This window comes from Podarcis bocagei, assembly GCF_964188305.1.
Source record: "Podarcis bocagei genome assembly, chromosome: 12".
Lineage (NCBI taxonomy): Eukaryota > Metazoa > Chordata > Lepidosauria > Squamata > Lacertidae > Podarcis > Podarcis bocagei.
In genome coordinates, this window is record NC_138137.1 from 61244006 (window position 1) to 61382473 (window position 138468).

The 138468-nt window shown below is 47.0% G+C and overlaps 8 protein-coding genes and 2 long non-coding RNA genes across 23 annotated transcripts; 2 read left to right on the plus strand and 8 right to left on the minus strand.

Moving 5' to 3' along the window:
* Window positions 1-1298: 1298 nt before the first annotated feature.
* Window positions 1299-7824, minus strand: LOC308569969 (uncharacterized protein). The gene is made up of 7 exons (XM_081164242.1): window positions 7689-7824; window positions 6204-6448; window positions 5270-5404; window positions 3932-3985; window positions 3591-3821; window positions 2994-3104; window positions 1299-1942 (listed from the first exon to the last, which is right to left on the minus strand). The coding sequence occupies exons 2-7, from the start codon at window positions 6417-6419 to the stop codon at window positions 1856-1858; spliced, it is 834 nt and encodes a 277-aa protein (XP_081020368.1). The 5' UTR covers window positions 6420-6448; window positions 7689-7824; the 3' UTR covers window positions 1299-1855.
* Window positions 7825-10734: 2910 nt separating this feature from the next.
* LOC308569540 (uncharacterized protein) lies at window positions 10735-73668 on the plus strand. Of its 2 annotated transcripts, none has more exons than XM_081163582.1 (6): window positions 10735-11567; window positions 18430-18928; window positions 19062-19143; window positions 19403-19485; window positions 70010-70136; window positions 70859-73668. In XM_081163582.1, exons 2-6 carry the CDS (start codon window positions 18515-18517, stop codon window positions 72097-72099), a joined length of 1947 nt encoding a protein of 648 aa, XP_081019708.1. In that variant the 5' UTR covers window positions 10735-11567; window positions 18430-18514; the 3' UTR covers window positions 72100-73668. The 2 variants fall into 2 exon arrangements, with proteins under 2 accessions (XP_081019708.1, XP_081019707.1); XM_081163581.1 differs by lacking the exons at window positions 70010-70136; window positions 70859-73668 and adding exons at window positions 20167-20293; window positions 21632-25831 and having other exon boundaries at window positions 11399-11567.
* Window positions 14582-15781, minus strand: LOC308569801. Its single transcript, XR_014000867.1, has 2 exons — window positions 15302-15781; window positions 14582-14847 (listed from the first exon to the last, which is right to left on the minus strand). It is a non-coding gene; the product is annotated as an uncharacterized lncRNA (long non-coding RNA).
* Window positions 30462-39306, minus strand: LOC308569554 (uncharacterized protein). The gene is made up of 7 exons (XM_081163618.1): window positions 39291-39306; window positions 37186-37332; window positions 36112-36615; window positions 35836-35917; window positions 35516-35598; window positions 32970-33096; window positions 30462-32522 (listed from the first exon to the last, which is right to left on the minus strand). Exons 3-7 carry the CDS (start codon window positions 36523-36525, stop codon window positions 31054-31056), a joined length of 2175 nt encoding a protein of 724 aa, XP_081019744.1. The 5' UTR covers window positions 36526-36615; window positions 37186-37332; window positions 39291-39306; the 3' UTR covers window positions 30462-31053.
* On the minus strand, window positions 41142-85974 carry LOC308569524 (uncharacterized protein). Of its 13 annotated transcripts, none has more exons than XM_081163534.1 (6): window positions 85865-85974; window positions 83172-83675; window positions 58380-58461; window positions 46944-47026; window positions 45814-45940; window positions 41142-44670 (listed from the first exon to the last, which is right to left on the minus strand). In XM_081163534.1, exons 1-6 carry the CDS (start codon window positions 85931-85933, stop codon window positions 42755-42757), a joined length of 2781 nt encoding a protein of 926 aa, XP_081019660.1. In that variant the 5' UTR covers window positions 85934-85974; the 3' UTR covers window positions 41142-42754. The 13 variants fall into 13 exon arrangements, with proteins under 13 accessions (XP_081019660.1, XP_081019663.1, XP_081019661.1 ...); XM_081163537.1 differs by lacking the exons at window positions 45814-45940; window positions 46944-47026 and adding exons at window positions 56006-56132; window positions 58033-58103; XM_081163535.1 differs by lacking the exons at window positions 46944-47026; window positions 58380-58461 and adding exons at window positions 82557-82639; window positions 82904-82985.
* Window positions 63463-68225, plus strand: LOC308569710 (zinc finger and SCAN domain-containing protein 30-like). The gene is made up of 3 exons (XM_081163963.1): window positions 63463-63835; window positions 67177-67678; window positions 67877-68225. Exons 2-3 carry the CDS (start codon window positions 67262-67264, stop codon window positions 68030-68032), a joined length of 573 nt encoding a protein of 190 aa, XP_081020089.1. The 5' UTR covers window positions 63463-63835; window positions 67177-67261; the 3' UTR covers window positions 68033-68225.
* Window positions 85975-89729: 3755 nt separating the features above from the next.
* LOC308569456 (uncharacterized protein) lies at window positions 89730-112834 on the minus strand. Its single transcript, XM_081163378.1, has 13 exons — window positions 112312-112834; window positions 111690-112194; window positions 111200-111281; window positions 110609-110691; window positions 109030-109156; window positions 107265-108601; window positions 106270-106274; window positions 105800-105902; window positions 95815-96309; window positions 95550-95631; window positions 94254-94336; window positions 93404-93530; window positions 89730-92752 (listed from the first exon to the last, which is right to left on the minus strand). The coding sequence occupies exons 2-13, from the start codon at window positions 112101-112103 to the stop codon at window positions 91263-91265; spliced, it is 4428 nt and encodes a 1475-aa protein (XP_081019504.1). The 5' UTR covers window positions 112104-112194; window positions 112312-112834; the 3' UTR covers window positions 89730-91262.
* Window positions 104441-105008, minus strand: LOC308569797. The gene is made up of 2 exons (XR_014000863.1): window positions 104759-105008; window positions 104441-104629 (listed from the first exon to the last, which is right to left on the minus strand). It is a non-coding gene; the product is annotated as an uncharacterized lncRNA (long non-coding RNA).
* A 5917-nt stretch (window positions 112835-118751) lies between the features above and the next one.
* On the minus strand, window positions 118752-125607 carry LOC308569630 (uncharacterized protein). The gene is made up of 6 exons (XM_081163777.1): window positions 125524-125607; window positions 122810-123295; window positions 122529-122610; window positions 122191-122270; window positions 121393-121519; window positions 118752-120359 (listed from the first exon to the last, which is right to left on the minus strand). Exons 2-6 carry the CDS (start codon window positions 123221-123223, stop codon window positions 119620-119622), a joined length of 1443 nt encoding a protein of 480 aa, XP_081019903.1. The 5' UTR covers window positions 123224-123295; window positions 125524-125607; the 3' UTR covers window positions 118752-119619.
* A 4326-nt stretch (window positions 125608-129933) lies between these two features.
* LOC308569619 (zinc finger protein with KRAB and SCAN domains 3-like) lies at window positions 129934-133021 on the minus strand. The gene is made up of 5 exons (XM_081163758.1): window positions 132484-133021; window positions 132232-132313; window positions 131645-131727; window positions 131390-131516; window positions 129934-130960 (listed from the first exon to the last, which is right to left on the minus strand). The coding sequence occupies exons 1-5, from the start codon at window positions 132898-132900 to the stop codon at window positions 130134-130136; spliced, it is 1536 nt and encodes a 511-aa protein (XP_081019884.1). The 5' UTR covers window positions 132901-133021; the 3' UTR covers window positions 129934-130133.
* Between the last annotated feature and the right edge of the window lie 5447 nt (window positions 133022-138468).

Genomic DNA, 138468 nt, shown 5'->3' on the forward strand with positions numbered 1-138468 from the left:
ACGGACATCCAACAGAAGCTTAAAAAGCTCCAATGAAAGAGGTCCCTTTGAGAATCCGTGTTCGCCACTTTGAGATTCTTGGAGCTTGAAGAGATGCCTTTACGGTAATATTGTTATAGATCCGGTGAGGGTGAATAAATGCTAGGATGTTGATTATGGGGATATGGATAAAACATAACGTGCAGAGCTGTGCCAGACAGGGAATTCCTGGGCTGGCTTACGCAAACCAACCTGGCTGAACTGTGGCTATGGAGAGAAGAATAGCTGGCCATTAACAGTGGTACCTCGGGTTACAGAGGCTTCAGGTTACAGACTCCACTAACCCAGAAATAGTGTTTTAGGTTAAGAACTTTGCTTCAGGATGAGCAGTGGCGTAGTGTGGGGGGTCGGGGGGGCACACCGGGCGCACCGGAAGGAGCAGGTGGTGAGAGAGCTGAGATCCTTCTTGGGCTGAAGGTGTAATTAGGTGAATAAAGCATATTTCTTAAAGCAAGGCAGTCTCCGCCATGTCTTCCATTCTCCAAAGGGACACAGACCCTGCGTGTGTGCCTGGGACCCCTTGGGCTCTTGCCACCACTCAGCAGAGAGAGGGGCAGGCACACTGCTTTTGTAACAACATAATTTAGGAGTCCAGAAAGCCCTGGCAAGGAGGCGGCAGCAGCCAGGGGGTTGTTGGGGGGCTTCATCCCCACTCCAAGTCCTGCCAGGCAGTCCCTGTTGTGGACTGCCCCTGTCTGGGGGGGGGGGCTCCTCAGCCGATCCTCCCCATGCAAGGCCAGAGGCTCCCTCAGTTCTCCACAAAGTGTGTGCCTCTGAGCACACACAGAGAACACCGGCCAGCCAGGAGCCTCCTCTTTCTCCTCCTCCTTCTGGGGAGACCCCGGAACCCCATCCAGGCAGAAAGACACACACCTGCCCCACCCAGGAGGAAGGCCAAAGGATGTGCCCCTTGGCAATGGTGCCACCTTGCATGTAAGAATGGACACAGAGGCGGCACTCCAAGGCATCCAGCCCTAGACTGCCTTCACCTCTGTCAGGAATTTGTCCAATCCTCTTTGAAAGCCATTGCAGTGGCAGCAAGCGCCACAGATGGTGTACTGCTGTTGTGCTCATGTCCTGCTTGCGCCTTTCCCACAATGGGCCCCTGTGTGGCCCCTGCTGGACTAGGTGGGCCCCTTTTGGCCCGATTCAGGAGGCTCTTCTCAGGTTCTTACGGCAGAGCCAGCAACTGCGAAAAGAGCCACCTCTGGCTTTCCTGGAAAAGGGACTGGAAGCAAATGAGCAAAACTCCCAGGAGAAGACATAAAAATCTTTTTATTAGAGAATATATTGGTTACAAATCAAGCAGCAGGCAGAGAGGCAGCATCTGTCACCTCCTGGAAACCAGGGGCTTGTGGAAGAAGTTTGAACAAGTAATATCAAGAAGTGGCAAAGGACCAGGCAGGGAAGCCCTTTCCGAGGAAGATCAGAAGCGGCAGCTCAGAGCCCAACTGCAGCCAGGATGGAGGCAAGGCATGAATGGCTCTGGATTTCTGCTGGAAACAGCAGAAGAGGACTCTGCCTGCCTGCCCCTCCCCTTGACTGGGGGGGGGGCTTCCCCCTGCTTTGTGTTTTTCTAGCAGGTGACTTCTAGCCCCAACTGCGGAAGAGGCTGGAATGAGCAGATATGCAGAGAGAAAGAAAGGGCAGCTGCGAGACAGCCAGAGTTTCAGCAGCTGAGTCCTGGGACCAGGTGGGGGCTCCAGCTGAGAAGAGCACCCCACTCGCTCGCCAGGACAAGGTCCCTCCACCCAGGGAAGCAAGGGGGCAAGAGGAAGGGGCAAGAGGCAGGCATCGGCTCCTTCTGCCCCACGGCTCAGGCGACATTCTCCTCCTTGGCCGGCTCCTCATACGGAGGGGGCACTTCAGGGTCCTCCAGGGGGCTGTAGTTCTCACAGCGACCCTGGAAGGTGGGAGAAAGGGCAGTTTGAGGAAAAGACTGACACTGAGTGTTTTCATCTCTAAACTAACTCAAGTTGCTGTTTCGCTGCTTCCCAGCAGCTCTCCTAAACAAGTTGAAAGCGTTTGCCGAGGTGCCTTCACACAAGTATCTAGGTGCAGAGAAAGTGTGATGAGAGGGGGCCTTTTAAGACCCTGGTCAGCTGTAGGTCAGCCATGGCAGAAGGGCCAGGCCATGCACTGGACACATCCCAGTCGGGCTCCTGCAGTTCCTGATACCCCAAAGCTGCCCAGAAGCTGCAGCTGGTGCCAAGCAGAGCACAGCGGCTGGGAGCTGGGATGGAGGGCAGGGAGTGCCCTCACCTGCCCACAGCCAGGCACAGGTTTTGAGGGCCCTAAACAATTTGGGGGACAGGGCTGAGTTGGAAGGGGCCCTGTGGGCCATCCAGTCGTCGTCCCCCTGCAATGCAGGGATCACAGCTGAAGGATCCCTGGCAGGGGGCCCCCACCCTCTGCTGAAGGAGCGTCTCCACCCCCATCGTTCTGCCCTGACACTGAGGTCCAGCACCGAGGGCCTTCTGGTGGTTCCCTCATTGCGAGAAGCTAAGTTACAGGGAACCAGGCAGACGACCTTCTCAGTGGTGGCGCCCTCCCTGTGGAACACCCTCCCACCAGATGTCAAAGAGAAAAACAACTACCAAACTTTTAGAAGACATCTGAAGGCAGCCCTGTTTAGGAAAACTTTTAATGTCTAACAGACCACTGTATTTTAATACTTTGCTGGACGTCACCCAGGGTGGCTGGGGAGACCCAGCCAGATGGGCGGGGTATAAATAAATTTATTTATTTATTTATTTATTATTATTATTATTATTATTATTATTATTATTATTATTATTATTATTATTAACCTCCCAGGAAGGAGAGTCTACCAATACTTCTACTTTGGACCTCTCCCCACAATCGAGCACCAAGAGCGTCATGGATCAGGACCTGTCTGTTTGGGCCCAGCACTCCTCTCTCCCACCCACTGCCCCCCCCCCAGGTACCAGTACCAGGAAGGAGCAACAGAGCCGGCGGAGGCCGTTGCCCAGGCAGAAGACGGCGATCACCAGAGCCCCGATGCAAAGGACTAACAGCAGGATCCTGAGTCCAGCAGCAATTTTCTGGATGGGTGTGGGGAAGCAGAGAGACGACTGAGGATGAAGCATGGCAACATTCCCCCCTCCCCACAACAGCAACTGCTCCCTTGGGGTCTAGAGGGGTGACACCACCCCCACCCTCAAGGAGCAGCTCAAGACATACAGGAAGCCCCCACCCATTGCAACCAAGGTCTGGAAACAGAAGATCCATCATGCCAGGAATCCAGTAGATTCTCCCCTCCTCACTTCCGTGTCCATGCTCCTCACGGCTACTTGGATGCACAGACTCACTGCCTTTTTATCCAAACCTCCTCTTCTTCTCCCCCTCCCCATTCAGTCCCCACAACAGCCCTGCGAGGAAGGGAGGAGAGGCAGAGGGAAGGCAGCGACTGGCCCCAGGTCACGGCAGCGAGAGGGAAGACTTGAACCCTGCTCTCTCGCAGGTCCCAGTGTGGCACTCTGACCACCAAGCCACACTGTCTACCCCTCACCATGAGCCAGACAACTCACCCAGAGATTCTGGATCATCTCCTCACACCGCTGGACCCTGCCATTGTCCGCAGGGATGGGGGCAGCTGTCTCCCATGGCTGGTCATAGGGGTCCCTGTACTGGGTGTTCCTGCACAATTCCTCAGAGTAGTAGGAATCGTACTTGAGGGGGGGCAAGTCTGCCTCACCGACTGCCAGGGCCACGGAGCAGGCGACAACGCTGGCCAGGTGGGAAAAGGTGGCCAGGTGGACCTGGGAAGGGAGAGTGAGGCCCAGCCGTGAGGAAGGGGGCAGCAGCCCTGGGCCCAGCAGCCCCCTCCCCTGCCTGCGATGGAAGAGCAGCCCCCACCCCGCTCACTTACCCAGCGGCCACCACGTCTGTCGCCCACAACGGAGAGGACACCGGCCACGAAGAGCTGGGGAGAAACACAAAGGTCAAGGGTCCACAAAGATGACCCCCGGGGTCCTTATTGCCTTAAATAGATTTCATATGTGTATACAGTTTTATTCTATCAACGTTTGATTGTTTTCTAGTCATTGCTTTTTCTCTGTTTTTAGCCATTCTCATTTTTAGCTGTGAGCCGCCTTGAGTCCCGCCAGGTGGGGATATAAATCAATATATAATAATAAATAATAATAATGATGATGATGATGATGATGATGATGATATCTCTAGGATTCTGCGATATCTCCACTGGCCCGAACCATCTGCTTCCTGCCCTTTCTTGCCAATGAGGAACTGGGAAGAATCAGGCATCCCCTCCTCTCCTGCCCACCTTCCCCAGCGACCGCCATTCTGAGGCCTTGGGGTTGCTCTCTGTCCAACGCCAGGTGTGCTCCTTCACCTGCAATGGCTCCACAGCCCAGAATGACACCCCCCCCATGGCCACAAACACAACACCTGGCCTCTCACCTGAGCCCGGGGGAAGTGGGCTGGACCTGCTGCCTGGGCTGCTCAGGTAAAGGCAGCCCAAACTTCCAGGCAGGTGGAGTGACTCCCCAATGAGGAAAGGCGGCAGCATTGGGGGCTTTTAAGTTTAGAGAAAAGGCGAGTTTGAAGTGACTTGGTAGACATTTATGAACATTTATGATGGCATGGAGGAAGAGGACAGAGAAAAGGACTCGTCCCCTCTCTTGTGGCACCAGAACTCCTGGCCCTCCAAGGAAGCTTGGAAGAGTCAGGACAGATCAAAGAAAATCCTTCAGGCAGAGTTCAACGATGGAACTCCCTGCCACTGGAGGCAGCGACGGCCGCCAACTGGGATGGCCACAAAAGAGGACTGGTCTTCAGAACGGTGGAGGCAGAGCAGAGCCATCTCAGCTCGTCGTCATCCATAGTCCTCCCCTCCTCAATGGATGTGTCCATCTCCACTGAAAGCCGTCCAAGATGGGGCCCATCGCTGCCTACTGAGGAAGTGAGTTCCATAGTTTAACTTCACTTGCTGTGTGGAGAAGGACTTTCTTCGATCTGTCCTGAATCTTCCGACATTCAGCCTCCGTGGGTGCCCACTTCTCGCATTAGGAGGGAGAAAAGCTTCCTCTGTTCCCTTTCTCCAGGCTGTGCATCATTTGACGAAGTCCCGTCTCTCCCTCGCCTTCTCTCCAGGCAGGCTCTTTTAGGGCCAACAGATGCCTCCAAGGGGACCTCCGCCCCACCCTTCCAGAGGAGCAGGGCCTCCTCTCAGCCCCACAGGACTCACCACGCCCCCCGACCAGAAAGGAGCTCCATTCCAGAGTGGTCGGAATATCCAATAGCCATAATCATCAGCCCCTTGTCCAAGGCTCAGGACACACCCAACGGCGATGGTGAGCAGTCCAAGCAGGATCTGTGTCCCCTGCAAAGCAAGAGAGACGAGGCTGGCTGACAAATGAGGGACAGGATCCAGCACATGCTCCGCCCCACAAGTCAACCCCCACAGAGCAACTCAAGTCCCTCTCAGAGCTGCCAGGCCAGGAGGGGCTGTCTCTGGGCATGCACAGAGTTCCATGCCGCCAGCACTCAGGCACTCAAGGGACCAGGGCCCTGCGGGACTTGACATCTTTCCGCAGGGCCTGCAAGACAGAGCTGTTCCACCTGGCCTTTCGTTTGGACTCAGTCTGACCCTTTTGTTTCCCTCCCCTTATGGTCTTGATTTATCAGCTATTTTAAAATGAGGCTGCATTTTAAATTGCATTTTAACCTGTATTTTAAATTGGTTAGGTTTTTTTTCTCCCTCTCTTTTCCCCCTATTATGTTTTACTGTGATTTTATTTTATTGGCGTTAGCCACCCTGAGCCCGGCTCTGGCCAGGGAGGGCGAGGTATAAATAAAATTTATTTTATTATTATTATTTCCAGCAGTGTGCATGTGTCCCACTCCCTCCAGCTCTGAAAATGCTCCCCAAGCCCCAGAGCTGCCTCCCTTCTGGCCTCAGGGCACCAACTTCCTGCAAGAGAAGGATTTTGCTGATCTCTACCTGCAGACTTCCCACCTTCACTGCAGGCTCAGCTGCCCCCTTCCTGCATCACGGGGTGTGTGGGTGTGGGTGGGTGGGCTAGATGGCCCTTGAGAGACTCTTCTCTCTTTCCTGCTCATCCTCATAGCCTGGGGCCCCTCCCCTCCTTCCCCCCACCCACCCCACAGCTGGCCCTTACCCCCAGCACTTTCTGCTCCGCATTGCACCCAGCCTTTTTCGGAGGGGCGGAGGGGCCCTGGGGGTCCTTGGGGCGAGGCTTGGGGGTCTTCCTCCAGGCTGCCAGGGCCTTGAGGAGGGACCCCAGGGAGGACTCCTGGGTGATGTTGACGTGGATCACCGTCTTCTCTGCGCCCTCTGCCCCAGACACATTCACGATGCTGCTGCTGCTGGCCATGACGCCTCCTTGGGAACCACAAGATGCACCTGGGGGGGGGGGGGAGAAGAGAGACAATTGTGGGGGGGGGGCTCAGGGAGGAGAAGAGGGCAGGGTATGCCTGGAGGGAGCCTGAAAGAGGAGAGAGGGGGGGTCTCCCTCCCTCTCTCCTAACACTGTGAGGACATCCCAGGAAGCCAAATATGGGAAGATTCAGGGCAAATCAAATAGAGTCCTCCTGTGCAATGAAACTGCGGAACTCCCTGCCACAGGAGGCAGAGATGGCCACCAACCTGGATGGCTTGAAAGAGGACTGGGCAAATTCATGGAGGAGAAGGGGGGAATAAGTAGTTGGGGTGCGGGCGATAAGCAAGGAGAATTTTGCAGCACAAAGGTGATGGCGGGAAGGGGGCGCCTTGAACCAGAGAGAAAGGTGGAGACAAATCAGCTCCTGTAGGTTCGGCGATTTCTGCACTGCAAGGGGCTGGACTAGATGTCCCTTGGGGATCCCTTCCAGCTCCAGGCTTCTCTGCTCCGTGGAGGGGGGAGATTCGTGGAGCCAGGCCAGGGGGGGTCCCCCTTCCGGCCACCTGAGGGAGGGGAGCGTCTTTAGGTGCTGGGTGGCCCCAGTCTGGAGGCGCGAAGGAAGCGGCGCTCAGCTTAAAATGTTGGGGGGCAGACCCATGAACGCAGCCACGATTGATGCTGGAGGGCAGGCTTTATGGTAGGGGTGCAGAACCTCAGTTAGCCAAGTACAGTACAGTATTTTTATGGATTTACTTGATGGGGGGCAGCTGCCCCCCCCCGCTACACCCATGGGCAGACCCCCCCTCCCGCAGACTGCTCCCTTGGGGCTTAAATGGGGGCCGGGTGCGAGAGCTCTTCGGCTCCCCGGCTTCGATTCCTCTTGGCTCCCCGGGCGGAGACCTGGCCCCTGTCCAGAGAGCCCTAGCGGAGGAAGGGCAGAGTCCAGATTCTGGAAAACCCCTTTGACTCAAGGAAGTTTTTTACTTCCTGCAGCGAGGTGGCTTCGAAGCCGTTTGCAGCAGCCCCGGAACCCCCCCCCCCAACCCCCAACCCCCTTGGTCAGGCACAGAGCTAGGGAGATGGAGGGGAGCCGCCCGGCGCCTTGAAGAGAGATTACAGGCGTTCCACATCTGGGGGGGGGGGAATAAATAAGCCGCGCTCCCCAAATAACGGGAGTGAGGCCCCTACGCAACTTAAAAAAATTAAAAAAATGCCCCCCATATCAAACAAAGGGGCCAACTTCCAGCAAAGCCCTGTCCGCACCTCTTTGTCCGACGGTCTTTCCAGCTGGATGCGCGCAGTCGGGGCTGGTGCTGCTTTCGGGATGGCAGCCGTTGCGCACTGAGCGCAGCAAGGGAAGCGCAGCAGCGGGAGGAGGAAACGGACTTTGTCGCCTCCCCGGAAGCGCGCAAGGTTGCGCAACGGAGGAATTTCTGGGGCGAAGCTCGGACTTGCTCCGGGAAAGCAGCTATGAAAACTAGGGGAGAGACCTGGAGGCAGAAGGGGCCCCACCTGATGCCTCTTATGCGAAAACCCGGAGCAGGATCCGTGCTCTTCACCTGCGCTTCCCAGCACATGGGATCCAGAAGCATTGCTGCCGCCGTGAATTGCAAGAACATAAGAACCACCTGCGGGATCCGGCGCAGAAGAGCCCTTGGCTCATGTTCTGTTCTGAATGGCTCCTCCAGCTCGGCATCGTGGCCAGTCACAGTGGCCAGGCAGACGCCTATATGGGAAAACAGGATCCGAGCAACCAAACAACTCCCTCTTCTGCTTTCCAGCAGTTGCTATTCAGAAATGTTATAAAAACATGAGGGGGCAGGCGCATAAGAACAGGGGCCTCATTTCCAAAAACCCTGCAAAACACAAAGGTGCTAAAGCCCGCTCGCCCGCCCATCCCCGCTTCTCCCTGTCTTTAAATATAAGGTTCATTATTGTTTCACAAGATGTGTACAGTATTTCTTTAAAGGCCAGAGCAAATAACACGACCTAGTTTTACAGCTGCGAAGCAGAACAGCAGGTGTTGTTAAGTTGTGTTAATTAAGTTGTTGGGTATAGTATATAAAGAGCAGCATGTGGCTCTCTCCGTACCCTGGTGGATGGGTCACACTTATTGGTATAATGTGATTTAGTGTAAAAGGAGTTTTTGTTATTTGTTATTAAACCAAGTAAAAGTTACTTTTGCGTTTCTTGAATGTGTGGTCTCCCCAGCACACCTTCTGCAGCCCAACTAATCGGCAAAATAACCAGCACTCCCCCCCCCCATATTTTATTTATTTGCATTTCAAAACTGTAACTTCTATTACTTTCAAAGATACAAACATTATTGGACTTCCCTTCCTCTCCTTCAATGGCTCATTTTATAATCCATTCCGTCCCACATCTTAGTTTTCCAATCCTTTCTCTATTTTACTCTTTATCTCCTGTTCTTACTTACACTGCTGAAGTTACTAGCAACCTGCTAAGTTAATTGTTATAATTAATTGTATATTATAGTTTTTCATGTTATATATATATATATATATATATATATATATATATATATATATATATTCCTGTCCTCCTTAAACCTTTATTTCATCTTGATTTCTTATTCTACTGGTCATTCCTGCAAATTCCACATATTCCAACATCTCAAGGTGCCACTCCTCCAAGAGATCGGAAGGAACTTGGTCTTCTGCCAAGTTTTGTCTGTCCTTATTCAAGTTGCTGGCAAATCCTACAAAAGGAAATACCATATTTTTCCGTGTATAAGATTAGTTTTTTCCCTAAAAAAATAATGTCAAAAATTAGTGAGGCATCTGATGAAGACCTGCATTTTTAAAATGAGCTTAAAAAATATATTTGTAAATGTTTTGTATCTCTCATGCCAGGCAGAAACCAGCTGGGTGCTTTGGCAGATGTTTATCTTCCTAAACAGGGCCCCACTGATCTATAAGCAGGAGACGAGTGCCTCAGGGTTGTAAAAGGAAATTACAGGCTAGGAGCAAAAGGTCACACTGACCATACAAATTACAGAATACAATCAAGCTGCAAAGACACAATTAAGAGTTGGTAACTAGTGAAATTTATTGTTTAACAGATAATATACCATGTGCCTCCCATCAGAGAGCCACATCTTCATAAGATTAAAGAGCTAATGGGAACAGCAGCTGGCTTGAAAGAGGCTGCTCTCTGAAGCTGCTTTGAAGCTTCAGAGAACTTAGTAAAAGCTAAGTTCTCTAAGCACCTTTTCTTCTAAAAATCTATATACGTTATGTATGAAATATATTGGCTTAAATGTATATATGCAAAGGATTTAGAAAGTAAGAAATGTTAGATTCTTATGTTAGATTCTTATTTCATAGATGGTGTGTGAGAAGGTGAACCCCAGATCTCTGACCTCTGTTTAAGACAGGATGAGCATCTGTTTTAGCCATCTGTTTTGCAGTGAATAGGGCAAGAGGGCAAAAGGTGAAATGTTAATTAAGGTGCCTGGTCGAGGTAAATGTAAGATATATGGCTACTTGTTTGCCATTTATGGATAGAAGGAAATATAGCTCTTTGTCTCCCATAAAAGGTAATAGGAAATGGGTGTATCTTTTATGATTGGTTCTAGCAAACAGCCAATAGGAATTTCAACCAGGCTGATTGGACAGAGGCAGCCAAAGGAGGAGCAAGGGGGCTGGGCTGAGGCAATATAAGTGCTGGCCATCAGGGCTGGAGTGGGCAGAGCTTTGGTAACCATATAGCACTGTGTCTCTCATTTATTTGTCTGACAAATAAATTATTATTTTAATTTCTCTATTGCTGCGTTGAATATTTCATTCCAGCTAAGCGTTAACCACAAGCAGGGTGCTACATTAGGGGGTGTCTTATACACAGATGCATCTTCCCTCCATTTTCTTAAATCTGAGTCCCGAAAAATAGGGGGCATCTTATACATGGGGCGTCTTATAGACGGAAAAATACGGTACTTTGTTCTAATATTGAGTCTTGCTAGGAACCAGGGCTGGACTGCACCACAGCACTTACCCTGGCTTTAACAACAACAACAAAAGGAATAATGAGAACAGGGGTTACACTAGTTCAACCTTGGCAAACATGTCCAGACAAGTACAATAGAACTTCCTTTGCATGTCTGGACCCCTTGGCAAGTTTGGTGATGGGATTAGGCTTTCCTTGGCCGACAATCAGCTCAGCAATTGCCACCTCTGAGAACTTCCTGGGGAGGAGGTGTGTCTACATGTCCCCAGGCTTGGAGAGGTGGCAGGGAAAAGAGTCATAGTGTTGAAATGGAGGAAGCGGGCAAAGGAGTTGATTTTATATGATTGTTAAAGCTAGGTAACTTCCCTGAGCTGCCAAGTCGAAAGGATACATTTATGCATAATATTTGTAGCGTTTAACAAGTTGTGCCCCACCCCTGTAATTTCCGTAACAGGAGGAACTCAGCATCAGAACAGATGCCCTGCAGAATCAGGCCACACTCTGCTCCTTGCTCATCCCCATGCATGATCTGAACAAGCCTCCCACGCATCCTCTCTGGGACTCCCCTTCTCCCCATTGCACCCCTAAGGGGGAAGAGAGAAGAGACTCCCCGGATCCCAGGAGGCGCCTCCCAGGCAGCGCTCGGCTTGCAGAGAGAGAGAGAGAGACAAAAGCCAAGAAATTTTGCTCTGGAGGACCTGCCTCTCCCCCGCCTTTATTTTCCCCTCCTCTCCTTTCTAGGAATCCAGCGCGGCTCCTTTTAACCCTTGCAAAGCCGAGACACCAAGCTCCCCCCCTTCTGCACTTTCTCTCTTGAAAGCAGGAGCCCCGTGCATTGCGCACACCCGGAGAGCATTCATTTTGGGGGGGCCCTCTTGGCTGGGAGCATTTCCCCCCGCGCTTCTTTTTGCTGGCCAAGGCAGGGAGCAGTTCAGATCCCAGACCAGAGGGCCCCCCCCCCAAATAAAACCTCCATGGCAGAGGGAGGGAGGGATGAGCTCGGCTTTGCAAGGGTTAAAAGGCACTGATCTGCATTCCTAGAGAGGACAGGCAAGACAGGAGGGGCAGGTCCTCCATTGCAACACCCCCTCCCCCCCCCATCGCTTCCTCCAAAGGGAGGCTGGTGGTTTTTGTCTGCGGAGCAAGCGCTGCCTCCGTGGCGCATTCTGGGATCTGGTGAGTCTGGGGGAGAAGGGGCTGGAGGGTAGGTGTGCTGGGGGGGGGGCTGCTCAGCTAATGCATGTGGGGCCCCCCAAGTCTGGGAGCAGAGGGTCCTGCCCTAGCCCTCCATGGAAAGGCAGGGAGGGGACGTGTTTGCAGCAAGCCTGGCGCTCTAGTCTTCCTTAGGATCCCTAGGCTGCTGCTTGCAACTTTGCGCGCGCGGGGGGGGGGGTGTCTCTGCATGCAGAGAAGACTGATCAGGATCCGCCACAGGGACGAGCAGAGGCTGCAGCCGGACGGGGCGTGAAATATACGCAAAAGATCAAAGGAAAACCTGAGCTGTGCAATCCATCAATAAGGCAGGCGGAGAGGTGGAGGGCCGCCTCTGCCCGAGCTATAATTCCCAGATTTCCCTGGAATGAAGCACAAATTCTTAGATCCCTTTTTTTTTTGGAGGGGCGGTTCTTAGCAACCCTCAGCATCCTTAACTGGGAGACCCTCTCCCACAAGCTCCCTCTGCCTGGGCTATATAACAACAACAACAACAACAACAACAACAACAACAACAACAGCAACAGCAACAACAACAACAACAACAACAACAGCAGCAATTTATTATTTATACCCCGCCCATCTGGCTAGGTTTCCCCAGCCACTATGGGCGGCTTCCAACAAAACACTAAAATACAATAACCTATTAAACATTAAAAGCTTCCCTAAAGAGGGCTGCCTTCAGATGTCTTCTAAAAGTTTGGTAGTTATTTTTCTCTTTGACATCTGGTGGGAGGGTGTTAGACAGGGCGGGTGCCACCACCTAGAAGGCCCTCTGCCTGGTTCCCTATAATTCCCAGAGTTTCCTAGCAAAAAGACTGAATTGCTCAGACACTCTTAAGGGGGGCATGTCCTAGGAACTCCCAGCACCTTTTACAAACTACGGTTCCCAGGATTCTTTGGACTCTTTAAAGTGGTCTCATCCTGCTTTGCAGATGGAGTGCAGAGAGGGGCCTGGGAGTGTGTGTTGTGTTTTTGTGTGTTTTTTAAATAACCTTTTATTGGGTTTTATGAACAGGGATCATCAGAGGTATAAAGGATAAGGGAAAACAAAACACTGAATCTTCTCTGCATCACAAAAATAGCATAATAAATGGACAGGAATATCTTCAACGCATGGTTCATTATTATTGGGGTGTCTGAGTTCTCAGTTCATGAATTGGTTTAAGCTAAAGCAGAAAAGGGGGAAACAGGACAGAGAAGAGTTAACAGATAACATTGAGCATCTTATAGCCAAAGGCCTGGCCAGGAGCCCTTGGGGTTGCACTGAGGTCAGGTGTGAAAAATAGTCATTTTTCCTCCAACTGAAATTGAAATAGTTTATTGTCACTTGTACAACTTGTATACAGTGAGATTACACTAGCACCCCCCACTCAGCTCTCTTAGTTTACTGAAAGTCAGTTGCCCTGTTGTTATCTTCATTCAGCAGCCTAACAGCCCACGGATAGAAGCTGTTCTTCACCCTGTTGGCGCGACTAATCATGCTTCTATATCTTCTGCCCGAGGGCAGGAGATCAAGAAAATGCTGGTCAGGGTGTGAATCATCCCTGAGAATTTTCCTCACTCTCCTGAGGCAACCTTCTTCTGCTATTTCATCCAGCGGATTCACGGGACAGCCCATAATATCTTGTGCTGCATCCACCACCCTCTGTAGGCACTTCCTGTCAGTTGATGTCAAACCAGCGTCCCACACCGTGATGCAGTAGGAAAGGACACTTTCTATTGCAGACCGGTAGAAGGAGACCATCAAATGTTGATTGACATCATTCTTCCGCAAGACTCTGAGGAGATGGAGTCTCTGTTGGGCTTTCTTAACCACCTGGGTTGTACTGATTTTCCCAGTAAGGTCTTCACTGAGATAAACTCTGAGGAATTTAAAGGAAGAGACTCTCTCCACACAGCGGGGCTAGTTCTCTTCTCTTCCTCCCAAAGTCCAACACCATCTCCTTTGTCTTGCTGATATTAAGGTGCAAGTTGTTCCCTAGGCACCATGGAGATATTTTTTGGACCTCCCCTCTAGACACTGATTCGTCTCCACCTGTTACTAAACCCATTATAGCGGTGTCATCTGCAAACTTAATAATTGCAGTAGACGGGTCAGATGATACACAATTGTATGTATACAATGAATACAGGTAGGGACTTCGCACACATCCCTATATTACCAATGAAACAGTATCAAGTAATTGGTCTATTGATGAACGTGGGTTCAAAGTGGAGATAGTGGTTTATGTTTAAATTCAAATTTAGATCAACCAGGTGCAGCCCAATCCTGAAGGGGTGGGGATATTCCTGGGGTGGTTCCCCCCCTCCTTTTCATGATGCTGTGTGTGTAGCTTAGTGATGCCAAAACCTGGAAGTGGGGTTATGGCGGTAGAAAAGGAGGCAGTTCTTCAGATTCTTGGGGACCTAAGTGAACCCCTGGTGTGAGCTCCTCAAATTGGGCCCCAAAATGAACGGAACACCAAAAACAGGAATGAGATGTGTTTTCAAGGGTTGTAGAGGAGATTCAGTGAGGAGGGGCAGATCCATGGAGGCCAGCTTGAGTGCTCTGGAGGAAAAAGATGGGGGGGGGAATGTTGTTAATAAAAATAAAAAATTCCTTCCAGTAGCACCTTAAAGACCAACTAAGTTAGTTATTGGTATTTAAGGTCTTTAAGGTGCTACTGGAAGGAATTTTTTATTTTGACTATGGCAGAGCAACACGGCTACCTATCTGTAACTGTCGTTAATAAAGAGAGGGAACCCAGCCGATAATGTGGTTGCTCCATTTTGGACCAGGTTGTGAGTTGTTGTAGCAGAACCCACCGCTAGCCACCGATAACTCAGCAGACACCCCGCTAACTGCTCCCCATTATATATAGCAGACCCATTGCTTGGCAGGCCAATTACAGGAATTTCTGCAATTTCCCACAGGCTCCCTTGTGAGGATCTTATGTGAGGGGAAACTTAGTGATTTAGAGTCTTAGGAAAGAGCCGAACGAACAAGAACAGTTTTATTTACAAAAGAAGAGGTCCATGAAACAAATTTGGGGTCAGGAGGTGCATTCTTCCAAATAAAAGTTGGCTTATTACTTAAACTAAATAGAAAGATGTCACTGTAGTACATGCACAGCTTTTCTTAAACTCCAGTTGCTAAAAGCTCACTTGTTGCACTTCAGTTGGAAGTTCAGGTTTCTACCATAGGAGGTAAAAGAATTAACTCGGTTTCTGTTCATTTACTTAGTTATGACCAGGGTTATAACTAAGTAAATGAACCAAAATGGTCAAAGCCCTGGAAAGGATGCCTTATGAGGAACGGCTAAGGGAGCTGGGCATGTTTAGCCTGGAGAAGAGGAGGTTAAGGGGTGATATGATAGCCATGTTCAAATATATAAAAGGATGTCACACAGAGGAGGGAGAAAGGTTGTTTTCTGCTGCTCCAGAGAAGCGGACACGGAGCAATGGATCCAAACTACAAGAAAGAAGATTCCACCTAAACATTAGGAAGAACTTCCTGACAGTAAGAGCTGTTTGACAGTGGAATTTGCTGCCAAGGAGTGTGGTGGAGTCTCCTACTTTGGAGGTCTTTAAGCAGAGGCTTGACAACCATATGTCAGGAGTGCTCTGATGGTGTAATTCCTGCTTGGCAGGGGGTTGGACTCGATGGCCCTTGTGGTCTCTTCCAACTCCATGATTCTATGATTCTAGGGTTACACTTAAATACTTTTAATACAGCGCAGCTTCCTTCTCAGCCTCATACTTTGGTTCCTGAGTGAGGGGCATTTTTCGTCCGCCCGCCTCTCTCTTAGCCACCCTGAGGGATTTCCCACAGACCCAGGGGATCCTCTCAGGCCTTGTTCTTGGTTTGGGGATCTCCTTTTCCTAGCAGATCTCTCCCCTCCTGACTGGAAGGAGACCCTGCTTTAGTCCGTCTTCCCACAGCTTCTCCCTCTCTTGCCTCAGACTCAGCCCTCCAGATTAAATCCTGCCTCCATATTCTCCCCAGACCCTCCACTGCGTTGCCTTCCTATCTAAGCTGCTGCAAGGCTCCTTCTCCTCTCGGATCAGAGCCAGTTCTCCCTCAGACAGCGATAATAATAATAAATAAATAAATAAATAAATAAATAAATAAAATCCCCACCTCCCCTCTTAGATCAAAGCCAGTTTTCCCTCAGACAGAACCGCTTATAATAATAATAATAATAATAATAATAATAATAATAATAATAATAATAAATTCCCCCTCTCCCCTCTCAGAATAGGCCCTGACAAACTCCCTCCGAAAGGGCTCCTTGGATTTTCCCTCCAAAAGGGCTGTCAGCCAATCAGAGACAGAGAGAGAGGCTCCCGCCCTCTGGCAGCATCTCTGAGGCGCTGCCTCCCCCGAGTGTCCCTCACAGTTGCCTTCAAGGGCGGCTGCTCCCCATGGAGGGTCTTGTGATGCCCCACCTGATCCCGAGGGGGGACCCCATGGCCCCGTCCCCTCAGCCCCCGAGGGATGGTGGCTGGCAAAGGAGCTGGAGCTAGAAATGGGCCCTGCTCCCTCACCGAGGCCACCTGAGCCTCCAGGGGCCACGTGGGATGCAGGAGAACACCCAGGAATATATGGCTGGGGGGCAGAATACGCTATGTAACGTTATTATTGATAATATTGTTAATATTGATTACCTGTGCTTGACCCTAAGTTCCCAGGACAGTATACACAATATTAAGTGCAGTTTAAAACCACTTGCAATCACAGAAAGAAGATTACTCCTAATTAACTTCGTTTTTAAGTGGTGTCCTTTGACCCCACCCACTTGGCCCTCAGGGAAACAACAACTATGATTTTATTCTTTCTACCTGTCCCTTTGGGGGTACCCCACCCCATTACCATGTCTTTAGAGTGTTGCAGATTCCAAGTGCTAGAAATGAGAGAGAAGCAGGAAAGAAGTTGTCCCCAAAGTGGGGGTGGGAGGGAGAGCAACTTTTGAGGATCCCAGGGTTAGGACCCCCACTCTAGTCTTGTTTTCTAACAGCTCTTTTTCAAATTTAGAGGTTTTATTAAGAAAACCTTCTTTTAATCCATCTTAAATATATCATTTAGCTCATGGTATCGTAACCGATCAGTTAATTCTTCTCTTATACTCTCAAACCTCTTAAATCTTAGTTGATGTCCTACTTCCATTAACAGTATCCAAATTACACTCCATAGTTGATTGACTCAAATGTCGATCACCCTTCTGACTTTGCTCTTTGACTGAAAATACAGAAAGGCAGGGACAACCGGGCTGCTTCATCTCACAGAAATCCCTTTAGTTGCCGGCATATTTTGCTTGGTCACTTTCTTTCCAGGAGGGCTGGAGGATTATTTATTTATTCAGTTTTTTTAAAATGACAAACAATTATCAACCAACCAACCAACATAAAAAGAGAATTTCGAAGGATCTCCTGAACTTCGCTCCTCCCCTTGGTGGGTCCTTATATTAATCTTTTCCTCCTGCATCTTGTCTATTAATCCAAATCTTTTAAATCTGTTATACCCAAAATTCAACATTAAACCAGAAGTGTTATTCTAATCCTACTAATAATTTTAGTTGTTTACAATGGTGTTTAAGGTAAATTATATATTTTCCCCATTCCATATAAATTTTTGGTCTTCCTGGTTTCTGATTCTTCCAGTCATTTTTGCCAATTGGGCATAGTCCATCAACTTAATCTTCCATTCTTCTCTGGTATGAAGAAGAAGAAGAAGACTCTGTCTTCTTTCCATCTCTGGGCTAATAACATCCGAGCAGCAGTGGTCACATACATAAATAGTCTTTTCTGATCTGTTGGAATTTCAGCACCTAGAATTCCTAAAAGAAAAGCCTCGAGTTTTCTAGAAAAGGTTATTTTAAACATTTCCCCCCAGTTCATTATATATCATCTCCCAGAATTCTTTTACTACCTTACATGTGCCTTCTTTTTCCTTTCTTTTCCTGCATGTATTTGACCTTATTTTGTACATTTTAGCTAGTTTATTAGGAGTTAAATACCAAAGATATATCACGTTCATAAAATTTTCTTTCAATGTATAACATGCTTCAGAGTCCCTCGCCCAGTGTATCATAACTGATTTAACCTGTTCATCTTTCGTATGCTATTCTAATATTAATATTTTAATATTAATTTATACATTTTTGAAAGCAATTTAGTCTTGTTTTCTAACAGCTCTTTTTCAAGTTTAGAGGTTTTATTAAGAAAACCTTCTTTTAATCCATCTTAAATATATCATTTAGCTCATGGTATTGTAACCGATCAGTTAATTCTTCTCTTATACTCTCAAACCTCTTAAATCTTAGTTGATGTCCTACTTCCATTAACAGTTCTTTGTAAGTTGTCCAGTTATTTCTCATACTGAATTTTTTCAAAGATATCGCTTCCTGTGGGGAAAGCCACCATGGTGTTTTTTGCTCTAACAGATTTTTATATTTTCTCTATACTTCATAAACCGATTTTCTTACTACATGATTTAGGAAAGCTGTATGTACTTTAACATTCTTGTACCACAAAAATGCATGCCAACCTTATCTATTGTCATGAACTTCAAGATCTAAAATGAGTTTTTAAATAATATACATTCCCCTAGCCAGCATAAACAGGATGCTTCATAATATAATCTTAAATCCGGCAGGGACAATCCACCTCTATCTATAGAATCTATCAAAGGAGGGCTTCCTTTGTTAAAGAAAGCTCAGACTCTGGGCTGTGGTGGAATCCAGCCCTGGTTTCTAGTAAGACTCATCCATGCTTGCTCAGGAAAACTTTTTCTTCTCCTGACCGTATATTAGTCTTATAACAAAACAATGTATTTGCTTTGTAGGATTTGCTAGCGCCACTCATTAGGACAAACAGAACTGGGAAGAAGACCAATCTTCCGATCTCTTGGAGGCTTCCTGAGAGCCCAGATGGATGAGCTAGACTCAGCTGGCCCTGAAGTGGGAAGAGGCCACGCCATCGAAACTGAGAGCAGTGGGGGATTATGGGAAATCTCCGTTCAAAAGATCCTGGGTGAGGAGGACACCCTCCACTCAGATGTGCAGAGCCAGCGGTTCAGGCAGTTCTGCTACCAGGAGGCCGAAGGACCCCGAGAGATTTGCAGCCGACTCTACCGCCTTTTCCATCAGTGGCTGAAGCCAGAAAGGCACACAAAAGCTCAGATGCTGGACCTGGTGATCTTGGAGCAGTTCCTGGCTGTCCTTCCACCGGAGATGGAGAGCTGGGTGAGGGAATGTGGAGCAGAGACCAGTTCCCAGGCGGTGGCCCTGGCCGAAGGCTTCCTCCTGAGTCAGGCAGAGGAGAGGAAGCAGGCAGAGCAGCAGGTGAGAGAAACTTTCCTCAGGATACCCTCAAGGGGCTCTGAATGATATCGGAGATCCTTTTTTTTTTGTCTCTACCACTCCTTTTCTAATCTTTCCCCTCAATCTGTGTTTTGAATCCGTGTTGCTATATCAGAGAACGGTGATCTTTGTAGAAATTGACCCTGATTCCTCTGAAGCAGAGAGGACTGCATTGGACACCAGAGAGACACCCCTGGGTAAGATGGAGTTTTTTCTCCGTTTGGTCACATTCTTTGCAATCTGTGGATTCTTTTCATGTTTTTGAGGATACTTGGGGTCAAGAGCCTAAAGGAGGGGATATGTATTTTTGCACAACTAAAATACGAAATGGGTACCAACATCAAAATGCAATCAGCTGGTGGCACTTTTTTGAAGGCCCATCTGTAGTTAGAGATGTGCTGCTTCATCTCTAAGAGCATACACCCGTGGCTTCCTACTTACCTTTATCTCTCTCAGGTGACAGAAGAATGCTGGCAAGATCTGCTTATCCATCTTTTCATGGTGGCAAAGGAGTAGCAGCCGCTGTGGAACCAGATCAGGTAGGAAGAAGGAGCATTGTGGGAAAGAGACTGAGGGGCAGGGCAGCCAGAGTGCCTCTGGGCCAGGATAAACCTCTCTCCACTTGGCTTCTGTCAGAGTTGCCATTAACAAAGGCTGAACATGCCATTCAAGGTGGTTTATGTGCTAAGAATAATGAACAGCTGCCTCACCTTAATTTGCCTTCTGAGTGCTTGTAGAAGCATTTACCACTGGTTGCAATTTTATTTATATATTGATTGTTGAATGTGAAACCTTACAAAACAGTTGCCAGGAGTCACCTAAGCAGCTTCATCAGTTGCACAATGGGGCTTTCACCCCCCTTTCCTCCTGCTCTCCGCGCCCCCATGCGCCCCTTGAAGCTTTAGTGCATCAGGAGGGTCCCCACCACAGAACTGCACATGGGGAGAGAAGAGAGAGAAATGCTTGCAGAGACAAAATGTTTTGTAGAACACAGTGTGACGTTCCATTCATTTAAAAATAGATTAATAGCCATCATTAAAATACAAAGTAATATAATTACATTGAGACATTAAAAGAAGCATCCATAACTAAAACATGCAGCAAAAATAAATAAAAATCCATTAAAACAACACAGCAGTGAACAGGCAGAAAAGAAGAAAGACATTTGTAGTGGATAATTGTTATGCTATCTTAGAAGATAAACTTTCTTTTTCTTTTAGGGCCCAGTGTGCTTTGAAGATGTAGCTGTTCATTTCACAGACGATGAATGGGCCTTGCTGCATCCTGACCAGAGAGCTCTGCATGAGGAAGTCATGGGGGAGAATCGTGAGATCATGGACTCGCTTGGTAAGGCTCCCTGTTGCATCACAATATCTGTTTTGAAAATCAATACATACCTCTATGTGATGAACCTCCTATATTTTGATGGGGCTCAATAGTGCACCAACAGCATCTGGGACAGAGTGGTGCAGAGCTAACAACCTGCTCATAAATACAAGGAAGACTAAGGAGCTTGTGGTGGACTTCAGGAGACAGAAGAGCAATGTCCAGCCACTTTTGATTGATGGGGTCTGTGTGGAGAGGGTAACAACGTTCAGATTTTTGGGCATTGAATTACAAGAGGATCTGTCCTGGAGTGTCAACACAAGGGGGCTTGTGAAGAAGGCGCAGCAGAGACTGTACTTTTTGAGAATTCTAAGGAAAAACCATCTTCCGCAGAAACTGCTCCTTGCCTTCTATCACTGTGCCATTGAGAGTGTGCTCACTTATGGCTTATGTGTGTGGTATGGAAGCTGTACTACCCAGGACAGGTTGGGGTTGTGCAGAGTTGTTAAGGCAGCAGAGAGCATTGTTGGCTGCCCACTGTCCACCTTAGAGCAGATTTATGCCACAAGGTGCCATAGGAAGGCACTGGACATAGTAAAAGATCCATCGCATCCTGGTCACTGTCTCTTCGAGCTCTTGCCGTCGGGACGGAGATACAGGACGATGAAGACAAGAACGAGTCGTCTTAAGAACAGCTTCTTCTCCAGAGCGATCTCGGCCCTGAATGGGAAGTCTGGACTTTGAAAGTCATCTAATCTTCCTTGCTGTATTATACTGTATTGTTTTAATTAGTGTTTTTATAGTTGTTTTGATTTTGTGTGGCGTGCCCTACCTGGGTGGATGGAGCAGCCAAGTAATTTCGTTGTCCCCGAGAGGGGGCAATGACAATAAAGATATTATTATTATTATTATTATTATTATTATTATTATTATTATTATTATTATCTTGAATGCACAGCTATCTACTGTTTAGTCTGCAAATCTTATTCTCCTTATGCCTTTTTAAAAAATAATCAAGTTGGCCTTAAATGCCTGACCCTTTTTATAGGCTTCAGAATTATTAGGGAAGCTCCCTGGCAGGTTTTTTTTGTTTTTGCTTGTGTCGGCTTCTGGTTGATCAAAGATTCCATGATGTAGCCAAACAAAATCCATCCTAGAAAAGAACCAGGGTATTTGAATCTCAGGTTCCCATAAATACCCCTGTTAGTGCCAGTAAACTAAGGCAGTGAACCCTGTAGTAAGACCTCACATATAACTCCCTTCTGTACTTAATCTATCACATGTGTTTATGAGCAATGTTCAATAATTTGGGGCTCCATCTCTTGCCGAGGCTCTAATCCATTTCTCTCTTTGTTACAGGTAATGATGATTTGGAAATTAAGAATGAGGGAGACCACGACATCATCCATACAGTGGAAAAGACATATCGATATTCAGAGTTTGGACAAAGCTACAGTCAGAGTTCCCATTCCACTTCCCATCAAATAAATTCCCATCAAATAAATCCCATTTGGAAGAAACTGTATCAGTGCTTGGAATGTGGAAAGAACTTCACTTGGAAGAAAAGTCTCACGTCTCATCAAAGAATTCATACAGGGGAGAAACTATATTACTGCTTGGAATGTGGAAAGACCTTCAGTGAGAGGGGCAAGCTCACGGCACATCAAAGAATTCATACAACAGAGAAACCATATCAGTGTTTGGAATGTGGAAAAAGCTTTAGTGAGAGGGCCAATCTCATTTCCCATCAAAGAATTCATACAGGGGAGAGACCATATCAGTGTTTGGAATGTGGGAAGAGCTTCAGTCAGAGCACTCATCTCACTTGCCATCAAAGAATCCACACTGGGGAGAAGCCCTATCAGTGCTTGGAATGTGGAAAAAGCTTCACCTGGAAGAAAAGTCTCACTTCCCATCAAAGTATTCATACAGGGGAGAAGCCATATCCGTGCTTGGAATGTGGAAAAAGCTTCAGTGAGATGGGCAAGCTCACGGCCCATCGAAGAATTCACAATGGGGAAAAAGCATATCAGTGCTTGGAATGTGGAAAGAGCTTCAATAAAAGTGCCAATCTCACATCCCATCAAAGAATTCATACAGGGGAGAAACCATACCAGTGCTTGGACTGTGGAAAGCGGTTCAGTCAGAGTGCCAATCTCACAACCCATGAAAGAATTCATACAGGGGAAAAACCCTACAAGTGCTTGGAATGTGGAAAAAACTTCAGAGAGAGGGGCAATCTCACGTCCCATCAAAGAATTCACAGTGGGGAGAAACCATATCAGTGCTTGGAGTGTGGAAAGAGTTTCAGTAAGAGTGCCTATCTCACGTCCCATCAAAGAATTCATACAGGGGAGAAACCCTACCAGTGCCTGGAATGTGGAAAGTGCTTCACCTGGAAAGAAAGTCTCACTTCCCATGAAATGATCCATACAGGGGAGAAACCCTATCAGTGTTTGGAATGTGGAAAGAGCTTCAATAAGAGCACCTATCTCACATCCCACCAAATAATTCATACGGGGGAGAAGCCATATCAGTGTTTGGAATGTGGAAAGACCTTCAGTCGGAGCACCAATCTCACGGCTCATCAAAGAATTCATACAGGGGAGAAACCATATCACTGCATGGAATGTGGAAAGAGCTTTACCTGGAAAGAAAGTCTCATTTCCCATCAAATAATTCATAAAGGCGAGAAACCATTTCAGTGTATGGAATGTGGAAAGAGTTTCAGTGAGAGTGTCCATCTCACCGCCCATCAAATAACTCATACAAGGGAGAAACCCTATCAGTGCATGGAATGTGGAAAGAGCTTCTGTAAGAGGGCCAATCTTACTTCCCATCAGAGAATCCACACTGGGGAGAAACCCTATCAGTGCTTGGAATGTGGAAAGAGGTTTAATACAAGCACAAACTTCCGCCGACATCAAAGTATTCACCGTGGGGAGAAACCATATCAATGCTTGGAATGTGGAAAGAGCTTCAGCCAGAGCACCCATCTCACTTCCCATCATAGAACTCACAGAAGAGAGGAACAATATCATTTCTCGTAATGTTGAAAGAGCTTCAGTCAGAACATCAATCTCATGACCAATAAAATAATTCATACAGGGGAGAAACCATATCAGTGCTTCTAATGTGCTAAGAACTTCAGTCAGAGAATCCATCATACTTCCCATGAAAGATCTTCCAGAGGAGAGAATCATAAAATTGTAGCGATCGATCGACCCTGAGGTTCATTTACCCCAATCCCCTCAAGGCTGGAATCTCAGCTAAAGTATCTCAGACAGATGGCCACGCAATCCTTCTATGGGAATTCCCTTCCATTGTTGAATAGCTATTATGGTATTGTCTAAGTTCTTGTCTGATGTTTAGTTGGAATCTCCTTTATTGTTACTTTAATCCATGTCTTCAGGTCCTGCTCCTGGAGCAAGAGAACACAAGTTTTCTCCATCTTTCATGGGACAGCCCTTTTGATCTTAGAAGATGGCTATCGTATCTCTCTCTGGCTCCATTTGTATGTAAAGTTGTATGCACCTGTATCAAAGTAATTCATAAGTATAGTATAATAGTAGATTTAAGGTACTGTTAGCTAGGGAGGTGGGGCAGAGTAAGTTTGGAATGCTGGGGTGAGAGGTGATTGGCCGAGTTTCAAAGGAGGTTTGAATAAATACAGTATCCAAAAAGTAGTCATAAACAATGAATGAAACATTAAAAATATACAATCAAGCTGAACAATTTCCACAATAATTGCAACAAGATCTTAAATAAGTATACAAGAGGAAAAAATGTAACAGCAACAGCCTCCCCACCCCGAAATCCCTACGCCCCAGAGCCTGTTCAGCAGGCTCAGCCTTTGCAGCTGGAGTCAGTCCATCAGTCTGGGCCCTCCCAGGCCAGGTGAAAAAAGGCCTGTAAGGCTGAGAGCAAGTCTTCTGGAGATGGCCAAGATGGTTTCTGGCCTCATCAGTAGAGACGGTTGGAGGGTGGCGTGGAGGGTGAGTGTGGTTGTTGTTGTGAAGCAGCCTTGGTTAAAGTAGGAATAGAGGAACAGCATTATAATACCTGTTGTTACAGTTGTAATAAAGTGACAAAAATGGAAATGGTGACATTTGAAAGCATTCGTGTATGTACACAAATTTTCATTGAAACCTTTGTTTATTTTTTCAAAAGTCAGTTGCATTCTACCACACACCTCCTCCTTCGCTACATTAGGGCTGAAGTGTTCTGGTAAGAGTGGCAGAGGAGAAAGGGCAGGTCTTTGGTGAAAGACCCAGCTCACAGCTGTGCACCTTTTACCAATATTGATTTCAAGGCTTTATTTTAGCGTTTCTTGTCATGGGCCCAGTCCTGTGGAACATCCTGCCACTAGAGATTCAGTAGGTTCCCGCTGTGCCAACTTTTAACTGCCTGCTATTTTTGCTTCTGTTCCATTAAGAGTACGTACACCCCTCAGGGGTCTATTGATGCTTGTTTTTAAATTTTATTTTTCCTGTTAACTTGTTTTTAATTAACTTGCTTTTAATTTTAATTTTTATGATATTAATTGGTTTTATGTTCTTATATTGCTCTAAACTGCTGTAGTATATTTTGATGATACAGCTGTCTATAAATACTTAAATGAACAATCCTGTAAGGGAGTTTAGGCTGAGAGACAGTGACTGCCTGGCCCTGAGCTTGGTAGCTGAGCAATACTCTCTCTTACCTCCCAGTCCTCTTAATATGACCTGTAATCCCATCATCTTAAAATAAATGAATAAATAGAAATGATGGCTTTTGCTGCAAAGTGGACAGTTAGTTGCAAGGGTAACTTTTTGCATTGTCCACCGTCACATATGAAAACCAGACGAGAATACAGTCTTCCAAACAATGAAATCAAAATAAAGTCTTTCAGAAGTTCGTGAAAAGATGGCGCCTTGCCCCAAAGAGAGTGTCCATGATGTCGGGTTCTGCAGCTTCCAGAGAGGAATCTGGCACAGTCCATGTGCTCCTGGACTAGGGCACCCACCTTCTAACCTGGAATTAAACAACTGGTCACAGAAATCATATCACACCCTTTAACCTGCTTAGCTATTGGCTGTCCTGTTCCTTAGGTCAAGAAATCTGAAGCTGCGGAACCTTGAGACTTTGTAAACACCTTTCATTTAAAGCACATTTCCCCCGGCACACACAACCCACACCTGAATTTATTTTGAATTGTTGGGTGTGTTCTTTTTTTTTTTTTAAAAAAAAAAACCATGTTCCTTTAGTGCATTGTGACTTTTTGGGGTTTCTACATAGATGGATAGACTAGAGATACTTCGGTGTCAAAGCAGAGTATCTTAAGATTTAATGTTACAGTAGAAATGTTTCATTTCATATACGGTAAAGTATCATAAAATTTGTTTGCCTAGTGAATTCATGGGAGGGGGAATCATTTGTACTATTCTATGAATCTGTTTGCATGGGTTTAATGTTGTTTGGAGACAATAACTCTCAGTAATTTCATATTATCTATGTGTTTGTCGTGTGTTCAGCACACGTAATTGCAGATGAGACTAAATAAAATGCTTCCTAGGAAAATCCCTTGGACTGCTGCTGTAGTGTTTCAAATGTGGCTTCACTTACATATATCGTATTTATTGCAGAAAAATTACACCATAGTTGGCTCATTAATCTGAACCCTGATGAACACTGCTGCTTTCTCCCAATTTCTTAGGTAGAAATAACTGATAATGAAAAGGAAGAGGCACACCCTTTCCCCCAAACGTTTAGAATCTAGTGAGCATCATGGAGAATTTCAGCACTTAGTCATGCGCCTGCAAGCTTGGCCGTCTATAAAAAGTGCAAATGTGTAAGTAGATGTTCACATACTGCCATGAATTAAAACTTAATCCTCCTTTTAAATATAAAAGGTATGCATTACAGTGCTAAAGTGGCTCAAGAAAGTAATTGCTGTGGCAGCTGACATCTTAGAGAGCACAATGCCACTACGCTAACTAACCTGGAAAGCTGTTGTTATCATCTCTGTAGGGATAAGCCTGGAGTTGAACATTGTGCATGCCAAGCAGATGCTCTACTGCTGAGCTATGGCGATTCCCCATATTTGGTGCTGCCACCTGATTAAAGAAATCTTGGGCAAGGCATCATTTGTCTCTTCAGTGATGTGTTCTATGTTGCAAACTGCCCTTTGGTCTCTTGATGAATGGCGGTATCTCAAGGGCATAGGCCTGGGCAGTGGGTCTGGAGGTCCTGGGCTGCCCAGATGACAAGACCCCCCCTCCCGGCCTCGCTGGTGTGGTCCAAATCAGAACAATATGTTTGGCACCTGCTTGACTGCTGGAAGGAGACATACAAGACACCGTAGGGACTCCAGATTTGTACAGCGTTTACTCCTTAGCCTTTTCTTCTCCCAAAGGTATCCCACAAGGCTACAGATTGTTCCTCAGGATTCACTCCCCAAGCTTTTCTCACAAATGAGTACAGCTGCAAGGTAGCCGAGGTTTAGGATCAGAGTTTTCCTTCTAGATGGATTACCTTCCCAGGTTGAAAAGCCCCACCTGCTTATTTCCTTGTACCGCATGTGCAGAAACCACCTTCTTGACTGTTGGACCCGCTATTGCTCTTGACTGCTCAATCCGGCCAAGCCTGTCTTCACATGCGGAAGGTAGGTAAGTCCCTAAGTCATCAAGGGTTTCAGACCCATCAGCTACCCTCACCTGGTTTAGCAGACCAAAGCCATTACCCAAGATGTGGCCACATTTGCATACCTACAGCTTCTAGGAGCCACAAAGGGTGCAGGGTGTGGACCAATGGTGGACGAATAATAACAATAAAAGTCAATTCAATTAGCAATTAAGCATTTCTGAAAGGGGAAGTGGCATAGGTGTGCATGTTTCCTTTTAGATAATGCATAAAAACAAAGTATTAGTCATTATCAGAGTATGATTTATTGCTTTTGAAGTGAGATTAGCAGCTACCAAGTGCAGTTATTTCTACAGGGATGTAACACAGTGGCAGGGGTCTGCCTCAGTGGGCAGTTGTGCCACTGCACTGTGCACTCACTGCAGCTTCTGGGACAAGCTCAAGGGCAGCCCCACACACAGCACAAGTCACCAGGCTTTTGAGTTTAGACCACCGAGGGAAACCCCTGTTTAGACCACTGAGGGAAAACTGTATTATCACCAGTTTTAAAAGCCAAGAGTGTGTTTGCATCTTGGAACAAAATTATACTAGAAAAAACAAACTGCCGCATAATATGTTATCGTCATACTGAGCTGCTAAAGATTTTGTGATCCGTTGTGTTCTAGATGCTGCCTTCATGTTCACTGAGCTCAGTGTCAAAACAGTGAGAGTATTCATAATTAACCGCCCCAACTGCAGGTCACAAAGGGACGTGTGTGATGCTTCTTTAAATCCCTAAATCTTCTTGCAGAAGCAAAGACTGCAACAAAAAACCTTGTGCCGACATGACCCTTGACTGTTACAACGTGCCCAGACCAGGCTCTCTGTGGCATTTGAAATACTTAACTCTGAGTTCTGGCAGGCTTGTTACAAAAAGTTGTCTCATGCTGCCTGATCTTCTGATGTTTATGTTATTATTGGTCTCCAAGGCTATCTTGGGAGAAATCCCAAGGCTGGAGAAATAAATCACCACAAATTTGATAACGGAAAGATTAAGAAGGTCCACCTCCTAGGCAACACCCTGGACTCTTGGCCTTGGCTCCAGGTGCCAAGAAAGAGCCAGAAAAAAACATGCTTCAAAGAACTCTCAGGTGTGACTGTCAATTGGGTCCTGTTAGGCCTGAGGAACCATCAACTTCAGCAATGTTCACCAAACAGCAAAGAGGCCCTGGTGGATCAAAGGACAACCCTGTGGGAGACTTTGTGCAAGGTGCCTGGAACTTTTGATGAACCACAGTGACCATCCTAGAGTTGTAGCTCCATCCTAGGACACCTGCTTTGTATACAGAAGGTCCTCCAACCCCCAACATCTCCAGGTAGGGCTGGGAATGTCTCATCTTTGAAACCTTGGAGAATGGCTGCAGTCTGTGGAGGCAAATTGGAGCTAGTTGAAGCAAAGCTCTGACGTGGGATAAAGGAGCCCCCTATGATCCCATGTCCTTGTCATCGTAAAAAACATGGTAGCATCAATACAAGAGGATGCTAAACCCAACAAAGGAGTCCCCAGCAGGCCATAGGACCTTGGTGAGAAATCTCTGAGAGAAGCAGGAGTCCCACTTACACATTCCCCCAGAGAAAGAAGGGGCTTGTCTGGTGTGGGTCGCCATGCATAAGAGAGCCACTGTGGTGTAATGTGTAGAGCAGCCTTTCTCCACTTTAGGTCCCCAGATGTTGGACTACAAGTCCCATCATCCCTAAGGTGGTCAGGGAAGATGGGAGCTGTTGTCCCACATTGAGGAGACCCCAGGTTGAGAAAGGCTGGTGGAGAGTGTTGGATGGATGACTTCTTCTTCTTCGGTGATCACTCGTAGCTGAGTAAGACCTGGGAGACCGAGGTTCGAATCCCCACTCTGTCACTGTCTCTTAGCCTGACCTGCTTCCCTGTGTTGCTGGGAGAAGACCATGTATGGTGCCTTGAGCTCCTTGGAAGAAAGGGGGGATGCCAATATAATTAGCTAATAAATAAAAATAAATAACACGTGTACACCAGAATAACACATAAGAATCTATTCTCCCCATTCCAACCAAAGGTGACAGAATTCATGAGCTGCAATCCAGCAGTTTCATGCTGGGAGAAAAGCTATCGGGAAAGAGTTATGTTCTCTTCCACTTTATACTTTAATAGGCTTTGGCTTGCAGATGCTCAAATGATCAATGAAGGGCACAATTTTTTAAAAAACCTCAGAACTCAATTTCTAGGGGCGATAAAATTTTAGAAACTTAGTTTTCAGCTCTACCCTAGCAGGAATATATTGAGGAGCCCCAGTAAACCAGAATCTTAGATGAGAACCCAATTTTAGAGAGGTGGGTAAAAAAAGAAAGAAATACCCATTGATCTCTGGTTTCATGTGGCACAGACCAAGCTGGCAGGAGAGCCATCTTTGAATCAACAAGGCAGGTGTATCTCACTGCAAGCTTCAGTTTTTGGGTAGGGGAAGTGGCATATAAGCTAAGCTGTAAATTTCGTTCTTCAGTTTAAAACCAGTTGGAACTAGCACTTCAGGTCCCCCAGCTTCAGATTTCTAGAGTGGCATATGGCACCTTGAGTTCCTTGGAAGAAAGATGGGATGTCAATATAATTAGCTAAATAACACATGGGGCATATGAATCTTTTATCCCTATTTCAACCAAAGGTGACAGAACTGAACCGTTTCAGGAACTGCAACACGGGGGTTTCATGCTGAATTCTCGCTTCTTGGAGAACAAAAGGTCCTGGGAGAGACGGTCTTGGGAAAGAGTTATGTTCTCTCCCACTTTATACTTTAATAGGCTTTGGCTTGTAAATCTTCAGATGACCGATGAAGGGCACAATCACCCTTCCTGCAACCACAGCTTTACAAGAATTGCAAACGTTCTCAGGCCACACACCCCGTCTCAATCCCACCGAGAAAGCATCAAGGTAAGGAGTGAGGGAAGTGGTTCTAGTATCCCCATTTGTTTGTTTGCCTGTTTATTGCATCCACAGAAACTGTAATGAGGGCATAGTAAAGGATCTGTGAGCTAGGGACGAAATCTGGTAAATATATATATTAAAACCCTCAGAGCTCAATCTTAGGGGCAACAAGCCTTTAGAACCTTAATTTTTGGCTCTACCCCACCCCAGCGGGATCCCAAATTTAGACAGGTGGGTAAAAGAGAGAGAGAGAGAGAGAGAGAGAGAGAGAGAGAGAGAGAGAGAGAGAGAGAGACCCATTGATCAATGTGGCACAGACCAAGTTAGCAGGAGAGTCATCTTAGAACCAACAAAGTAGGTGTACCTCAATGCAAGCTGCAGTTTTTTGTAGGGGAAGGAGAGTGGCATATAAGCTATGGATTCAGCTGTAAATTTCGTTCCACAGTTTAAAGCCAGTCAGAACTGATTCAGTTTTTCAAAACCAGACTGTAAGTTAATCACCACTTAACCAAGACCCACATTCCTCTCTGCTGTCTACTAGAAAAGTAAGACTTGGAACGTGCTTTCGTCTCCCTGACCAAAATGGCCAGAATGATCCGGCGTTGGAGAATGAAATCAAGGAAGCATCCAAAAGAGTGAGGGCGGAAGGAAATTTAATGAATTTTTTTGACATACAATAAAAGTCAGACTAGTCTACGTGTCAGGCAGCAGAGGAAACAACCCACACGGCAGATTGCCAGGAACAGGGTGGACTAGACAACACACAGAGTCCTCTCAAATACTACAACACTATAATTCAGAGACTATGATTCTGCTCATTGTGAGTTTCTTGATGGAAAGTGAAATTGGAGCTACGGCTGAAGCTCCTTTCACATTACAAGCATTTCTATGGTTTCCAACATATTTTTTGATGGTGAGACTTTGATCCTGGGTGAAGCCCTTTCTGCATTCCATGCACTGATGTGGTTTCTTCCCTGTATGAATTATTTCATGGGAACTGAGACTTTCCTTCCAGGTGAAGCACATTCCACACACTGATACGGTTTTTGCCCACTGTGAGTTCTTTGTTGGGAAGTGAGACTTGCCCTCTGATTGAAGTTCCTTCCACATTCCATGCACCTATATGGTTTCTACTCTTTATGCATTCTTTGATGGGAAGTAAGACTATTCTTCCGACTGAGGCTCTTTCCCCATTCCATGCACTGAGGTAGTTACTTCCCACTGTGAGTTACTCAATGAGAAGTGAGACTTCTTCTTTGAATGCAACACTTTCCACATTCCATGCACTGATATGGTTTCTTCTCATATGAATTCTTCGATGGTACATAAGACCTGCTCTCTGAGTGAAGCTTTTTCCACATTCCAAGCACTGATATGGTTTCTCCCCTGTATGAATTCTTTGATGGGAAGTGAGACTATCCTTCCGATTGAAGCTCTTTCCACATTCCAAGCATGGATAGGGATTCTCCCCTGTGTGAATCATTTGGTGGGAAGTGAGCATTGTCTTCCAGCTGAACTTCTTTCCACACTCCAAACACTCATATGGTTTCTCCCCTGTATGGAATCTTTCATGGGACACGAGTCCAGCTCTGTGAGTGAAGCTCTTTCCGCATTCCATACATTGATACGGTTTCTCCCCTGTATGAATTCTTTTATGGTACATGAGACCTGCTCTCTGAGTGAAGCTCTTTCCACAGTCCAAGCACTGATATGGTTTTTCCCCTGTATGAGTTCTTTGATGGAGGGTGAGACTATCCTTCCGATTGAAACTCTTTCCACATTCCAAGCATGGATACGGATTCTCCCCTGTGTGAATCATTTGGTGGGAAGTGAGCATTGTCTTCCAACTGAACCTCTTTCCACACTCCAAGCACTCATACGGTTTCTCCCCTGTATGGAATCTTTGATGGGATGTGAGACTGGATTTCTGAGTGAAGCTCTTTTCACATTCCATGCACTGATACGGTTTCTCACCTGTATGAATTCTTTGATGGACAGTGAGCTCGCCCTTGTGACGGAAACTCTTTCCACATTCCAAGCACTGATAGGGTTTCTCCCCTGTATGAACTTTTTGATGAGAAGTGAGCATATTCTTCCCGTAGAACCCCTTTCCACATTCCAAGCACCTATATGGTTTCTCCCCTGTATGAATTCTCTGATGGACTGTGAGACTGGCCCTCTGACTGAAGCTCTTTCCACATTCCAAGCAGGTATAGGGTTTCTCCCCTGTATGACTTCTTTGATGGAAAGTCAGACTATGTTTCCGGCTGAAGCTCTTTCCACATTCCATGCACTGATAGGGTTTCTCCCCTGTATGAATTCTTTGATGGAAAGTTAAAGCATCCTTCCGTTTGAAGCTCTTCCCACATTCCAAGCACTGATAGGGTTTCTCTCCTGTATGAATTTTTTGATGGGAAGCGAAACTTCTCTTCCAACTAAAACGCTTTCCACATTGTAAGCACTGATACGGTTTCTCCCCGCTGTGAGTTACTTGATGGTAAGTGAGGCGGGATTTCCGACAGAAGTTCTTTCCACATTCCAAACACTGATAGAGTTTTTTCCCCAGTAGATTTGTTAGATTGGAAGTGGAGTGGGAGCTCTGACTGAATCTCTTTCCAGGCCCCGAATATTTAAGCGGCTTCTCCTGTGTGTGGATTCTGTCAGGGTCTTCCTCATTCATTTGCAATTCTTCAGCACCTGCAACCAAGAGAGAAATTCATTAGAGCTTCAGCAAGAAAAGAAATGCAGCTCTTCTAAGTCAGAAAAACAAGGATAAAAAAACCAGGCTATTTTCTTTGATGGATTATGTTGAGTCCAATATGGAGTCTGCTCCATCTCCAATGTCAAGTCATCTCTTTCGTCAACCAAAAACGAATAACCCAACTGAAATTCCTTCAACTTCGCTTACAACCTTAAGCCTACATTTTAAAAGGCCTTGGCAGTTCAGTCCAGCCTGATCACTGTTTAAAAAGACAGAACTTGAGGAAGAATATTTGCAGGCAAATATTTTAGAGCTGTGGGTGTGTTAGAATCCCAGCTGCTATAGGTTGCCCTGCTGAGCTCCATCAAAATATTGGAGATTTGTCACATAGATATACGTATGGAATTTCAAAACAGATATTGTGATCCAACAGGGAGCCTTACCAAGAGAATCCATGATTCTATGATTCTCCTCCATTAGTTCTTTATGCAGAGCTCTCTGGTCAGGATCCAGCAACGCCCACTCCTCGTCTGTGAAATGAACAGCTACATCTTCAAAGCACACCGGACCCTAAAATGAAAAAGAAAAGTATCTTCCTCTAAGACAGCATAAAGATTATCTACTAGGCTAACTGGCCAGTGACATTGTCATCGACACCAGGGAAGGTCCTAGAACAGATAATCAAACATTTGGTCTGTGAGCACTTAGAAAAGGCAGATTAAAAAAAAGAAAAAGAAACCCATTAATCTAGGGTTTCATGCACCACAGACCATCTATGTTCATCTTCTTGAAATTCTGTCAGGCAACCAGCTACAAATCCCCTCATCTAGCCCAACTAACAGAATGAAATATAATTGCTACTCCCTTGCGAAACTGTAGACTGTCCTTCGTTGGTGGTTGGACTAGATGACCTTTGGGTACTTTCCAACTCTAGGATTCTATTACCCTGTGGGCCATCTAGTCCAACCCCTTGCGATGCAGGAATTTCAGCTAAAGTATCCCTGACAGATGGCCATCCAACCTCTGCTTAAAAACCTCCAGGGAAGGAGAGTCCACACCCTCCGGAGTGAGACTGTTCCACTGCTGAACAGCTGTGTCAGAAGGTTTTACATATTTCTAGTCAGAAGCTCCTTTCCTGCAATTTGAAGCCTTTTATTCGAGTCCTGCCTTTTAGAGCAGGAAAAAAGAAGCTCGCTCCATCCTCCATGTGACAACCCTTCAGATATCTGAAGATGGCTATCATAGCTCCTCTTTTCCAGGCTAAACATACTCTCTCAACCGTTCCTCATAAGGCTTGGCTTCCTGAGCCTTGATCATCCTAGTCACCCTGTACACATTTCAGCTTGTCAACATACTTCTTACATTGTGGCTTCCAAAACTGGACACAGTATTTCAGGTGAGGTGTGACCAAGGCAAATTAGAGCAGAACTATTACTTCCCTTGATCTGGATACTAGACTTCTGTTGATACAGCCTAGAATAGCATTCACTTTTTTTGCTGCTGCATCACATTGTTGACTCATGTTAAGATTGTGGTCCACCAAGACCCCTAGATCCTTTTCACATGTACTGCTAGTAAGCCAGGTGTCCCCCATCCTATATTTGTGCACCTGGTTCTTCCTGCCTAAGTGCAGAACCTGAGCTTTGTCCCGACTGAAATTCACATTGTTAGCTTGCACTCAGTTCTCCAATCTGTTACGGTCATTTTCAATTTTGATTTTGTCTTCTGTGGCATTAGCTACCCCTCCCAGTTTGGTGTCATCTGCAAATTTGATTAATAACTCCTCAGATCCTTCAGCCAAGTCGTTTATAAAGATGTTGAACAACATCAGGCCCAGGACAGATCCCTGCGGCACCCCACTTGTCACTATTTTCCAGTATGACGAGGAACCATGACGAGGAACTCTTTGGGTTCAATCAGTAAACCAGCTACAAATCCACCTAACAGTTACCTCGTTCAACCCACATTTCACCATATTCCTCGTGAGAATATCATGGGGGACTTTGTCAAAAGCCTTACTGAAATCAAGATACACTATGTCCACAGCATTCCCCTGATCCACCAGGTTTGTAATGCCATAAAAAAGAAATTAGAATGGTCTGGCATGACTTACTTTGGAGAAAACCATGCTTACTAATCACAGCATCCTTTTCTAAATGCTCACAGACCAAATGTTGAATTATCTGTTCTGATACCTTCTTTGGTATCAATGTCAAGCTCACCGGTCTGTAGTTAACTGGTTCTTCCTTTTCCCCTCTTTTTAAAGCTGGGGACATTTGCCCTCCTCCAGTTTGTAGGGACCTCATCTGTTCTCCAAGATTTCTCAAATATAATAGACAAAGGCTCTGAAATTAAACCCACAAGCTTCTTTAGTACTATTGGATGCAGCAGATCCGGCCCTGGAGATTTCAGTTCATTCAAAGTAAGTAGGTCCCTACCAATTCTGCAATTCTAGAATTCTATGACATTGCTCTGTTGTTTTCTGCCTGTTAATTGCTATGTTGTTTTAATGGGAATGTTGTGCTGCACATTTTAAGTCTGGGTGCTTCCTTTAATATCTTGATGTATTTTTTTATTGTGTCTTTAAACGATGGGTATTCATCTTTGTATGAACGGGTGGAACTCCACATGGTGGTCTTCAAATCACTATGTCTGCGAAAGCATTCCTGTTGCCAGTGGGAAGGATCCCCCCCTTTACTCTCCCTGTGCGCAGTTCTGGGGTGGAACTCTCTTGATGCGCAAAAGCAAAGTTCAGGGGGCGCATGGGGGCAAAAAGAGTAGGAGGAAAGGGGGGAGAAGCCCATTGTGCAACGGATAAGGCTGATTAGGTGAATCCTGGCAACTTTTTCCTATGGTTTCTTACCAGCTTCCCAACATATACTAGCATTCCACCATCAATATAGCAATAAGACAGAGCAGGAATAGCGAGATTTCCTCGGCCTCAGAGGAACCCTGACTGCTCCTTTCCCCACAATGCTCCTTCCCTTACCTCATCTGGTTCTCCGGCCACTGCTTCGTCTCTGCTACCATGGATAGATGGATGAGGAGGTCTTGCTGGCATCCTTCTGTCACCTGCGAGAAATAAAGGGAGGTGGGAGAGCATGAGTGCATGCTTTCTCTAACCACAGATGGACCAAAAAAATAGTGTCACCTGCTGAGTGCATGTGAGACATTGGTATCCATTTCATATTTTAGTTGTGCAAAAATACACAATTCAGTGTCTTCTCCAAGATGATTAAAAGAACCCGCAGATTAGTTTCCAAATCCACAGAATGTGACCAAACAGAGAAAAAACCCATTCCTCCTTACCCAGTGGCCTCTCTCTGGTGTCCAACGGAGTCCTCTCTGTCTCAAAGGAATCTAAGCCCACTTCTGCAAACAAATCCTTTCCCTGAAGAAGCAACAAAGATTAAAGCAGAGAATATGGATTAGAAAAGAAATGTCTGAGGGGGAAAATTTGGTGGTATCTGATATCATTCTTTGGATGCTTTCCAAAAAAAGGATGGGCCATTAGGAGAGAATTTTGGGATACTTTCCCTCATGTTCAGACCCCCTTGGGAGTATCCAGAGGAAAGTCTCTCTCACCTGCTGCTCTGCCTGCTTCCTCTCCTCTGCCTGACTCAGGAGGAATCCTTCGGCCAGGGCCACCGCCTGGGAACTGGTCTCCGCTCCACATTCCCTCACCCAGATCTCCATCTCCGGTGGAAGGACAGCCAGGAACTGCTCCAAGATCACCAGGTCCAGCATCTGAGCTTTCGTGTGCCTTTCTGGCTTCAGCCACTGATGGCAGAGATGGTGGAGTTGGCTGCAAACCTCTCGAGGTCCTTTGGCCTCCTGGTAGCAGAACTGCCTGAACAGCAAGCTCTGCACATCTGAGTGGAGGGTGTCCTCTTCACCCAGGATCTTCTGCATTGAGCTTTCCCTGAATCCTTCACTGCTCTCGGTTTTGATGGCATGGTCTCTTCCTACTTCAGGGTCAGCTGAGTCTTGCTCATCCATCTGGGTTCTCAGGAAGTCTCCAAGAGATCAGAAGGAACCCTTGGTCTTCTGCCAAGTTCTGTCTGTCCTCATGAGAGGCGCTACCAAATCCTACAAAGCAAAAACATTGTTCTGTTATAAAATGCATACACTGTCAGGAGAAGAAAAAAGAAAGCATGGTTGAGATTTGCTAGGAACAAGGCCTGTACCCCCTCACAGCTCAGATTCTTAGCTTTATTCAAGAAACAAGCAGGCAAGGAGGAGAAGCAAGCCTCTAGCCCACCTAGAAGGAAAGTTACCATGCAAAATGTGCAGGCATCTGAAGGGATTTCTGTGCCAAGAATGAGCCTGGTTGCTCCTGCCTTTCAGTATTTTCAGTCTATGAATCCAGTCAGAACAGTAACTGACAAGTGATTCATTTGTACAGAGTGTAATTTGGACCCTAGGCTAGAAGGGGGGTTCCAACCCTGGGGTCCTCAAGAGCTGCTCTCCCTCCCACCACCCCTTGGAATCTCCAACATTCGCAAGATTTCATTTCCCAGAAGGTGGAAGAAGCAACAAGGGGATCATCTATCTTGGATCTGGTCCTCACCAGCAAGGAAGTACTGGGAAACTTGGGAGGACCTGCCTAGATCAAGGGGAGTAACCGTCTCACTCTATTCTGCCCTGGTCAGACCACACCTGGAATACTGTGTCCAGTTCTGGGCGCCACAATTTAAGAAGGATGTGGGCAAGCTGGAACGTGTGCAGAGGAGGGTGACTGAGAGGATCAAGGGTCTGGAAACCAAGCCTTATGAGGAAGGGTTGAGGGAGCCGAGTATGCTTAGCCTGGGAAAAGAGGAGACTGAGAGAGGAGTATGGTCTAAATTTAAACACAAATCATTATCTTCACTTTGAACGCTCCTCCCATGTTCATGCACAGACCAACACTTTATACTGTTTTATTGTTAACAGAAGGGGGAAATTACTCTTCCTCATTCAACAAGGGGTCCTGACTAGGAATCTGGCCATGTGTTGTGGACTGTTAACTCTGCTGTTTCCCTTTTTTCTGGCTTTGTTTAAACCATTTCACAAACCAGGAACTCATGCCCTGACCACCTATAGTTCAGCATACAGTGGTGCCCCGCAAGACAAATGCCTCGCAAGACGAAAAACCCGCTAGACGAAAGGGTTTTCCGTTTTTCGATGCGCTTCGCAAGACGAATTTCCCTATGGGCTTGCTTCGCAAGACGAAAACGTCTTGCGAGTCCTTTCGCTCCCCCCCCCTTTTCTAAGCTGCTAAGCCGCTAATAGCCTTTTAGCCGCTAAGCCTTTAATAGCCGCTAAACCGCTAATAGCGCTAATCCGCTAATAGGGTTGCTTCGCAAGACGAAAAAACCGCTAGACGAAGAGACTTGCGGAACGAATTATTTTCGTCTTGCGAGGCACCACTGTATGTTGTGGATTTGCCTGCAAATTTATTGTTGTATTTTTGTGATCTAGAGATGACACGAAAAGACTCCATCTATCTATTTGTATCATTTATTACTCCTACGACCCTTGCTTATAAAACCCAATAAAAGGTTATTCCTTAAGGAAAGGGCAAAGACAACAGGCAGAGACTCAGGCCCCGTCCGCACTGTGTTTGCAAAGTAGGATCAGAGCATTTCGAAGAGCCCTGGCTTCCTCCATAGAATCGTGGGAACCATGAATCAGCCTCATTGCTCTTTTAAAACCATCTACATGGTTTTGTATGTTTTGTCATATTATCTGCATTGAGACTTTCCTTTATTCTTATAGATTATGGATTAGTAATTCTTTATTGTACAGTGGTACCTCGGGTTACATACACTTCAGGTTACAGACGTTTCAGGTTACAGACTCCGCTAACCCAGAAATATTACCTCGGGTTAAGAACTTTGCTTCAGAACAGAAATTGTGCAGTGGTAGCGCGGCGGCAGCAGGAGGCCCCATTAGCTAAAGTGGTGCTTCACGTTATGATCAGTTTCAGGTTAAAAACGGACCTCCAGAACAAATTAAGTTCTTAACCAGCGGTACCACTGTAACTGATAAGTGTATATTGTTTAATTGTTATTTGTTGATGTTTAATTTTACTGTTTACTATTAGATTATAATGCATTATTGAATATTGTTTTATTTTATATAAGTTGTTTATTTTAATCTTACTGTGACTTTTTATATTGTTTTGGATTTTTATTATTTATTGTTTTGTTGTGTTTTTATACGTGTTGGAAGCTGACCAGTATGGCTGGGGCAAACTAACCAGATGGGAGGGGTATAAATATAATAATAATAATAATAATAATAATAATAATAATAATAATAATAATAATAGTTAATTGTTGTTATTTAGCTTGGTGGGCATCCCTGCCTCCTGCCGAGGGAGTTCCATAGATTTAACTCTTCGGCGCATGAAGACGCACTTTTTATACCCTCCATCTTCCAACATTCCTTATTTATTTACTGCATAGGTCAAGTTGCGTTAATTGTTTGGGTGGATTTTATGTCGGAATGTTTCCGTCTGGCTGCAACCTCTTCTAACAGATGCGGCTGGTTCCTAGATCTGCAGGGGGGCTGTTTGCAGCCCATTGTTTCCTCGCCAAAGCGGCGAGCATCGCATCCCTACAAAGGGCACCGTTGCAAACCTCCTCCCGAAAATTCGCCCCTTCCCTGGCTTCCCTCCCCATGCATGACAGGCACAGGACCCTCTCGAATACACCCCCCCGGCTGCCCTGGGACCCCCTTCTCCCCCCTGCACCCAAAGGGGGAAGAGAGAGGAGACTCACCTAATCCCCCGAGGGGCCACCAAGGCAGCCCTTGCGCAGGAGACAGACAAAACTTGCAGGAAGTGACGCGGGGGAGGGAGCTTTGCCCGGCAGGATCTGGCCCCACCCCCTCCGCGATCTCCCTCCCCCTCCAGTAATCCGCTCAGCTCCTTTTAACCCTTGCAAATATGAGCGCACCAAGCACACCCCTCTCTGCGCTTCCTCTCTCCGAAGCAGATCTGTGCATTGCGCACAGCCGGAGGAGGGGCTTCATTTGGGGGGGGGGCGTCCTGGCTGGGCTCTGAGCTGCTCCCTCCCTTGGCCAGGAACGGGAGGAGCAGCTGGCAGGGAAAAGGCTCTGCAAGAAGCAGGAGTCGCCTTCCTAGGACAGGAGGAGGAGGAGGGGTCATCCCGGTGGGTCAACCGATAGTGGGGCTTTCATGCACCTTCCTGTATTTCCCCTTGTACTGAGGAACACTCCATGTTGTTAAACAGGGACGACACGTGTGTGTGAGAGAGAGAGGGGGGGGGAGCGCTTTCTACAATCAGGACCAGCAGAACATCGCTGCCTTTCTAGGGGATGCGAAAGGTTGTCTGGGGCTGTTGCTTCTCTGACTGAGTGCTACGCCAGGCTCCAAGGCAGCCGTTGGATGTTAAGCCACGCTTCCTCCGTCGTTTTGTAGCTGACACCCCCAGCACTCTCCCAAAATTCAAAACATATTTTTGCTTTTTTTCATTTATTCCATAAAATCTATTCAAAAGCTTGGTTAATATAAGGTAGGTGTATCTCACTGCAAGCTTCAGTTTTTGGGTAGGGGAAGCGGCATATAAGCTAAGCTGTAAATTTCGTTCTTCAATTTAAAACCAGTTGGAACTAGCACTTCAGGTCCCCCAGCTTCATAAATAAATAAAATAAATAAATATAAATAAATAACAAACACACGTACATCAGAATAACACAGAAGAATCTATTATCCCCATTCCAGCCAAAGGTGACAGAATTCATCAGCTGCAGCCCAGCAGTTTCACGCTGCAATCTCCTTTTGAAATTCTTCTCTTGGAGAACAAAAGGTCCTGGGAGAAAAGGTTTTGGGAAAGAGTTGTATTCTCCCCCACTTTATACTTTAATAAGCTTTGGCTTGCAGATGCTCAAATGATCAATGAAGGGCACAATCTGCCTTCCTGTAACTGCAGGTATGCAGGAAACATGCATAAATGTTCTCAGGGCACAGCTGATCTCAATGCCAGTGACACAGCATCAGAGGAAAAACTGAGTTAAGCAGCACTGTAATTCTAGGGCTAAGTATCCCAATTTGTTTGCTGAATCCGTTGAAATTCTAACAAGGGCATAGTGAAATCACTGTGTGCTAGGAGCTAAATCCAGTTTTTTAAAAAGCCTCAGAACTCCATCCTAGGGGCAATAACGCTTTAGAAACTTAAGTTTTCAGCTCTGCCCCAGCAGGAATATCTTGAGGAGCCAGAAGCTTAGATGAGATCCCAATTTTAGAGAGGCGGGTATAAAAAAAGCGAAACCCATTGGCCTATGGTTTCATGTGGCAGAGACTAAGTTCACATGAGAGCCATCTTAGAATCAACAAGGTAGGCGTCTCTCACTGCAAGCTTCAGTTTTTTGGTAGGGGAAGGAAGAATGGCATATAAGCTATGGATTCAGCTCTAAGTTTCGTTCTTCAGTTAGAACTAGTTCAGCTTTTCAAAACCAGAGTGTAAATTATTCCCCACTTAACCAAGACCCACATTCCTCTCTGCTGTCTACTCGAAAAGTAGGACTTGGAACGTGCTTTCGTCTCCCTGACCAAAATGCCCAGAGTGATCCTGCGTTGGAGAATGAAATCAAGGAAGCATCCAAAAGAGTGAGGGCAGAAGGAAATTTAATGAATTTTTTGACATACAATAAAAGGCAGACTAGTCTACATGTCAGGCAGCAGAGGAAACAGCCCCTACAGCAGGTTGCCAGGAACAGACAATGAAAAGTCCTTACCACCTGCTTTTTATTCAATATTTATAGACAGAGGCTTGGAACGCAGCCTCTGGGACTAATGGTGTTGTCCTGGGTGACTCTCCACTCCCTGGGAGCCAGTGTGGTATAGTGGTTAAGAGCGGTAGTCTCGTAATCTGGTGAACCGGGTTCGCTTCCCCGCTCCTCCAGATGCAGCTGCTGGGTGACCTTGGGCCAGTCACACTTCTCTGAAGTCTCTCAGCCCCACTCACCTCACAGAGTGTTTGTTGTGGAGAAGGAAGGGAAAGGAGAATGTTAGATGCTTTGAGACTCCTTCGGGTAGTGATAAAGCGAGATATCAAATCCAAACTCTTCTTCTTCTTCCCTTTTTCTCCCTCATTTGTCACCTTCTCCCCTACAGGTGGCGCTGAGGGCCCTTTGCTCTACAGTGGTACCTCAGGTTTAGAATTTAATTCGTTCTGGAGGTCTGTTCTTAACCTGAAACTGTTCTTAACCTGAAGCACCACTTTAGCTAATGGGGTCTCCTCCTGCTGCTGCATCGCCAGAGCACGATTTCTGTTCTCATCCTGAAGCAAAGTTCTTAACCCAAAGTAATATTTCTGGGTTAGCAGAGTCTGTAACCTGAAGTGTATGTAACCCGAGGTACCACTGTACTTTCAAGGCTTGCCGGGTTCTGGGAGATGGAGGTCTAGAATGCTTTCCAAAGACACTGTGTCTGTCAGCTATTGCCCTCCTGGTGATTCCTCTTCCTCCATCTCATGTCCCCTTATTTCCCAGCTTTCCCCCTCAACTGCCTCTGAGCTGTGACCTCCCTCAAACCCCTGTTGTAATTCTGAACTGTCTTCTTCTCTGGAAAGGTCAGGCTGGGGAGGTGGTCTCCACCATTCCTCCTCTGCCCAGTCCCTAACACCATGGAACAGGAACAAAAAACAAGCCAACCAGAATGGTTGCAGAGGAGTCTGGAAACCAAGCCTTATGAGGAATGGTCAGCCTAGAAAAGAAGACACTGAGAAGAGCTATAATAGCCATCTTCAAATATCTCAAGGGCTGTCTCATGGGAGAGGGGACAAGATGAAGGAAGGCTGTTTTGCTATGCTCTGGGAGATAGGACATGAAGCAATGGATGCAAGTTGCAAGAAAAGAGAATCAGACTAAACATCAGGAAGAACCTTCCACGGGTAAGAGCTATTCAACGGTGGAACAGGCAGCCTCAGAAGGAGCTGGGTTCTCCTTCCATGGAGGTTTTTAAGCAGAGGTTGCATGCTCATCTGCCATAGTGTAGATTCCTACATTCCAGGTGGGTGAACTAGACAACACAGAGAGTCCTCTCAAATGCTACAACTCCAGAATTCTGAGACTCTATGATTCTCCTCAATGTGAGCTTCTTGATGCAAAGTGAAATTGGAGCTACAGCTGAAGCTCATTTCACATTACAAGCATTTCCATGGTTTCCAACATATGAATTCTTTGACGGTGAGTGGGTAAAGCTCTTTCTACATTCCAAAAATTATATGGTTTCTCCCCACGGTAAGTTAATTGATGAGAAGTGAGACTGGCCCTCTGATTGAAGCTCTTCCACATTCCAAGCACTGATATGGTTTCTTCTCATATGAATTCTTTGATGGTACATAAGACTGGCTCTCTGAGTGAAGCTCTTTCCACATTCCAGGCACTGATACGGTTTCTCCCCTGTATGAATTCTTTGATGGGAAGTCAGACTATCCTTCCGATTGAAGCTCTTCCCACATTCCAAGCATGGATAGGGATTCTCCCCTGTGTGAATCATTTGGTGGGAAGTGAGCATATTCTTCCAGCTGAACCTCTTTCCACACTCCAAGCACTCATATGGTTTCTCTCCTGTATGTATTCTTTCATGGTACATGAGACCAGCTCTGTGAGTGAACCTCTTTCCACACTCCAAGCACTCATATGGTTTCTCTCCTGTATGAATTCTGTGATGGGAAGTGAGCTCGCTCTTCTGACGGAAACTCTTTCCACATTCCAGGCAAAGATAGGGTTTCCCCCCTGTATGAACCTTTTGATGAGAAGTGAGAATATTCTTCCCATAGAACCCCTTCCCACATTCCAAGCACTGATAAGGTTTCTCTCCTGTATGAATTCTTTGATGGGAAGTCAGACTATCCTTCCGATTGAAGCTCTTCCCACATTCCAAGCATGGATAGGGATTCTCCCCTGTGTGAATTATCTTGTGGGAAGTGAGCATATTCTTCCAGCTGAACCTCTTTCCACATTCCAAGCACTCATATGGTTTCTCCCCTGTATGAATTCTTTGATGGGACATGAGACCAGCTTTGTGAGCGAAGTTCTTTCCACATTCCAAGCACTTATACGGTTTCTCCCCTGTATGTATTCTTTTATGGGACATGAGAGCGGCCCTCTGGGTGAAGCTCTTTCCACATTCTAAGCAGTGATATGGTTTATCCCCTGTATGAATCCTTTGATGGAGAGTGAGACTATCCTTGCGACTGAAGCTCTTTCCACATTCCAAGCACTGATAGGGATTCTCCCCTGTGTGAATTATTTGGTGCGAAGTGAGCATATTCTTCCAACTGAACTTTTTTCCACACTCCAAGCACTCATATGGTTTTTCCCCTGTATGGAATCTTTGATGGTACACGAGGCCAGCTCTGTGAGTGAAGCTCTTTCCACATTCCATGCATTCATATGGTTTCTCCCCTGTATGAGTTCTTTGATGGGAAGTGAGCTCACTCTTCTGACGGAAACTCTTTCCACATTCCAAGCACTGATGGGGTTTATCCGCTGTATGAATTTTTTCATGAGAAGTGAGCATATTCTTCCCGTAGAACCCCTTCCCACATTTTAAGCACTGATATGGTTTCTCCCCTGTATGAATTCTTTGATGGGAAGTGAGACTATCCTTCTGACGGAAGCTCTTTCCACATTCTAAGCACGTATAGGGTTTCTCCCCGGTATGAATTCTTTGATGGAAAGTTAGACTTTGCTTCCGACTGAAGCTCTTTCCACATACCATGCACTGATACGGTTTCTCCCCTGTATGAATTCTTTGATGGAAAGTGAAAGCATCCTTTCGACTGAAGTTCTTTCCACATTCCAAACACTGATAGGGTTTTTCCCCTGTATGAATTTTTTGGTGGGAGGTGAAACTTCTCTTCCAACTGAAACTCTTTCCACATTCTTGGCACTGATATGGTTTCTCTGTGCTGTGAGTTATTTGATGAGAAGTGAGGTTGGATTTCCGACAGAAGTTCTTTCCACATTCCAAACACTGATATTGTTTCTTCCCCAAGAGATTTGTTAGATTGGAAGTTGAGTGGGAGCTCTGACTGAATCTCTTTCCAGACCCTGAATATTTAAGCGGCTTCTCCTGTGTGTGGATTCTCTCGGGGTCTCCCTCATTCTTCATTTGCAATTCTTCAGCACCTGCAACCAAGAGAGAAATTCATTAGAGCTTCAGGAAGAAATGCAGCTCTTAAATATCAGAACAACAAAGATAAAAAAGCCAGGATCTTTTCTTTTACTTCTTTTGTTGAGCCGAAACGTCTCCAATCTCATCTCATTTGTCAAACAAAAATGGACACAACAAAAACAAAACACCTGACTGAAGTTTCTTCAACTTCCCAAACAACTTCCCAAACATCTTTAAAACCTACATTTTAAAAGGCTTGGGCAATTCAATTCAGTCCAGCCAGATCATGGTTTAAAAAGGCATTACTGAAGGAAGAATATTTGCAGACCAAACAGCAGATAGCCCCACATCCAGTGAGCTGCAAGAGTATTAGAATCCCAGATGCAAGAAGCAGCGTTGTTGAAATACATCAAGATATATGGTACTTTCTTTCAGCTTTGGTGGACGTGCCCAAAGATTAAGGCTTTCTGGGAAATGATATATAATGAAATGAAAAAGGTACTTAAATGTACTTTCCTTAAGAAACCAGAAGCCTTTCTCCTGGGCATTGTCGGCCAATTGGTGCCAAAGAAAGATAGAACCTTTTTTATGTATGCTACAACAGCAGCAAGAATACTCATCACAAAGTATTGGAAGACACAAGATCTACCCACTCTGGAAGAATGGCAGATGAAGGCGATAGACTACATGGGACTGGCTGAAATGACTGGCAGAATCCGAGACCAGGGAAAAGAGACGGCGGAAGAAGATTGGAAGAAATTTAAGATCTATCTTAAGAGACATTGTAAGATTAATGAGTGTTAAAATGTTGCGGCTATAGAAGTAAGCGAACTACAGCTGTAAAGATTAGGTTAAAGGAAAAGAAAGGATTACAATTAGATTAAATTAAGGGTGAGGATTTGCTGAACGAAATATTTGAAATTGGAATGCAGAAAGGGGAGGTATGAGGAGGTCGGTGAAGTAAGGTTTAAGAGAATAAGGAGTTGAAATTATATTTGTTTGTTTTTGTGTGTGTTTGTTTGTATTGTGTTTGATTTTATAATTTGTGAAAATTGAATAAATATCTTTTAAAAAAGAAAAGAAAAGAAATACATCAAGATATAGGTTTGTCACATAGAATTTCAAAACAGATATCACAATCCAACAGGGAGCCTTACTGAGAGAGTTCATGATCCCACCATTCTCCTCCATGACTTCCTTATGCAGAGCTCTCTGGTCAGGATCCAGCAACGCCCACTCCTCGTCTGTGAAATGAACAGCTATATCTTCAAAGCACACTGGACCCTAAAAGGAAATGAAAAGTATCTTCCTCTTAGCATAAAGATCACCTACTACACAGGTAATGACTGACCAGTGAGAGTGTTATCAATACCAAGAAAGGTCCTAGAACAGAGAATGAAACAGTCTGTGAGCTCTTAGAAAAGGCAGATTAAAATAAATAAAAAGAAACCCATTAAAAAGAAGAGTCTTTTTAAATATCTTCTAAAAGAATTGTTTTAATTTATTTCGACTACGGCAGACCAACATGGCTACCTACTTGAACCACTGATCTAGGGCAGTGATGGCAAACCTTTTAGAGACCGAGTGCCCAAACTGCAACCCAAAACCCACTTACTTATCACAAAGTGGCACCATGGCAATTAACCTGTATATCTCATTTTTTCTGTGTGTTTCACGTTTCTTCTTTATGACTGCTGTTGCAATAAATAATCCTTCATAAAAGTTATTGCATTACATGATTCATTAAATTATATTTTCTTTGATATATAGTTTTATGGTATAACTCAGTGCTTTTTTTCTTAATGATTCCATGACATTGCTCTGTTGCTTTCTACATGTTAACTGCGTTGTTGTTTTAATGGCATTTTTTATCGTGTCTTTAAATGATGGGTATTCATCTTTGTATAAATGGGTGGAACTCCACATAGTGGATTTCAAATCACAAATATGTCTGCGAAAGCATTCCTGTTGCCAGAGGGAAGGATCCCCTCTTTACTCTCCCTGTGTACTGTTGTGGGCTGGAACTCTCCTGATGCGCAAAAGCAAAGTTCAGGGGGCGCATGGGGGCAAGAAGAGTAGGAGGAAAGTGGGAAGAAGCCCACTGTGCAACGGATAAGGCTGATTAGGTGAATCCTGGCAACTTTTTCCTATGGTTTCTTACCAGCTTCCCAACATATACTAGCATTCCACCATCAATATAGCAATAAGACAGAGCAGGAATAGCGAGATTTCCTCGGCCTCAGAGGAACCCTGACTGCTCCTTTCCCCACAATGCTCCTTCCCTTACCTCATCTGGTTCTCCGGCCACTGCTTCGTCTCTGCTACCATGGAAAGATGGATGAGGAGGTCTTGCTGGCATCCTTCTGTCACCTGCGAGAAATAAAGGGAGGTGGGAGACCATGAGTGCATGCTTTCCTCAGAGGCGAATTAGTGCATCTCTAACCACAGACGGACCAAATAAATAACAATAATAATAATTTTCATTTATACACCGCCCTCCCCAGCCAAGACCGGGCTCAGGGCGGCTAACAAGCAATAATAAAAACAAGTTGAATGGTTACAACTTAAAAACAAATTTAAATACAACATTAAAATATTGAAACATTAAAATATTAAAATGTAGCCTCATCGCAGGAGGAGAAAAGGGGAAAGGAAAAAGAAAGAGAGGGAGGGAGGGAGGGAATCAAACTGGCTCCAAGCCAAAGGCCAGGCGGAACAACTCTGTCTTACAGGCCCTGCGGAAAGAAATCAGATCCTGCAGGGCCCTGGTCTCATGAGACAGAGCGTTCCACCAAGTCGGGGCCAGAGTTGAAAAGGCCCTGACTCTGGTTGAAGCCAGTCTAACTTCCTTAGGGCCCAGGACCACTAGGTTAGATTAGAGCCTCGGGAAGAAATGGAGTCCCAAATAATTGAACTACTACTAGGCTGTTGCTATTTACGGACCTTGAGGCTCTCCGTGGGACATACCGGGAGAGGCGGTCCCGTAGATACGAGTGTCCTAGGCCGTGAAGGGCTTTAAAGGTCAAAAGCAGGACCTTAAATCCGACCCTGTACTTCACCAGGAGCCAGTGCAGCTGGAAAAGCACTGGGTGCTTTTAGTAGTAAAAGGTAAAGGCAGAGGACCCCTGGAGGGTTAAGTCCAGTCCAAGGGGACTATGGGATGAAGCGCTCATCTCACTGCAGGCTGAGGGAGCCGGCGTTTGTCCTCAGGCAGCTTTCTGGGTCATGTGGCCAGCAGGACTAAACTGCTTCTGGCGCAATGGGACACCGTGGCAGAAGCCAGAGCGCACGGAAACACCATTTGCCTTCCTGCTGCAGCGGCACCTATTTACAGTGGTACCTCGGGTTAAGAACTTAGTTCTTTCTGGAGGTCATGTGAGAGAGACACACGAGTGCAGAAGCAGCCAAGCAAGCTGGGAAGAGCTGGGACTGCACAATCATTTGGGCCTAAGAAAGTTATTCAGGCCTAACTGCTCTGAGATGGGACTCATTCTCCTTATAAGTAGCAGCCATTTTCTCTCTGTGTTCTCAGTAAGATTGCAGTCAGAGTCAGTTGTGAGCAGAGTCAGTATGTAAGCTCAGTCAAACTGTTTTGAACCATGTTGTTGATGAAGAAGTTTATTTTAACTCAGTAAAGCTCTTATTCTTTCACTTTAAAACTCTGCATTATTAATTTACTCTGTGCGTCATTCTTAACCTGAAACAGTTCTTAACCTGAAGCACCACTTTAACTAATGGGGCCTCCCGCTGCCGCTGCGCCGCTGGAGCACGATTTCTGTTCTCGTCCTGAAGCAAAGTTCTTAACCCGAGGTACTATTTCTGGGTTAGCAGAGTCTGTAACCTGAAGCATCTGTAACCCGAGGTACCACTGTATCTACTTCCACTGGTGTGCTTTTGAACTTCTAGGTTGGCAGAAGTTGGGACAGAGCAATGGGAGCTCACTCTGTCACGGGGATTTGAACTGCTGACCTTGCTGTCGGCAAGTCCAAGAGGCTCAGTGGTTTAGACCACAGCGCCACCTGCTGAGTACATGCACGATGTTTGTACCCATTTTATATATTTATATTTTATATAAATATTTTATATTTTAATCTAAGAAGATTAAAAGAACCCGCAGATTAGTTTCAAAATCCACAGTATGTGACCAAATGGAGAAAAAGCTCCTTCCTCCTTACCCGTTGGCCTCTCTTTGGTGTCAAATGGAATCCTCTCTGTCTCAAAGGAATCCAGGTCCATTTCTGCAAACAGATCCTTTTCCTGAAAGAGCAACAAGGATTCAAAACAGAATGGGGAGAAGGATTCAGAAAGGATTGACAGCGGCAAATACTTTATGGTATAAGAGATCATTCCTAGGCTGTTCCCCCCCCCCAAAAAAATATGGACCATTAGGAGAGAATTTGGGGATACTCTCCCTCCTGTTTGGAGCCCCTTGGGAGTATCCAGAGGAAAGTCTCTCTCACCTGCTGCTCTGCCTGCTTCCTCTCCTCTGCCTGACTCAGGAGGAAGCCTTCGGCCAGGGCCACTGCCTGGGAACTGGTCTCCGCTCCACATTCCCTCACCCAGCTCTCCATCTCCAGTGGAAGCACAGCCAGGAACTGCTCCAAGATCACCAGGTCCAGCATCTCAGCTTTTGTGCGCTTTTCTGGCTTCAACCACCGACAGTCAAGGTGGTAGAGTCGGCTGCAAACCTCTCGAGGTCCTTCAGCCTCCTGGTAGAACTGCTTGAACTGCTTGCTCTTCATATCTGAGCAAACGGTGTCCTCCTCCCCCAGGATCTTCTGTACAGAGTTTTCCAAAAATGCCCCACTGCTCTCGGTTTTGATGGCATGGTCTCTTCCTGCTTCACTGCCAGCTGAGTCTTGCTCATCCATCTGGGCTCTCAGGAAGTCTCAAAGAGATCGGAAGGAATCCTTGGTCTTCTGCCAAGTTCTGTCTGTCCTTATGAGAGCTGCTAGCAAATCCTACAAAGCAAATATATTGTTCTGTTATAAAATTCATACACTGTCAGGAGAAGATAAGATCTTCCTTGAGCAAGCATGGTTGAGTCTTCCTAAGAACCAGGCCTCTACTCCACACAGCCCAGACTCCGAGCTTTTTGTAACAAGCAAACAAACATAAGGAAGAAGTAGGAGAAGCAAGCCTCTAGCCCTCCTAGAAGGAAAGTTACCATGCAAAATGTGCAGGCATCTGAAGGGATTTCTGTGATACGAGTAAGCCTGGTTGCTCCTGCCTTTCAGTATTTTCAGTCTATGAATCCAGTCAGAACAGTAACTGACAAGTGAGTCATTTGTACAGTGTGTAATTTGGACCCTAGGCTAGAAGGGGGGTTCCAACCCTGGGGTCCTCAAGAGCTGCTCTCCCTCCCACCACCCCTTGGAATCTCCAACATTCGCAAGATTTCATTTCCCAGAAGGTGGAAGAAGCAACAAGGGGATCATCTATCTTGGATCTGGTCCTCACCAGCAAGGAAGTACTGGGAAACCTGGGAGGACCTGGCCAGAACAAGGGGAGTAACCGTCTCACTCTCTTCTGCAATGGTCAGACCACACCTGGAATACTGTGTCCAGTTCTGGGCGCCACAATTTAAGAAGGATGTGGGCAAGCTGGAACGTGTGCAGAGGAGGGTGACCAATGTGATCAAGGGTCTGGAAACCAAGCCTTATGAGGAAGGGTTGAGGGAGCCGAGTATGCTTAGCCTGGGAAAAGAGGAGACTGAGAGAGGAGTATGGTCTAAATTTAAACACAAATCATTATCTTCACTTTGAACGCTCCTCCCATGTTCATGCACAGACCAACACTTTATACTGTTTTATTGTTAACAGAAGGGGGAAATTACTCTTCCTCATTCAACAAGGGGTCCTGACTAGGAATTTGGCCATGTGTTGTGGACTGTTAACTCTGCTCTCTCTTGTTTGCCTTTTTTCTGGCTTTGTTTAAACCCATTCATGACCCAGGAACTCATGCACCGACCACCTATAATGCACCAGATGTTGTGGATTGGCCTGCAAATTTATTATTCTATTTTTGTGATCTACAAATGAAGCCAAAAGACTCCGTCTATTTGTATCATTTATTACTCCTCTGATCCTTGTTATAAAAGCCAATAAAAAGGTTATTCCATAAGGGAAGGGAAAATGCAACAGAGAGACCTACACTCCATCTGCACTGCAGGATCAGACCCCTTTAAAGAGCCCTGGCTTCCTCCAAAGAATCCTGCGAACTGTAGTTTGTTAAGGATGCTGAGAGTTCCTAGGAGATACCCCATTAAGAGTTTTTTAAGACTTCATTCATTTTGCCTGGGGACTCTGGGAATTAGAGACCAGGCAGAAGAAGCTGGTGGGAGAGGGTCTCCCAGTAACTCTTAGGGGGGCTGCCTCTTTCACCCCCAACCCCACCCCACTTTGCTTCCTTCCCCACAGGGCCTCTTCTGCTACCTTGGAATCATTGAGTGGTGAGACCTCCAGGGCTTCTCAGCAGGGCTTCCTGTTCCATCTCAGAAGATCCTCTGGGCGCCTGAGAGGCTGCATGTCTGAACAGGGACACATGTATCATCCAAGAGTCTGGATCACACCCCTTCTGGTGAATTTTGCGGGGGGCCTATACTTCTAACTGAAGGAAAACAGAGGATTTGCTTGCATCTGAAGGAACTCAGCATCAGAACTGAAGACAAGACCTGCAGGATCAGGCCAAAGGGGCCCCTACTGAGTTCCCCCTCCTGTTCTTACAGGGGCCGAGGAGTCTTCTTCTAGGAAGCCCACCAGCAGGATCCGAGTCCAAGAGCATCTGCCTGTGGTTTCCCGGCAACTGGGATTCAGAAGCATCCCTGCCCCCGACTGAGGAGGGGGCTAGGAGCCCCCCATCGCCCTCTCCTCCTCCATCCCCTTTTTAAAGCCATCTAGGCTCCTGCAGGAGGGAGTTCCACAGGTTAAACTCTGCGCCGCATGAAAAAGCACTTTCTTTTCTCTGCCCTCCCACCTGACCGCCTAGCTCAGATTTTCGCCTTTATTTCTTGCTTATATTTCATGTCTGGCTGCCTCCGTCTGGCTGCATCAGCCTCTGTTAAGCAACGTGACTGATCCATAAATATTTGCACGCTTTTTCTCCTGATCCAAAGATGCAAAGTGGCCAGCAGCGCAGCGATACAAAGGAAGGACAGAGCCGCAGACTCCTCCCAGCCTGGATCTGCAGAGAGGAAAGGGGGGGGGGCAGGACCACCTGCTCTTGGACTTGGATGCCCCCCATGCATGACCTGAACAGCCGCCCCCCCATGCATCCCTCGGACCCCCTTTCTCCCCAATGCACCCAAAGGGGGAAGAGAGAAGGGACTCACCGGAGGCGCTTGCACAGGAGGAAAGCCCAAGACCCAGCCGGCTCCCCTTTCAGGGAGGACTTGGGGGGGAGGGACTGATGCGCTGGAGGACTTGGCCCCCCCTCCACCCGGAACCGAATTTCCTCTCCTCTCTAGGAAGCCAGCTCTGCTCCTTTTAACCCTTGCAAATCCGAGGTCACCAAGCTCACCCTTCTCTGCGCCTCCTCTCTCCAAAGCAGATCTGTGCATTGCGCACACTCGGAGGAGGGGCTTCATTTTTTGGGGGACGACCCTCCTGGCTGGGCTCTGAGCTGCCCCCTCCCTTGGCCAGAAACAGGAGGAGCAGCAGCTGGAAGGGGAAAGGGCTCTGCAAGAAGCAGGGAACCCCTTGCTAGAATCTGCAGCTGGCATTTCTCCTTTCACATCCCAAATAATCAAAACCAGACCAACTATTAATTCCCAGGGCTTAGGGGTGTTTCTGGTCTCACAGTTGAGATTCAGTGTTGAGACCGTGTTCATGGAAGACAATCTTACTCTGCTAGGAGTGATCGCCAAAGGAGAAGACACTCCCCCCCCCCCAAAAAAACACCCAACAGTATAAATCTAAGTACAGTAACAGGTTCATGGACAGATGGGTATTTTTTGGAACAATCCGTTTAATGATCATGTTCATCCTTAGGCTGCTTTCAACCTGTTGAAATCCTATGAGTATTTGTTGATCAATTTCTTTATTTACTTTACTGAATCTGAAATAACAGTAGAAGAGGATGGGGGTGGGATGGAGAATGCTCAGAGCTCACAGGCTCACCCAGGAAATTCTCTGTGGGTGCCAGGATATCTCCGACCCACCAGTCGATTTAATCCAGCCTGTGGCAATATATGTCCCGGGGGGTAAAATCCTAAAAAGCTCAACAACTTTGGTTGGCCCTCATTTGAAAAAAGTTTGGGCCCCCCTGATCTAAAGTGTTTGCTCCTGCTAAGGCTTTTTTTCACATCATATGTAGGTTTTCTGCTCCACAACAGAGCTATAAGCCCACTTTCCTTTTCAAAAAAAAAATATTTTTTATTCGATTTTGCATTTTAAACATTAAAATTTCATATCAAATATATATAAAAAATACAATTCCCAAATCCCCCCTTATTTCCCTCAACTTTCTCTTCTGGGTTTTTTTACATCTTAACTTTTCCTGCCTGCTCTAATATATTTTAATATCAAAATCTTTAACTTAGTTAAAATTGTACTCTTCCCATTTTCACATCCTCATTATATAGTCCCATTATTTATTTTGTTGCTATAAGCCTCTTTCCTGTCAACCCCCAGCACTCTCTCAAAATTCAAAATATATATATTTTTTACTTTTATTTATTTCATGAAATATACCCTGCCTGCTTGTAAAAAAACACAACAATCTCAAGATAAACAAAAAGATAAAACAAGAAAATAAAAAAAAATCTACAACCATGCTTTAGAACATACAAAAAGCTAAAATACTGGAAAAAAATAAAATTCACACCCACTATCTAAGCATCTGGAAATGTGCTCACTGGTCCACAAGGTCGGCAGCCCCTGCCTAATCACAGGGACTTCTCCCTTGTGCCACAGAATATTCTCTCCCTCTCCTCTCCATGCAATAACCTGCCTGAAGCTTGCCTGTGATATTTGGCTGAATCTTTTTCAGAAACTCCTCAGGTAAATACAAAAACTAGATACACAATAGAACAAACCACCCAGAATCCCAACTAGACTCAAAGATTCTCAAAACTGCCTCTTGGTAGAGGCTTGGTGAGAATCTCAGCTGACGCGTCTTTGGTTTTATAGTAATTGAACTGCTCTATTCTGCCTTCACAGGACACCTAGAGTCCTGTATCCAGTTTGGGGCACCCACGATTTGAGAAGATATGGACAATCTGGAACATGCGCAGAGGAGAGGAACCAAGGCGATCAAGAGTCTGGAAACCAAGCCTTGTAAGGCACAGTTGAGGGATCGGGATATGCTTGGCCTACAAAAGGAGACTGAGAAGAGATATATGATGTCCATCTTCAAATATCTAATAGGCTGTCACATGGAACATGGAAAAAGCCTGTTTTCTCCTGCTCTGAATGGTAGGACCCAAACCAATGGATTCAAGTTACAAGAAAATAGAATACTAAATATCAGAAAGGCCTTTCTGCAGGTAAGATGTATTCAGCTATGTAATGGACTCCATCAGAAGGTGGTGGGTTCTCCTTCCTTTGAGTTTTTGAAGCAGAGGTTGAATAACTATCTGTCATAGTGGAGATTCCAGCATTCAAGGGGGAGGGACTAGATGATCCGCAGAGTCCCTTCAACTCTACACTCCTTTGATTCTCTCCGCTGTGAGTTCTCTGATGGAACATTAGATTGGCATGACGGCTGAAGCCCTTTCCACATTCCAGGCACGGATATGGTTTCTCCCCCATATGGATTCTTTGATGGGAAGCAAGACGTCTCTTGGAATTGAAGCTTTTCCCACATTCTGAGCATTTAAATGGTTTCTCGCCACTGTGAGTCATTTGATGGGAAGTGAGATTGGAACTCTGAATGAAGCTCTTTCCACATTCCAAGCACTGATACGGTTTCTCCCCTGTATGAATCCTTTGATGTGAAGTGAGACTATCCTTCCGGCCGAAGCTTTTTCCACATTCTAAGCACGGATATGGATTTTCTCCTGTATGAATTCTTTGGTGGGAAGTTAACATTTTCTTCCAATTGAACCTCTTTCCACACTCCCAGCAATGATATGGTTTCTCTCCTGTATGAATTCTTTGATGGGAAATGAGACCATCCTTCCGACTGAAGCTTTTTCCACATTCCGTGCACTGATAAGGTTTCTCCCCACTGTGAGTTATTTGATGGGAAGTGAGAGCAGACCTTTGACTGAAAGTCTTTCCACATTCCAAGCACTGATATGGTTTCTCTCCTGTATGAATTCTTTGATGGGACCTGAGACCATCCTTCCGACTGAAGCTTTTTCCACATTCCAAGCACTGAGATGGTTTCTCCCTGGTATGAATTATTTGATGGGAAGTGAGACTATCTTTTCGACTGAAGCTCTTTCCACATTCCAAACACTGGAATGGTTTCTCCCCTGTATGAATTCTTTGATGGACTGTGAAATGGGCCCTGTTTCTGAAGCTCTTTCCACAAGCCAGGCACTGATATGGTTTCTCCCCAGTATGGATTCTTTGATGGGAAGTGAGTCTTTTCTTCCAAATGAAACTCTTTCCACATTCTAAGCAGTGATATGGTTTCTCTCCTGTATGAATTCTTTGATGGGAAGTGAGACTTTTCGTCTGACTGAAGCTCTTTCCACATTCTTGGCACTGAAATGGTTTCTCCCTTTTGTGAGTTATTTGATGAGAAGTGAGGTTGGATTTCTGACAGAAGTTCTTTCCACATTCCGAATACTGATAGAGTTTCTTCCCCAAGAGATTTCTTAGATTGGAAGTGGAGTGTGAGCTCTGGCTGAAATTCCCATGTCCCGGATATTTAAATGACTTCTCCTCTATGTGGATTTTGTCGTGCTCTCCCTTATTCTTATTTTCCAATTCATCACCACCTGCAACAAAGAGAGAAACTGATTCTAGTTTCAAGAAGAAATGCAAATTCAAAATATGGGAACCTGAGATTTGAAAAGCCAGACTCTTTTCTCCAATGGATTTTGTTTAGCACAATCATGGAATCTGCACCACCTCCAATGTCATTCATCTCTTTGGTCAAACAAAAATGGAAACAAGCAAAATCAAATAACCTGACAGAGGCTACTCAAACTCAAAACCAAGATTTTAAAAAGCCTTGCCAGTTCACACCAGCCTGATCATGGTTTAAAAAGGCATCAATGGAAGAAGAATATTCAAAGTAGGAAAGAGTAGATAGCACTCCATTCAAGCTGAGCTGTAGCGGGGGAGGGTGTTAGAATCCCAGACGCTGTAGGAAGTACATCAAAATATTGGAGGTTCATCATGTACAGATATGTAAAGAATTTCAAAACAGATATTGTGGTCCAACAGGAGGCCTTACCAAGAGAGTCCATGATCCCATGATTCTCCTCCATGACTTCCTTATGCAAAGCTCTCTGGTCAGGATCCAGCAACACCCACTCCTCTTCTGTGAAACGAACAGCTACATCTTCAAAGCAAACTGAACCCTACAAGAAAAAGAAAAGCATATTCCTTTTAGACACAATAAAGATTATCTTCCACACAGGGAAAAGTCCTAGAGCAGATGATTAAACAGTCTGGGAGCACTTAGAAAAGGATGCTGTGATTACTAAGATATAGCATGGGTTTCTCAAAAACAAGACTTGCCAGACAAATCTCATTTCTTTTTTTGACATAATTACAATCTTGGTGGATCAGGGGGATGCTGTGGATGTGGTATATCTTGATTTTAATAAGACTTTTGACAGTGTCCTCCATGGTACTTTTGTGGTGAAGCTGATAACATACGGGCTGGATAAGGTAACTTGTGGATTAGTAGCTCTACAATTCTATGATTCTGTGAAATATAAGATGGGGGAAATCTGGCTTACCAGTAGTACCTATGAAAAGGATCTAGGGGGTATTAGTCAGTCCTTTCTTTCTTTAAAAATGTTTAAGGGTACTCTCATTTTCCTACTCATGTTGAAATACTGCCCCTCAATGAGGCCAAACTTAGATCCACAAAGTGTTTAGGGGTATGCGCCCCCCTGCGTCCCCCCAGAAGAAAAGCACTGGTCTTAGTAGACCACGAGCTTAACATGAGATGACTGTGTGATGCAGGAGGGAAAAAAGCTAATAGCATTCTAGGCTGCATCCAACGGAAATCTAGTGTCCAGATCAAGGAAAGTAACAGTCCTGCTCCGTTCTGCCCTGGTCAGACCACACCTGGAATCCTTTGTGCAGTTATGAGCACCATAATTTAAGAACGAGATTGACAAGCTGGAATTGGAATGTGTGCAGGGGGGTGGTGGTGTCTGAAAACCAAGGCTTATGAGGAACGCTTGAAGGAGCTTTATTTGTTTAGCCAGGAAAAAAGGAGACTGAGAGGAGATATGATAACCATCTGCAAATATGTAAATGTCTGTCACGTGGAAGGTGGATCAAGGAACAAGAGGGAAGAGGGAACAAGATGGAGGAAGCCTCTTTTCTGCTGTTCTGCACAATAGGACCAAACCAATGGATCCAAGTTACAAGAAAAAAGCTACATGTTCAGGGAAGTTTTTAATGTGTGACATTTTAATGAATTTTTAATCTTTGTTGGAAGCCGCCTAGAGTGGCTGGAGAAACCCAGCCAGATGGGCAGGGTACAAATAATAAATTATTATTATTATTATTATGCTAAACATGAGGAAGAACTTCCTGCAGGTAAGAACTATTCAGTAGAGGAACCGACTCCCTCAGAAGGTGATGGGTTGTCCTTCCTTGGAGGTTGTTAAGCAGAGCTTGGATGGGCATCTGTCATGTTATTTCATTTTGTTGAAATGATTGCATTGCAGAAGGTTGGACTAGATGACCCTTGGGATCCCTTCCAACTCTCCAAGTCTACATTCCTATTGCTCTCTTGTTTCCTGCCTATCAATTATTGTGTTGTTTTAATCTAGGTGTGAACAGGTGGAACTCCACATGGTGGTCTTCAAACCATTCCATCTGCACAAGGATTCCTCTCTGCCTCTACTCTCCCGTGCGCTGTTCTGGGCGGAGAAGAGACTTTCCTGATGCCCTAAAGCCAACTTCAAGGGGACCCTGGGAGGAAAGCAGGGAAGCCATTGTGCAACTGATGGAGCCGCTTAGCTGAATCCTGACAACGGTTTTGTATGGTTTCTTGACGGCTTCAAAGCCCATATCAGCATTCAACAATTAGAATAAAATATAGTGATTGATAAATAATGCTAGCGCTATTCAGAAGGCGAGGTGAGGTGAGGCTGCTGTGCATTATTCTCAGAATGGCAGTTTCAGCCCTTCTTGACAGCAGCTTTGGCAAAAGCCCAAGGGAGGAGGAGAGAGATTTCTTCAGGCCGAAAGGCAGCCTGGCTTCCCCTCTTTGCCCACAAGGCTCCTTCTTCCTACCTGGTCTGGTTCCACAGCCCCTGCTTCTCCTTCACCACCATGAGGAGATCTTGCCAGTGTCAATGTGTCACCTGTGAGAGACAAAGGGAAGTGGGAAGTCATGAGTTGATGCTTCTCTGAGAGGAGAAACGGTGCCTCTCTCACTGAAGATGGGCTTCAGAAAAGGTCTCCCCTGCGGAATGCATTTCAGTGTTTGTACCCATAATTTAGTTCTGCAAAAATACATCTCTCCTTTTCTGGGCTCTTGGCCCCAAATGTCTTCCCCCCCAAAGAGCAAAGGAACCCACCGATTAGTTTCCAAATCCACAGAATGTGACCAAACAGAGAAAAAGCTCCTTCCTCCTTACCCAGTGGCCTCTCTCTGGTGACCAACAGAGTCTTCTCTGTCTCAGGGGAGTCCAGGCCCATTTCTGCAAACAGATCCTTTCCCTGATAGAGGAAGATTCAAAACAGAGAATGGGGAGCAGGATTACAAAAGGAATAACAGAGGGAAATTTTAGGGGTATCTGATATCATTCCTAGGCTGCTCCCCCTCCAAAAAAGATGGACCATTAAGAGAGCATTTTGGAGATACTCTCTCTCCTGTTTGGAGCCCCTTGGGAGTATTCAGAGGAAAGTCTCTCTCACCTGCTGCTCTGCCTGCTTCCTCTCCTCTGCCTGACTCAGGAGGAAACCTTCGGCCAGGGCCACCGCCTGGGAACTGGTCTCTGCTCCACATTCCCTCACCCAGCTCTCCATCTCCAGCGGAAGGACAGTCAGGAACTGCTCCAAGATCACCAGGTCCAGCATCTCAGCTTTCGTGTGCCTTTCTGGCTTCAGCCACTGATGGTCAAAGTGGTAGAATCGACCACAAACCTCTCGGGGTCCATCAGTCTCCTGGTGGCACAACTGCCTGAACTGCTGGCTCTTCATATCAGAGTGGAGGGTGTCCTCCTCACCCAGGATCTTCTGCATGGAGCTTTCCCAGAATCCCTCACTGCTCCCAGTTTTGATGGCATGGCCTCTTCCTGCTTCAGGACCAGCTGATTCTTGCTCATCCATCTGGGCTCTCAGGAAGCCTCCAAGATATTAGAAGGAAGCCCTTGTTTGTCTGTCCTAAGCAGAGGCGTCTGCAAATCCTACAAAGATACATGGCCACAGGAAGAACAAAGTTCTCTGAGCAAGCGTGGATGAGTCTTGCTAAGAATTCATCACAGCCCAGCCTCTCAGCCTTCTTCAAGATAGGAGCAAAGAAAAGGAAGGAGAAGTAAGCCTCCAGTCCTCATAGAAGGAAAGTTGCCCTGCAAAATGTCCAGGCAGGATGATGAATCTGCCTGGCTGCTCCTTTCTTTCAGTATTTTCAGCCAAGGAATGAATCAGAACTGTTATTGTCAAGCGAATCATTCTTACTGGGTTTAATTTGAACACTAGGCCGGATTGCGGGTCCCAACCCTGGAGGCCTAAGAGTTGCTCTCCCTCTCCCTATATCTCTTGATATACATTAAAGATTTCTTGGTTTACAAAGGTGTGTGCAATGTCTCATTGACTTGGGGGTCCCCCCATGCATGATCTGAACAGCCCCCCAATGCACCCTCCCCTGCAGTCCTGGGCCCCCTTCTCCCCATTGAACCCAAAGCGGGAAGAGAGAGGAGACTCACCAAGGCAGCACTTGCAGAGAGAGACGAAAGCCGGGCTCCCTTGGCAGGATGGGGCTTTTGCTCTGCCCTCCTCCCGCCCTTCTTCGGGGTCTCTCCGGGAATCCAGCTCAGCCGAGCGCACCGAGCTCCCGCCTCGCTCCTTTCTCCGAAGCAGGAGTCCAGGCGGAGGGAGCCCCGCGCATTGCGCGCACCCGGAGGAGAGGCTTTGTTTTGGGGGGACCCTCCTGGCCGGGGTGGGTCCTGAGCTGCTTCCTCCCTTGGCCAGGAACAGGGGAAAGGCTTTGCAAGAAGCAGCAAGCCCCTTGCTAGAACCAGGGAATGGGAGAGGGGAAGAGGAGGAGGAGGGGATCGTCCTCTCTGCTATTTAAATAACAATGAAACAAAAGCTCTGCTGTAGAGCATCGATCTATTCCTATGCATGTCCTTGCGAGGATGGACAACGCCTTCCTTTGGTGTGGAGGAGCCTTTGACTTCTGGCTGCAAAAGCTCATCAGTCTCCTCAGGAAGGGACCCCAAGGGTCATCCAGTCCAACCCCTGCAATGCAGGAATCTCAGCTGAGAAAAAAGCACACCAAGAACTCAGGCCGATGTAAATTTCAATAGTGGGAGTGGCCCCTACTCACAAGTCAATAGTCAGTTGTAACAAAAACTAATCCATTCAAAAGTATGTATTCTGACAAGGATTACAAACTCAAGTAGAGAGTACAGATTCTAACAGAGATTACAAACGCAAACCAATAAAGATATGTATAACAATAATTCGTTACAAAGATTTTCTCTTTCTCACTCGACAATAATGTTGATCCTTATAATTTATCAGCCTGCAGATGGAGACTCAGTTTCAATCATAGAGCAGAAGTCAATTATGGATCAGAAACCAGGACAGGGCCCTGTTTCAATGTATTCACCTTCATCAGCTAATTTTTAAAGGGTCGTGTAAGTTTGAAGACTTTCAGATAAATATATCCTGTTATTTTCTATGTTTCTCAGGGATAACAACTACGTGTGGGCAGATCAACATGTATCTTGAGCTTTTCTGTGCGTTTTCCAACCTCTGCTTAAAAACCTCCAGGGAAGTAGAGTCCACCCCCCGCGCAGGAAGTGGGCTCCAATGTTCTTACGCTTTGTTAAAAACAAAGTAATATTCCCGTGCTGCTGGCCCTGAGCAAAGGGTTGGTTCAAGTAAAAACATGCCTTCGACCAAGTTGGGCCCCTGGTCCCTTGCGCTGCATAGGAACTGGCCGTGTCTCCACCATTCCAGGCAGGGGGTGTTCCCAGCCCTTATGTTCTTCAAGACTCACTTCTGGGTTTGATCCTGGAAGTCAAGGCGTGTGGAACCAGAAAGGTGCAGGAGAACCAAGATCACAAGCAAAGCGGATTTGAGATGTGTATTGAAATCACAGCATAAAAATGGCGACCGTTTATAAACTCAGAAAGAAAACGTGTGAGAATGAGAATGGGGAAAGCAGAGCATTAAAAGGAATGTTTGTGTGATAGGAGAGAATCAAAGCGAAGAGGAACACGTATAAAGCGATTAGCGTGTGAAATAGCTAAAGAGGAAGGCTATAGGCAGAAAAAACAATGAACTCCATGGGAAAAGCTTACTATTCTTAATATTCCCTACCCACTCTCTCGTACCACGTCCACCACATAAACGTTATACAATAACAAAACCAAAGAAGGCAAAATAAATGTGCAAACTGCCACCCTGGTGGCGGAGATGGCTGAAGGTAGGAGTGAAGGCTCTTCCTGCAGTCCTCATGGGGAAACTGGGGGGAGTTTAGAAATAGTCGTCTGCTGGAAAGGGAGAGGGGAAGCCCCTTCCACCACAGCCAAGTCCCTCTCAGACCGAGAGCAGATCAAACTTCAGGGGCACTTCAGGCCAGAAGAGCCCAGCCATGAAGCCCAGAGGCCCTTGGATGGAGGTCAGTGAGGGCAGGACAAGGGAAGTGTTTCCAGCTCTTCTTTGATGGGAAATGTTGGCCTCGTCTTGCTGTCCCAGTGGCTCAACCCTCACTGGGATTGCGCTGATAGTGGTGCTTTCATGCTTTTCCTACTTTTCAGAGGCCCTTGGCTGTTGTCTTTATTGCTGCGTATTAAAACCAATAAGTTATCTGCAGAAAGGGTGATGTGACGTCTCAAATAAAGCTAGTGGGTGGTAATTTGACTAAATGAGTGTGCCAGCAAAAAGATTTGCACTAGTGCAAGGAGGTGTCCCCGCCTCACTCTCCTTCCTCCCAGTGCGCCTTGTGTATCCCCCACATCTGCTCTCAAAGGTTGGGGGACGCCCAGAGCAGATTTGGGGGGAGGGAGAGGAGAGGGGGAGAGCGTTCCGTTGCACAATGAGAAATCCTTACACGGGCGCGGCCGACCTTTGGGGCCAGTGAAAACAAAAATATGCACTTCTTCCCTTATGGGGTATACAAGAGCCAATATAGAGTCCTTTTTAAGTTCTGTATCGGTAGGAGAAAATAACAGAGGCCAACCAGAGAATATTGAGAAGCAAAGCAGCTAGTAAGCTTGATCTTTCATAGAATCATAGAATCATAGAATCATAGAGTTGGAAGAGACCACAAGGGCCATCGAGTCCAACCCCCTGCCAAGCAGGAAACACCATCAGAGCACTCCTGACATATGGTTGTCAAGCCTCTGCTTAAAGACCTCCAAAGTAGGAGACGCCACCACACTCCTTGGCAGCAAATTCCACTGTCGAACAGCTCTTACTGTCAGGAAGTTCTTCCTCATGTTTAGGTGGAATCTTCTTTCTTGTAGTTTGGATCCATTGCTCCGTGTCCGCTTCTCTGGAGCAGCAGAAAACAACCTTTCTCCCTCCTCTATGTGACATCCTTTTATATATTTGAACATGGCAGTGGCGTAGCGTGGGGGGTGCCAGGGGTGCCGGCCGCACCGGGCGCAACATTTGGGGGGGCGCGTTTGGCCGGCCCTCCTCGAGGAAGCAGGAACCCCACTGACCTTCTCCCCGCGCCAGCCTTCGGATGGCTGTCCTGAAGACTTGTGGTGGGAGCAGTGGCATAGCGTGGGGGTGCAGGGGGGCCTGCTGCAGCTGGCGCAACATCTGGGGGGGCGCGGAAGAGACTCGAGTGCTAAAATCCACGGGTTAGGGGGCGCAAATTACTTGCCTTGCCCCGGGTTAGGGGGCGCAAATTACTTGCCTTGCCCCGGGTGCTGAGAACCCACACTACGCCACTGGAACATGGCTATCATATCGCCCCTTAACCTCCTCTTCTCCAGGCTAAACATGCCCAGCTCCCTTAGCCGTTCCTCATCTTTATTGAAGCTGTTGCAACAGGGTGCTCCCCTCACACGGAGGACCCAGAACAAAGGTGTGACTGCCCTTAAATACACATTTTAAATTCCCTGCCCTACCCTGCGGTTTAAATATATAACCCACATGTCTGAAGCAGCACAGGAAGACAGTCCTGAAACCATTTTAACTCCCAAGCTGACCAAATGTTTTCTCTGCAAGGAGGGAGGAAGTGAAAAAAAAAGGAATGTTGTTAGTAATCACAATTTCAAAGGAATGGGCAGACAACCAGGAAAGGCAATCAGATAAGGCATTATCAGATAACCTGAAAGGCAGGAAAAACAACAACATTCAAATTTCTGTTGTAGACCGCCTTTTCTGTGATGTAGGTATGATGTTTGTGGGAGGTGGTCTTGGGCTCCAGGGCAGTATAAGGGGAAATACAGGAAGGTGCATGAAAGCCCCACTATCGGTTGACCCACCGGGATGACCCCTCCTCCTCCTCCTCTCCTAGGAAGGCGACTCCTGCTTCTTGCAGAGCCTTTTCCCTGCCAGCTGCTCCTCCCGTTCCTGGCCAAGGGAGGGGGCAGCTCAGAGCCCAGCCAGGACGCCCCCCCCCCAAATGAAGCCTCTCCTCCGGCTGTGCGCGATGCCCGGGGCTCCTCCGGAACTCCTGCTTTCCAGAGGGACGGGGCGAGGGGTGAGCTTGCTCCGCTCGGCTTTGCAAGGGTTAAAAGGAGCTGAGCCGGATTACTAAAGGGGGAAGGAAGAAAGGAGGCAGGTTTTCCAGAGTCCAGAGCAAAGCACCTCCTTCCGAAGCCCCTTGCTGCCAGGGGAGGAATGCGCATATTTTGTCTTCCTCCGGTGCAAGCGCTGCCTCTGCGGCGTCTCCTGGGATCTGGTGAGTCTCCTCTCTCTTTCCCCTTCGGGTACATTGGGGAGAAGGGGGGTCCCAGGGCTACAGGGGGAGGGTGCCTGTTCAGATGCGTGGAGCCCCCCCAAATAAAATCGGGGAGCAGAGGTTTCTCCCCCTTCCTGAAAAACGAAAGCCGGGGGGGGGGCGAGTTTGCAAGAAGTCTGCAACTCTGTCCTTACTTTGGATCCCTACTCTGTTTGCCACGGAGTGGGTGGGTGTGTAGTTCTTTGGATCAGGATAGAGGCGTGCAAATTAATCTCACATTTATGCCTGAATGTATCCTTTCGACTTGACAGGTCAGGGAAGATACCTAGCTTTATAAATTCGTAGGAAAATCCATACTTTAATCGACTCTCCTCGTTCCAATGCCATTTTAACCCTTAAAGAAAGGTGAATTTGCGCTCCCCCTCCCTCCATGGACCGAGAAGCGGGAAGTCACGTAGGCAGCAGGAACAGGGCATCCCACCATAATTCCCCGAGCGTGAGAGCGCATTCATGGCCCCCCACCCAGGGAGTGACCAGGGGGGCAACACGAGACATCCAGAGGCAGGTTAGCAAGTTGGGTGTTCTGTAAGCCCATCTCCAAACAAGCTCTGAGGGCAAGGAGATGGAAAGAGTTTTATTGTTCTTTCGGTGGTGGGGACTGTTGTAAACAAAATTTGCACTTCTTCCCTTATGGGGTCTCCAAGAGCCCGTATGGAGTCCTTAAGTGGGTTCTCTGTTGGTAGGAGAAAATAACAGCGGCCAACCAGAGAATATTGAGAAGCAAAGCAGCTCGTAAGCCTGATCCTTATTGAAGGTGTTGCAACAGGGGGCTCCTCTCACACGCAGGACCCAGAACCAAGGTGTGCCAGCCCTTATATAGACATTTTAAATTCCCTGCCCTGGAGCTCAAGACCACCCCTCCATACATCATACATACATCACAGAAGGGGCGTAACCCAAGACCACCCCCCACAAACATCATACCTACATCACAGAAAAGGCGGTCTACAACAGAAATTTGAATGTTGTTGTTTTTCCTGTCTGTCAGGTTATCTGATAATGCCTTAGTCTGGCCATTTCTTTGAAATGATTTCCCAATTCCTGAGACAATGGGAAGGTTCCCTCACCCTCTCCCTCTTTGCAGAGAAAACATTTGTTAAGTTTGGGCATCAAAATGGTTTCAGGGCGGTCTTTCTGTGCTGCTCCAGACATGTGGTCCACATATCTATGTATGCGCTTGGTTGGTATATTTATGAACATTTATTATATATATAAGACCTTAAAATTTTTTATTACAGTACTTAAGAGGTGTTGGGAAAGATGTCTGATAAAGTGAGCTAATGTTGAACTTGTGTAACCCTTGTTATAAAGGTAAAGGTACCCCTGACTGTTAGGTCCAGTCGTGGACGACTCTGGGGTTGCACGCTCATCTCGCTCTATAGGCCGAGGGAGCCGGTGTTTGTCTGCAGACAGCTTCCAGGTCATGTGGCCAGCGTGACTGAGCTGCATCTGGCGAACCAGAGCAGCACACGGAAACATCCTTTACCTTCCCGCCAGAGCGGTACCTACTTATCTATTTGCACTTTGACATGCTTTTGAACTGCTAGGTTGGCAGGGGCAGGGACTGAGCAACGGGAGCTCACCCCATCGCAGGGATTCGAACCACCAACCTTCTGATCAGGAAGCCCTAGGCTCAGTGGTTTAGACCACAGCGCCACCCGTGTCCTTGTGTACCCCTCCCCATTTGTGACATGCTAGTGATGTAGTGATGATGTATCAATAATGCCGCTCAAAGTGTACTCTGGGGGAAAGGTTTAGAAGTCAATGTCACCCCATGCTCGGGGTTCTTACTCCTGTGGGGACCTGTTGCGCAACAATAAAGATCATGGTCTACTGACAGCTGTTTTGCTCCAAATTACTTGCCTGGAACTTCCTTCCTCTACTGACTGCATGAATCTGTGGGGGACTTGCACCCCGATAAGCAGGGCTGTTGAGTAGTCCCTCACCCCAGAATATTTTCCCCTTAACAGCAGCAAATATATAAGGACTGTTGGAAGATGGAGGTGTTAACAGAGAAATCCGAGGGCTCCCTTGGACAAAAAACGAAGGACACCAGCCAGGAATGCCAGAGCAAAACCGCAGCCAGTAGGCTTGGTCTTGATTGAAGACTGTCATGACAAGACTCCCATCTACCACAAGGTGGAACAAGATGGAAGCCCCGAACAAAAGAGCCCCCAAACTTTTATTAGCTGCTAATCCCCATGTTACATCCCCCCCAAACTACATCACTCATACATCACGGTTACATCATGAAAGGGGAGGTCTGGTGGCAGGAATCTGAGCATCATGGACCCTGCCCCATGGTTCCCCTTGCCCTCCACCAAACGCCCATCAAGTGGAACAAAAGAGATCTTTACATTTCCCTGTTTCCCAGCCAAGTTCATCACACCCTTTTGTCTTCATCTGGGTTTATTTCTGGAAGGGCTACCTGTCTGGCCCTCAGGTATCAGGAGGCCAGGGATTATCACTCAGGCAGAGGGGCTGCTGAGTAGCTGAGCTCACATGTCTATATGCATTTCTGAAGTTTTCCCAGTGAGCCAGTACATAGATGCATTTATCAGTGAATTTGGTATCGTGCAGCAAAGGCCCTTTGAATAGATAGGAAGAAACTGTAATGAAGTGTTTTGTGGGGACAAGTCACAAAAGTCACAAAAGTGCTGGTGCTGGTGCTGGTTTTGGTAGTGGGCTGCATGTGTACGATATCTGCTGGAGGGGCAACCCCCCCAACCTATTCATAAATTCCTGCAACAGAGGGCAGAAAAAAGAAAGCGTTTCTTCATGCGGTGCAGAGTTAAACCTACAGAACTCCCTCCCACAAGAGGCAGGATGGCCACCAAGCTAGAGGGCTTTAAAAGCAGGAGGAGCTCTTTAAAGCTTTCTAGGACCGCTTAGCCAGGATGGCTCTGCTCTGTCCTCCTCAGTTGGAGATAGGGATGCTTCTGAATTGCAATTGCTGGAATTACACTTGGTACAACCTCACTTGTCATTCACAGTTCTGACTTCGTTCATTGACTGAAAACGCTGAAAGTCAGGAGCAACTAGGCTGATCCATCTGTCAGAAATTCCATTTCTGTTTCCTGCACATTTTGCGTAGTAACTTTCAGGAGGACAAGATGCTGGCTGCTTTTCCATCTTCTCTGTCTTCTTTCTGTAAAGAAAGGTCAGAGTTTGGGCTGCAGTGTAGTTTATCCCTAGTTCCCAGCAAAACTCACCCATGCTTGGTCAGGGACCCTCTTTTTTCTCCTGACCGTGTATCAATTTCATATGTATTTGCTTTGCAGGATTTACCTCTACTTAGGACAGATGGAACTGGGCAGAAGACCAAGGGCTTCCTTCTGATCTCTTGGAGGCTTCCTGAGAGCCCAAATGGATGAGCAAGACTCAGCTGGCCCTGAAGCAGGAAGAGGCCATGACATCCCAACTGGGAGCAGTGGTGGAATCTGGGAGAACTCTGCGCAGAAGATAGTGAATGAGGAGGAAACTCTCCGCTCAGATGTGCAGAGCCAGCGGTTCAGGCAGTTCTGCTACCAGGAGGCCGAAGGACCCCGAGAGGTTTGTGGTCGATTCTACCACCTTGACCATCAGTGGCTGAAGCCAGAAAGGCACACAAAAGCTGAGATGCTGGACCTAGTGATCTTGGAGCAGTTTCTAGCTGTCCTTCCGCCAGAGATGGAGAGCTGGGTGAGGGAATGTGGAGCGGAGACCAGTTCCCAGGCGGTGGCCCTGGCCGAAGGATTCCTCCTGAGTCAGGCAGAGGAGAGGAAGCAGGCAGAGAGAAAGCAGGTGAGAGAGACTTTCCTCTGGATATTCCCAAGGGGCTCTGAACAGGAGGGAGAGTTCCCCCAAACTCTCTGCTAATGGCCCGTCCATTTTTGGAAACATTAAGTGGATCATATTAGATATCCCTAAAGTTTTTCCCTCAGCCATTCCTTTCCAATCCTTCTTCCCGTTCTCTGTTTTGAATCCCTGTTTCTCTTTCAGGGAAAGGATCTGTTTGCAGAAAGGAGCCAAGATTCCTCTGAGGCAGAGAAGACTCTGTTGGACACCAGAGAGAGGCCGTTGGGTAAGGAGGAAGGAGTTTTTTCTCTGTTTGGTCACATTCTGTTCATTTTGGAACTATTCTGTAGGTTCTTTTAATCATTTGGGGCCAAGACCCCAAAGGAGGGGAGATGTATGTTTGCACAACTAACATATGAAATGGGTACAAACATCAACATTCGCTCAGCAGGTGAGGCTTTTAGAAAGGCTCTTCTGTGTTTGGTGCTGCGCTGCTTATACCTCTGAGAAGCAGGCACTAAGACTTCCCACTTACCTTTTTGTCCTGCAGCTGACAGAAGGACAATGGCAAGACCTTCTCTCTCTTTTTTAAATGATATTTATTAAGTTTTCGAAGGAAAAAATTACATAAATAAAAAGATTAGAAGAAAAGACAAAAATATAAAAAAAGAAAAATACAAAATACAGAAAAAAGATAAAAAACATTTAAAAAGAAAACACATCAATCTTTCCATGTCATATATTCATATCCTTGCTTCCCTGACCTCCTCACACCTCCCTTTTTTGTATTCCAATTCAGTTAGTTAATTCAGCAATTTCTTTCCCTCTTTGTTTTTATCTTAATCCTTTAACTTAATATAATATAACTTTGAGTTCTCACCTGTTAATAATCCATTTTTCATACACCTTTAAAACATTGCTGCTTAAACTACTTAACTTCATTCTGACATCATTCTAACATTCGTTAATTTTGCAATATTTCTGTAAATAGTCTTTAAATTTCTTCCAATATTCTTCCACCGACTCTTCTCCCTGGTCTCGGATTCTGCCAGTCATTTCCGCCAGTTCCATGTAGTCTATCACCTTCATCTGCCATTCTTCCAGGGTGGGTAGATCTTGCGTCTTCCAATACTTTGCAATAAGTATTCTTGCTGCTGTTGTGGCATACATAAAGAAAGTTCTGTCCTTCTTTAGCACCATTTGGCCGACCATGCCCAGGAGAAAGGCCTCTGGTTTCTTCCAAGAAGGTATATTTAAATACCCTTTTCATTTCATTATAAATCATCTCCCAGAAAGCCTTAATCCTTGGGCACGTCCACCAAAGGTGAAAGAATGTACCTTCAGTTTCCTTACATTTCCAACATTTGTTATCGGGCAAATGGTAGATTTTTGCAAGCTTGACTGGGGTCATGTACCACCTGTATATCATTTCCATAATATTCTCTCTTAAGGCATTACATGCCGTAAACTTCATACCTGTGGTCCATAACTGTTCCCAGTCAGCCATCATTATGTTGTGTCCGACATCTTGTGCCCATTTAATCATAGCAGATTTCACCGTTTCATCCTGTGTATTCCATTTCAACAGCAAGTTATACATCTTTGACAATGGCAAGACCTTCTCATCCATCTTTTCCTGGTGGAGGAGAAGCAGCGGCTGTGGAAAGAATTCAGGTAGGAGGAAGGAGCATTGTGGGGAAGGAGGCTGAGGGACGGGGCAGCCAGGTGCCTCTGGGCCAGGATGAATCCCTCTCCTCATCTTGGTTTCTGTCATGCCTGTCCTTAACAAAGGCTTAAAATGCAATCCCAGAAGGTTAATAAACAGCCATCTCACCTTAACTGGCCTTATGAATATTGCTGGTATTATTTATCTGTAGTTGTAGTTTTATTTATTGATTTCCCATTTAATATTAAAATAGGCTTCTAACCATAAAAATAATAGTGTCCAGGATTCACCAAATGAGCCCCATCAGTTGCACTTTCTCCCTCCTTCCCCTCCTGTGACCCCCTGCACCCCCTTGAAGTTGGTCTTAGGGCATTGGGGAGGTTTCCCCCTCCAGAACAGCAGACGGGGGGAGGAAAGGGGATCCTTCCATCTGGGAAACAGGGACGCTTCAGCAGACTGATTTGAAGAACGCCATGTGGAGCTCCACCTATGTACACATAACCCATTAATAAAAGACACAATGAAAGACATGTAAAAGAAGCATCCATGATTAAAATGTACAACAAAACAATTCCATTAAAGGAACACAGCAATTAACAGGCAGAAAACTACAAAGCAATGTGTGGTAGATAATGTTTTCTAAAAAGAAGACTTTCCCTTTTTTATATTAGGGTCCGGTGTACTTTGAAGATGTAGCTGTTCATTTCACAGATGAGGAATGGGAGTTGCTGGATCCTGACCAGAGAGCTCTGCATAAGGAAGTCATGGGGGAGAATCATGGGATCATGGACTCTCTCGGTAAGGCTCCCTGTTGGATCATATTATCTGCTAAGAAATATATTTTGATGGGGTTTGACAGTGCTGCATACAGCATCTGATATTTTAGCACCCCACAGCTCACCTTGATTGGAGGGCTAGCTACTGTTTTGTCAGTGAATATTCTTTCTCCAATTTTGCCTTTCTAAACTACGATCAGGCTGCACTGAACTGCTCAGGACTTTTGTAATCATGAAGTAGCAAATATAACGTAAACAAAAGAACGGCAGCCGTTCACCTCATTAATCCAAATGCCAAAAGAAGAGTCTCTTTGAAGTCCAAAGCTTGGTGTCCAGCAATTGTATAATTTGGCAGATTGTTTTTTTTAATCTCCTTCCATCCAGAACACGCCTGTTTTTAGTCTGCATCTTATTAATTTTTAGAAAACAGGTATCTCCTGCTCGTGGGAGTGGTTCTGGAGAGTGCCCAGTTTCATGCCAGGATCGGCACCCAGTGTCCCAGCCCCCACATCTTGGTGCAGGTGGCTGATAATGGAAATCTGTGGGTGAGATAGCCCCCCCTACCCTGGAGGGGTCGGCAGGACTAATTACCCTCCTCTTATCCCTGATTTTCTGGCACGACCGGTGGCCCAATCTCATGAGAGGCAGCCATTTTCCTCGGCAAGAAACACGAAGCTGGTTGTTCCAGTATTTAAGACCTGCATTTCTTCTTGAAGCTCTAATCAGTTTCTCTCTTTGTTGCAGGTGGCGATGAATTGGAAAATAAGAATAAGGGAGAGCATGACAAAATGCACATGGAGGAGAAGCCATTTAAATATCCGGGACATGGGAATTTCAGTCAGAGCTCCCACTCCACTCCCCATCTAATAAATCTCTTGGGGAAGAAACTCTATCAGTATTCAGAATGTGAAAAGAACCTCTGTCAAAAATCCAACCTCTCTTCCAATGAAATAAATCACAGCGGGGAGAAACCATATTCCTGCTTGGAATGCGGAAAGAGCTTCAGTCAGAGGGCCAATCTCACTTCCCATCAAAGAATTCATACAGGGGAGAAACCATATCTGTGCACGGAATGTGGAAAGAGCTTCGCCTGGAAGAAAAGTCTCACTTCCCATGAAATAATACATACGGGGAAGAAACTATATCCATGCTTTGAATGTGGAAAGAGCTTCAGTCATAGCATCACCCTCACAGTCCACCAAAGAATCCATACTGGTGAGAAACCATATGAGTGCTTGGAGTGTGGAAAGAGCTTCCGTCAAAGGGCTGCTCTGGCTTCCCATCAAATAACTCACAGCGGGGAGAAACCCTATCAGTGCATGGAATGTGGAAAGAGTTTCGGTCGGAAGGATAGTCTCACTTCCCATCAAATAATTCACACCGGGAAGAAGCCATTTCAGTGCTTCGAGTGTGGAAAGAGCTTCAGTCGAAAGAATGTTCTCAGTTGTCATGAAAGAATTCACACAGGGGAGAAACCATATCAGTGCTTGGAATGTGGAAAAAGCTTCCCTCAGAGCGCCAGTCTCATGTACCATCAGAGAATCCATACAGGGCAGAAACAATATCAGTGCACAAAATGTGAGAAGAACTTCATTAATATGGCCTCTCTCACTTCCCATCAGATAACTCACAGCGGGGAAAAATTATATCTGTGCACAGAATGTGGAAAGAGCTTTCGTTGGAAGAAAAGTCTCATGTCCCATCAAAGAATCCATAAAGGGGAGAAACCATATCTGTGTGTTGAATGTGGAAAGAGCTTCAGTCAGAGGACCAGTCTCATAATCCATCAAAGAATTCATACAGGGGAGAAACCATACCAGTGCTTGGAATGTGGGAAGAGCTTTAGTCGGAAGGATAGCCTTACTTCCCATCAAAGAATTCACACTGGGGATAAACCATTTATATGCTTGGAATGTGGAAACAGCTTCAATTCCAAGAGGAGTCTCACTTCCCATCAAAGAATCCATATGGTGGAGAAACCGTAGCAGTGCTTGGAATGTGAAAAGAGCTTCAGACATAGCTCCAATCTCACTCTCTATGAAATAACTCATGGCAGGGGGAATCATAGAGACATATAATTGTATCAGAGCAGGGACTCTGCAGGTCATCTAGTCCATCTCTCCACAATGCAGCAATCTTCACCCTCTGCTTAAAACCCACCAAGAGAGAGAAACCACCACCTTCTGAGGCAGCCGGTTCCACTTTGAAAGAGCTTTTACCTGCAGAAGATTCTTCCTGATGTTTAGTCTGCATCTCTTTTCTTCTTATTTTTATTACTAGTTTAATTTATATACCGCCCTATACCCTGGGGTCTCAGAGCAGTTCTCAGAGTAAAATCAAGATATAAAACCACAAAATACATGATAAGAATAAAAACAACCACCCAATAGCCCCCCTCAATATGCAAATATACTTAAATCTGGGGTGCAATTCCGCTGGAGCACAATAATATAAATTGAAAATAAAATGCTTACAACTTGCGACTTAAATTCTTGCAACTTGCATCCATTGGTGCAGGTCCTCTACTCCAGAGTAGGAGAAAACAGGTTTGCTTCATGTGCTATGGGATGAAACCTGCCAGAATGGATGGCAGTGTTGAATATAATTTGTCTCAGGATGTGTGCCAAATCAGGAGATTGCTGATGATTGATGAAAGCCCTCACCAGGGATTCATTAAAGGGGAATTGTTGTGGAATAGCAAAGATATTGGGTCCAGAAGACTAATTTGACACCGGAAATAAAAAAAAGCTGAAGCAATAAAATTCATGTTTCTTTATTAATAGTCCTTCCTACTGTGTATAAAACCTAGACTATCATGTTTAAAGCAAGGGATACTACTTCCCCAAGGTTCCTGAAAGGTTGATCTCCTCAGATTAGTGAGATAAAGGAAGCCTTGAAAGGAGAGTTATTAGTTTTCCTCTCAGTCATTCTGTGTTTTATATTGCTATGTTGTGGTATTCAATGCTTGTAAAAGTGTGTTGTTTTGTACCTAAGGCCAATAGGTCGATTGATAACTTTGATAAAGTGTGGTCATAATCCTTGAAAAGGTTATGATCACAGCGGGGGAATGATATAAGAATTAGTGACCCCAGGTGTATATTTTTATTGTTTTAATAATATTTCAGTGTTTCACTTGAATTGCATTTAACCTTTTAGAATGTATTAAGCTTGTTTTTGTGTGTGTTGTGCATTTGTGAATCTCCCCCCTTTTACGCTACATTCCATCTCTCCTTATCTGACCCAGAAAGTGGCACAAATGACAGGATGTTTTCTTATGTCAGTCATGAGTTAGCACCAGGGAAGAAATCCTTGGAAGCTTCCTGATAGATGGAGAAATGTCAAGAAAGACTGACATAGGCTTCGTTGCCAGGGCAGCGAGGGACATCCAGTACCAGAAATGGTCAAATGGCCTGGGCACATCGGGGCCACTCCAAGGTGACTGCAGGGGTGAAGATACCAGGATGGAGCCATGCGTGTTTTCTGTCCAATGACCTGTGACCTTTCTTGACACATGTAAAGGAGATGTTTTATGTTTAAGATTGCCTTATTTTTATTTTTTTTATTAAAGATCTTATTGATTTACAAAAGTGTTTGCAATCTCTCTCTCGTATTCCCCCCCCCCCGTGTAACACTTTTACAAATCAGTTTCATTTGTTGAGACATTCGGAAGAATAGGGGGAAAGAGGTGGAGGGGGGAAAGGTGAGTGGGGGTGGGGTCGGGTGGCGATGTTTCTATTTTACTTAATATATGTGGGGTTTGGTGTCAGCGTTGCTTGTGCAGGTTCTCTGCTGTTAACTTATGTTCCTGAGAGAGGTTGGCGTTGGCCTAGGGTGTGGTTATTCATTTGTGGTTTGGTGTGACTGGGGTGGGTGTTTTGGATCAGGTTAGCCATATTGATTTGTATGCTGTTGGTGGATTCTTGTTGTTTTGTTGGGCTGTGTATGTGATAAAGGGGAGCCATACCGGGGTGAAGGCGTCTTCTATTTGTCCCCGTGTCAGTTTCAGTTTATTGGTTAATTTTTCTAGTAAGGCTGTTTCCCATACTATTTGGTACCTTGGTCCATGCTTACTCCTGACAGGTCTCTCCAGTGTCTAGCTATTATGCTTCTGGCTGCTGAAAGTAGGTGGGTTATGAGTTCTTTCTGGTGTAAATGGGCATTATTGTCTTGGAAGATGTTTAGTAGGGCCAATTCTGGGGTGATTTCTAATACTTGCTTGGTTATTTTACTTATTTCTTGTATGGCTGTTGTCCAGAATAGTTGGATTTGGGGGCACTCCAACCACATGTGGAGGTATGTGCCTGTGGAGGTGCACCCTCTCCTTTCATTCTGAATTTCCTTGGGGCAGACCTTCTCAACTGGCACGTTGAGTTGAGTGAGCTCTGTCCTAATGCAATAGCTATAATAAAGGCTGGGTCCCTAAATCCAGATGGTGGACGTGAAAAATAGTTTCCCTGGTTCTGTGGTTTATTCAAGAGCTGGTTGCTCTTCACTTGGGTAGCAAACAAGATGGTGTAGAAGTGAATTCTCACCACACAGTGGTAAGCCATTTTTAGATAGCTATTCTATCTCCTCTCACTCTCCTCCTTTCCAGGCTAGAGATATCCAGTTCCCTCAACCATTCGTCATAAGACTTGGTTTCCATACGCTTGCCGCCCTCTGTACATGTTCCTGTTTGTTTTTTATTCTTCTTCTGTAGACTAGTCTGATTTTTATTTTGTGTAAAAAATAATTCAATAACAATACCTTTAAAAACAACAACACATATGTAGCCAGTATATGTGCTGGTAATCAGAAGTCGCTGATTCTGATATTATGCTGGTCTACGACTGTAATAAAGTGTTGCTGTTGATTCTGGCATCCCTTCCTCTTTTGGCTGTTTCCTTGATTTCATTCTCCAACTCAGTATCACTCTGGGCATTTTGGTCAGGGGAATGATAGCTTGCTCCAAGTCCTACATTTTGAGCAGAGAGCAGAGAGGAATGTGGGTCTTGGTTAAGTGGTGATTAATTTACATTTTGGTTTTGAAAAACTGAACTAGTTCTAACTGGTTTTAAACTGAAGAATGAAACTTACAGCTGAATCCATAGTTTATACGCCATTCTTCCTTCCCCTACCAAAAAACTGACGCTTGCCTTGAGATACACCTACGTTGTTGATTCTAAGATGGCTCTCCTGCGAACTTAAGTCTCTGCCACATGAAACCATAAATCAATGGGTTTCACTTTTTTGATACCCGACTCTCTAAAATGGGGATCTCATCTAAGCTTCTGGCTCCTCAAGATATTCCTGCTGGGGCAGAGCTGAAAACTTAAGTTTCTAAAGCGTTACTGCCCCTAGGATTGAGTTCTGAGGCTACACACACACACACACACACACACACACACACAGAGGATTTAGCTCCTAACACTGCTTTCACCATGCCCTAGTTAGAATTTCAGTGGATTCAGCAAACAAATGGGGATACTTAGCACTACAATCACAGAGCTGCTCAACTCAGTTTTTCCTCTGATGCTGTGTCACTGGCATTGAGATCAGCTGTGCCCTGAGAACATTTATGAATGTTTGCTTTGTACCTGCAGCTACAGGAAGGCAGATTGTGCCCTTCACTGATCATTTGAGCATCTGAAAGTATAAAGTGGGGGAGAACATAACTCTCCCCAAACCTTTTGTTCTCCAAGAGAATAATTTCAAAAGGAGATTGCAGCATGAAACTGCTGGATTGCAGCTCATGAATTCTGTCACCTTTGGTTGGAATGGGGATAATAGATTCTTATGTGTTATTCTGATGTACGTGTGTTATTTATTTATTTTTATTTATTAGCTATTTATATTGACATCCCACCTTCCATGGAGCTCAAGGCGCCATACATGGTCTTCTCCCAGCAACACAGGGAAGCAGGTCAAGCTAAGAGACAGTGACGGAGTGGGGATTCGAAACTTAGTCTTCGAGGTCCTAGTCCGGGGGTCAGCAACCTGCGGCTCCAGAGCCGCATGCGGCTCTTTAAAGCCTTTGCTGCGGCTCCAGGGCGGTGGCGAGGGGAGGAGGCGAGGAGCGGAGGTGAGGGGCGGAGGCGAGGGGCAGAGGTGAGCAGCCTGCCGCCCGGCAGGCGGGGCGCCCTAAAGCAGAGCGCCCCCCTCGCCAGGCAGACATCCGCAGCGTGGGGAGCCTTGCCGGACTTCCCGGCAAGGCTCCCCACGCTGCGGATAGCAGCCTGCCGCCCCGCAGGCATCGGCCAGCCCCACAAGCTCGGGGGACAGCAGGGAGGCGCAGCGCCGCCATCCCGCTGTTCCTTGACCTGGTTCGGTTTCCCCGACCTGCTTTTGGGGAGAAAATAAAGGGAATTTCCCCCCCTTTATTTCCCCCCCCAAAAACTAGGTGCGTCCTATGGGACGGAGCGTCCTATGGGGCGAAAAATACGGTATTTTTATAATGATGAATGCCTCATTATTAATTATTATTTACATCAGGCACTGATTATGATTTATGGTTCACTGGGGCCCTGGTTAATTTTCTTTGGCATTTTGTGGCATTGATTATGCAGTCGCGGTCGCGTGGAATTCCACGTGGAGTTAGTTGCCTGAAGCCCCTTTTTAGTTGCTTGAAGCCCCTTTTTAAACTTAAGCAGGTGAAAGTTTGGTGAATTGCTGCCAAGGAGTGTGGTGGAGTCTCCTTCTTGGAGGTCTTTAAGCAGAGGCTTGACAACCATATGTCAGGAGTGCTTTGATGGTGTTTCCTGCTTGGCAGGGGGTTGGACTCGATGGCCCTTGTGGTCTCTTCCACATATGTATGTGAGCAGGTCTTCTCCAACATGAACTATATTAAAAACAAACACCGATCACGCCTCACAGATGACAGCTTGCAAGCCTGTGTGAAAATGAAGGTGACGTCTTACAGCCCTGATGTGCAGACACTGAGCACTGAGGTTCAGGAGCAAAAGTCCCATTAACCTGGTTACCTGGTTGTAAATTAAATATTTTAATTAGCTATTAATTTGTCCTTTTTTCTTGAGATTGACAGCTGACTGCACGATCCTGTATATATAGCATTAAGGCCAGAAACAATATATGCAGTGTTATATTTGTTTTAAATGTTGCAATGTTTTTGCGGCTCCCAGTTGTTGTTGTTTTTTCGGAAACGGGTCCAAGTGGCTCTTTTTGTCTTAAAGGTTGCAGACCCCTGGCCTAGTCCATCCAACATTCTCCACTCCCTGACCACCTTAGGGATGATGGGACTTGTAGTCCAACATCTGGGGACCCAAGGTGGAGAAAGGCTGCTCTACACATTACACCACAGTGGCTCTCTTATGCATGGCGACCCACACCAGACTAGCCCCTTCTCTCTCTGGGGGAATGTGTCATTGGGATTCCTGCTTCTCTCTGAGATTTCTCACCAAGGTCATATGGCCTGCTGGGGACTCCTTTGTTGGGTTTAGCATCCTCTTGCACTGAGGCTACCATGTTTTTTACGATGACAAAGACATGGGATCATAGGGGGCTCCTTTATCCCACGTCAGACCTTTGCTTCAGCTAACTCTGATTTGTCTCCACAGACTGCAGATGTTCTCCAAGGTCTCAAAGGACATTCCCAGCCCCATCTGAAGATGTTGGGGGTTGAATCCATAGCTCTATATCTCACTCTTCACAAACCCAGGGTTTATGTTTCCTAGAATGAGGGACGACTGTGGTGTCTTTAGGATATATGGTTTATTTACACATATCTACAACCTGACCCTGCGATGGAGGAGATCACACCATCAATACCCCAAGAAGTTCTTTTTGCCCCATAGTCTTGTATTCAAGCAAATCAAACATTTCTCTGTCCAGCCCAATGCCTTGCTACCAGCTTCCCCTACCCCTAACCCCACCCACCCTAACAACCCAACTCAAACCTAACCCTAAATCCCTAACCATAAGCCGAAACCTGAACATTAATCCCTAACCGTAACCCAACCCTCAAGCTCTAATCCTAAACTTGACGCCGAATCCTGTACAATTATCCCAACCCTAAAGCTAATAACCCTCTAACCCCACACCCTACCCTGAACCTTAATCCCTAACCCCTGAACTCAACCCCTCTAACCGAAACCCCAACACAAACCCCTAACCCTAACTCTAATGGTGACTTTAATCCAGGGGTAGTCAACCTTTTTATACCTACTGCCCATAAATGCATCTTTCTTGATGGTAAAATTTCCTTACCGCCCCCCAGTGCTCGATGGAAGGAGGATTCAGCTTGTGCCGTAGAACCCCCTACTGCCCACCTAGGATCCTGAAACGCCCACTGGTGGGCGGTAGGGACCAGGTTGACAACCCCTGCTTTAACCCCTTACCCTAATGTAACACTAACTGCAACCCCTACCCCTCAACCCTATTCCAACCCTAACCCTCTAATCCTACACCCCTAACCCTAATCCCTGACTCCTTGTAAAAATCTATCAAAGTTCTTCTCGTCAGTCTTCCTGTGTTCATCAAAATCGGGTTAGCAACCTTTTTCAGCAGGGGGCCGGTCTACTGTCCCTCAGACCTTGTGGGGGCCGGACTATATTTTGAAGAAAGAAATAATAATGAATTCCTGTGCCCCACAAATAACCCAGAGATGCATTTTAAATAAAAGGACACATTCTACTCATGTAAAAACACGCTGATTCCCAAACAGAGGGGTGGATTTAAAAGGCGATTGAGCCAGATCTGGCCCCCAGGCCTTAGTATGCCTACCCATGAGCAAAATGAACCTCATGCCTTGTGCTGCCTTTCCCTATATTTTTTGCTCCCCGAAGCACAGCCAATCGCCATAGTCTCTTCTGCCCTGGAATCTAACTGGTGCCTGCTTTCCTTGGGTAAACAGACATAGGTAATACCGCCAAATACATGAATGGGTGACATGTGGCTAACACTCCTCAAGTGTGTTATCCCTTCCTCATTCAAGAGGGTTTTCATGTGGTGCGAGAGAAACCATTTGGATCCCTTTCCAATTGGGCTTCAGGCCCCATCATGGGACTGAAACAGCCTTGGTCGTGAAGGTCGATGATTTCCGGCGGACTATGGACAGATGTGAAAGCTGTTTCCTGGTTCTGCTGGATCTCTCAGCAACCGTCTAGGAGGGACGGGAGCTGGAGGAACTGTTATGCAATGGTTCTGCTTCTTCCTCCTGGACTGCGTCCTTATTTTCTGTGTGTGCTCAGCAGATACCAGGAAGAGTTTCATGATGACACCATCCTGGACATGCAAAGGACGACAGTTGCAGTCAGCAGCAGCACAAATTTGCAACATTGGAGATCAATGTCATCAGAGAAGAGATCAGCATTGATGGCTACCTCGTCAGTGTTGCCAAATTGCTCCAAACTGTCTCCCCATATGTGACGTGGAAAAGGTATTCAACACCTCGTACAGCGACTTGCACCATGAAGAAATATTGGGCACTGGGGGTCTACTCCATTGCAATCCTCATCCACATACTGAAGTCTCCTGATAGATGGTTTCTCTGCACTATGAGTTCTTTGATGGTCAGTGAGATTGGGGCTTACTGAAGCTCTTGCCATATTCCAAGCACTACTATGGTTTCCCCCTTGTATGAATTCTTTGATGAGCTGTGAGATTGCCCCTCTTATTGAAACTTTTTCCACATTCCAAGCACTGATACGGTCTCTCCCCTGTATGAATTAGATGGTGGGAAATGAGACTTAACTTCTGGGTGAAGGTGTTCCCACATTCCAAGCACTGATATGGTTTCTCTCCTGTATGAATTGTTTGATGGAAAGTGAGATTTCTCTTACAACTGAAGCTGTTTCCACATTCCAAGCATTTAAATGGTTCCTCCCCACTATGAAGTCTTTGGTGGGAATTGAGACTTTCCTTCCAGGTGAAGCTTTTTCCACATTCCATGCACTGATATGGCTCCTCCCCACTATGAATTCTTCTGTGGGAATTGAGACTATCTTTCCGACTGAAGCTCTTTCCACATTCCAAGCACTGATAGGGTTTTTCTCCAGTATGAATTCTTTGATGGGGTGTGAGATGGCAGCTCTTACGGAATCTCTTTCCACATTCCAAACACTGATATGGTTTCTCCCTTGTATGAATTATTTGATGGGAAATGAGATTTTTCTTCTGGTTGAAGCTCTTCCCACATTCCAAGCACTGATATGGTTTATCTCCTGTATGATTTCTTTGATGGGATGTCAGACTTTCTCTCCGAATGAAGCTCTTCCCACATTCCAAGCACTGGTATGGATTCTCCCCGGTATGAATTCTTTGATGGCAAGTGAGATTTTTCTTATGGGTGAATCTCTTTCCACATTCCAAGCACTGATATGCTTTCTCCCCCGTATGAATTATTTGATGGGAGGTGAGATTGGAGTTCCGGCTGAAGCTCCTTCCACATTCCAAGCACTGATAGGGTTTCTGTCCATTGGGATTTCTCTGATGGGAAGAGGAATGGGAGCTCTGCCTGAAACTCTCTCCACACTCCAAATATTGATATGGTTTTTTCACTGTGTGGATTTTATCGTGTTCTCTCTTGTTCCTAATTTCCAATTCATCACCACCTGCAATGAAGAGAGAAACAAATTAGGAAGAAATGCAGCCCTAAATTACTGAACGATGCTAATGAATGCTTGTGATAGAGGAAGAACTGAACGGAATTAGTTGTGAGGTCTTCCTACTGGGTTTGCTAACCTTTGTTAACTGGCATTAACAGACATATGTTTGGTAACCTGAGTTTGTAAAAGCATGGCTCTTTCTTGTTTGGCCCTATCATGGAAGCCTGCCTTTTTTGGTAATAAAAAACCTGACAGAAGCAATAAAATAAATAAACATCCTGGCAGAAGCTACTTCAGGTTCCCTTAGCACTCCAAAGTCTACATTTTAACAGTGACTGGACTGTTTCACAGCAGCCTGGTCATTGCTTAAAAAGGCGTAACTGGAGGAAGAACACTCACAGACAAAACATTAGATAGCTCTCCATTCACAGTGTGCTTTTTGGGGGGGGTGTTAGAATCCCAAATGTTGTATGTGGTCCTGCTGAGCCCCATCAAAATAGTGGAGGTTCGTTACATAGAGATACTGTATGTACTGAATTCCAAAACTGATATTATGATTCCAAAACTGATATTATGATCTGACAGGGAGCCTTACCAAGCGAGTCCATGACCCCACGATTCTCCTCCATGACTTCCTTATGCAGAGCTCTCTGGTCAGGATCCAGCAATGCCCATTCCTCGTCTGTGAAATGGAGAGCTACATCTTCAAAGCACACTGGACCCTAAAATGAAAAAGTACGTTCCTCTTAGACAGCATAAAGATTATCTATTACACGCTGCTCTGTTGTTTTCTGCCTGTCAGTGGCCGTGTTGTTTTAATGGGATTGTTTTCCTGCATATTTTAATTACACGTGAGATTCTTTTAATGTATTTAATTGTGCCTTTTAATGACGGGTATTAAGTCTTTTGGAAAAGAGTGGAACTCCACAAGGTAGTCTTCCAATCATTTTATCTGCGCAAGCCTTCCCGTTTGTCTCATGGAAGGACCCCCTGTTTGCTGTTCTGGGGCAGAACCTTCCTAGTACCTTAAAGCCAACTTCAAGGGGCACGTGGGGGCACAGGGAAGGGGTGAGAGGGAAAATAGCCTCGTTGTGCAGCTGGTGGGGCAGTTAGGTGAATCCTCACCACTCTGTTGTATGGTTTTCCGACAGCTGATAAGCCGATTTTAGCATTAAGAGATAAAGATGTAAATACCTAGACAGCATCTTAAAAAGCAGAGACATCACCTTGCCAACAAAGGTCCGTGTAGTTAAAGCCATGGTTTTCCCAGTAGTGATGTATGGAAGTGAGAGCTGGACCATCAAGAAGGCTGACTGCCGAAGAATTGATGCTTTTGAATTATGGTGCTGGAGGAGACTCTTGAGAGTCCCATGGACTGCAAGAAGATCAGACCTCTCCATTCTTAAGGAAATCAGCCCTGAGTGCTCACTGGAAGGACAGATTGTGAAGTTGAGGCTCCAATACTTTGGCCACCTCATGAGAAGAGAAGACTCCCTGGAAAAGACCCTGATGTTGGGAAAGATGGAGGGCACAAGGAGAAGGGGACGACGGAGGACGAGATGGTGGGACAGTGTTCTCGAAGCTATGAACATGAGTTTGACCAAACTGCAGGAAGCAGTAGAAGACAGGAGTATGCCTGGCGTGCTCTGGTCCAGGGGGTCACAAAGAGTCGGACACAACTAAACAACTAAACAACAACAACAAAAACTGATACATAATGCTAGCAACCTTCTGAAGGCCAGTCTAGGTGAAGATCCTTATTCTCAACACATAAACCTTGATTGACATGCTCAGACTTTGTTCAGGGCAGTCAAGAGGAGGAGGGGAGATTCCTTTGGGCCAAAAAGCAATCTGGCTGCCCCACCCCTCTGCCTCTTCCCCACAAGGCTCCTTCCCGCTACCTGATCTGGTTCCACAGCCACTGCTTCAGCTCCACCTCCATGGAAAGGCAGATGAGGAGGTCTTGTCAGCATCCTTCTGTCACCTGCCAAAGTTAAATGGGAAGCCATGAGGGCATGCTTCTCTCAGAGGTGAAGCTGTGCATCTCTAGCTACAGGTGGGCCTTAGACAAAGCCTCACTTGCTGCTGTCATTTGGACCCATTTTGTTGTTTAGCTGTGTAAAAAAAATCTCCCCTCAGGATTCTAGGTCACAAATGTTTTCTCCAAAAAGATGTGAAGACATCTCAGATTAGTTTCAAAATCCACAGAACGTGACCAAAGAAAGAGAAAAACCTCATTGCTTCCTACCTGGGGGCCTCTCTCTGGTGTCCAACAGAGTCCTCTTTGCCTCAGAGGAATCCAGGCCCCTCTCTGCAAATGGATTCTTTCCCTGAAAGAGCAAGAAGGATTTGAGAGGAATTAGAAAAAGAATGGCAGATGTAAACACTCCAATGGCATCAGACATCATTCCTTGGAAGCTTTCCAAAAAAGGATGGGCAAACTATTACAGTGTTGGGGGATACTCTCCCTCCTGTTTGGAGCCCCTTGGGAGTATCCAGAGGAAAGTCTCTCTCACCTGCTTCTCCACCTGCTTCCTCTCCTCTGCCTGACTCAGGAGGAAACCTTCGGCCAGGGCCACCGCCTGGGAACTGGTCTCTGCTCCACATTCCCTCACCCAGCTCTCCATCTCTGGCGGAAGGACAGCCAGGAACTGTTCCAAGATCACCAGGTCCAGCATCTCAGCTTTCGTGTGCCTTTCTGGCTTCAACCACTGATGGCAAAGGTGGTGGAGTCGGCTGCAAACCTCTCGGGGTCCATTGGCCTCCTGGTAGCAGAACTGCCTAAACTGCTGGTTCTGCACATCTGTGCAGAGGGTATCCTTCTCACTCACGATCTTCTGCACAGAGTTTTCCCAGAATCCTCCACTGTTCTCAATGTTGATGGCATGGTCTCTTCCTGCTTCTGGGCCAGCTGAGTCTTGCTCATCCATCTGGGTTCTCAGGAAGTCTCCAAGAGATCGGAAGGAACCCTTGGTCTTCTGCCACGTTCTGTCTGTCCTTGTGAGAGCTGCTAGCAAATCCTACAAAGCAAATATATTGTTCTGTTATAAAATTCATACACTGTCAGGAGAAGATAAGATGTTCTTTGAGCAAGCATGGTTGAGTCTTCCTAAGAACCAGGCCTCTACTCCACACAGCCCCGACTCTGAGCTTTCTTTAGCAAGCAAACAAACATAAGGAAGAAGTAGGAAAAGCAAGCCTCTAGCCCTCCTAGAAGGAAAGTTACCATGCAAAATGTGCAGGCAACTGAAGGGATTTCTGTGATACGAGTAAGCCTGGTTGCTCCTGCCTTTCAATAGTTTCAGTCAAAGTCAGAACTGTGATTGACAAATGAGTAATGTGTATGGGCTGTATGAGGCTCGCATCAAGGTGCTCACGTGAGGGATTCACTTAGGCCCCCAAATATCTGACTAACTGTCTCCTTCTCTACAGACCATCTTGGATGTTCAGGTTGGCAGAGGGGGTCCTCCTGGGAGTTTCATCACCACCCTCAGAGTTTTCGGTGGGGGTGACCCAAGAGTGGGCATCTTGGTGGCAGTGAGGGAATTCCCTCCCGACAGAAGCCCGCCAGGCACCTTCCCCCTTTACCATGATATCCGACTGCTGAGAAGTGTGTTTTTAATACTGAATATGGTCGCAACCAGCCCTGGGTTATAAATGTAGTTTTAGTAATAAGAGTAACAAAAACAACAACCAGAACAATAAAAAAAGTGTGGGGGAGGAAAATAAAAGTGCAAGAAAACAACCACTCACCCCATCAGCAATTGGCTCAGTGAGGTTGATCTAAATTGAAATTATCTTCACTTTGAACGCCACTCCCACATTCAACCAAAGACCAACATTTTTTTAAATTTCATTGGTAATGGACTGCAAGAAGATCAAACCTCTCCATTCTGAAGGAAATCAGCCCTGAGTGCTCACTGGAAGGACAGATCCTGAAGCTGAGGCTCCAAGACTTTGGCCACCTCAGGAGAAGAGAAGCCTCCCTGGAAAAGACCCTGATGTTGGGAAAGATGGAGGGCACAAGGAGAAGGGGACGACGGAGGACGAGATGGTGGGACAGTGTTCTCGAAGCTACCAGCATGAGTTGGACCAGACTGCGGGAGGCAGTGGAAGACAGGAGGGCCTGGCGTGCTCTGGTCCAGGGGGTCACGAAGAGGCGGACACGACTAAACAACAACCTCATTTTAAAGCCATCCAGGTTGGTGACTTTACCTGCCTCCTGCGGGAGGGAGTTCCAAAGGTTTAATTCTGCAACGCAGGAATAAGCACTTTATTTCTCTGCTCTCCACCTTCCAACAATCCTTATTTATTTACTGCACAGTTCAGGTTTTCATTTTCACTGTGTATTTAATGTCCGAATGTTTCCGTCTGGCTACCACCTCTAGTAATAAATGTGACCTGTGCATCAATGTGAATTGGGTTTATTTGCTCGACTTTTCCCCTGACCCAAAGACCAGCCCCCACCCCCGCCCCCCTCCAAAGTGGCCAGCAGCCCCCGGAGGAGCAGAGATGCAGACGAGGAGCTCTCCTTGGCTTTGCAGAGAGGAAGGCGTGGAGGGGGACCCTCTGCTCCCTGATCTGGTGGGTCCTCCATGCATGAGCCGAACAGCCCCCCCATGCCCCCTCCCCCTGCAGCCCCGGGACCCCCCTTCTCCCCAATGCACCACAGGGTGAAGAGAGGGGAGACTCACCAGATCCCAGGAGGGGCCCCCAGGCGGCATTTGCAGAGAGAGATCTCCCTATGCAAGCGGGGGGGGGGGGCTGCAGGGAGAGGGTTTAGCTCTTGGGGGGGAACATGCCCCCTCCTTTATTTCCTCTCCTCTCTAGGAATCCAGCTCCTCTCCTTTTAACCCTTGCAAAGCCGAGCGGAGCAAGCTCACCCCTCGCCCCGTCCCTCTGGAAAGCAGGAATCCGGGAGGAGCCCCGGGCACCGCGCGCAGCCGGAGGAGGGGCTTCATTTTTGGGGGGGCCCTCTTGGCTGGGCTCTGAGCTGCCCCCTCCCTTGGCCAGGAACGGGAGGAGCAGCTGGCAGGGAAAAGGCTCTGCAAGAAGCAGGAGTCGCCTTCCTAGAATCCAAAATGCCAGAGACACCTGGCTGCGAAACCTCTTCTCGGGAAGGGACCCCCAGGGGTCATCTAGTCCAACCCCTTCGTGCAAGGAGCATCCCCTGCAGACGCGTCCCCCCCCCGCGCCTCTGCTTACTAACCTCCAGGGGAGGAGAGCCCACCACCGCCAGACTCAGAGAAATAGGAGAGCCGGGACCCCGCAAGGCCATCTAGTCCAGCCCCCGGCCAGGCCAGGCCCTCGCTCGCTCCCCCGCCCCTCTCTGGTTCTCAAGCGCCGGAGGCGGAACCTTCGCGCGCGGGCCCTGCCGCCCAGGGGGACGCCTTTCCTATGGGACGCGGAGCGCCTTCCGCCTCCGCCTCGCTCTGCCTCTCGTGTCATGGCGGCGGCCCTTCAGTGTAAAACACCGGGGGTGGGGGGAGAATAGAGCAGCTTCAAGCAGGTGCTCTATAGCAGAAGCGGTTTGTTAAGCCTCCTAAGTTAAAAGCATAGGGCCCCACTCTCTTGGGGGCCCCCAAAAAAATGTTAAGGAAAAAATAACCTGGATGTACACTTCCAAAATATAAGATAAAAAACAAATAAAATAAAAGCTCCATACAGCAACCGTGTTTTGTGTTGTGTAGGCTCCTATTTGTTCCGTGCAAATGGCTTCAGATACCTCCTCCTCCTCCTCCTCCTTCTTCAGTGATCCCTCGTAGCCAACTAAGATTGTCCTCCATAAACAGGGTTTTAACAATGAGTCCATAAGTGACTGTGGAGACCATATAGCAGATCAACACAAAAAACAGCAACAATTTGTTGTTGGCAAAAGGACAGCTGGATAGAAAGTACCTTCAGTAGCTTAAAGACAAAGGGACCCCTGACCATTAGGTCCAGTCGCGAACGACTCTGGGGTTGCGGTGCTCATCTCGCTTTATTGGCCGAGGGAGCCAGCATACAGCTTCTGGGTCATGTGGTCAGCAGGACTAAGCCAGAGCAGCGCACAGAAACGCTGTGTACCTTCCCGCCGGAGCGGTACCTAGTTATCTACTTGCACTTTGACGTGCTTTCAAACTGCTAGGTTGGCAGGAGCAGGGACCGAGCAACGGGAGCTCACCCTGTCATGGGGATTCGAACCACCAACCTTCTGATCGGCAAGTCCTAGGTTCATTGGTTTAACCCACAGCGCCACCCGCGTCCCTTCAGTTTAACCCACAGCGCCACCTGCATCCCTTCAGTAGCTTAGGGCCTCATCAAACCTCAATCCAGCCCTCCTCTTAACACTAGTTGTACAATTCCTGTCTCCCTGGAAGTAAGCCCCACTAAGGGCAACAGGTCTTAAGTGTTGATGGGATTGCAAGCTAAAGCACCTTGCAGAACAGCAGTGGGCTTTTAAAGAGTGGAAAGCCCTCCTCCTTTGGGGCAAGAGATTCTTCATCCTTGAAGAAGACAGGACAAAGGTGTTCACACAATATGCAAAAGTCGTACCTTGCCATGATGATGATAGGCATCTTGATCAATGGCTGAGTTTACATCACAGTCCTAAGCATTTCTGCCCAGAAGCAAATTCCTCTGAGCAATGGGACCAAGTGTAGAATAACAGTTTTGGATTACAGCCTTAAACTGCTCTAAATATACCTGGATGGGGTCTGAGCCAACCATGCCAAAATAGAGGCCTGTCTTGGATGAGATCTGTCTCTGTTATTGGAGCAGGCAGGTTTGCCCCTTTTTATCACAGAGATCTCCAATTGTGGGGCAGAGTTGGGTCCCCTGTTTGCACTCCCTCTGTGCACTCTCAAAGTCTGTTTTGCAGTTCATGGAGGCTGTTTCTATGGATGCAGTACTAATAGCTGCTTCCGTCCCAATGAAAGGGGCATTATCCACATATCAAGCCCTGGAGCAGGGTTTCCCAGCTGTTTTTGTACTACAATTCCCATCAGCCACTGGGGATGATGGGAGTTGTAGTCCAAAACCAGCTGGAGACCCAAGTTTGAGAAACGCTGCACTACAGCAAAGGGTCAATACAAACACAGTAGAATATACAACTGAAAGGTTACGTTTATTTTACTACTGATACTGTATTTGAGTTACTAATGAGTTCTTGTTTTATTTTGGCTTGTGTCATGAACCATTAGATCTCCTTTTTACAGCAGCATCACTGGACAGCTGTTAACATGGACGAATGGCAAAGTGCAGTCCTAATTGGTCCAGTCCACAAAAGCCTCACCTACCACGATCCTCATCACCACGGCTCCAGTTTTGCTTCACTGTTAAGTGATGTATTTTAGTGTCAATATTTGCACATTCTTTTTCTTCCAGTAGTCAAAGACCAATGTCTGTTGCAACAAAGCCTCCTTCGAATGTGTATATGTACCTGAGCTTCACAGCCTAACCTACCTCACAGGGTTAGTGTCAGATTAAATGAGGAGGGGGCAAGCCATGTAGCCCCACCTCGAGCTCCTTGGAGAAAAAAGTGGTACATAAATGCAATAAACGAATTTCAATAGGGACAAATGTCAGATTCTGCACTTAGGCAGGAAGAACCAGCTGCACCAATATAAGACAGGGGGAACCTGCCTTGGCAACAGCACATGTGAAAAGGATCCAGGGGTCTTGGGAGACCACAAGCTGAACATGAGTCCACAATGTGATTTCTTGGATACTTGAAGCCCCTTAAGAGTAACGTATCTTCATACTTCAAAATTGTTTCAGCCCATTTATTTTTGTTGAATATTCATTAATTCGTATCCAGTTCCATATCTTCCAAACCCATTCCTGTAGGCCAAGATGTATCATACTAACTTAGAAATACCATTCCTTCGATTTTCGCTTCTTCCATTCCACTTGGTGTGTCCAAAACAGTAATCCATGGGGTTTGTTCCATGAATTGGTGTTTCTCCCTGTTCAGATTTGCTCCGGCACTGCCCCCCACGCCTGCGCCCCCTTCCCACTTGAGCCAAGGTGCACAGCTTTGACCTGAGTCTTTACTGGGGTTTTCACCAAACACCCCCTTTATCCTGTCTGTCATCACAGAGAACTCGTATCTGAACACTTCACCCCTAACATAGCAAAGGAGGTGGTGTGCAGTGGAATGCAACTCATAGATAGATAGATGATAGATAGAAAGATAGATAGATAGATAGATAGATAGATAGATAGATAGATAGATAGATAGATAACAAGGGTTCCCAGGTAACTTTGTGTACATAAATGCATCCTTTCAAATGTTCCTGGTTTTTTATTTTTTTAATAGTTTATTTATTTATTTTATTATATTTGTACACTGCCCTTCCCCCGCAGATCTCAGGGCAATACACAACATAAATACACAATATAAAAACACCAAGTGCATGATGATAAAAACAAGAACAGGAAACAAATCACGAAGACCCCACCTCTTCCCCCAACTGTAACAAGGGGTAAAGGTAAAGGGACCCCTGACAGTCACAGACAATTCTGAGGTTGCGGCGCTCATCTCGCTCTATAGGCCGAGGGAGCCGGCGTTAGTCCGCAGACAGCTTCCGGGTCATGTGGCCAGCATGACTAAGCCACTTCTGGCGAACAAGAGCAGCGCACGGAAACGCCGTTTATCTTCCCGCCAGAGTGGGACCTATTTATCTACTTGCACTTTGATGTGCTTTTGAATTGCTAGGTTGGCAGGAGCAGGGACCAAGCAATGGGAGCTCACCCCGTCGCGGGGATTCGAACCGCCGACCTTCTGATCGGCAAGTCCTAGGCTCTGTGGTTTAGACCACAGCGCCACCCGCATCCCTAACAAGGGGTATTATAAGGCTGTTCCTTTACTGCTAGTCTACCCAATGCAACACTGCTTCAAAACAACCACTACTTTCACTCTTCACCTGTCTCTACTGAAGCGACTATAGACCATCTCAGGAGAGCTGCTCCCTGCCTTGCAGGCCTTTTCCCACCTGGCCTGGGAGGACTGATGGACTGACTCCAGCTGCAATGGCTGAGCCTGTTGAACAGTCTCTGGGGCTTTTTGGGTGAGGGGTTGTCGCTGTCAAGTTTTTTGTATCTTTATTATCTTTATTATTTTACTATTTATTGAATTTATATACCGCCCTATACCCAGAGGTCTCTGGGCGGTTCACATAAAAAGATCACAGTATATAAAATAAAAATAAACGCAATAATCTAATAATACTCCCCCCAAAAAGAGCTACATTTTAAAAGGGTATTGGATGTTAACCAAAGGCCTTGGTTAAAAAGGACCACTTTTGCCTGGCACCTAAAGGTGTATAATTCCCTGAGGAGAGCATTCCACAGACGGGGAGCCACTGCAGAGAAGGCCCCATTCTTGTGTCGCCACCCTCCAGACCTCTCAAGGAGGAGGCACACGCAGGAGGGACTCAGAAGATGATCTCAGGGTCTGGGTGGGTTCATATGGAAAAAGTCAGTCCTTGAGGTATTGCGGTCCTGAGCCATTTACGGCTTTATAGCTCAAAACTAACACTTTGAATTGGGCCCGGAAACTAATCGATAGCCAGTGCAGTCGGACCAGGATCGGTGTAAGATGCTCAGACCGTCTTGCTCTGGTGAGCAACCTGGCCGCTGAATTCTGCACCAGCTGAAGTTTCCGAACCGAATCTTTATCTTAGATCTTGTTGTGATTTATGTGAAAACTGCTCAGTTTGTTGCTTTCAAACTCGGAGCCAATAATCTCCCACTTTAGCATTCCTAACCCCCCCTCCACTCCCTAGCTAAAATTTCCTTAAAACCACCATTCTACTTACTTACCACTATTACATTAATTACTTTGAGACAGGTGTATACAACTTTAAATACAAAACACCAGAACACTGCACACAAAGATTAAGGAGATGCACAAGCATGCACGTTTTCCAAGAGTGTTACTAGAGAGCAAGTGATTAGGTATAGTGATAAGGGTTTCAGGAACCCTGGGAGACTTGGGTTCAAATCCCAATTTGGCCATGAAGCTGAATAAATGGATTTCAGATAGGACAAATGTCAGGTTCTGCGGTTAGGCAAGAAGAACCAGTTGCACAAATATAAGGTGGGGTATCCTGGCTTGCCACAAGCTGAACATGAGACAACAAAGTGATGCAGCAGCAAATTCACTTAATGCTATTCCAGGCTGCATCAACAGAAGTCCAGTGTCCTGATCAAGGGAAGTAACAGGACCATTCTATTCTGCCTTCCTCAGACCACACCTGGAATCCACTGTTCAGTTCTGGGCACCACAATTTAAGAAGGATATTGACAAGTTGGAATGTGTTCTGAGGAGAGTGACCAAGATCATCAAGGTTCTGGAAACCAAGCCTGATGAGGAACAGTAACGGTATTTGGGTATGTACTGAAAAAGAGAAGAGATGATAGGCATCCTCAAATATCTAAAAAGCTATCACATAGAAGATAGAGCAAACTTGTTTTCTCCTGCTATGGAGGGTAGGACATGAACCAATGGATTCAGGTTACAAGAAAGCAAATTCCAACTAAAAAGGAGGGAAAACGTTCTGACGGTAAGAGGTGAATTGGACCAGATAGCACTGGGTCCCTTCCAACTCTACAATTCTTTGATTCTACCCGATGTGAGTTCTTTGATGGGAAATGAGATGGGTTCTCTGACTGAACCTCTTTCCGCATTTCAAGCACTGATAGGGTTTCTCCCCTGTATGAGTTCTTTCATGGGAAGTGAGATGGGCACTCTGACTGAATCTTTTCCCACATTTCAAGCACTGATAGGGTTTCTCCCCTGTGTGAATTCTTTGATGGGAAGTGAGACTTTCTTTCCGACCGAAGCCCTTTCCACATTCCAAACACTGAAACGGTTTTACCTCACTGTGAATATATTTATGTCGGCGGAAGTTTGTGATTGTATTAAAGCTCTTTCCACATTCCAGACACTGATATGGTACCTCCCCTGTATGAATAATTTGATGGGAAATGAGGCTTAGTTTTTGGGTGAAGCTCTTTCCACATTCCAAGCACTGATAGGGTTTCTCCCTGCTGTGAATTATTTGAGGTGAAGAGAGACTTTCCTTCTGATCGAACATCTCTGAACTCTCCAAATACTGATATGGTTTCTCCACTGTGTGGATTTGGTTGTGGTCTACATTAAGATTAGAACCCGCAATGAAGCTCTTTCCATATTCCAAGCACTGAAATGGTTTCTCCCCAATATGAAATATTTTGTGGGAAGAGAGTTTGGCACTATGACTGAAGCTCTTCCCACAATCCAAGCACTGATACAGTTTCTTCCCTGTATGAATTCTTTGATGGCCCTTGAGATGGGAACTCTGACTGAAACTTTTCCCACATTCTGAGCAGAGATACGGTTTCTCCCCTGTATGAATTCTTTCATGGGATGTGAGATGGGCTCTCTTACTGAAGCTCTTTCCACATTCTGAGCAGAGATAAGGTTTCTCCCCAGTATGAATACTTTGATGGACCGTGAGACCAGGCCTGTGACTGAAGCACTTTCCACATTCCAAGCACTGATATGGTTTCTCCCCTGTATGAATTCTTTGATGGACCGTGAGGCTGGAACTCGCATTGAAGCTCTTTCCACATTCCAAGCACTCATAGGGTTTCTCTCCTGTATGGATTCTTTGATGGGAAATGAGATTGGCTGTCCGACTGAACTTCTTTCCACATTCTATGCACTGAAAGGGTTTCTCCCCGGTATGAAATCTTTGGTGGGAAGTTAGATTGGCACTCTGACTGAACCTTTTCCCACATTGCAAGCACTGATACGGTTTCTCTCCTGTATGAAATCGTTGGTGGGAAGTGAGATGGGTGCTCCGACTGAAACGCTTTCCGCATTCCAAGCACTGATATGGTTTCTCCCCAGTATGAATAATCTGGTGGCCCTTGAGGTGGGCACGCTGCCCAAAACTTTTTCCACATTCCAAGCACTGATATGGCTTATTCCCAATGGGAATGTTTTGAAGGGAAGTGGAATGGGAGCTCTGAAAGAGGCTCTCCCAGCAATCTGAATATATATATGGATTTTCCACTATTTGGATTTCGTCATGCTCTTCCTCGTTCTTAATTAGCAATTCATCACCACCTGCAACAAAGGGAGAAATTTACATATCCTCAGGAAAAAATGCAGTCCAAACTATTGAACAATGCTCATGAAGGCTTGTGATAGAGGAAAAACTGAAGGTCTTACCCCAGGGTTCACTGCTGTTGACTGGCAATACATATTTATTGATTTTGCTTGGCCCAGTCATATAATGTGTGCCATTTCAAATGTCAGTAATCTCGTTGGTCAACCAAAAATGTGGGAAGCATAAACCAAAATAAAAAATGTGACAGAATCTACTTCAAGTTCCCTAACAACTCTGAAGCCTACATTTAAAAGGGCAGGGCAGTTAGGCCAGGCTATGCATTGTTTAAGAAGACAGATAATTCAAGGGTAGCTGTGGGGGTGTCAGAATCACATAAAGATATATACAGTGGACGCTTGGGTTGCGAGCATGATCCATGCGGGATGCACGTTTGCAACCCGCAGCGTTTGCAACCCGCGTCTGCGCACGTGTGGGTTGAGATTCAGCGCTTCTGCGCATCTGCCGAAACCAGGAAGTAACCCGTTCTGGTACTTCCACGTTTTGGCGGTCCGTAACCCAAAAAAAAACGCAACCTGAAGCAGCTGTAACCCGAGGTATGACTGTATCGCATTTCAAAACAGATATTATGATCAAATGGGCAGTCTTACTGAGAGAGTCCATGATCCCACGATTCTCCTCCATGACTTCCTTATGCAGAGCTCTCTGGTCAGGATCCAGCAACGCCCACTCCTCGTCCGTGAAATGGACAGCTACATCCTCAAAGCACACCAGACCCTAAAAGAAGAAGAAAAATGTCTTCCTGTCAGACAGCATAAAGATTATCTTCCACATGTCCTTCTGCTGTTTTCTGCCTGTTAACTGCTATGTAGTTTTAATGGGATTGTTTTGCTGTACATTTTAATTATGGATGCTTATTTTAACGTCTCAATGGAATTTTCTTATTGCATGTTTTAATGATGGATTTAACTTGGGGTAAATGGGTAGAACGCCATGTAGTGTTCCTCAAAGCATTCTGTCTGTGCAAGTTTGCCAAACGGAGGGGTCTCCTCTTTGCTCTCCCTGTGCCCTTTTCTGGGCGGGGGAGAATCTTCCCGATGCCCTAATGCCAACTTCAAAGGGCACATGTGGGCACAGGGGAAAGTGAGGGGGGCGGGGGCGGAGAAGCTCCATTGTGTAACCAATGGGGCTGCTTAGGTGAATCCTGGCCACTGTTTCGCATGGTTTGTCAACTGCTTAGAAGCTTTTTTTAGCATTAAATGATATAAATAAAACTGAAGCTACTGATGAATAGTACTAGCAACATTCAGAAGGCTAGTGAACGTGAGGTGGTTGTTCATCATTCTCAGCACATAAACCTTCTGGAATGGCACTTTAAGCCTTTGTTAAGGGCAGTTTTGACAGAAGTCAAGAGATGAGCGAAAGAGATTCGTTGAGGCCCAGAGAACCCTGGCTGCCCCCTCTCTCGGCCTCTTGCCCCCAAGCAATCCTTCTCCCTACCTGGTCTGGTTCCAGAGCCTCTGCTTCCCCTCCACCAGCATAAGAAGATGGATGAGGAAGTCTTGCCAGCATCCTTGTGTCACCTGACGGAGGTAAGTAGGAAGCCATGAGTGAAGCAGGGCATCTCTAACTACAGCTTGGCCATAGAAAAAGCCTCACCTGCTGCATGCATGGGGCTGTTTGTAGCCATTTCGTATTTAAGCTGTGTAAAAATACATAATAATAATAACAATAATAACAATATTAGTAGTATAATTTATACCCTGCCCATCTGGCTGGGTTTCCCCAGCCACTCTGGGTTGCTTACAGTATATTTAAGAGTTTGGATTTGATATCCCGCCTTTCACTCCCCTTCAGGAGTCTCAAAGCGGCTAACAATCTCCTTTCCCTTCCTCCCCCACAACAAACACTCTGTGAGGTGAGTGGGGCTGAGAGACTTCAAAGAAGTGTGACTGGCCCAAAGTCACCCAGCAGCTGCATGTGGAGGAGCGGAGACGCGAACCTGGCTACCCAGATTACGAGACTACCGCTCTTAACCAATAAAGCATCAAACATTAAAAACTTCCCGATACAAGGCTGCCTTCAGATGTCTTCTAAAAGCTGTATAGTTCGTTATCTCCTTGACATCTAAACGGAGGGTGTTCCACAGGGAGGGTGCCACTACTGAGAAGGCCCTCACTGGTTCCCTGTTGCTTCACTTCTTGCAGGGAGGGAACCGCCAGAAGATCCTCGGAGGAGGACCTCAGTGTCCAAGCTAAGTGATGGGGGTGGAGAGGCCGTTTAGGGCTTTAAAGGTCAGCACCAACACTTTGAATTGTGCTCGGAAACATACTGGGAGCCAATGCAGGTCTCTCAGGACCGGTGTTATGTGGTCTTGGCAGTTACTCCCAATCACCAGTCTAGCTGCCACATTCTGGATTAATTGTACTTTCCATGTCACCTTCAAAGGTAGCCCCAAGTAGAGTGCATTGCAGTAGTCCAAGCGGGAGATAACCAGAGCATGCACCACTCTGGTGAGACAGTCCACGGGCAGATAGGGTCTCAGCTGCCGTACCAGATGGAGCTGGTAAATAGCTGCCCTGGACACAGAATTGACCTGCGCCTCCTTGGACAGCTGTGAGTCCAAAATGACTACCAGGCTGCGCACCTGGTCCTTCAGAGGCAGTGTTACCCCATTCAGGACCACACCTGCCCACCCCGTCCCCCCAAAACAGTACTTCTATCTTGTCAGGATCCAACCTTAATCCGTTAGCCACCATCCATCCTCCAACTGCCTCCAGACATACTCCTCCTTACCCAGAGGCCTCTCTTTGATGTCCAACGGAGTCCTCTCTACCTCAGAAGAATCTAAGGCCATTTCTGCAAACGGACCCTTTCCCTGAAAGAGCAAGGTTTAAAAACAGAGAATGGGGAGAATTAGAAAAAAGGCAGATGTAAACCCTAACCCTAAACTTCCTTGAATGCTTTCCAAGAAAAGGATAAGCCATTATTAGAAAATTAGGGGGTACTCTCCCTCCTGTTCAGAGCCCCTTGGGAGTATCCAGAGGAAAGTCTCTCTCACCTGCTGCTCTGCCTGCTTCCTCTCCTCTGCCTGACTCAGGAGGAATCCTTCGGCCAGGGCCACCGCCTGGGAACTGGTCTCTGCTCCACAGTCCCTCACCCAGCTCTCCATCTCTGGTGGAAGGACAGCCAGGAACTGCTCCAAGATCACCAGGTCCAGCATCTCAGCTTTCGTGTGCCTTTCTGGCTTCAGCCACTGATGGTCAAAGTGGGAGAATCGACCACAAACCTCTCGGGGTCCTTCAGTCTCTTGGTGGCACAACTGCCTGAACTGCTGGCTCTGCACATCTGAATGGAGAGTGTCCTCCTCATCCAGGATCTTCTGCATAGAGCTTTCCCAGCATCCCCCACTGCTCCCAGTTTGGACGATATGGCCTCTTCCTGCTTCAGGGCCAGCTGAGTCTTGCTCATCCATCTGGGCTGTCAGGAATCCCCCAAGAGATTGGAAGGAATCCTTTGGTCTTCTGACAAGTTCTGTCTGTCCTAAGTAGAGCTGCTAGCAAATTCTACAAAAGGAAATACATTGTACCATAATAAAATTCATACACACGGTCTGGAGAATAAATAGGTTCCCTGAAGAAGAATGGAGGAGTCTTGCTAGGAAACAGGCTGGACTCCACATCCCAGACTCTGAGCTTTCTCCTACAAAAGAAAAGGGGAGATGTAATTTTCTAGCCCTTGGAAGGAAAGTTACTATGCAAAATGTGCAGGTAACAGAAGGGATTTCTGTTAAATGAATCATCCTACTTGTGCCTTCCTTTCAGTGTTATCAGTGAATGAATGGCGTCAAACTGAGATTGGCAGGCGACCCTCTTGGTCGTTTCAACACCCTGAGAGTTTGGAGTGTGGTGTGGCCCAAGACAGAGCATCCTGGGGGCGGTTCCCAGGTTGGGAAATTCCCTCCCCAGAGGCCTGTCTGGCTCCTTCCCCCCTTCACCAAGGCCTCTGACACCTGAGACAATCCAGACCCATCCTATTCCTATGGCTGTCATTTGTTTTAACTCTTTTTAATATGGAATTTTACCACTGATGTAACTTGTCCTGGGTAATAAATGGAGCAGAGGAACAGGCAAACCTCCCAGGGACACAGAACCAGGAACATGTTCAGTGTCAAGAACCAGGAAGCAGAATAAAAATGTCATGGGAAGAGGGGCAGACTAAAGGGGGGGGCTGCTTGTAATAATAATAATAACAAATAGCTTTACAACAATAACGTAAAGCCTCAAGTGGGGGGGGGGACCTCAAGATACACATAGAATCTCAAGAAAGTGGGAGAGCCTGTGGGAATTGGCAATGTCCTCCCTCTGAAATTTTGGCAGAACGAAGTGCACAAACATTACAGCATCATGAGAGAGAGAGAGAGAGAAATTATATGTTTATTGTTTTTCTATTTTACACTTAGAATATTCATTTGAACAACCTTAAAATATCAGTGACTTCCCTTCTTCTCCTTCCATGGTTCAATTTGCAAAACATAAATCCCCACATATCTTATATAAAATAAACCATTCAGTATTTCATTATTACATCCCTCAGAACTTATTTACACTGTTGAATTTATCTTAATGCTGCCAGCATTTTCAAGTTTACACAATTTTCCCCCATATATTCCAGTCTTCTCTAAATGTATACAGTATTCTTCTTGTTCTCTTATTCTATAAGTCTGCAAGCTGGGCATATTCCGTCAACTTGAGTTGCCATTCCTCTTTGGTTGGGACGTCACTAGTTTTCCATTTTGGGGCTAACAAAACACGGGTGGCAATAGTAGCATACCTCAATAACCTTTTTTGACACCTGGGAATTTCCATCTCAATTATCCCCAATGAAAAGGGCTCTAAAAGTACTTTTCCAAAACAAACAAACAAACATTTTTTCAATTCACTATAAATTATTTCCCAATATGCTTTTACAAGACAACCACATATGATGGAACGTACCCTCAGCCTCATTATATCTCCATCACTTAGCTGATTCAGTCTTGTACATCTTAGCAAGTCTACGCAAAGTTAGATACCATCTGTGAATCATTTTCAGGTAGTTCTCTTTCAAGGAATAACATGCTGTGGACTTCAAATCGCTCTTCCATAGTTTCCCCCAGAGATTCAAATCTATATTATGTCCTATATCTATTGCCCAGGGTGTCATGGAAGCTTTAACAAGCTGATCTTTTGTTTCCCAATCTAATAACAGATTGTACATTTTAGATAAGAGTTTTTCTTCGTTTTGTAAAAGTTCTTTTTCAAAGTGTGATGCCTGCGGACTGAAGACTCGGCGGGTGCCTTAAGCGCCCCCCCTGATCCACGAAGAGCCTTTTTAAAGGCTGCGGAGAGGATACGGGGGTGGCGTGGCACTGAGAGTCGATCGCTACCTCGGTGGAGCGAAGCCGCGAGCCATGACCAGAGAGCGCTGACTTCCTTCCTTGAAAATTTGGACTGAAAGAATCACCCGTGAGTAAGACGGATTGGGACTTTAAAAAAAAATTTTACCCTGAATTGGAGACGACCGGGGGGTGTGCTAAAAGGAAGTCCGCACCCCCCCCCTTGCAGACGATCTAAGCAACGACATAAGAGCTAAGCTGGAGAGCCTACCCTCGGTGGGGTGAGTTAAAAAGGACACTAACTTTCAAGATTTGGCTAAAGGAAATTTTAGGCTGGAGAGTGGAGTTTTGGAAACCTTCTTTTTGTTTTAAAAAACCCCCCCTCCCGGGCTCGGGAAAGTCCTGCCTTTGTGCCTGTGTAAGAGCTGCGGAGTTTGACAGCTGTCAAAGCTGTCAAACGGGCGGTTTAAAGTGGAAAAATCGCTATCTAAGATCCCTCTGGACTAAGACGAGTTATAATTGAGCCAAAATTGTTGGAAACAAAGTAATAATAATTTGTTAAAGGACTGTTGGAGAAAAGACTAATAAGTAACCAGATTCCCCCTAGGGGGAATTCTGTGAAACTACAATGGATACAATGGCTGTGGAAGGAAAGTTACTAGTGGAAATCGAAAGGATGTTTCAATTGGTGGGAACCTTACAAGAGCAGAGTTTGGCCATGAATAAACAACTTGTGACTATGACCTTGGGAACAGGCAACTCTGCTCTCTGTATTGAGGACCTGAATGAGAAAGAATCCACAGCTGAATGGGAAACAATGTCTACAGAGGTGGAAGAGACTAAACAACAAGAAAAAGAAGAAGTAATCTTGGGAAGTAACAACCAAAAGCTGACATCTGTGGAACACAAGCAAGGAGACGCTGGGGACTTATCTACTACAAGTCTGCGAAAGACACAGAAGAAGAAGGAGGAGGTCCCGGGACAATATGGAATACAGGAACGTAAAATAAAGAAATATGACTGGGGCCTCCGTTTGGACTCTGATTTTGAAGATACAGGCTTTGTGGAAATTTTTCAGCAGTCACTTTCAAATCTCCTTGTGGGAAGAGAATACACTTTGATGGTGAAAGAACTTTTTCCAGACTCGACGACTGACATAAAGGACTACCAACAAGACAGGCGGAGAGGGACTGAAATAGACTTGAAAGCCTCGGACGTGAGGAACCCAGGCTGAGAATCTCGAATTTGGATTTCTATTGGGAAGGGACAAAAACCGGGGATGGGAGGGAGGGAAGAGGAGATTCTTAAAAACTCTTAAGACTTTTAGGTTTGGTTAATATGACTCTTAATTAAGACAAAATGAAAATCGATGGAAGAGAACTTAAGTCCAACTTAGGAAAATCAATTTTTATTATAAAAGAGGTAATAAGATGAATAAGATGGTTAAGAGGAGAAACACCAACTTGCTGATATAATCTTGGGAATTGGGATGCACGAGGGGGGGTGGGGGGAAGTCAGGAAACAAGGTTATGAAATGGGGATTTGCTGATTTTATACATGTTTTTGTTTTGTGTCTTTTCTTTGTGTGTGTTTTGTTTTTATAAAAGCAGAAAACCAAATAAAAAATTTTATAAAAACAAAAAAACAAAAAACATTTTTTCCTGTCTGTTCTAAACATTTCATGTAACTGATGATATTGTAGCCAATCTGTCACATGGCTCCCTACACTTTCCATTTATTTCAGTTTAGGTTCCCCCTCTGTAAAGTGTAGCAGTTCCCTGTAAGTTGCCCGTTGTCTGTCCATATTAACTCTCTTAATTGTAACAGCCCCAATAGGAGAGAGCCATAAAGATGTTTTCCTTTCCAGCAGATTTTTATATTTCTCCCTAACTCTATACCGATTCTTCCTAAGGATATAGTTAATAAAACTTTTATAAATTTTCACCTTCCCATACCAAAGACCAGCCGAATTTTAAGTCATGACCTTCTAAATCCAGGATGTCTGCCTCCCCCCATATATTCCAGTCTTCTCTAAATGTATACAGTATTCTTCTTGTTCTCTTATTCTATAAGTCTGCAAGCTGGGCATATTCCGAATTTTAAGTCATGACCTTCTAAATCCAGGATGTCTGCCTCCAGAAACACCATTTGGCTCAGTGCGGTTGCTCTGCACCTTACACTGTTTTATTGGTAACATAAAATAAAAAAACGACTCTGCCTCACACTTGACCTAAGCACAGCTAACTCCAAGGGCTCCTGACTAGGCAATGTGGACTCTTACCTGTTGACTCTGCTCTCTCCCGTTTCCCCCTTTTCTGGTTTTAATTAAACCAATTCATGAACCAAGAACTCGTACACTAATCATGATCCAGGTGTTGTAGACATTCCCATGAACTTATTGTGTGGTTTTTGTGATGCACAGATGACAAGAGAACACTCGGTCTATTTCTCTGTATCCTTTATTCCTCCTGTGAGCCTTGTTTATAAAACCCAATAAACCAGAATTCCAAAAAGGAAGGGAAAAGACAACACAGACTCCCAGGCCCCCATATGCGCGGCATCTGCAAAGCAGGATTATCCCACTTTAGAGAGCACTGGCTTCCTCCTACCTAAGAATCCTGGGATCTGTACTTTCTTAAGGATGCTGAGAGCTGCTAGGAGCCACTCCCCAAGTCCGCTTTAACAATCTGTCCTGTGTGCCAGGGAATTCAGGGAACTATAGCTGATGGGGAGAGGGTCTCTCAGTAGCTACAGCAATGGGGGGAGGCTGCCTCTTTCACCCCCATCTCCTCTCCTGCCTTGGATTCCTTGGATGGGGAGACCTCCAGGGCTTCTCAGCGGGGCTTTCTGTTCAGCCTCCAAAGATCCTGGGGACAACTGAAAGGCTGCATGTGTCAAAGTCTGGAGAAGACCCCTGTGGGATGAAAGCTTTCCTTCTAACTGAAGGACAACAGAGGGTTGGCTTGCATCTGGAGGAACTCAGCATCAGAGAGTCCTGCGGGATGAGGCCAATGGGACTTCCTATTGAGTCCCCCCTCCTGTTCTTACAGGGGCCTCTTCCAGGAAGCCCCCCAGCAAGATCCGAGTGCAAGAGCAACTTTCTCCGCGCCTGTGGTTTTCCAGCAACTGGAGTTCAGAAGCATCTGAACTGAGGTCCAGCTCCAAGGGCCTTCTGGTGGTTCCCTCCCTGCGAGAAGCGAAGTTACAGGGAACCAGGCAGAGGGCCTTCTCGGTAGTGGCGCCTGCCCTATGGAACGCCCTCCCACCAGATGTCAAAGAGAACAACAACTACCAGACTTTTAGAAGACATCTGAAGGCAGCCCTGTTTAGGGAAGCTTTTAATGTTTGATGTATTACAGTATTTTAATATCTCCTCCTCCATCACTTTGGTAGCAGCAACTAGCAGCAGATGCAGAGAATCTCCATCCTGGCGAAGATGCTTCAAAGCTCACTCTGGGACGCACAGAACTGCCACCCACATCCCTCTCCCCCTCCTCCCTGCACCCCTCTCCTCCTTTTTGGAAAGCCATCTGGATTGGTGCCCATCCCATCCTCCTGTGGGAGGGAGTTCCCTCGGTTTAACTCTTTGCCCCATGACGCAGCTCTTTCTTTTGTCTGCCCTCGACTTTCCAACATCGGATGTCAAACGCCAGGCTTTCATTGTTGTTGTTCTGCGTATCTTTTATGCCCGACTGTTTCCGTCTGGCTACAACCCCCGCTGACAAGTGTGACTGATTCACAAATCTGAAACGGGCTTACAGTATCTGCATTCCATTATGTTCTCCCCAAAATGGCAGCGTCTTGCCACCGTGGAAGAACAGAGTTGCAGAGCTCCTGCACACTCGCCCCCTCCCTATCTTTGCAGGGAGGACCCTCTGCTTCCTGACTTGGGGGGCCCCCCATTGCCTCAGCTGAACAGCCCCCCCCCATGCCTCGTTCCCCTGCAGCCCTGGGACCCCCCCCGCCCCCGCTTCTCCCCCAGACTCACCAGATCCCGGAATGCGCCACGGAGGCAGCGCTTGCGCCGCAGACAAAAAGCACCAGCCCCCCTTTGCAGGGACGGGCTTTGCAAGGAGGTGCTTTTGCTCCGAAGGACCTGCCCCCCCCCCCCGCCGCCTTTATTTCCTCTCCTCTCTAGTAATCCAGCTCGGCTCCTTTTAACCCTTGGCAAGCCGAGGGCACCAAGCTCACCCCTCTTCTTCCTCTCTCCGAAGCAGATCTGTGCATTGCGCACACCCGGAGGAGAGGCTTTATTTGGGGGGGGGGACCCTCCTGGCTGGGCTCTGAGCTGCCCCCTCCCTTGGCCAGAAACAGGAGGAGCAGCTGGCAGTGGGGGAAATCTGTGCAAGGAGCAGGGAACCCCTTGCTAGAATCCTAGAATAAGAGAGGTGGAGGGCAAGGAGCAAGGAAACCCTCTCTGCAATTTGGAACACCAGTTTGCAAACTGTCACCATCGACCTGCTGAGCTTCGGCAAGGAGGGCACCTTCAGCATCATCACCATCCTCATTTTTAATTTGTATACTGTCTTTCTATCTTACAGTATTCAAGGTGGTTTACAAGCTGAAGAAACAAAAAATGTACATCTTATAACAATCTAATGCACTGCAAAAACCTGACAATAAAACAAAACTGTAAAATAAGCAACCAACATCAAAAAAGTAACATTCAATGATCATTAGAATAGTATAAAATAATAATATCAACATATAAAAGTTAAAGAGCAGAGACATCACCTTGCTGACAAAGGTCTGTATAGTTAAAGCTATGGTTTTTCCCAGTAGTGATGGAAGTGAGAGCTGGACCATCAAGAAGGCTGATCACCGAAGAATTGATGCTTTTGCATTCTGGTGCTGGAGGAGACTCTGGAGAGTCCCATGGACTGCAAGAAGATCAAACCTCTCCATTCTGAAGGAAATCAGCCCTGAGTGCTCACTGGAAGGACAGATCCTGAAGCTGAGGCTCCAGTACTTTGGCTACTTCATGAGCAGAGAAGACTCCCTGGAAAAGACCCTGATGCTGGGAAAGATGGAGGGCACAAGGAGAAGGGGACGACGGAGGACAAGATGGTTGGACAGTGTTCTCGAAGCTACCAGCATGAGTTTGACCAAACTGAGGGAGGCAGTGGAAGACAGGAGTGCCTGGCGTGCTCTGGTCCAGGGGGTCACGAAGAGTCGGACACGACTAAACGACAACAATAAAAGTTAAACAGAAATCCACTCAACAGTTACACTAATTTCTAAACTATAATCAATAAGACAATGGCAAGCCACAGTACATAAAATAATACAATACAAATTGAGAAGCAGAAACTAGAGGGTGGAGCAAGGCAGGTGGAAGGAGGCCTTACCTGACAAAGTCTCTCCCCTCACCTCTGAGACCCTGCTGGTGTCTCCTTGGAGCGACCTCCTCTCCAGGTGCCCATTGGACTCATGCGGATCCCAGACCATGCTGGCCCACAACTGGACAGATGTGGAAGGAGGTGTGCATGCCACTTCTCAGCCCAAGTCCTCAGCACAGTTTATGGCAGGGGTTTCCAAACTCCCCCCACCACAAGCCACGTGAAAATTTATGGCCACTTAATGTTTTCATTCAGTTTATTGTAGCTTTTGTGGCAGAATCCCAGAATTGTAGAGTGGGAAGGGGCTCTGAAGATTTAGTCCAGCCCCTTGCAATGCAGGAATATGCAGCTGTCCCAGAACCCATGACCTCAGTGTTATCAGCCCCAGGCCCTAGAGGCTAGAGACTGCATGATATTTAATTGTATTTTTTAATTGCTCCTTTTATATCTTACACATTGTAGTTTTTCATATTCCACAAAATTCAAAGTACAATGCAATATAATATGCTGGATAAGAGAAGGAACTAAAATACAACTAAAAATCAATATGAATATTTACTGGGGTAGATGTAGCATCCCCCATCTTCAGTGACAAAAAAGCAGGAACTATTTGTCTTCTTACTCCTCACTGAGATCTGGCAGAATGAAATATGTGAACGCCACCTCCCAATATCTCAAGGGCTGTCTCATGGAAGATGGAGCAAGCTTGTTTTCTGCTGCTCCGGAGGGCAGGACCCGAACCCATGGCCTCAAGTTACAAGAAAGGAGATTGTGACTAAATATCAGGAAGAAGTTAGAGGTAGGTAGCCATGTTGGTTTGCCCTAGTCAAAACAAAATAAAAAAATTCCTTGCAGTAGCACCTTAGAAAGCAACTAAGTTTGTTATTGGTATGAGCTTTCGTGTGCATGCACTTCCTCAGATACACACGAAAGCTCATACCAATAACAAACGTAGATGGTCTCTAAGGTGCTACTGCAAGGAATTTTTTTATCAGGAAGAACTTTCTGGTGGTAAGATGGTGGTGGATTTTGCTTCCTTGGAGGTTCCCCTGGGGAGACGGGTGAGGTTTCATAGCCAGATACCAGATGCTCAACAAAGGTTTTCTAGCTCCACAATAGTCCTACCCCACAAGGTTGGCACAACCCCTAGAACCTTCTGTCTGGGAAGAGATGGAAGAAATTAATGCTCTGCACCAGAGCTTTTGTTCTATGGCTATTCATAATGCCAAAGAGGATTCCCCGCCCCCACTCCTCTTCCAACCCTCTCCCTCTAGGATGGGGTTGCCTACTTCTTGCAGAGCCTTTTCCCCGACCAGCTCCTCCTCCTGTTCCTGGCCAAGGGAGGGAGCAGCTCAGAGGCCAGCCAGGAGGGTCCCTCAAAATAAAGCATCTCTGGCTGTGCGCAATGCTCTGGGCTCCTCTGGAACTCCTGCTTTCCAGAGGAAGAGATGGGTGGCCTAGGTCGCAGTCTTCTTCTTCTTCTTCTTCTTCTTCTTCTTCTTCTTCTTCTTCTTCTTCTTCTTCTTCTTCTGCATTGGGGAGAAGGGGGAGTCCCAGGGCACTAGGGGTGTGTGCATGCAGGGCCTGTTCACACACCCTCCAAGTGCCCCTATCTTCCAGGGCTGTCCCTGATTTAGAGAAGCTGTCCTGGTTTCTGATTCTATCCCGGAATGCCCCATTTTCCGTTAAAGGTAAAGGGACCCCTGACCATTAGGTCCAGTCACGGCTGACTCTGGGGTTGCGGCGCTCATCTCGCTTTATTGGCAGAGGGAGCCAGCGTACAGCTTCCGGGTCACGTGGCCAGCAGGACTAAGCCACCTCTGGTGAACCAGAGCAGTACGGAAACGCCGTTTACCTTCCCGCCAGAGTGGTACCTATTTATCTACTTGCACTTTGACGTGCTTTAGAACTGCTAGGCTGGCAGGAGCCATTTTCCTTAGGACGTCCCTATTTTCATTGGAGATGTGTTGGAGGGAGATGGAGCTATCCAACCCCCAAGCCGTCTGAAGGCAATCCTGCATAGAGAAGCTTTTTTGTTTAACGTTTTATGATGTTTTCATATATGTTGGAAGCTGCCTAGAGTGGCTAGGGCACAGGATCCCTATTTGAATCAGTGAGATGTTGGAGGGGATGTGTTTTGCCCATGCATGGGGGGACCCTGAAGTCAGGGAGCAGAGGGTCTTGCCTCCTTCCTCTCTGCAAAGCCAGGAAAGGTTCAAGGTAGGTTTCCTTTCATCCACTTTGGGGAGGGGACCTCTGGGTCAGGACAGCAGTGTAGCCTGACTTATTGGCGCCCACTCCGACAGAGCCAAGTGGGGCAGCCTGCCCACCGGCACAGCCATCGCCCCACAAGTGAGCCCTGAAAGAACGCGCTCCATTGGCCCCATGCCCTCAAGGCCTCGTTCCTCCTCCCTGGGGGTCCCTGAGGACTGGCTGAATAGACAGACATAAAAATACACAAACAGTGAAAACGGAAACCTGACTCACGCAAAAAATAAATAAGGAAGATGGAGGACCGAGAAAAGAAAAGGCTTCTTCTGCAGTGCAGAGTTAGACCTGGTTAGGGCGAGGAAACAAGCTGGGAGATGGCTGAAGTGGAGGAAAATTATGGTCGAACGAAACCAAGACTGGTGAGGGTTCATCATGGAGCCTTCCTGGTGGCCAAGAGGGAAGCAAGGAAGCAGACTTTGCTGTCTCAATAATGCTCCACTTTAACTGCCATTAACCTTTTAGAATGCATTAGGCACGGTTTGCATTTGTGAATCTCCCCCCTCTTACGCTACATTGCATCTCTCCTTACCTGGCCTGAAAGTGGAACAAATGGCAGGATGTTTTAGCAGCGGAGTGTAAATCAGCTCTCCGGGAAGCTATCTGAGACCCAGGAAGAGGATTTGGGGATGCTCTTCCTCACTGAAGGCGAGGTTGCCAGGGCAATGCTGGACACCTGAGACCTGAAATGGTCTAATGGCCTGGGCACATGGGGCCACTCCAAGGTGATGGGGGCTCTTTCCTGGGGAAGGAGGGAGAGCAGCTCTTGAGGACCCCAGGATTAGAAACACACACCCCCCCCAGCCTGGTGTGAAAATTGTACTCAGTCAACCACAGTTCTAAATTCCTTCCTTGACCAAAAGCACCAAAAGGCAGGAGCAAACAGGCAGATTCATCTCACAGAAATCCCTTCGGTTGCCATCACATTTGGCGGGGTTACTTCCCTTCTAGGAGGGCTAGACACGGCCCGGAATCAACCCCCCACTGCTCCCAGTTTGGATGGCATGGCCTCTTCCTGCTTCTGGGCCAGCGGAGTCTGGGTCATCCCCCTGGGCTCTCAGGAAGCCTCCAAGAGATCAGAAGGAAGGAATCCCTTTTGTCTTCTGCCCAGTTCTGGCTGTCCTGAGTAGAGGGACCTCTACTTATTACAGTGTTTACCACCTATTTTGACGGGCATTAATGATCCTGGCCCAACTGAACTGGCTGCCAATTAGCTTCCACACCCAATTCAAAGTGCTAATTTTGACCTATAATGCCATTACCATTATTTTTATTATTTTTAACGATTCATGAAACCACAGTTAAACTAACAAACATTAAAGACTTCCTTATCTTAAAGTCAGATAGTCATTTATTTTCTTAACATCTAACAAGAGGGAAGTTCCACAAGGCGGGTGACACTATCAAAAAGCCTTGTTCCATGTAACCTCACTTCCCACAATCAGGGAACTGGCAGAAGGCCTTCAGAAGTCGAACTCAGGGTCCGCGTTGAACATATTAATCAAAGTCTCTGAAAAGTATTCATATACAGCCATTGTCTGGTTTCTCCCCACTGTGCCATCGTTGATGGCCTATGAGACAGGTCTTCTGACCGAAGCTCTGTCCACATTCCAAGCATTGATATGGTTTCTCTCCTGTATGAATTCTTTCATGGACTGTGAGATTGAACTTCCGATTGAAGCTCTTCCCACATTCCAAGCACTGATACGGTTTCTCTCCTGTATGAATTCTTTGATGGGAAGTGAGAACCTTTTTCCGACTGAAACTCTTCCCACATTCCATACACTGATATGGCTTCTCCCCTGTATGGATTCTTTCATGGACTGTGAGATGGAATTTCCGACTGAAACTCTTCCCACATTCCAAACACTGATATGGTTTCTCCCCTGTATGAATTCTTTGATGGGCTTTGAAACTTTTTTTCTGGGTAAAGCTCTTCCCACATTCCAAACACTGATATGGTTTCTCCCCTGTATGAATTCTTTGATGGGAAGTGAGACTCTCTTTCTGACTGAAACTCTTCCCACATTCCAAGCACTGATATGGTTTCTCCCCTGTATGAATTCTTTGATGGGAAGTGAGACCACCTTTCCAATTGAACCTCTTTCCACATTCCATGCACTGATATGGCTTCTCCCCTGTATGGATTCTTTGATGTGTCGTGAGATGGGAACTTTTATGAAACCTCTTCCCACATTCCAAACACTGATATGGCTTCTCCCCTGTATGAATCAATTGATGGTCTATTAAACTTTTCTTCCAGGCGAAGCTCTGTCCACATTCCTTGCAGTTATATGGTTTCTCCCCTGTATGAATTCTTTCATGGGAAGTGAGACTATCTTTCCAACTGAAACTATTCCCACATTCCAAACACTGATATGGTTTCTCCCCTGTATGAATTCTTTGATGAGCTTTGAAACTTTTTTTCTGGGTAAAGCTCTTCCCACATTCCAAGCACTGATATGGTTTCTCCCCTGTATGAATTCTTTGATGGGAAGTGAGACTTTTCTTCCAGGTGAAACTCTTTTCACATTCCATGCACTGATATGGTTTCTTCCCTGTATGAATTATTTGATGGGAAGTGAGACTTTCCTTCCAGGTGAAACTCTTTCCACATTCCAAGCACTGATATGGTTTCTCCCCTGTATGAATTCTTTGATGGGAAGTGAGACTCTCTTTCCAACTGAAGCTCTTCGCACATTCCAGGCATTGATAGGATTTCTTCCCCAATGGATTTCTTCGGAGAGAAGTGGAATGGGAGCTTTGACTGAAGTTCTCTCTACACTCAGAATATTTACATTGCTTCTCCATGGTGTAGACATGGTCATGGTCTCCCTGGTTCTTAATCTCTGATTCATCAGCATCTGCAACAAAGAAAGAAACGGATCACAGCCTCAGGGAGAAACGCAGCGCTCAGTTATTGATCTTTGCTAATTAATGCTTGGGACACGGGAAGAACTGAACTGAATTAAAAGGAAGGCCTTACAACAGGCTTCACTGCTTTTGTTGACAGGCATCAATGAACATATGTATGGGAACCTGAGTGTCAGGAGTGGGGCAGCAAGAAATCACACCGAGTAAGTGAAGTTAACTCTTTATGAGAAGCAACAGGCTGCTCAGAAGTGTCAGGCCTAGTGAGCACAGCAATACTTCTCTCTGGGTCTGGCCCCTATGAGTCAGTTGTGGGGACTGAAGGCCCTGCCTTCCCACAACTGACTAAGTCTCCTCCTCTCCCAGATTCTTCCCAAGGGATCTTAAATTCCGAAAGAGATGATCCAAGAGGGAGCCTTACTGAGAGAGTTCATGATCCCACCATTCTCCTCCATGACTTCTTTATGCAGAGCTCTCTGGTCAGGATCCAGCAACGCCCACTCCTCGTCTGCGAAACGAACAGCTATATCTTCAAAGCATACTAGGCCCTAAAAGAAGAGGAGAAAAGTCTTGCTCTCAGACAGCAGAAAGATCATCTTCTACACATTGTGCTGCTGTTTTGTGTCTGTTTGTTGCCATATGGTTTTAATGGGATTGTATGGCTGTACATTTTAATTATGGACGTACGTTTTAACATCTTAATGGAATTGTTTTATTGTGTATTTTATTGATGGGTATTCATCTTTGTGTAAATGGATGGAACTCCACCTGGTATTCTTCAGATCCTTCTCTCTGCTGAACATTCCCCCCTTTCCTATCCCCGTCTACTGTTCTGGAGGGGGAAACCTTCGCCATGCCCTACAGCCAACTTCAGGGTTGCAGGGGGTCACAGGGAGGGGAAGGAGGGGGAAAGCCGTATAGTGCAACTGATGGGACTTGTTAGGTGAATTCTGGCCCCTCTTTTTTATGATTTGTCAGCTGTGGAGAAGCCTATCTTAGGATTAAATGTTAAATTGGTAAATAAAACTGAAGCTACTGATAGATAATACTAGCATCATTCAGAAGGCTAGTGAACGTGAGGTGGTTGTTAATCATTCTCTGCACATAAACCTTCTGGAGTGGCCTTTACTGCCTTTGTTAAGGAGAATTTTGACAGAAGTCTGTGGGAATGTTCAGGGATGCAGGAAAGGATATATTGTCTGATTATATCCTTATCTAACTTGTTTTAACATTCCCCTTATTTAACATTCCCACCTGGCTTGAGAGCAGTACATGTGAAAAGGATCTAGGAGTCTTGGTTGACCACAAACTTGACATGAGCCAACAGTGTGACGCGGCAGCTAAAAAAGCCAATGCAATTCTGGGCTGCATCAATAGGAGTATAGCATCTAGATCAAGGGAAGTAATAGTGCCACTGTATTCTTCTCTGGTCAGACCTCACCTGGAGTACTGTGTCCAGTTCTGGGCACCACAGTTCAAGAAGGACACTGACAAACTGGAACGTGTCCAGAGGAGGGCAACCAAAATGGTCAAAGGCCTGGAAACGATGCCTTATGAGGAACGGCTAAGGGAGCTGGGCATGTTTAGCCTGGAGAAGAGGAGTTTAAGGGGTGATATGATAGCCATGTTCAAATATAGAAAAGGATGTCACCTAGAGGAGGGAGAAAGGTTGTTTTCTGCTGCTCCAGAGAAGCGGACACGGAGCAATGGATCCAAACTACAAGAAAGAAGATTCCACCTAAACATTAGGAAGAACTTCCTGACCGTAAGAGCTGTTCGACAGTGGAATTTGCTGCCAAGGAGTGTGGTGGAATCTCCTTCTTTGCAGGTCTTTAAGCAGAGGCTTGACAACCATATGTCAGGAGTGTTTCCTGCTTGGCAGGGGGTTGGACTCGATGGCCCAACTCTATGATTCTATGATTCTATGACTGCTCTTGGGTTTCATATCCTACAAAGTCAAGAGCAGGAGCCTCTTTTCCCACAATGTTTCTTCTCCCTACCTGATCTGGTTCCAGAGCTGATGTTTCTCCTCTGCCTCCACGCAAAGATGGATTAAGAGGTCTTCGCAGCATCATTCTGTCACCTGTGAGAGGCAAAGGGAGGTGGCAGGCCATTAGCACATGCTTTTCTTAGAGGTGAAGCACTGCACCTCTAACTACAGATGGGGCGCTCTATGCGTGGGTACCTTTGAAGGGGACTCAGAAACTAATCCAGAATGAGGCTACCAGACTGGTGACTGGGAGCAGCTGCTGGGACCATATAACACTGGTCCTCAAAGACCTACACTGGCTCCTAGCATGTTTCCAAGCACAATTCAACATGTTGGTATTGACCTTTGAATCCCTAAACAGCCTCGGCCCAGTAGACCTGAAGGAGCGTCTCCACACCAATCGTTCAGCCCGGACACTGAGGTCCAGCTCCAAGGGCCTTCTGGCAGTTCCCTCACTGCGAGGAGTAAAGCTACAGAGAACCAGGCAGAGGGACTTCTCTTGGCCCCAAGTGTCTTCCCCCGAAAGATGAAAAGAACCCACAGATTAGTTCCTAAATCCATAAAATGCAACCAAAGGGAGAAAAAGCTCCTTCCTCCTTACCCAGCGGCCTCTCTCTCCTGACCAACGGAGTCTTCTCTGCCTCAGAGGAATCCAGGCCCATTTCTGCAAAGATAATCTTTCCCTGAAAGAGCAACAAGGATTCAGAACAGAGGATGGAGAGAAATATTAGAAGAGGAATGGCAAAGGGAAAACCATTTGGGGATGCTTTCCAAAAGCTTAGTAGAGGATTTCAGGATACTCTCCATTCTGTTCAGAGCCCCTTGGGAATATCCAGAGGAAAGTGTGGTGTAGCGGTTAAGAGCGGTAGACTCGTAATCTGGGGAACCGGGTTCGCGTCTCCGCTCCTCCACATGCAGCTGCTGGGTGACCTTGGGCCAGTCACACTTCTTTGAAGTCTCTCAGCCCCACTCACCTCACAGAGTGTTTGTTGTGGGGGAGGAAGGGAAAGGAGAATGTTAGCCGCTTTGAGACTCCCTAGGGTAGTGATAAAGCGGGATATCAAATCCAAACTCTTCTTCTTCTCTCTCACCTGCTGCTCTGCCTGCTTCCTCTCCTCTGCCTGACTCAGGAGGAATCCTTCGGCCAGGGCCACCGCCTGGGAACTGGTCTCCGCTCCACATTCCCTCACCCAGCTCTCCATCTGTGGTGGAAGGACAGCCAGGAACTGCTCCAAGATCACCAGGTCCAGCATCTGAGCTTTCGTGTGCCTTTCTGGCTTCAGCCACTGATGGCAAAGATGGTGGAGTTGGCTGCAAACTTCTCGGGGTCCTTTGGCCTCCTGGTAGCAGAACTGCCTGAACTGCTGGCTCTGCAAATCTGAGCAGAGAGTGTCCTCCTCACCCAGGATCTTCTTCACGGAGCTTTCCCATAATCCCTCACTGCTCCCAGTGTTGATGGCATGGCCCCTTCCTGCTTCAGGGCCGGCTGAGTCTTGCTCATCCATCTGTGTTCTCAGGAAGCCTCCAAGAAATCGGAAGGAACCCCTTGGCCTTCTGCTAAGTTCTGTCTGTCCTTATTAAAGCGGTTAGTAAATCCTACAAAGGAATAAGTCTTTCTTGTATAAAATTGATATTATTATCATACTTATTTTATTAAAATCCTATAATTCAAGGTGTTTTTTTTAAAAAAATATTGACAGCATCATCAAGTACCTTTTCTAATGAGTCTGGCATCTTTTTTAGGGCCGGACGATGCCTGGTTTTCAACATCGTAATACAGTATATCACCAGCTAAGCATCCCAATACGGTGGTACCTCGGGTTAAGTACTTAATTCGTTCCGGACCTCCTGAAACTGTTCGTAACCTGAAGCACCACTTTAGCCAGTGGGGCCTCCTGCTGCTGCCGCGCTGCCGGAGCACGATTTCTGTTCTCATCCTGAAGCAAAGTTCTTAACCCGAGGTACTATTTCTGGGTTAGCGGAGTCTGTAACCTGAAGCGTCTGTAACCCGGGGTTCCACTGTATTCCGGTTTTAAAACAGCTGCAATGGTTGTCCATTCTATTGAAGGGGCTCCCCTGAGGGTTCACTTAGACCCCCCCCCAAATCTGAAGACCCGCCTCCTTCCCTTCAGACCCTCTGGGGTGGGGAGGCTGGCAGAGGGGGGCAGGGCGGCCCCAGAAAGGGCATCCTGGTGGGTGTTCCTGGGCTGGGGCATACCCTCCCCACCGAGGCCCCCCTGCACCCGCCCCTCTTTCCCAAGGCCCCAGAGACAGGTGTTTCCAGGACCCCGAGGTCTGGGAAGGGGAGCTGCTCAGATGTTTCCCCCTGGCTGCCATCTCTGCCCCTCTTTCCCTCACCTGAAAGGGGCTTCTTGGCCTGCCTGCATCCCAGCATCCCCAGGGAGACCAGCTCGCCCCCTCCCGGGCTCCTCTCCCTGACCCCCCCCCTCCATGCATCCCCCCCCCCCCGCTGCAGCCCTGGGACCCCTTTCTCCCAAGGGGGGGGGGAGAGGAGGCTCACCGCATCCCGGGAGGCGCCACCTGGACGGGGCGGGAGGCAGGAAATGACGGGAGGGAGGGGCGGGGCCTTTGCTGGGGGGGGGGAGGGCCTGGTCCCACCCCCTCCTTCCTTCCTCTACTCTCTAGGAATCCAGCTCAGTTCCCTGCAACCCTTGCAAAGCGGAAAGGAAGGATCCGGGAGGAGCCCCGCCCTTGGCCCCGCCCAGAGAGGGTTCTTTTGCGGGAGGGGGGCAGAGGGGGGCAGAGGACAGAAGGGCTTCCTCCGGTCTTATGGAGGCTTCCAAGGGAAAACACCTGCAGTTCAGGTATGAAGATCCTGCAGCTCCGGCAGTTCTGCTACCTGGAGGCCAAAGGACCCTGAGAAGCTTGCAACCGGCTCCTCCAGTCTTGATAGGAACCAAGCCTGGACTCCACCACACTCCAGATTCTGAGCTTTCTTTTGTAGCAGGAAACCCCCCCCCCCAATCATTCTGTTTGTACAAACATCACACACACACACTCACACATTACATACGCCACATTTCTGTTATAAATTCATAGAAAAATCAACCATACATCGGATTTGCACTGTTCCATTTTTATTTTACTCCACATGACAAAGACTATCAAAGGGGGGTGGTGATTCTGGTCCGGCCATAATCCCTTCAACATACCAGCACATCCACAGGAGCCCTGCCCAGTTGCTATGTCACCCCTGACAATCCCAGACAGAAGACAATCAAAAAAGACAAAGAACTTGCATATGGGAATGGATTCAGCACAGACTGAAACAAAGGACAATAATCAGATTTTCCCTCTGGGGGCAGGAAACTGCAAACTCCTCTTTGTCACCTGGAAAGTACTCATGGGGAGGGGGAAAGGAGGAACCAGCCAGGTGACTGGACACTCAGGTTACCACCACAACTCCTCCCTCAACCCCTCCTTTCTGTAATGTATGCATGATGTCAACCCCTTCTGTAATGTATGCATGATGTCAACCCCTCCTTTCTGTAATGTATGCATGATGTTTCTGGGGGTGGGCTTGACCTGGAGGAGGGGAATTTCAAAAGTTTTTATAAGGTCTTGCAGCCCATTGTTCTGGGTCTTTCCTCTCTCTTGCAAGGGAAGGGAATACCCTGTTGCAACAGTTCAATAAAGGCCAAGCCTACAGGCTGCTGTTTTGCTCCAAGTTATCCTGGTTGGTGTCTTTGCTTTTTGTCCAAGGGAGCCCTCAGATTTTTCCAGTAACACTTTAAGCACAGAAGGAATATTGTATAGGTTGGGGGGGCTGTTGCCCCTCCAGCAGATATCATGCACATGCAGCCCACTACCAAAATCAGCACAATCACTACTGTGACTTTTGTGATTTCTCCCCACAAAACACTTCATCACAGTTTCTTCCTGTCTATTCAAAGGGCCTTTGCTGCACAATACCAAATGTAACAATTCACTGATAAATGTCTCTCTGTACTGGCTCACTGGGAAAACCTCAGAAATTCATATAGACATGTGAGCTCAGCTCCTCATCAGCCCCTCTGCCTGAGTGATAATTCCTGGCATCCTGATACCTGAGTGCCAGACAGGTAGCCATTCCAAAAATAACAAAGCCAGATGAAGACAAAAGGGTGGGATGAACTTGGCTGGGAAACAGGGAAATGTAAAGATCTCTTTTCTTACACTTGATGGGTGTTTGGTGGAGGGCAGGGGGAACCATGGGGCAGGGTCCAGGATGCTCAGATTCCTGCCACCAGACCTCCCCTTTCATGATGTATGAGTGATGTAGTCTTAGGGGTGTAGCATGGGGGATTAGCATCTAATAAATGTTTGGGTTCTCTTTTGTTCGGGGCTTCCATCTTGTTCCACCTGGTGGCAGGTGGGAGTCCTGTCGCAACTGTCTTCAATAAAGACCAAGCCTCCTGGCTGCTGTTTTGCTCTGGTATTCCTGGCTGGGGTCCTTGTTTTTTGTCCAAGTGAGCCCCCAGATTTCTCCGTTAACAGGAAGAAGCTGAAGTAAACCTCTAGCCCTCCTAGAGGGACAGTGACCACTCAAAATATGCAGGCAACTGAAGGGGTTAATGGGGGCACCCACAGGAAGGTGATGGCTAGCTGGCAAAGGACCCTGTGTGAGAGGCAAGGGAGGGAGGGAAGCTTTTGGGGTTACCCAGGATTTTTTTTTGGGGGGGGAAGAACCTCCTTAGCTATGTACTTTTGATTTTTTTTTAAATTGGGGGTGGGCAGCTGTCCCTCCTTGCTGCCCCTTGGCTATGCCCATGGGCTGGGAGAAGAAAGGGCAGCTCCCAGGTGAGAGCTGGGAGGGCCTACCTGCTTCTCTGAGAGACAAGGATAAAGAACTGCCTTTGAGAGCCCTCTGAACTTTCCCCCATGGAGCCCCCGCTCCTGTTCTCACAAGGGCCAACTAGGGGCCTCCTCTGGGAAGCCCCCCCCCCCCCAGCAGGACTGGCGCGCAAGGGCAACACTTTCCACCTGTGGTGCCCGGCATCTGGGATTTGGAAGCACTGCAGAGCACAGCCCAAAGGGCAAGGAGCTGCCCACAGTTCCACGCATTGGTCACGTGCTTTTTTAAAAGCCATCTAGCTTGATGGGCATCTATGAAGAAGCACTTTCTTCTCTCTGCCCTCCATCTTCCAACAGTCCTTATTTATTTACTGCACAGGTCAGGTTTTTGTCTTTGTATTTTGTGCATATTCTATGTCCAAATGTTTCTGTCTGCCCACAACTCCTGTTAATAAAAGGAGCCTCTGCACAGCTAGTCGGCAGCTTGCTTGAAGCATGCTTGTCAGCTTGCTTCTGCACAGCTCACCTCCATCCGACCTCCCGTCCTGTTATTCCTACACAAATGTTTCCGTCTGCCCACAACTCCTGTTAGTAAAAGGAGCCTCTGCACAGCTCACCTGCGTCCAACCTCCCGTCGTCCTCTGTTATTCCTACACAAATGTTTCCATCTGCCCACAACTTCTGTTAATAAATGTGACGTATTCATCAATCTGAATGGGGTTTATTTGCATGAAATCTTTCCTGATCCGAAGACCCACACCCACACCGCAGAAGTGGCAAGCAGTGTATGGATCTAAAGGAAGACTACAGTGTTACCTCGGGTTAAATACGCTTCAGGTTACATATGCTTCAGGTTACAGACTCCGCTAACCCAGAAGCAGTGCTTCAGGTTAAGAACTTTGCTTCAGGATGAGAACAGAAATCGTGCTCCGGCGGTGCAGCAGCAGCAGGAGGCCCCACTAGCTAAAGTGGTGCTTCAGGTTAAGAACAGTTTCAGGTTAAGTACGGACCTCCGGAACGAATTAAGTACCACTGTAGTTGCAAACTCATGGCCACCCTGGCTTTTCAGAGAAGGGGGCAGAACCCTCTTCTCCCAGACTTGGGGGTCTTCTCCATGCATTAGCACTCCTCCCCCTGCAGCCCTGGCCCCCCTCTCCTCCCTTCTCCCCACTGCACCCTAAGGCAGAAAGGAGACTCGCCAGGTTCCAGGAGGCTCCACAGAGGCAGCCTTGGCAGAGCAGAGATGCAACAGCCACCTGCCTCCCCTTGCAGAAAGGGGCTTTTGGTCTGGAGGACCCTTCCCCCGCTTTTATTTCCTGCCCTGCTAGGAATCCAGCTCAGTTCCTTTGAAGCCTTGCAAAGCTGAACGCAGGCGGCTCTCCCCTCTCTCCCTCTGTGGTTTCTCTCTTGAAAGCAGGAGTCAACAACAAGCCCCACACATTGCACTGCCTTCGCTCCTAGGTGCTCTGGCACTGCCCACCCACCCCTGTGCCCCCTCCCCATTTTATTCCAGATGCACAGCTATGAGCTGGGTCTTGACTGGGTCTTTCATCAGACCACCGCTTTATTCCCGCTGCCACCTTGGGGAGAGAGGACCTTCACCCCTAACCTACCAAAGGAGGAGATGTGTGGTGGAATGCAACTGATTTATTAAAACAAACACACAGGGGTTTCAAATAATGTTGGGTACATAAGCTTATGATTTCAAATGTTCCTGCTCCTCTTTTTGTCACCTGATTACAATGGGTGTTACAATGCTGTTTCTCCACTACTAGTCTAGCAACCCTGCTTGACAACAACCACTGTCTCCACTGAGGAGGTTGCTGGAGAAGCCAGGGAGAGACCTGCTCCTTGCCTTGCAGACCTTTTCCACCTGGGTTGGGAAAGTGGGGTCTGGACTGCTTGCCGTTGCTCCCAAGCACCTCTGAAGCACAGCAAACAGAAAATTCTTTCTTCATCCTGAATACAATCCTTTCCTCCTTGCATCTGCTCAGAATGTACTTGGAATAATCGAAGGAGGACAGCAGGAAGGGAAACCACCGGTGCAACAGGTATCCGTAAACATCTGCACACAGTATCAACAGACAGTGAAAGTGAGGCTTGAGGCATGGATACGAAGCACTATGTTTATTTATTTACAGGGCAAAGGAAAACATGGCTCCTCTTACTTTCTTCATCATCAAGAGAAGGGAAAAGCAAAAGCAACATCACGGAAACAGCGTATCTGAACTTCCGTTCCCATGACATCCAACACTGTGGAATGTAAACAGACGCGTGACAGCAACAATCACGCATCTGCAACACGAGGAATGAAATTCGCACTGGTCTCACTGCTATGGCAACATATAGCAAATGGAAGAAAGGAGAAATCACAAAGGAGGAGTATACACGAGTAGCCAACAGTTGCAGGGAGGTCTAGGCAGGCCAAAGCTCTGAATGAGCTCAGGCTTGGAAGAGAGATTGAAAATAATTTTAGTTTTATTCAGCCATGTTCAAAGCAAGAGGAAGAACAAGCAAGTGGTAGGTCCTCTGCGTGGAAAGGACAGAGAAACGCTGTTGGGTGACTGAAAGAAGACGGAACCACTCAGCACCTACTTTGCGTCCGTCTTCCCCCAAAAGAAAGCACTGCCCTGCCTGATGATAACAGAATCCATGATGCAAGGAGACAGCTGCAGCCCAAGATAGGAAAAGAGGTAGTAAGGGAACACCTAGCTACTATAAATTAATTCAGATCTCCAGAGCCTGATGAGCTGCACCCAAGGGTATTAAAGGAGCTTGCAGATGTAAACTCAGAGCCTCTTTTTATAATCTTTGAGAATTCTTGGAAAACAGGCGAGATCCCTGCAGCCTGGAAGCATGCAGGGTCCCCACCTTCAAAGGGGGGGGGGAGACCCAGGTGACTACTGACCGGTGAGCTTGACATCAATACCAGGAAAAGTCCTAGAACATATAATTCAGATGTCAGTCTGAGAGCACTTAGATTACTAAAACCCAGCATGGGTTTCTCAGAAATAAGTAATGCCAAACCAATATAATTTCTTTTTTTGATGGAGTAACAAGTTGGTCAATCAGGGGAATGCTGTGGACATAGTGTACCTTGATTTCAGTAAGGCTTTTGACTATGTCCTCCATGATATTCTCACGAGAAAGCTGGTAAAATGTGGGCTGAACGAGGTAACTGTTAGGTGGATTTGTAGCTGGTTGACTGACTGAACCCAAAGAGGACTCATTAATGGTTCCTCATCATCCTGGAAAATAGTGACAAGTGGAAATGTAGCCTTATGAGGCTTTGCCCTCGGGTGGGAAAAATATTGCGCCTGGGAAAGGGAAGTGGGAGTCAACAGACACTCAAGGAATAGTTTCGGAGAAAAGGCTTTTATTTCTACCATCCATGAACTGGTAGAAGGAGCAAGTGTGATAAGTCACAAAAAGCATGCACGAGTTCACAATCATGTGCACAATCATATATACCCCTTTCCAGTTCCCTCCTCCTTTCTCCTCCCTCAGGAGTCATGCCCCATGTTGAGGTTCCTGAGCATGTACAGAAAGCTGTCTTGGGACTATTGTGGACTCTTGGCACCCTTCCCAGGAAAGGGGGGAATGAGAGTAATTCAGCATGTCCAAAGATGTTGCAACTAGAATGAAATATGATTCTGTTTCTCAGGCCTGCTATGAACAGAGCCTATTCATTAGCCTTTAAAAGTAACGTTTTGCCTATGCACAGCATCTTGTGAGAATAAGCAGAGACAAGCAGAGAAAAGCTGTTTTGGATTTTTAGAAGACAAAAGGAGTTTTGGACAGTTTTGAGGCCTGGGGTGATTATTGAAGCCTGGGGTGATTTCAGAGAGGATTTGGGTATCCTGTCCCTTCAGGATGCCACACGGATCTGTTCTGGGCCCGTTGTTGTTCAACATATTTATAAACAACTTAGATGAAAGAACTGAGTGGTGCTCATCAAATTTGCAGATGGCACCAAATTGGGAGGGGTAGCTAATGCCACAGAAGACAGAATTGGAGAACTGGGCACAAACTAACAAAATGAATTTCAATAGGGACGAATGTCAGGTTCCGCACTTTGGCATAAATATACGATGGGAGGAGACACCCGGCTTCCCAATAGTACATGTGAAAAGGATCTAGGGGTCTTAGTGGACTGCAAGCTTTACATGTGTGAACAGAGTGATGCAGCAGCAGCAAAAAAGAGAGCTAATGCTATTCTAGGCTGCATCAACAAAAGAACAGTGTCCCGATCCTGTGAGACTTTTGATGGGAAGTGAGATTGCAGCTCTGGTAAAAGCTCTTTCCACATTCCATGCACTGATATGGCTTCTCCCCTGTATGAATCCTTTGATGAGCCGTGAGACTTCCCTTTTGACTGAAGCACTTTCCACACTCTTGGCACTGAAATGGTTTCTCCCCACGATGACTACTTTGATGCCGACGGAAGCTTACACTTGTATTAAAGCTCTTTCCACATTCCGTGCAGTGATAGGGTTTCTCCCCTGTATGAATTCTTTGATGGGAAGTGAGATTGGTGCTCCGACTGAAGCTCTTTCCACATTCCAAACACTGATAGGGTTTCTCCTCTGTATGAATTCTTTGATGGGAAGTGAGACTTTCCTTCCAGGTGAAGCTTGTTCCACATTCCAAGCACTGATATGGTTTCTCCAATGTATGAATTCTTTGATGGGAGGTGAGACTTTCCTTCTGCCTGAAGCTCTTTCCACACTCTTGGCACTGAAATGGTTTCTCCCCAGTGTGGATTCTTTGATGGCAAGTGAGACTCCACTTGGAATTGAAGCTCTTTCCACATTCCAAGCACTGATTTGGTTTCTTCCCGCTCTTAATTCTTTGACTGAAGCTCTCTCCACGCTCCAAATATTTATATGGCTTCTCCACTGTGTGGATTTTGTCATGGTCTCCCTTGTTAATTTCCAATTCATCACCAATTTCCAATTCATTACCAGCTGTATCAAAAAGAGAAAGACATTAGAGCACCAGGAAGAGATAGAGCTCCAAGTTATTATTATTTTTATTATTAATTTATTACCCTTTGTCAGTTATAAAAGCATAGTAAATAGGCTGCCTAATAATAAAATTGTCATCATAATAACATTCCTCTCCTCCACACTTTTATAGGCCATAGATCAGGGGTCTGCAACCTTTAAGACAAAAAGAGCCACTTGGACCGATGAAAAAAAAAACTGGGAGCCGCAAAACCATTGCGACATTTAAAACAGTGGGGAGTGTCGGGGCACACAATGCTCCTCCTCCCCTCGCTAGTATCTGCCCCGGAGCCACGGCAAAGGTGTAAAAGAGCCACATGCGGCTCCAGAGCCGCGGGTTGCTGACCCCTGCCACAGATTAATAAACAATGGTAACTTACTAAAAGTCTTACTACAGGGTTCATTGACTTTTCTGACAAGCATTAACAGACATACTTATGTGAACCCGAGATTCAAAAATCCTGGCTCTTTTCTTTGATGGATTTTGTTTGATCTAATAATGGAATCCAATCCATCTCCCATGTCAGAAGTCTCTTTGGTCTACCAAGAACAGACAGATAGAAGGAAAGACATGAAAATATAACAGAACCTAACCACTCCAAAGCCTACATTTAAAAAGGCTAGGGCAGTTCAGACCAGCCAGATCATGATTTAAAAAGGCAAAATTGGAGGAAGAATATTCACAGATAAAACAGCAGATAACTCTCCATTCACGGTTCACTGTGGGGCTGTCAAAATCCCAGATGTTGTGGGTCAGGCTTCCCCAACCTCAGCCCTCCAGATGTTTTGAGACTACAATTCCCAGCATGCCTTGCCACTGGTCCTGCTAGCTAGGGATCATGGGAGTTGTAGGCCAAAAACATCTGGAGGGCCGAGGCTGAAGACGCCTGCTGTGGATGTTGTTGCTTAGCTCCATCAAAATACTTGAGGTACATCTCATAGAGATCCGTACAGAATTTCAAAAAAGACATCATGATCCAACAAGGAGCCTTACCAAGAGAGTCCGTGATCCCACGATTCTCCCCCATGACTTCCTTATGCAGAGCTCTCTGGTCAGGATCCAGCAACGCCCACTCCTCGTCTGTGAAATGAACAGCTACATCTTCAAAGCACACCGGACCCTAATATAAAAAAGGGAAAGTCGTCTTCTTAGAAAACATTATCTACCACACATTGCTTTGTAGTTTTCTGCCTGTTAATTGCTGTGTTCCTTTAATGGAATTGTTTTGTTGTACATTTTAATCACGGATGCTTCTTTTACATGTCTTTCATTGTGTCTTTTAATAAGGGGTATTAATCTATGTGTACATGGGTGGAGCTCCACATGGCATTCTTCAAATCAGTCTGCGCAAGCGTCCCTGTTTCCCAGATGGAAGGATCCCCTTTCCTCCCCCCGTCTGCTGTTCTGGAGGGGGAAACCTCCCCAATGCCCTAAGACCAACTTCAAGGGGGTGCAGGGGGTCACAGGAGGGGAAGGAGGGAGAAAGCGCAACAGATGGGTCTCATTTGGTGAATCCTGGCCACTATTATTTTTATGGTTAGAAGCCTATTTTAATATTAAATGGGAAATCAATAAATAAAACTACAATTACGGATAAATAATACCAGCAATATTCATAAGGCCAGTTAAGGTGAGATGGCTGTTTATTAACCTTCTCGAATTGCATTTTAAGCCTTTGTTAAGGACAGGCATGACAGAAACCAAGATGAGGAGAGGGATTCATCCTGGCCCAGAGGCCCCCTGGCTGCCCCGTCCCTCAGCCTCCTTCCCCACAATGCTCCTTCCTCCTACCTGAATTCCTTCCATAGCCGCTGCTTCCCCTCCACCAGGAAAAGATGGATGAGAAGGTCTTGCCATTGTCCTTCTGTCAGCTGCAGGACAAAAAGGTAAGTGGGAAGTCTTAGTCTTCTCAGAGTTTAAGCAGCGCAGCACTAAACACAGAAGAGCCTTTCTAAAAGCCTCACCTGCTGAGTGAATGTTGATGTTTGTACCCATTTCATATGTTAGTTGTGCAAACATACATCTCCCCTCCTTTGGGGTCTTGGCCCCAAATGATTAAAAGAACCTACAGAATAGTTCCAAAATGAACAGAATGTGACCAAACAGAGAAAAAACTCCTTCCTCCTTACCCAGCAGCCTCTCTCTGGTGTCCAACAGAGTCTTCTCTGCCTCAGAGGAATCTTGGCTCCTTTCTGCAAACAGATCCGTTCCCTGAAAGAGAAACAGGGATTCAAAACAGAGAACGGGAAGAAGGATTGGAAAAGGAATGGCTGAGGGGAAAACTTTAGGGATATCTAATATGATCCACTTAATGTTTCCAAAAATGGACGGGCCATTAGAAGAGAGTTTGGGGGAACTCTCCCTCTTGTTCAGACCCCCTTGGGAGTATCCAGGGGGAAGTCTCTCTCACCTGCTGCTCTGCCTGCTTCCTCTCCTCTGCCTGACTCAGGAGGAATCCTTCGGCCAGGGCCACCGCCTGGGAACTGGTCTCCGCTCCACATTCCCTCACCCACCTCTCCATCTCTGGTGGAAGGACAGTCAGGAACTGCTCCAAGATCACCAGGTCCAGCATCTGAGCTTTCGTGTGCCTTTCTGGCTTCAACCACTGACGGTAGAGGTGGTGGAGTCGGCTGCAAACCTCTCGGGGTCCTTTGGCCTCCTGGTAGCAGAACTGCCTGAACTGCTGGCTCTGCAAATCTGAGCAGAGAGTGTCCTCCTCACCCAGGATCTTCTTCACAGAGTTTTCCCAGAATCCCCCACTGCTCCCAGTTTGGATAGCATAACCTCTTTCCGCTTCAGGGCCAGCTGTGTCTCGCTCATCCATCTGGGCTCTCAGGAAGCTTCCAAGAGATCGGAACGAATCCCTTGCTCTTCTCCCAACAGGGGCTAGCAACTTCTAGAAAGCAAATAGATTGTTCCATTATAAAATTGGTATACGTTCAGGAGAATAAAAATGTTCCCTGAATTAAGCATGGCTGAGTCTTGCTATGAACCAGGACTGGACTGCACCACAGCACAGACTCTGGACTTTCTTTAATGAAGAAAGGAAGAAGGAGAAGCAAGTCTGTAGACCAGGCACCCCGAAACTCGGCCCTCCAGATGTTTTGGGACTACAACTCCCATCATTCCTAGCTAAAAGGACCAGTCGTCAGGGATGATGGGAATTGTAATCCCAAAACATCTGGAGGGCCGAGTTTGGAGATGCCTGCTCTAGCCCTGCCAGGAGAAATGTGATCATGCAAGATGTGTAGCAGTTGAAGGGATTTCTGTGAGATGAAAGGCCTGGTTTCTTCCGCCTTTCAGTGTTTTCAGTGAACGTAGGAAGTTAGAACTGCGATTGAAGAGTCATTTGTACCGAGTGTAATTTGGACACTGGGCTAGACTTGGGGTGCTAACCCTGGGGTCCATAAGAGTTGCTCTCCCTCCCACTCCCACTCCCACTCCAGTGCACATTTCTTTTCTGCTTTGGTCACTTTTTCTAGCACTTGAAATCTGCAACGTTCTCAAGGCATACTACTTTGGTGGGGTTCTTTTGTCTTTCTTCTGAGGCCCAGATACACGTGTTCAAAACTGGGCCTAAACCCCAGTTGAAACAGATCTAGGAAATCAATTTCCTCCAGGAACACCTGGATCTGGTCTGTTATGAACCTCTCCAGAACCCTGCCCAATAAGGGTAGGCTGGCAACTGGCCTGCAGTTACTTAGATTTTCCAAAGGCAGGGAGGGTTTCTTGAGGTGTGGTTGGTTCTGCCCCCGCCTCCTCCAAGCAGGAAGGGAGCACCCACTCCTGCAGGGAGGCACTGACCCCTCCCTGGCCCAGCCAGCCCCTCCTCCCTGCTATTTATTTTCATCCAAGAGCGACAAAGGTCCAGACTGCAAGTGGTTGCACTGACTGATCTGAGCACTTAGTCCACATCCGCGAGCCTCAGTAACTGAAACTCATCCAACACAACAGGACTAGTAAGGGCTCTGGACACCCCATGAGATTCATCTGCTATTACAGCAAACTTAAGGTCTGGGTGGATTCAAGTGATTTTATCCTCAAAAGGATTTGCAAAAAAGTCCAGTGAGCTGCTGCCGACTGTAAAGGATTCCACACTACCTGGAACAGCTCTGCTGGGTGGCAAAATGAGGGTGCCACCCTCATTGCTTCTGTGCTGCCTTCCCTGCCACTAGGTAGAGTCCATGATGAGCCCTCACCCGTGTCCGGTTGCATTCAACCAGGTATTGCCTCCACTCCCATATGAGCCATCTCCCAGCTTCTTTCCTTGCCCCAAGCACTGGAGTGTGCCAGGTTTAACTCTGCACTGCATAAAGAAGCACTTTCTTTTCTTTGCCCTCCGTCTTCCAATGTTCCACATTATTATTATTGTTATTATTCATTTCACTTCTATAACGCTTTATATTTTTAAGAAAAATCTCAAAGCCGTTTACAGCATATTAATAAAACAATCCAGAATCAAACATTTCTGAAGAAAGTCAGATATGAAGCATACAGTCAAAGCAACATAATTAACAGGGAGCTAAAATATTATCTTAAAAGATTTCAAAAGAAAACATTACAAAGGAGAAGGTCAACTACAGTAAACATATGTAACACAAAGTTAACAAAAAAAATCTTAAACATTTCAAAACATTGCTAAGTGAAGTCAGATATAAAATACATATAAATTATTTGCATCACCCAATCACTCTATAATTCCACCGTAATCAGTTTTTCTGACATATTTGCAAATACACTTATAACTGGGTGTTAAAGGTGGATTTGTATTGCAAGAAGTTCATTCATTCATTCATTGCATAGGTCAGTTTTGGTAGGTTTTTTTGTTTTTGTCGTATGTGTTGTCTGAATGTTCAAGTCGGCTACGACCTCTCTTAATAAATGCGACTTTTTCATCAGTCTTAATGGGGTTTATTTGCATGCTCTTTTCCTGACCCAAAGACCCTTCCCCCAAGTGGCAGGCAGCGTACTGAGCCAGAGAGAGAGGAGAGTTGCAGCGGACCCACAGCAGAACTCTCTATCTGGCTTTGCAGAGAGGAATGGGGCAGACGCCTCGCCTCCCCTGCAGCCCTGGGACCCCCTTCTCCCCAGTGCACCCTAAGGGGGGGGAGAGAGGAGACTCACCAGGTCCCAGGAGGCGCCCCCGACACAGCGCTTGCGCAGGAAAAAGACCACCTCTCCACACCCCGCCCCTTGCAGGAAGAGAGGGGTTCTCCCCCCCCCCCCCGCCTTCATTTCCTCTCCTCTCTAGGAAGCCAGCTCGGTTCCTTTTAACCCTTGCAAAGCCGAGGGCGACAAAGCCACTCCTCTCCACCTCTCTGCGTACTGTGTATTCTCTCTGGAAAGGGACCCGAGGGTCCTCTAGTCCAACCCCCTGCAAGGCAGGAATTCCGCTCGCAGCCGTTCCTGGGTCAGCTCGAAGCGCCAACTTTCTGCTTAATTGCCAGACACACAGATTCATGGGGTTTTGCTGGGGGGTAGGGGGGGGGACGGGGCCCTCCTGGCTGGGTTCTGAGCTGCTTCCTCCCTTGTCCAGAAACAGGAGGAGGTGGAAAGGGACCTGCAAAGCAGGAAAGCCCTTAGAGAATCATAGAATCACATAGAGTGTGGGAATGTTGTGAGTCGAGGGAAGAGGAGGCGGCCTCCGCAAGATGGGCAGATTCCCTCACCCAGCTCTCCATCTCTGGCGGAAGGACAGCCAGGAATTGCTCCAAGATCACAAGATCCAGCATCTGAGCTTTCGTGTGCCTTTCTGGCTTCAGCCACTGATAGCAAAGATGGTGGAGTTGGCTGCAAACTTCTCGGGGTCCTTTGGCCTCCTGGTAGCAGAACTGCCTGAACTTCTGGCTCTTCATATCAGAGTGGAGGGTGTCCTCCTCACCCAGGATCTTCTTCACGGAGCTTTCCCAGAATCCCTCACTGCTCCCAGTGTTGATGGCATGGCCCCTTCCTGCTTCTGGGCCGGCTGAGTCTTGCTCATCCATCTGTGTTCTCAGGAAGTCTCCAAGAAATCGGAAGGAACCCCTTGGCCTTCTTCTAAGTTCTGTCTGTCCTTATAAAAGCGGTTGGTAAATCCTACAAAGGAATATGTCTTTCTGTTATATAATTGATATTATTATCATTCTTATTTTATTAAAATCCTATAATTCAAAGGTTCAAGGTGTTTTTTAAAAATAATATTGACGGCCTCATCAAGTACCTTTTCTAATGAGTCTGGCATCTTTTTTAGGGCCGGACGATGCCTGGTTTTCAACATCGTAATACAGTATATCAGCAGCTAAGCATCCCAATACGGTGGTACCTCGGGTTAAGTACTTAATTCGTTCCAGACCTCCTGAAACTGTTCTTAACCTGAAGCACCACTTTAGCTAATGGGGCCTCCTGCTGCTGCCGCGCTGCCGGAGCACGATTTCTGTTCTCATCCTGAAGCAAAGTTCTTAACCCGAGGTACTATTTCTGGGTTAGCGGAGTCTGTAACCTGAAGCGTATGTAACCCGGGGTTCCACTGTATTCCGGTTTTAAAAGAGCTGCATTGGTTGTCCATTCTATTGAAGGGGCTCCCCTGAGGGTTCACTTAGACCCCCCACAAATCTGAAGAAGCGCCTCCTTCCCTTCAGACCCTCTGGGGTGGGGAGGCTGGCAGAGGGGGGCAGGGCGGCCCCAGAAAGGGCATCCTGGTGGGCGTTCCTGGCTGGGGCATACCCTCCCCACCGAGGCCCCCCTGCACCCGCCCCTCTTTCCCAAGGCCTCTGACCCCAGAGACAGGTGTTTCCAGGACCCCAACTCCTCCTGGGGCATTCTGGGAGTCTGGGAAGGGGAGCTGCTCAGAAGGTTTCCCCCTGGCTGCCATCTCTGCCCATCTTTCCCTCACCTGAAAGGGGCTTCTTGGCCTGCCTGCATCCCAGCATCCCAAAGGAGACCACCGGGGCCAGCTGGCCCCCTCCCGGGCTGTGCAGAGGAAGGAGGGGGGCAGGACCCTCCTCTCCCCGACCCCCCCCTCCATGCACCCCCCCCGCTTCAGCCCTGGGACCCCTTTCTCCCAAGGGGGGGGGAGAGAGAGGAGGCTCACCGCATCCCGGGAGGCGCCCCTTGCACGGGGCGGGAGGCAGGAAATGACGGGAGGGAGGGGGAGGGGCCTTTGCCGGGGGGGGGGAGGGCCTGGTCCCACCCCCTCCTTCCTTCCTCTACTCTCTAGGAATCCAGCTCAGTTCCCTGCAACCCTTGCAAAGCGGAAAGGAAGGATCCGGGAGGAGCCCAGAGAGGGTTCTTTTGCGGGAGGGGGGCAGAGGGTGGCAGAGGACAGAAGGGCTCCCTTGCCATCCCTTGGAGGCTTCCTGAGAGCCGGACTCAGCTGGCCCTGGAGGGGAAGGGGTCCTGCCTTCAACAGGGGGAGCAGGGGGCGATTTGGGGGGAAACCCCTTCCTGACTCGGCGCTCGGCCAGGCAATGTGGACTCTGACCTGTTGACTCTGCTCTCTCCTGTTTCCCCCTTTTCTGGTTTTGATTAAACCAATTCATGAACCCAGAACTCGTACACTGATAATGATCCAGGTGTTGTAGACATTCCCATGAACTTATTGTGTGGTTTTTGTGATGCACAGATGACGAGAACTCTCGGTCTATTTATTTGTATCCTTTATTCCTCCTATGAGCCTTGTTTATAAAACCCAATAAGCCAGAATTCCAAAAAGGAAGGAAAAAGACAACACACACTCCCAGGTCCCCTTATGCGCGGCATCTGCAAAGCAGGATTATCCCACTTTAGAGAGCATTGGCTTCCTCCTACCTAAGAATCCTGGGATCTGTAGTTTCTTAAGGATGCTGAGAGCTGCTAGGAGACACCCTCCAAGCGCGCTTTAATAATCTGTCCTTTTTGCCAGGGACCTCAGGGAATTACAGCTGGTGGGAAGAGGGTCCCCAATAACTCTCAGCACTGGGGGGGGGCTGCCTCTTTCACCCCCATCCCTCCCAAGGTTCCCTCCCTTCCCAGCAGGGCTTGGATTCCTTGGGTGGGGATACTTCCAAGAGTTATCAGCAAGGCTTCCTGGTCAGTCTCAGAAGATCATTTGGACACCTGAGAGGCTGCATGTCTGAATGGGTGTACATGTGTCAACGTCTGGCGAAAACCGTGTCGGATGAAGGAGTGGTGGATGGTGAGGAAAACTCTCCTTCTAACTGAAGAACATTGGAGCGTTGGAACTCAGCATCACAACAGAAGACGATGGCTGTAGCTTGAATTATTGGCGGCCACCCTGACAGAGCCAAGTGGGGCAGCCATCGCCCCACAAGTGAGCCCCGACAGAACGAGCTCCATTGGCCCCATGCCCTCAAGGCCTCGTTCCTCCTCCCTGGGGGTGCCCTGAGGACTGGCTGCATGTAGACAGACATAAAAATACACAAAGAGTGAAAACGGAAACCTGACTCACGCAATAAATAAATAAGGAAGATGGAGGACCGAGAAAAGAAAAGGCTTCTTCTGCAGCGCAGAGTTAGACCTGGTTAGGGCAAGGAAACAAGCTGGGAGATGGCTGGAGGGGAGGAAAATTATGGTCGAATGCAAGCAAGACTGGTGAGGGTCCATCATGGAGCCTTCCTGGTGGCCAAGAGGGAAGCAAGGAAGCAGACTTTGCTGTCTCAATAATGCTCCACTTTAAGCGTCATTAACCTTTTAAAATGTATTAGGCACGGTTTGCATTTGTGAATCTCCCCCCTCTTACGCTACATTGCATCTCTCCTTACCTGACCCTGAAAGTGGAACAAATGGCAGGATGTTTTAGCAGCAGAGTGTAAATCAGCTCTCCGGGAAGCTATCTGAGACCCAGGAAGAGGATTTGGGGGTGCTCTTCCTCACTGAAGGCGAGGTTGCCAGGGCAATGCTGGACACCCGAGACCTGAAATGGTCTAATGGCCTGGGCACATGGGGCCACTCCAAGGTGATGGGGGCTATTTCCTGGGGTAGGAGGGAGAGCAGCTCTTAAGGACCCCAGGATTAGAAACACACACCCCCTCAGCCTGGTGTGAAAATTGTACTCAGTCAACCACAGTTCTAAATTCCTTCCTTGACCAAAAGCACCAAAAGGCAGGAGCAAACAGGCAGATTCATCTCACAGAAGTCCCTTCGGTTGCCATCACATTTGGCGGGGTCACTTCCCTTCTAGGAGGGCTAGACACGGCCCGGAATCAACCCCCCACTGCTCCCAGTTTGGATGGCATGGCCTCTTCCTGCTTCTGGGCCAGGTGAGTCTGGCTCATCCCCCTGGGCTCTCAGGAAGCCTCCAAGAGATCGGAAGGAAGGAATCCCTTTTGTCTTCTGCCCAGTTCTGGCTGTCCTGAGTAGAGGGACCTCTACTTATTACAGTGTTTACGACATATTTTGACGGGCATTAATGATCCTGGCCCAACTGAACTGGTTGCCAATTAGCTTCCACACACAATTCAGAGTGCCAGTTTTGAACTATAATGCCATTACCATTATTGTTATTATTTTTAACGATTCATGAAACCACAGTTAAACTAACAAACATTAAAAACTTCCTTATCTAAAAGTCAGATAGTTATTTATTTTCTTAACATCTAACAAGAGGGAGTTCCACAAGGCGGGTGACACTATCAAAAAGGCCCCCTGCCTTGTTCCATGCAACCTCACTTCCCACAATCAGGGAACTGACAGAAGGCCTTCAGAAGTGGAACTCAGGATCCAGGTGGAACATATTAATCAAAGTCTCTGAAAATTATTCATATACAGCCATTGTCTGGTTTCTCCCCACTGTGACATCTTTGATGGCCTATGAGACTGGTCTTCTGACCGAAGCTCTGTCCACATTCCAAGCACTGATACGGTTTCTCTCCTGTATGAATTCTTTGATGGGAAGTGAGACCTTCCTTCCAGGTGAAACTCTGTCCACATTCCAAGCACTGATACGGTTTCTCCCCTGTATGAATTCTTTCATGGACTATGAGATTGAACTTCCGACTGAAGCTCTTTCCACATTTCAAGCACTGATACGGTTTCTCTCCTGTATGAATTCTTTGATGGGAAGTGAGACTTTCCTTCCGGTTGAAGCTCTTTCCACATTCCAAGCACTGATACGGTTTCTCCCCTGTATGAATCCTTTGATGGGAAGTGAGACCTTCCCTCCAGGTGAAACTCTGTCCACATTCCAAGCACTGATATGGTTTCTCTCCTGTATGAATTCTTTGATGGGAAGTGAGACTTTCCTTCCGGTTGAAGCTCTTTCCACATTTCAAGCACTGATACGGTTTCTCTCCTGTATGAATCCTTTGATGGGAAGTGAGACCTTCCTTCCAGGTGAAACTCTGTCCACATTCCAAGCATTGATAGGGTTTCTCTCCTGTATGAATTCTTTCATGGACTGTGAGATTGAACTTCCGACTGAAGCTCTTTTCACATTCCAAGCACTGATAGGATTTCTTCTCCAATGGATTTCTTCGGAGGGAGCTTTGACTGAAGTTCTCTCTACACTCAGAATATTTACATGGCTTCTCCATGGTGTAGACATTGTCATGGTCTCCCTGGTTCTTAATCTCTGATTCATCAGCATCTGCAACAAAGAAAGAAACGGATCACAGCCTCAGGGAGAAACGCAGCCCTCGGGTATTGAACTTTGCTAATTAATGCTTGGGACACGGGAAGAACTGAACTGAATTAAAAGTAAGGCCTTACAGCAGGCTTCACAGCTTTTGTTGACAGCCATTAATGAACATATGTATGGGAAACTGAGTGTCAGGAGTGGGGCAGCAATAAATCACACAAAGTGAAGTTAACTCCTTATGAGAAGCAACAGGCTGCTCAGAAGTGTCAGGCCTAGTGAGCACAGCAATACTTCCCTCTGGGTCTGGCCCCTACGAGCCAGTTGTGGGGACTGAAGGCCCTGCCTTCCCACAACTGACTAATTCTCCTCCTCTCCCAGATTCTTCCCAAGGGATCTTAAATTCCAAAACAGACATCATGATCCAACAGGGAGCCTTACTGAGAGAGTTCATGATCCCACAATTCTCCTCCATGACTTCCTTATGCAGAGCTCTCTGGTCAGGATCCAGCAACGACCATTCTTCATCTGTGAAATGAACAGCTACATCTTCAAAGCACAGCAGACCCTAAAATAAAAAGAGAAAGGTCCCCTTCTTAGACAATATACAGATTATCTACTACACATTGCTCTGTCGTTTTCTGCTTAGCTGCCCCATCTCATAGCCTCTTTGCCCACAATGCTCCTTCTCCCTACCTGATCTGGTTCCAGAGCTGATGTTTCTCCTCTGCCTCCATGCAAAGATGGAAGAAGAGGTCTTGGCAGCATCATTCTGTCACCTGTGAGAGACAAAGGGAAGTGGCCATTAGCACATGCTTTTCTTCGAGGTGAAGCAGTGCACCTCTAACTACAGATAGGGCGCTCTATGCGTGGGTACCTCTGAAGGGGACTCAGAAAATAATCCAGAAGGAGGCTACCAGACTGGTGACTGGGAGCAGCTGCTGGGACCATATAACACTGGTCCTGAAAGACCTACACTGGCTCCTAGCATGTTTCCAAGCACAATTCAACATGTTGGTATTGACCTTTGAATCCCTAAACAGCCTCGGCCCAGTAGACCTTAAGGAGCGTCTCCACACCAATCGTTCAGCCCGGACACTGAGGTCCAGCTCCAAAGGCCTTCTGACAGTTCCCTCACTGCGAGGAGTAAAGCCACAGAGAACCAGGCAGAGGGACTTCTCTTGGCCCCAAGTGTCTTCCCCCAAAAGATGAAAAGATCCCACAGATTAGTTCCTAAATCCATAAAATGCAACCAAAGGGAGAAAAAGCTCCTTCCTCCTTACCCTGTGGCCTCTCTCTCCTGACCAACGGAGTCTTCTCTGCCTCAGAGGAATCCAGGCCCATTTCTGCAAAGATAATCTTTCCCTGAAAGAGCAACAAGGATTCAGAACAGAGGATGGAGAGAAATATTAGAAAAGGAATGGCAAAGGGAAAACCATTTGGGGATGCTTTCCAAAAGCTTAGTAGAGGATTTCAGGATACTCTCCATTCTGTTCAGAGCCCCTTGGGAATATCCAGAGGACAGTCTCTCTCACCTGCTTTCTCTCTGCCTGCTTCCTCTCCTCTGCCTGACTCAGGAGGAATCCTTCGGCCAGGGCCACCGCCTGGGAACTGGTCTCCGCTCCACATTCCCTCACCCAGCTCTCCATCTCTGGCGGAAGGACAGCCAGGAACTGCTCCAAGATCACCAGGTCCAGCATCTCAGCTTTCGTGTGCCTTTCTGGCTTCAGCCACTGATGGCAAAGGTGGTGGAGTTGGCTGCAAACTTCTCGGGGTCCTTTGGCCTCCTGGTAGCAGAACTGCCTGAACTGCTGGCTCTTCATATCAGAGTGGAGAGTGTCCTCCTCGCCCAGGATCTTCTTCACGGAGCTTTCCCAGAATCCCTCACTGCTCCCAGTGTTGATGGCATGACCCCTTCCTGCTTCTGGGCCGGCTGAGTCTTGGTCATCCATCTGTGTTCTCAAGAAGCCTCCAAGATATCGGAAGGAACCCCTTGGCCTTCTTCTAAGTTCTGTCTGTCGTTATTAAAGCGGTTAGTAAATGCTACAAAGGAATATGTCTTTCTGTTATATAATTGATATTATTATCATTCTTATTTTATTAAAATCCTATAATTCAAAGTTCAAGGTGTTTTTTTAAAAAATAATGTTGACGGCATCATCAAGTACCTTTTCTAATGAGTCTGGCATCTTTTTTAGGGCCGGACGATGCCTGGTTTTCAACATCGTAATACAGTATATCAGCAGCTAAGCATCCCAATATGGTGGTACCTCGGGTTAAGTACTTAATTCGTTCCGGACCTCCTGAAACTGTTCTTAACCTGAAGCACCACTTTAGCTAATGGGGCCTCCTGCTGCTGCCTCGCTGCCGGAGCACGATTTCTGTTCTCATCCTGAAGCAAAGTTCTTAACCCGAGGTACTCTTTCTGGGTTAGCGGAGTCTGTAACCTGAAGCGTATGTAACCCGGGGTTCCACTGTATTCCGGTTTTAAAACAGCTGCAATGGTTGTCCATTCTATTGAAGGGGCTCCCCTGAGGGTTCACTCAGACCCCCCACAAATCTGAAGACCCGCCTCCTTCCCTTCAGACCCTCTGGGGTGGGGAGGCTGGCAGAGGGGAGCAGGGCAGCCCCAGAAAGGGCATCCTGGTGGGCGTTCCTGGGCTGGGGCATACCCTCCCCACCCAGGCCCCCCTTCACCCGCCCCTCTTTCCCAAGGCCTCTGACCCCAGAGACAGGTGTTTCCAGGACCCCGAGGTCTGGGAAGGGGAGCTGCTCAGATGTTTCCCCCTGGCTGCCATCTCTGCCCCTCTTTCCCTCACCTGAAAGGGGCTTCTTGGCCTGCCTGCATCCCAGCATCCCCAGGGAGACCAGCTCGCCCCCTCCCGGGCTCCTCTCCCCGACCCCCCCCCCTCCATGCACCCCCCCCGCTTCAGCCCTGGGACCCCTTTCTCCCAAGGGGGGGGGAGAGGAGGCTCACCGCATCCCAGGAGGCGCCACCTGGACGGGGCGGGAGGCAGGAAACGACGGGAGGGAGGGGGAGGGGCCTTGCTGGGGGGGAGGGCCTGGTCCCACCCCCTCCTTCCTTCCTCTACTCTCTAGGAATCCGGCTCAGTTCCCTGCAACCCTTGCAAAGCGGAGCGCCCCGAGCTCAGCCCCCCCCCATCTAGAAATGATGAATGGGGAGGAGCCCCGCCCTTGGCCCCCGCCCAGAGAGGGTTCTTTTGCGGGGGGGGGGGCAGAAGCTGGCAGAGGACAGAAGGGCTTCCTCCGGTCTTAGGGAGGCTTCCAAGGGAAAACACCTGCAGTTCAGGTATGAAGATCCTGCAGCTCCGGCAGTTCTGCTACCTGGAGGCCAAAGGACCCTGAGAAGCTTGCAACGGCTCCTCCAGTCTTGCTAGGAACCAAGCCTGGACTCCACCACAGTCCAGATTCTGAGCTTGCTTTAAGTACAGAAGGAATATTGCAGAAGGAATATTGTATAGGTTGGGGGGGGGCTGTTGCCCCTCCAGCAGATACCATGCACATGCAGCCCACTACCAAAATCAGCACCATCACTTTTGTGACTTTTGTGATTTCTCCCCACAAAACATTTCATCACAGTTTCTTCCTATCTATTCAAAGGGCCTCTGCTGCACGATACCAAATGTAAGAATTCACTGATCAATGTATCTATGTACTGGCTCACAGGGAAAACCTCAGAAATTCATATAGACAGGTGAGCTCAGCTCCTCAGCAGCCCCTCTGCCTGAGTGATAATCCCTGGCATCCTGATACCTGAGTGTCAGACAGGTAGCCATTCCAGAAAGAACAAACCCAGATGAAGACAAAAGGGTGGGATGAACTGGGCTGGGAAACAGGGAAATGTAAAGATCTCTTTTGTTACACTTGATGGGTGTTTGTTGGAGGGCAAGGGGAACCATGGGGCAGGGTCCAGGATGCTCAGATTCCTGCCACCAGACCTCCCCTTTCATGATGTATGAGTGATGTAGTCTTAGGGGTGTAGCATGGGGGATTAGCATCTAATAAAATTTTGGGTCCTCTTTTGTTTGGGGCTTCCATCTTATTCCACGTTGTGGCAGGTGGGATTCAATAAATACCAAGCCTACTGGCTGCTGTTTTGCTCTGGTATTCCTGGCTGGTGTCCTTGTTTTTTGTCCAAGCGAGCCCTCAGATTTCTCCGTTAACAGGAAGAAGCTGAAGTAAACCCCTAGCCCTCCTAGAGGGACAGTGACCACTCAAAATATGCAGGCAACTGAAGGGTTTAATGGGGGCACCCACAGGAAGATGATGGCCGGCTGGCAAAGGACCCTGTGTGAGAGGCAAGGGAGGGAGGGAGGGAAGCTTTTGGGGTTAGCCAGGATTTTTTTTGGGGGGGGGAAGAACCTCCTTAGCTATGTACTTTTGATTTTTTTTAAAATTGGGGGTGGGCAGCTGTCCCTCCTTGCTGCCCCTTGGCTGTGTCCATGGGCTGGGAGAAGAAAGGGCAGCTCCCAGGTGAGAGCTGGGAGGGCCTACCTGCTTCTCTGAGAGACAAGGATAAAGATCTGCCTTTGAGAGCCCTCTGAACTTTCCCCCATGGAGCCCCCGCTCCTGTTCTCACAAGGGCCAACTAGGGGCCTCCTCTGGGAAGCCCCCCCCCCAGCAGGACTGGAGTGCAAGGGCAACACTTTCCACCTGTGGTGCCCGGCATCTGGGATTTGGAAGCACTGCAGAGCACAGCCCAAAGGGCAAAGAGCCGCCCACAGTTCCACGCATTGGTCACGTGCTTTTTTAAAAGCCATCTAGCTTGGTGGGCATCTATGAAGAAGCACTTTCTTCTCTCTGCCCTCCATCTTCCAACAGTCCTTATTTACTTACTGCACAGGTCAGGTTTTTGTCTTTGTATTTTGTGCATATTCTATGTCCAAATGTTTCTGTCTGCCCACAACTCCTGTTAATAAAAGGAGCCTCTGCACAGCTAGTCGGCAGCTTGCTTGGAGCATGCTTGGCAGCTTGCTTCTGCACAGCTCACCTCCATCCGACCTCCCGTCCTGTTATTCCTACACAAATGTTTCCGTCTGCCCACAACTCCTGTTAATAAAAGGAGCCTCTGCACAGCTCACCTGCATCCAACCTCCCGTCGTCCTCTGTTATTCCTACACAAATGTTTCCATCTGCCCACAACTTCTGTTAATAAATGTGACGTATTCATCAATCTGAATGGGGTTTATTTGCATGAAATCTTTCCTGATCCGAAGACCCACACCCACACCGCAGAAGTGGCAAGCAGTGTATGGATCTAAAGAAGAAGAGGAAGAAGAGTTTGGATTTGATATCCCGCCTTTCACTCCCTTTAAGGAGTCTCAAAGCGGCTAACAATCTCCTTTCCCTTCCTCCCCCACAACAAACACGCTGTGAGGTGAGTGGGGCTGAGAGACTTCAGAGAAGTGTGACTGGCCCAAGGTCACCCAGCAGCTGCATGCGGAGGAGCGGAGACGCGAACCCGGTTACCCAGATTACGTGACTACCGCTCTTAACCACTACACCACACTGGCTAAAGGAAGACTACAGTGGTACCTCGGGTTAAATACACTTCAGGTTACATATGCTTCAGGTTACAGATTCCGCTAACCCAGAAGTAGTGCTTCAGGTTAAGAACTTTGCTTCAGGATGAGAACAGAAACTGTGCCCCGGCGGTGCAGCAGCAGCAGGAGGCCCCATTAGCTAAAGCGGTGCTTCAGGTTAAGAACAGTTTCAGGTTAAGTACGGACCTCCGGAACGAATTAAGTACCACTGTAGTTGCAAACTCATGGCCACCCTGGCTTTTCAGAGAAGGGGGCAGAACCCTCTTCTCCCAGACTTGGGGGTCTTCTCCATGCATTAGCACTCCTCCCCCTGCAGCCCTGGCCCCCCTCTCCTCCCTTCTCCCCACTGCACCCTAAGGCAGAAAGGAGACTCGCCAGGTTCCAGGAGGCTCCACAGAGGCAGCCTTGGCAGAGCAGAGATGCAACAGCCACCTGCCTCCCCTTGCAGAAAGGGGCTTTTGGTCTGGAGGACCCTTCCCCCGCTTTTATTTCCTGCCCTGCTAGGAATCCAGCTCAGTTCCTTTGAAGCCTTGCAAAGCTCTCTCCCCTTGCAGGCGGCTCTCCCCTCTCTCCCTCTGTGGTTTCTCTCTTGAAAGCAGGAGTCAACAAGCCCCACACATTGCACTGCCTTTGCTCCTCGGTGCTCTGGCACTGCCCACCCACCCCTGTGCCCCCTCCCCATTTTATTCCAGATGCACAGCGATGAGATGGGTCTTGACTGGGTCTTTCATCAGACCACCGCTTTATTCCCGCTGCCACCTTGGGGAGAGAGGACCTTCACCCCTAACCTACCAAAGGAGGAGATGTGTGGTGGAATGCAACTGATTTATTAAAACAAAGACACAGGGGTTTCAAATAATGTTGGGTACATAAACTTATGATTTCAAATGTTCCTGCTCCTCTTTTTGTCACCTGATTACAATGGGTGTTACAATGCTGTTTCTCTACTACTAGTCTAGCAACCCTGCTTGACAACAACCACTGTCTCCACTGAGGAGGTTGCTGGAGAAGCCAGGGAGAGACCTGCTCCTTGCCTTGCAGACCTTGTCCACCTGGGTTGGGAAAGTGGGGTCTGGACTGCTTGCCGTTGCTCCCAAGCACCTCTGAAGTACAGCAAACAGAAAATTCTTTCTTCATCCTGAATACAATCCTTTGCTCCTTGCATCTGCTCCGAATGTACTTGGAATAATCGAAGGAGGACAGCAGGAAGGGAAACCTCAGCTTACCCTTCTCACAGAGGGAAGCCTGAAACTTGTGGCTTTTCTGGAAGATGTGTGTGTGTGTGTTGAGCAGAAACCAGAAAGAGCTTCAAGGGGACACGACCACCATCCTGGACGCGCTGAGGATGTCAGTGGCGGTCAGGAGCGCCACATATTAGTAAACTGGAGGCTCCTGAAGTACATGAATTGCTTGTCAAATTGCAGAAGTGACATGAAGCAGGTATTAACCCCTTGCCCAATGACTTGCACCTCACAGATCTGGCTAGGAAGAGATATTGGGCACTGACGGTGTGTGCACTCCATGGCTTTGAGAGACAATGCCAATTTTTTGCTGGACTGCCAAATGAGAAGAACACTGTTGCAATCCTCGCCTACATATTCATAAAGTGTCCTCAAATTAAATTCACACACAGCCATTGATATGGGGTTTCTCCCTGCCATAGGTTCTTTGAAGGGCCATTGAGATTGACCCTCTGACATTAAAGCAGCAGCAAGAGAGATGTTTGGATCCCTTTCTGAGCTCGAAGTATGGGTACCCCCAACAAAAATTTAAAAATTTGGCTGTGTAATTTGGAATTAATGAGATTTGAAATTAATGTGATTTGATTGGCCTGTTAATAAAAATTATATTTTTTAAAAAAGAGATTGACCCTCTGACTGAAGCCCTTTCCACATTCCAAGCACTGATATAGTTTACCTGATATGGTACTAATATATTGGGAAATCAACACCATGG

Bases quoted from the DNA above. Each gene is read 5' to 3' on its own strand.
- LOC308569969 (XM_081164242.1), bottom strand. From the start codon at position 6,419: ATGGCCAGCAGCAGCAGCATCGTGAATGTGTCTGGGGCAGAGGGCGCA. The intron at 3,986-5,269 runs GTGAGTCCTGTG...GTTTCTCCCCAG, and splicing joins CTTTCTGGTCGGGGGGCGTG to CTCTTCGTGGCCGGTGTCCT. The intron at 3,105-3,590 runs GTGAGTTGTCTG...ACACCCATCCAG, and splicing joins AGATGATCCAGAATCTCTGG to AAAATTGCTGCTGGACTCAG.
- LOC308569540 (XM_081163581.1), top strand. From the start codon at position 18,515: ATGGATGAGCTAGACTCAGCTGGCCCTGAAGTGGGAAGAGGCCACGCC. The intron at 18,929-19,061 runs GTGAGAGAAACT...TTGCTATATCAG, and splicing joins GGAAGCAGGCAGAGCAGCAG to AGAACGGTGATCTTTGTAGA. The intron at 20,294-21,631 runs GTAAGGCTCCCT...TCTTTGTTACAG, and splicing joins TGAGATCATGGACTCGCTTG to GTAATGATGATTTGGAAATT.
- LOC308569554 (XM_081163618.1), bottom strand. From the start codon at position 36,525: ATGGATGAGCAAGACTCAGCTGACCCTGAAGTAGGAAGAGACCATGCC. The intron at 35,599-35,835 runs GTAAGGAGGAAT...TATTTCTCGCAG, and splicing joins CACCAGAGAGAGGCCACTGG to GTGACAGAAGGATGCCAGCA. The intron at 33,097-35,515 runs GTAAGGGAAGGA...TTTTCATTTTAG, and splicing joins TGGCCGGAGAACCAGATGAG to GGTCCGGTGTGCTTTGAAGA.
- LOC308569710 (XM_081163963.1), top strand. From the start codon at position 67,262: ATGGATGAGCAAGACTCAGCTGGCCCTGAAGCAGGAAGAGGCCATGAC. The intron at 67,679-67,876 runs GTGAGAGAGACT...TTTCTCTTTCAG, and splicing joins AGCAGGCAGAGAGAAAGCAG to GGAAAGGATCTGTTTGCAGA.
- LOC308569524 (XM_081163534.1), bottom strand. From the start codon at position 85,933: ATGGCCTTGCGGGGTCCCGGCTCTCCTATTTCTCTGAGTCTGGCGGTG. The intron at 47,027-58,379 runs GTAAGGAGGAAG...TATTTCTCGCAG, and splicing joins CACCAGAGAGAGGCCACTGG to GTGACAGAAGGATGCCAGCA. The intron at 44,671-45,813 runs GTAAGGCTCCCT...TCTTGGTTGCAG, and splicing joins TGGGATCATGAACTCTCTCA to GTGCTGAAGAATTGCAAATG.
- LOC308569456 (XM_081163378.1), bottom strand. From the start codon at position 112,103: ATGGATGAGCAAGACTCAGCCGGCCCTGAAGCAGGAAGGGGCCATGCC. The intron at 95,632-95,814 runs GTGAGAGAGACT...TTGCTCTTTCAG, and splicing joins GGAAGCAGGCAGAGCAGCAG to GGAAAGGGTCCGTTTGCAGA. The intron at 94,337-95,549 runs GTAAGGAGGAGT...TACCTCCGTCAG, and splicing joins CATCAAAGAGAGGCCTCTGG to GTGACACAAGGATGCTGGCA.
- LOC308569630 (XM_081163777.1), bottom strand. From the start codon at position 123,223: ATGGATGAGCGAGACACAGCTGGCCCTGAAGCGGAAAGAGGTTATGCT. The intron at 122,611-122,809 runs GTGAGAGAGACT...TTTCTCTTTCAG, and splicing joins GGAAGCAGGCAGAGCAGCAG to GGAACGGATCTGTTTGCAGA. The intron at 122,271-122,528 runs GTAAGGAGGAAG...TTTGTCCTGCAG, and splicing joins CACCAGAGAGAGGCTGCTGG to CTGACAGAAGGACAATGGCA.
- LOC308569619 (XM_081163758.1), bottom strand. From the start codon at position 132,900: ATGGATGACCAAGACTCAGCCGGCCCAGAAGCAGGAAGGGGTCATGCC. The intron at 132,314-132,483 runs GTGAGAGAGACT...TTGCTCTTTCAG, and splicing joins AGCAGGCAGAGAGAAAGCAG to GGAAAGATTATCTTTGCAGA. The intron at 131,728-132,231 runs GTAAGGAGGAAG...TGTCTCTCACAG, and splicing joins CAGGAGAGAGAGGCCACAGG to GTGACAGAATGATGCTGCCA.